Raw genomic sequence first — 125,000 nt, forward strand, 5'->3', positions numbered from 1 at the left:
TCTACATGAGTAGCACAACCAGGCCATTACACTTTCACATCAAAGGACATCTAAACACACTCCTTCAGAAAACACCTAGACAGATGCTGGAATGCCAACAAAAATATCAGTCTTTCTCTCTCTCTCCTTCTGTCCCCCTTTCTCTCTTTCTCTACTTTCTAGTCCATCTCTGTATATGTCACAATATGATATTTTGGGCATATATTATTTCTCTATTTTTGTTGCTATTCACCAATACCCACTTTATGAATTCCAACTCAGATATACCCACTTCTATACACTCTTACACACCCATCCACCTGTTACCAACCAATATACATACTTACCTGCTCCTGTCCAACAAAACCTACATCTACCCACCAATACTCCTTTATCCACCCCTACTGATACTTATCTATCCTTTTATACATATGTTTGGTATTGAGCTCATCAATTGCAATCTAATGATACATCCAGCAATACCACAGTGCCCCCACTGTTTCAAGTAGTGACTTTTCTTTTCATATTTACTTACATTTACAAATACAATCTCACTTTGTCAGTGATACAATTCAACATAGAATTGATGAATTTTTCACATGTGTAATGGGTAGGACTTATAAGTATAGCAGAGTAAAATCTATAAGATTTGTGGAGTATTTATTTCATAAATCTGGTGGTGTATATAGTTTATAAGATTAGTTGGGAATAGATTACAAGTGTAGTGAATTATAGTTTACAAGTATAGTGATGTATATCATTCAAAAGTGTAGTGAGGTATAATTTGTAAGTGCTGTGTAGTGTTTTTATAAGTGCAGTGTTGTGTAGTTTGTTAGTGTAGGACCTTACATATGTAGAATAGGAAGTTGAATAGTCAACTGAAATTATTTCACAAAACCTTTCTCCAAGGTCTTTTAATATCCAGAGGCAGTTTTTGTGTACTTACTACTCAGATAATCTCATCTATTTACATCTTTTCTGCTCACTAATAATGTTTGCCCATCATCATTGACAATGACCAAGGACATCACATAGAAGAAGATGGGTCATGGTGCATCTAGCTGTGTCCAATCAGGTTGATGCATGCTTGGAAGGTTATGTCACAGGTTGAGCACTGGTGGTCTGCTAGGAATGAAGGCAAAGAGTTGACTCTGGACTTGTGCCGCTTGTGTTTTCTTTGTGCTCCTGCAATCCTATTCTACTCATAGGAGGTGGCTCCTCTCTTGGTGCAGCTACACCTGGCAGGATGGTTCTGTGCTTACATTTCCCAGGTGTCAGATTTGGTCTCGAAACACTTCCACTCACTATTACATACTTGAGAACCTATCACATTAGAATGTTGAGTAGAACAGTGTTTTGTGTGATTCTAATAGTTCCATATTTCAAAGGAGTATTTAAGCCCCAATGTCACAACTTCTGGTTTTTGATGGATGTGATAATATGAAATGTGGTAAGAAGTATGATGTTGGCATTGACTTGTGGAAATGGAAAGACACTGGGCAGAAATGGGTAGATCTTTTGGGTGAATAATGTGAACTTAATAATTCTTGGTTACCCTTCTATAATAAAAGGCTTTCCAGCCACAACCATCACATCTTTTATAGGACTACATTATTTAATATATCCATTCTTTTTGTAAATGGTAAGATGCAATTTGAAGAAAATTTGTGGCTCTCTCTGGAGAATCCAGCAGCTAATTATATTAAGGGATGTGTGCAAAAGAGGTGGCAGCACTGGCATGGTCATGTGATGTGCTTGTATGACAGTTGCTCAATCAAAGAGATATTATGGTTTGACCAAAGTAAAAGTTAACCACAGCAAAGGAGGAGCATGAAAGTCTGGGTGGGTGAGGTGAGGTCGGTTCTTTGAGCATCAATGGATGACAAAGGGGAGTAGGGATATGTCATAGTGAGGACTCTTCTGATATATGTTAATGTGAAAATATTGGCATTAAAATGAGGAGGAGGAAGTTCTCATTATGTAATACTGTACTTAAATAGGTGAAACACAACCAGACTCCAGCTGTCATGGCATGTCAAAACTATTGGAACAGTGTACTAAACAGTGTACTATCAGCCTTAATATCAGTTTATGAAATATTTTCCATATGTTTCTATGACAGTAATGTTAGTAGTGGTGATGGTGGCAGCAGAGGTGATGGAAGAAGTAGTGGTAGTAGTGGCAGTGGTAGTGGTGGTGATATTTATTAATAAATAAGAAAGAAAATTGAAGAAAAAAGATGGTGTGAAGTAAGTAGCAATATAATGTATACAACAGTAACACTAAAATAACAAGCAACACACTAAGATGGTGAGGTACTGCTGTTCTGCCACTAAAATTTGTTTGTTGATGTGTTAATAAGCCTGTTTCAAAGTGATTGCTGGTCTTAACGGAAATAGCAGCAACGTATTTCATAAAACATGCCTGTATTTTTTTTAGGAGACACATTAGATTATGTCACCCTAGATAGAAAATAGGTCTGAATGGAGAAAAATGGATAATTTATGGATGAAATATCTTTAATCTTTGGTCTGATTGATTAGAGCTGATTGATTGGGACTGGTTGATCAGGGATGATCTGAAGCTAAGCAAAAACTAATCAGAAAAACAGCAAAACTTTGTTGCTGTCTAAATACACCTTTATATGGTAATGGTTACTGACTTTCAGTCACCTAATCACTATTCAAAACTTGAATATATATATATATATGTATACAGCATCATTTGATGGCTGTTAATAAATTATTCCTAATTTACACATAATTATTCAAAGTTGGAGGGTTACACACTGTAACATGTGGGTGTGGCAAACAATATTAATGATTGAAGAATGGCTAACAAATGAGATGATCCTAGGTTGCAAGAGAGAAAAGTCTTATCAGGATGAGGGGGAAAATGAACTGCAGTGGATGATATGGTGTGGTAGGGAAGGGTGATATGAAGAGTAGGGATTAATTGGTTGGGTGATCATATATATATATGTGTGTATGTGTGTGTGTATACATACATACATACATACATATACACACACACACACACACACACACACACATATATATATATATATATATATATTATATATATATATCAAAACAGTTTGATTCAAATTCCTTAGGACTTTAAGTTTCAAAGTGTGATGCTAATCTTCAGCCATTCGAAATTTGAATGAGAAATCAGTTGGAGAAGGTGAATTGTTATTACTGGAAGGTGGGCTGTAATTGATTGAGAAAGGTCATGCAGTGTCACAGTTTGATATTGGTATTTCTGCGACAACAATTACTTGGAAAAGACTGCCTAGTAAACTGTGTGGTGGACAGAAAATTGGTCATGTGGTTGGAGGGGAAGTAGAAAGGGGTGGTGTTATGTGTAAATGTGTGAGCATATATGAATATATATGTGTGTATATGTGCATATATGTCTATGTATGTGCGTCTGTATTTATGCATTTGTGTAAGTACTATTTCTACAGGAAGCCTAATGAGGAAACAGTATACATCCACAAGAGCTCAACCCCACCCTGCTGTAATTAGAAACCTGATTTCAGGTGTTAGCAAATGGGCATCTAAACTCTCAGACAACAGGGAGATCTTTAATAGAACCCCCACCAACAACAATGATGCTTTGGCTAGGAGTGGGTTTACTGAGAAGCTCACGTATGTAGATGATCCTCAAACCCACTCTCCTCACCCAAAAGTATTAGAAAAAGGAAAATTATCTGGTTTAACCCCTCCACACACATACCATTCAACCTAAAAATTTCTGCCAATGTAGCTAGGGGCTTCTTGTTGTTAATTAAGAAACCTTTCCCCAGAGGCCATAAGTATTACAAACTCTTCAAACCCCATAATGTCAAGGTGAGTTAATCCTTCTTAGACAACATCACATCTAACATCACATGCACCAACAGACATAAAAATGTAACCACACAAACCTCAATCCCTGCAACGTCTGAAACTCCACCACCTACTCTCTAGAAGAATTCTGCCTCTCAAGGGCTGTAGTATCCAGAGCCACTCATACACCATCTGATGGCATTACTAGGCACTACACTGGTTGGTATGACAGCCAATGACTTCAAGGGAAGATACTCTCAGTGCATGCACTTGTTTAGATCCAGGGATAGAAAGAACTCTAATTCCCTGTCTCGCTTTCTCTGAAGACCCAACGACCTCCAAGACAAAACACCCAGCATCAAGTGGACTATTATTGACAGGGCACCAACATATTCACCTAGCACCTTAGTACCAACTGCTCCCCTGCACCAGCCAACCCTCATGAGCAGGACTGCCAACCACCAATCCCCAACACTTGTTCATGCCTATCCACCCACATACTCTCACCCCTTGTACATACTCACGCAGGTATATATACACATGCAGATGCACACACAAGTGGATGTGCAAGTACATCCTGTGTGAGTGTATGTGTATGTCACTGCCTTCACCATCACCTCATCCCCAAAGGTTTCTGCCTCCATTTCCACCCCACTTTTCACTCTGCTTCTGCTATTCTAGCTATACCCTGCACTACTTCCTACCGCCTTATGCATGCCACCGTGCATTCTAATATCTTCTCCCACTCGCTTATTCCATCTTTTTCTCTTCTCTTTCCCCATCCATCCCACTGGATTTCAGCTTCCGGCCAGTTCCAAGCAGTCAATCATTTTGCAAGCATCTGCCAATGTGTTGTGGACCAGTTCAACTTTCGCAGGCATCCCTGACAGTTTAACATTTCCCTAGCCGAACTCTCGGCCCTTTGATGTCTCTGATGCTGCAAAGACATCATCATAAAACTGGCTGACAAGAGTGGAGCCATGGTGGTGTGGCGCATAGATCTCGACAAGGCTGAAGCTTTTCACCAACTTCAAGACACCTCCTTCTAATGTCCTCTGCCCTTGCTCTAAGTCTAGCTACCAACAGATTGTGTCCTCCACTATCCATGACCTCATCTCCTTCCTCGTCTCCCTCCCACTGTCTCCAACCTCATTGTCTACACTCTACGCACCCCCACCATTTACTTCCTTCCCAAAATCTAGAAGCCCAACAACCCTGGCTGCCCATTGTTTCTGCCTGTAACTACTCCATGGAATTGATCTCAAAATACCTCTACCATGTCCTTGCCCCCTTGTGGCTTCCCTCCCCTTCCACATCCATGACACTAACCATGTTCTCCGTCTCTGCAACTCTTTCTCCTTCCCTCCTGGCCCCTCTAAACTTCTCTTCAATCTTGATATCAAGAGTCTATATATAGGATGATCCCACACAACGAAGGACTTCTTGCACTCCAACACTTCCTAGACCATTGACTCAACCCCCAACCTGATACCTCCACATGTCTTCATCTAACCAAACTTGTTCTCACCCTCAACTGCTTCTTATTCACATGGGATTTTTACCAACAGATCTCAGGAGTGGCCATGGGAAGGAGAATGGGCCCTAACTATGTGAACTTCGTTGGCTATGTTGAGGCCCAAATATATTCTCCAGATTCACTGCTCCCACTCCTGAATTATACGGTTGTTATATTGATGACTGTATCGGTGCAACCTCACTTTCCAATGAACAACTAGAATCCTTCTTCTCTTTTATCCAATCCTTCCATCCTGCCCTCGAATTCTCCTGCACTATTTCCAACACTTCCATCGCATTTCTCGACATATCGGTCAACATACATCACTCCACTCTCACTAACTCCATCCACTACAAACACACTGACTCACACTCATACCTCAACTTCTCCTCCTCCCACCTACTCACATCAAGCTCTCCATCCCCTACTCCCAATTCCTCTATCTGCGCAGGCTCTGCAGTGACAACCATGACTTTGAGACTTAGTCTCAACTCATGGCTCACCACTTCATCCTTCATGGATATCCTGTCACTACTATCTACACATCCTTCACCAGAGCACGTTCCTTGGACTGTGCCTCTGCTCTCTATTCCTGCACCTGCCCTGCTGTTGCACATCTCTCATTTCCCTTCACTCTGCCCCTCCAACGCACCATTCTCCAAGCCTTCCTGCAACTCCAGTCCAACCCCTCCACCTCACACATCTTCCCTAATATACCCTTCCCTCCTTCAAACAAGTCCACAACTTGTGTGACCTCCTGATCAACAGTTTCTTCCTTAACCCCATCTCCCAACCTGTCTTGTTCCCCTGCTTGCCTGACCAGTTTGCAGAGCACCTCCGAGACATCAGACTCAGCAATGACATCCCGGTCTCATGCCATTTCCGCTCTACCAGTCACTCACTACAACACTGGTCTGTGTTTGGATTGTCTTTACACAGGGGTCATCCAGACTCCCGCCTTCACTGTGAACAGGAATTACTCTTCACTCTTTTGCACCACATAGGTTCAACTCCCTTCCTTTCTCTTCCTCTGACACCTACTGCCTCTCTTCACTCCTATCCACCTTCTCTCACCATTGATATTCCTTCCACCCACACTCCACTCCCACTTCCACATACCCCACCCTACTGTCACACCTCCACCCATCCCACCCTCACACCAATCCACATCACTCAACACACTAGCACTGATCAATTCCTAGCACCCACACCACACACCATCATCTGCACACCCATACATCCACACATTACAGATGCACACACTTACACATGCACACATCCACATGTCAAAGTCATGAGCCTCTATCCATACACAGACACATTTTCTGACATACACACACACACACCTTCGTTTTGGGATCACCAATACTTTATTATCTCTCCTTCTTTCTACCTCTCCTGTCAAACCATTTTTCCCCAACCAGCCACTATGCTTGATTGCTAAATCCACTAGTTTTTTATTCACTCTCTGTTCATTTTCTCTTATTCCTCTCTGTTGAAGAACATAGGCTCAAAGCATAAAAGACTTTCTCACTTTTCTGAGCATCAAACTGGCTCCTATGAAGATGGCATGTAAAAAACACCATTTGAGCGTGATGATGATGATGATGATGATGATCATCATCATCATCGTTTAACGTCTGTTTTCCGTGTTAGCACGGGTTGGACGGTTTGACCGGGGTCTGGGAAGCCAGGTGGCTGCACCAGGCTCCAGTCTGATCTGGCAGTGTTTCTACAGCTGGATGCCCTTCCTAACGCCAACCACTCTGTGAGTGTAATGGGTGCTTTTTATGTGCCACTGGCACAGGTGCCAGGGGAGGCTAGCAGTGGCCACGATCGGTTGGTGCTTTTTACGTGCCACCGGCACAGAAGCCAGTCAAAGTGGCGCTGGCATCGGCCATGTTCAGATGGTGCTTCAGCCACGTTCGGATGGTGCTTTTTACATGCCACTGGCACAGGTATCACAACTACTATTTCCATTTGATATTTATTTCGATGTTTATGTACTTGACTCAATAGGTCTCCTCAAGCACAGCAGGTCATGTGCCACCGGCACAGAAACCAGTCAAGGCAGCGCTGGCATCGGCAACGTTCGGATAGTGCTTTTTATGTGCCGCCGGCACAGGTGTCGTAACTACAATATCCATTTGATATTTATTTTGATATTGATTTTTGTGGTATGTATGTATATATATATATATATATATATATATATATATATATATATATGTATAGGCTCAAAATATAAAAAACTTTCTCACTGAGCATCAAACTAATACACCTGCTTGTTGTTCATACACCTGTCTTCATCTTTTGTTTTCCTGTAAATTTCAACTATATATATAGAGAGAGACCTTTGGAAATATGCTGTGCAAGCCAACTGAGACCATAACCATGTGGCCTATGCCAGGGGTGTAACCAGCCGACTTATGCATACCTTTCCTTCATTGGACACTAAACTCTGCTTGTGAAGACCTGTTGAGGCAAGTAAAATAGAAATCAAATTCGATGACTGGCTTCTGTGCTAGTGAAACGCTAAGAGCATCATCTGAGCATGATCGTTGTCAGAGCAGCTAACTGGCCTTCGTGCCAGTGGCATGCAAAAAGTACCATTCAAGCATGATCGTTACCAGTGTCGCCTTACTAGTACCTGTGCTGGTGGCACGTGGAAGAAACATTCGAGTGAGGTTGTTGCCAGTGCCGCTGGACTGGCTCCTATGCAGATGGCATGTAAAAAACACCATTTGAATGTGGTCGTTGCCAGTACTGCCTGACTGGCCCTCGTGCTAGTGGTATGTAAAAGCACCCACTACACTCTCAGAGTGGTTAGCATTAGGAAAGGTATCCAGCTGTAGAAACTCTGCCAGATCAGATTGGAGCCTGTTGCAGCCATCTGGTTCACCAGTCCTCAATCAAATCGTCCAACCAATGCTAGCATGGAAAGCGGACATTAAACGATGATGATGATGATATATATATGTGTGTGTGTGTGTGTGTATATAGTATATATATACATATATATATATATGCATATATATACATATATATATGCATATATATACATACTTATACACACACACATATATATATATATATACACACATACACATACATATGTATGTATGTGTATGTGTATGCCTATGTATACATGCATGCACATGCATAAATACAAATGTATACATACATGTGCATATACATGAGCATATTGTATGCATGCACACAAACATACACACATACATATATGTATGTGTGTGTGTGTATGTAGATGTGTGCATGTGCACCTATGAAAACATATACACACACATACAGACACACATACACAGACATATAAGCACTTATATACACATATGTATACATATTTACTCTCACATCTTCACATCACAGTTGATTTCCTATTCAACATGTGGTGTTTTCCAAATAATTGTTGTCGCTGAAGTACCAACATCAAATTGTGACACTACATGACCTTTCTCGACCAATCACAGCCCACCTCTCAGTAATAACAACTACCCTTCTCCAAATGATTTCTCATTCAAATTTCGAATAGCTGAGGATTAGAATCACGCTTTGAAATTTTAAGTACCTAGAAATTTGAATTAAACTGAGTTCCTTTTGAGTGTTGGGTCTCATGGAGGCAAAGTGGCTGAGCTCCTTTTGAGTGCTGGGCCTCACAGAGGTGAGGTGGCTGAGTTCCTTTTGAGCAGGCCACATGTAGGCATGGTGGCTGAGTTCCTTTTGAGTGGGCCGCATGGAAGCAAGGAGGCCGAGTTCTTTTCAAGCATTTGACCTCATAAAGGCAAAGTGGCTTTGGAATTATGTCATACTTGGGAAGAAGATCCATCAAGCCAAGGAAAATTGCAGTCATGGCAGATACTGGTGTCACACAAATGGCACCCATGCCAGTGGCACGTAAAAACACCTATTACACTCTCAGAGTGGTTGGCGTTAGGAAAAGGTATCCAGCCATAGAAAACCATGTCAAATCAGACTGGAGCCTGGCACAGCCTTCCAGTATGCCAGCCCAGTCAAACTGTCAAAACCATGCCAGCATGGACAATGGATGCTAAATGATGATGATGCTGCTGCTGCTGATGTTTTGATCCATACACATAACTCCGAATAAATGTGTTGAGTGCCTTTCTTTTGTTTGTTCACTCACTTGTGTGTATGTGTGTGTGTGTGTGTGTGTGTGTATGTGTCTATATATATATATATATAGGGAGAGAGAGAGAGAGAGAGAGAGGTGGAGAGACAAACACACACACACACACACACAAAATATATAAATATATATATATATCCATGTATACACACATATGCATATGTAAGCATATACATACATACATACATATATGCACAAGAATGGTTGTGTGGTAAGTAGCTTGCTTACCAGCCACATGGATTCAGGTTCAGTCTCACTGTGTGGCACCTTGGGCAAGTGTCTTCTACTAAAGCCTTGGGCCAACCAAAGCCTTGTTAGAGGATTGGTTGACAGAAACTGAAAGAAGCCTGTCGTATGTGTGTGTGTGTGTGTGTTTGTCCCCGACCATCATTTGACAACTGATGTTGGTGTGTTTAAGTCCCCATAACTTAGCAGTTTGGCATAAGAGACTAATAGAATAAGTACAAGGCTTATAAAAAATAAGTCTTTGGGTCAATTTGTTCAACTAAAGGTGGTGCTCCAGCACAGCTACAGTCAAATGACTGAAACAAATAAAAGAACACACACACACACACATATATATATATATATATATATATATATATATACAGGGTGTTCCAGAAGTTTTGGGCACATTTCAAGTCTTCGTATCTGCTGGACTATGATTGGTAGTAAGATGAAACTGGTACCATTTTAAAGCTAAATTCATTAAGTTTTTTGTAATGCTAATGATTTTTTCATATTTTTTCAGATCCAGTAATGGCGTTCACTCAACCAGAAAAGGTGTTCTACAAAAGCTGAATCATGGACACTTGTTCAAAGTGCATTTCACACAAAATTCCGAAAAGAGGCACCAAAGAGGAAGTTCATATTGAGATGGCATTATAATTTCATGAAGGATGGGTGTTTTTTCCCAGGTAAGAGAATGTGATGCCCCTCAACTTCAGATGATACGGCTGAGCGAGTTCGGACTGCCTTCGAGCGGAGTCCCTGTAAATTGATCAGAAGAGCCAGTAGGGACTCCATTTTCCAACGGGATGGGGTGTCACCGCACTGGAGACTCAGGGTTAGATAGTATCTGAACACAACACTGCCAGACAGATGGATTGTATGGTCTAGGTGAGATGATTGCGTTCTCATGCCCTGGCCTCCCAGGTCTCCAGATCTCACACCCTGCGATTTCTTTTTGTGGGCATTTGTGAAAGGACTGGTCTATGTGCCTCCCCTTCCAAAAGACGTGGATGAACTGAAGGCCCGAATAACGAAAGCTCTTGCAACCATCAACAACGCAATGCTGGAATGTGTTTGGCAAGAATTGGACTATCGGCATGATGTGTGCCATGTGACCAATGGTACCTACATTGAACATCTTTGAACATTCCATAAAAAAACTTGAAATTGCAGGCTTTCAGAATATATCAGATGCGTTTTTATGTCCTTAATAGTTTTCAAGATATTCAATGTCAAAATGTGCCCAAGACTTCTGGAACACCCTGTATATCCCATCCAACAGAAATAACAGATTAACCAGATCACACGCCAATACAATCAACCACACCCTGAGATGATAACCAGTATCACAGAGTATGTAGCCAATGACTCCAGTACCACTGCTGCAGATGATGAACAAACCATTGTCATAGACACAGACAGAGTGACTTGTCCTGCACCATATGTTACCACCAGTACAATCGCCACACCTAGAGATGATGACCAATCCAGGACCAGTGACACAGAGAAGGTATCCGGCATTCCCAGTATCACCACCACAGAAGATGACCAAACTATTATCTTCAACACCGATGGGATGACTGGCTCTGCACCATATGTTGCCACTGGCAACACCCGCAATAACGCCAGCAACTACATCGCTAGTCATATGACCAGTGGTGATAACCACGGCAATAAGACTGCCAGATCCATGTGCCATATCAACTGTGTCAGCAGCAGTGTTACCAACAGCATCTCCAGGCCTGGAGCCTATCAGAGATATACCAGGAGTACAAATAAGGCCAGATGGCAGAAACGTTAGCCCTCTGGGCGAAATGCATAGCCGTATTTCGTCTGCCGTTACGTTCTGAGTTCGAATTCCGCCGAGGTCGACTTTACCTTTCATCCTTTTGGGGTCGATAAATTAAGTACCAGTTACGCACTGGGGTTGATGTAATCGACTTAATCCATTTGTTTGTCCCCTCTATGTTTAGCCCCTTGTGGGTAGTAAAAAAAAAATAAAAATAAGGCCACATCCCAAGTTTGTAAATATATTGGATCTGCCAGTACATCTTTCAAACATCACTTTATACATATATGTGTGTGTGTATGGATGTGTGTGCGTGTGTGTGTTACTTTTGTCTTGACCTGATGTGATAGTTGTAAATGAATGCCACCGTCATGCAAGTGGTGTCCTTCATTTGCAATCTTCCGTGAAAACATGTCTGATCATCAACGGGCGTATCACTTTGCTTCAAAAGAGGTGAAGATTGGTACGGGGAAGAGCATCTGGCCGCAGAAAATCTGTCTCAATAAATTCCTTCCAGCCTATGCAAGTATGGGAAAGTGAATATCTAAATAATGTTGATGAAGATTATGATGATGATATATATATATATATATATGTGTGATTCTGTCAAACCAACTAATCCATGCAAGCATACAAAATGGATGTTAACTGATGATGATGTTATTTATATGTACGTATATACATATATATATATATATATATATATATATATATATATATATATATATATATACACATACATATACATATATATATATATATATATATAATATATATATATACACATACATATACATATATATATATATATATATATATATATACACATACATATACATATATATATATATATATATATATATATACACATGCATACACATATATATATATATATACACACACACACATACACATGCATGTGACTGCTGTCTCCTGTTTTGTACAGACATGTGGTGTATATATTTATAAACCTTGCAGCTGTATTTTTGTTATTTTTCTTGTATATTGTCTCATTTCTAAAAAAGACACTATTACCTCAGTTAACTACTGAAAATAAACAGCAATGAATTGAGAGCATGATAGCAAGGCTGTTGCGTGTATACATATATTCATACATGCATAATGTGTGTATTTGTCTACAAGTGTGTATGCATGCATGCGTGTGTGTGTGTGGAGGGCAATGAACCAAATATAAACAAAACAATACAACACACACACACACAAACACGCAAAAGAAGTGTATATCATGTTGCTGGAAGAGAAGTTGAGCATGTACTGCTACCATGCTATACCTATCTCATTAACGTATGTTGATATTGTCAGAAGGTATTTCTGGTTACCAATCGACTTGGGGTAGATTTAGGATTCTCAAATATTTTGATGTATTTGCAAAACGTTTATGCTTGTTGTTTGTTTGTTTGTTTGGCTTTGACAAATAACCTATCAGTGAACTGTATACCTTGGTTACTAAAATAGATTACACCGTATGCACGTGTGTGTGCATATAGATATATATATACATATATACATATATATATATATATATATATAATATATATATATATATTTTTCATGCACACATACACACACACACATATGCACATTCATAATACATACACATATAATATATAGATCTTCCTTTTTTGGGAACAATTATTCATGCATAGTACACATCTATTTGTTAAACTGAACACACTATACAGCACCTGTCTGTCCGCCTGTCTCTGTCTCTCTTTTTCTGTGTGTATGTATGTATGTATGTGCATATGTATATATATATATGTATATATGTATGTGTGTATGTATGTACGTATGTGCATGCATGTATGTATGTATGCATGCATGTATGCATGTATGTATGTATGTATGTATGTGTGTTTGTATGTATGTATCTATACTCTTTTACTTGTTTCAGTCATTTGACTGCAGCCATGCTGGAGCACCGCTTTTAGTCAAGAAAGTTGACCCCAGGGCTTATTCTTTGGAAGCCTAGTACTTATTCTATCAGTCTTTTGCTGAGCTGCTAAGTTACGGGGCTTAAATACACCAGCATCGGTTGTCAAGCGATGTTGGGGGGACAAACACAGACACACACACACATGCATATATATATATATACATGTATACGACAGGCTTCTTTCAGTTTCCATCTACCAAATCCACTCACAAGGCTTTGGTCAGCCCGAGGCTATAGTAGAAGACACTTGGCCAAGGTGCCATGCAGTGGGGCTGAACCCGGAACCATGTGGTTGGTAATCAAGCTACTTACCACACAGCCACTCCTGCGCCTATGTATGTATGTATTTATATATATATATGAATATATATATGTATATATATAATATAAAATAAATATAAGAGAGTGGTCACTATATGGCTCACTCTAGCACCAGTTAATCCAAAAGGTTTCAACCACAAAAATACATGTTTCCCATGAAAGTCAGTACGATTGTTAGCTCACACGGACAGGGCAAATAAAAAATAACAAAAATACAGATTATTTTGGGACAATTGTTTCGCTATTAATGAATTAAATGTAATTTTACTTACAAAAAAATCCACTTGTAGCTCGTCAGCCAAAACTATCTGGATGAAATCCACTCAATCACACGCCAGATTTTACCATAACGATAAATACGCGTGTGGTTCAATTGATTACATCCGACGTTATAATTCAAATGCCCCAACTAACAGTGCGCCAAACTTTCACGGAAAACAAATACTGCATTTAGAAATAAATGCAGCATAATTATAATTAATTAATAAGGGTGAGAGAATTAGATACTAATTTAATAGTATATCTATTCAACACCAAGTGGCCTAGTGCTCCGAGAAACCTGGATTATTATAATATTTTATAATATATTATAATATTTTTACAAAATAAATATAAGAGAGTGGTCACTATATGGCTCACTCTAGCACCAGTTAATCCAAAAGGTTTCAACCACAAAAATACATGTTTCCCATGAAAGTCAGTACGATTGTTAGCTCACACGGACAGGGCAAATAAAAAATAACAAAAATACAGATTATTTTGGGACAATTGTTTCGCTATTAATGAATTAAATGTAATTTTACTTACAAAAAAATCCACTTGTAGCTCGTCAGCCAAAACTATCTGGATGAAATCCACTCAATCACATGCCAGATTTTACCATAACGATAAATACGCGTGTGGTTCAATTGATTACATCCGACGTTATAATTCAAATGCCCCAACTAACAGCGCGCCAAACTTTCATGGAAAACAAATACTGCATTTAGAAATAAATGCAGCATAATTATAATTAATTAATAAGGGTGAGAGAATTAGATACTAATTAATTATATGTATATATATATATATGTATATATATATATATATATATATATATATATATATAATATATATATATATATATATATGTATGTATATATATATATGTATATATATATATATATGTATATATATATATATATATATATATATATATATGTATGTATATATATATGTATGTATATATATATATGTATATATATATATATGTATATATATATATATATATATATATATATATATAGATAGATATATAGATAGATAGATAGATAGATAGATATACATAAATGCACACACACACACACACACACACACACCACACACACACACATATATGTTATTCTATTTCAGCCAGTTTCAGCCAGAGGTTGTGGCCATGCTGTGTCATATATATACTAAAATGAAAAACGTTGGCTGGGAATCCAAGAATATTCTTAGATATCAAACCTGGAAAAGTACTGACCAAGCTGAAAGTACAAGACAAGAAGAAAAATAAGCTTAAAATATTGTAGTCGAAGTTAAAATTTAAAAACTAAACTAAAAATAAATGCCCTTTTATATTTTTTTATTTTTGCTTAAAACTTAAAAATAAAATACTCAATTTTAGTGGAAAAGCTAATTGCATGCACACTTAATACATTAAAAATTTGATATTACAAATTTATATATCTAAAATATCACATAACAGTAATTTCAGCAAAATTGACAATTACAGGGTGCTGATAGTAGTCATTTGCATGATGAATGTCTCAGAAAATAATAAAACAGCACTTTTTTTTAGATATATTTGTCAAATTTGACGTTGATGACGGCCTCCAGATGACCTCAGTACTATCAGCAGGCCTTTGTCACTATCTCCAATGGAAGGCCCTGGTAATCTTGGCCCTCAGCTCGTCCTCCATGTTACAGTTACCTGTCCTTGTTTTCTTTGTATCGTATATCTGGATGTTTTGTTGTCCCTTTTTGTTATCTAGGCTATTAAACCATGTGATAACTTCAGTTATGTTAGACCACAATTTGAGTTTGGTTACACATTTCAGTTTTGTTATTCTTGCTTTGCTAATTCCCTCTATATCAGATTTAGATGGGCATATTAGTCTTACCAATGGGTTATCCGGGAAGCTTTCCTTATGGTCCTTTAGGTTTATTGAGTGTCCTATGTGTATATGGTCTAGTCCTATCCTGTATACTCAATTTCTTAACTATTTCAAGTCCCGTCTTTTTTATACTATTTAATTTATTATATGATGTGTGATTGTATTTGCTATGTAATTGCTTTGTTATAAGTTTGGTGTATGTATTAATATGGGATATTACAAATTATATTGTAATCATCCCATTAATACAGATTATGGTCACAAAAACATGTGATTTGTGGAAATGCATGTAGTGATGCATTAAAATATTTATAAATTCCATACTTGAATTATTATTATTATTATTATTTATGGATGGTGGGCAAAATTAGTGACCAAGGCAAAATGAGTAATTTCTAATTTCTTGTTTTCTTTCTCCAACCTGTTTGAAATCATTACATTGCAAGTATTGCATCATTGTTTTGTTGCATCCTCATCATCATCATCATTATTATTATTATTATTAAAGTGGCAAGCTAGTAGAATCGTTAGCACACCGGGCAAAATACTTAATGGCATTTTGTCCCTCTTTAAGTTCTGAGTTCAAATTCCGCTTAGGTCGACTTTGATTTTCATCCTTTCGGGGTTGACAAAAGAAGTAACAGTTGAGTACTGGAGTCAATATAATCGACTTATTCCCTCCCAGAAATTGCTGGCCTTGTGCCACAATTTGTAGAAAAATCATTATTATCATTATTATTCATTTTTTTCATGTACACGTACGTGTGTATTTATCATTATTTTTATGTATTTTATTCAATTTTAGAAAATCAAAGCATGTCTGTCAATTATGGAGTGTTTTGAACTTATTTGTGCATGACTTTTAGCCCACTCTATACATATTTCTTTATTTGTACATCTTAGACTCACAGCTGTCTCTGATATGCATTATAGATGCATTCATAATTCTGTTTACGCAATTGCTTGATCGAAAAAATTGAAAGACCCAATCAAATACTCTTATCATCAGAATGTGTGGACTCTGAAAATGATAATATTTGTTAAGGTCATTCATTTTTTTCAGTCACTCTATCTACCGACTGAGAAAATGGAACTATGAATGCATCTATAATGCATATCAGAAACAGCTGTAACTCTAAGAGGCATAAATAAATACGTAAAACCTATCAATTATGCCTTTTCTTGTATTTTACTCTGTGAAAAATACCGTATTAACTGGGGAATGCAATGATGGATTTACAAAGGCAACAAGTGATGAAATTTAACTACAGATCTTGCTTTGGGATAACTTGGTGTTTGTTACTAATCTGAAAACCTTTTGTTTGCCTGGTGTATTTGTATTAACAGAGAATTTGAGAAGTATTTTGTCAGGACTGATAATCCTTTATAAATAACTCATTATTCTGATATATATACTCATAACCATCTTTTTCATCACATCATCATCATCATTATCATCATCATTATTACCATCGTCATCATTATCATCATCATCATTGCTCTGGGCTGACTGAAGTCTTGTGAGTGGACTTGGTAGACAGAAACTGAAAGAAATCCATTGTGTGTGTACATACATACACACTCTAAAATGTGACACAAGAGGACAATAAAGGAACATATAGAAAACTGGAGAAACACATGATGGATATAGGAGTGTAAACAAACATCACCATCATACAGTTGGTGATGTTCATTTGCAATCTTCCCTGAAAACATGTGGTCATCATAGTCCATATAATCAAAGAACTGAGAGGAGTGTTACCTTATTTGGAAGTCAGTCAGTGTTTGTGACAGGAAAAGCATCTAGTTTAACAAATTTTATCTGACACTTACAAGAGTAGAATAAAAGTATGTCAACTACCATGTAAGCTAAATTCTTGATTTTCTGAAATTGTCTCCCTTTAGAGAGAAGAGTAAACAAATGCTTTGTGGAAATTGCAATCAACTCCAAATTAGATGATTAGATAATTTCAAATATCAAAAATTTCTCCAAAACTGACATGCTATTAAGTAAAAGGCAGCTGGAAACAAGAGTAGTGGATAATGGACATATGTCTGCGTCTAAATAGTTGTCGTTAGCTCAGCAGTTTTCCTACATTGAATTCAGAGGATGTGCTACTTAGACAAAGATATAAATTTTGTAGCTTTAGTAACGACATAGAAATTAAGTTGAAATATCAAAAAAGTTCCCATCAGATTGCAGCCCATGGTTGCATGTGCAGTGACCTTCAGGAGCAGTGTGCTGAGTCACATCGCTGTGTTTACTTTGCAAGCTGGAAATTTGTGTTTCTGTGATCACGTGTATGCTGTAGACTGCGATTTTATCATGGACAGGAAGTTGGAACAAAGAGCTAATGTAAAATTTTGTGTTGAACTTGGGAAGTCTGCTACAGAGACATTGAGCATGCTTCAGCAATAAGACAATGGATTGTACGCAATGTTTTGAGTGGCACGGGTGCTTCAAAAGCAAAAGAACGTCTCTGTAAAGAAAATCCATCAGCTTCTGTATGAGAATCGTTTGAGGACAATCAATGACATTGCTGATGTTGGTCTGTTGTATGGATTCTTGCAGGCAATCGTAATGTCTGACTTGAACATGTGGCGTTTCTCTGACAAGTTTGTCCCCGCCTGCTGACCGCTGAGCAAAAAGAACATCGCGTCGAATAAGAACCCCCATCAATGTGCTGCTGATGTCCTTCATGTCAAGGATTATCACTAGTGATGAAACTTGGGCCTACGGGAGTGACATTGAGATGAATCAACAGTTGTCACAATGAAACAGCCCTTCATTTGTTTGACTAAGCCACAGCTCAATCAAGAGCTTGCTCATCGCTTTTTCTGACATCCATGGTATTGTGCTGTACATCTTTTTACTCAGATATCACCAATTACAACAAAAATGTCTAAATAAATACAATGTGAGATGGAAATGAACTGGTAAACGACAATTTATTCTCCGTTATAAAACACAATGACTGTCATATATGAATTAACATAACGCAATATGTTACAACAAGGATGTATGAGAACTTTGTGGTTTGGCTGGACTGTTGACGGTGTGTAGATATAATTGATGTACTATTGGTGGTGTAGAGGCAGGCATTTGGTCTGTGGTTTTCATACAGCATGGATGTAGACAGACATCTGGTGGTGATGATGAGAGCGGAGACTGGCTGGTGTCAGGACATCATCGTTGGAGATGTGACACATGTGTGGTCAGTGGCACGTGCCAAAGACCTTGGACAGTCAAAAACTGTCCTTATAGGGAATAGAAGGCTACCAGAGCTGGTGAAAATTTTTCTGCCTAGAGAACATGTGATCCATTTTAGTGCATCTGATTAGTTGACTGTGTAAATAGGTGCCATCTACTCGTAATACCAGAGGGCGCACACTCTCCTACCCTGATGTAATCTCCAGGGATACAGGCATCCAGCAACAGAACCTCCGTAATGCCATGATGGACCGTGAAGTCTGGCGTAGCATGGTAAATTCCATTGTCTCGACCACGGTCGAACAATGATGATGATGATGATTAGGGGACAATTTGCGCCTAAAAATTAACCAATCAGAGCAATGGCTACAACCTGATCTTCATAACTAAGTGTTCTCTTCAACGTCCAAACAACAACAATAAATCAAAGGAAGAGAGAATAATTTGCTTTCTCTAATTTTGTCAATCCGTTCTGTTACAGGCCTCTCTAGAGTATGGAGGAGGACAACACCCTGTCACTCAAAGTGAACAAAGAGGATAGTCTCCTCTTGGCTAGTGCCTCCATCAATGGTGATGGCCATAATAACTCGCAGCAGCGGCACCAACATCATCACCACTTCCAATGATGCCAACATCAGCAGCACCAGCACTAACAGCGCCAGTTCCAGCAACAGCAGTGGCAACAATGCCAACACCAATAGACACACCACTACCAACACCCAACCATGGAGATACATCAGTAGTTCTGGGAACTCATTCAAACAACATCTCTCCAACCATAGATCCTCCTTCAGGATGGGAGAAGTGATTGTCCCATCATTAGCCAGCCATGCATGGCAGCAGATAGAGGACGGGTTTCTACACACAATATCATGGAGAATCCTAGAAAATCCGGGCCCCTACATTAACGGGATCAATCACTGTAAATTATGCATAGCAGAACTGGTGAGGATCCTAAAGGACTTCCTTGACCCAGGGAACATCCTGAACACCAGAACGGAGGTCTTCAGTCTGTGCTTACATTGGAACCTACAGGATAGCAGGGTCACTGGTGATCGATAGCCAAAGAGAAGACAATCCTCTTTATTGACAGAGTCCTTTCCTCCTCCATACACTAGAGAGACCTTTAGCTAACAGATTTCGGGGTCTGATGATACACCATAAAGTGGATGGGAAACCTAAGGTAATCCCATAAACTTTCTAATTATCTAACTTTAATATATACTGCTTTATAACTTAGAGTGTGCTTCTTTTTTCGGATTTATGTTTACGGTCGATCCATATCTATTATATAAAATCCATTCTGTCTGTCTGTGTGTGTGTGTCTTCTAAGATCTTGGGCATCCTCCATCCAATTGCGCTCAAATTTGATATGTAGATACTGATGGTATCAGGGCATGTATAAGTCTTGAAAAAATTACAAAAATCAATTCCAGATGAGAATGTGATCGATAAAGCCGTGGAAATGTGCATTTGTATGCACAAGTACATCAGCCATTGTGATGAATACTACGCGTACGCAAGAAAAATGCATGTGCAGTTTGTGCAAAAAAAGCTGACTAGCTTGAAATAATGCCACAAAATGCAGTATATTTAAGAGACCAAAAAAGTAAGATGCAAAAGAGATATTTTCTTCAAACTTGGCATGAAGGAAGGAAAGACTATTTGGTTTCTCAAGAAGTTTTTTTTGCCTTAACTCCGTTTAACAAAACCAAAACTTTTATTGAAATAAAGGCATGCTTAATTATTTTTAATTTTTTAATGCTTTTTATTCAGCAGATATGATTCAGCAGCATCCATTGGAGGGGGGGGTGCGTTTTGCTTGTATATACTCTTTTACTTGTTTCAGTCATTTGACTGCGGCCATGCTTGAGCACCACCTTTAGTCGAGCAAATCGACCCCATGACTTATTCCTTGTAAGCCTAGTACTTATTCTATCGGTATCTATTGCCAAACCGCTAAGTTACGGGGATGTAAACACACCAGCATCGGTTGTCAAGTGATGTGGGTGGTGGGGGCAAACACAGTCACACAAACATATATATATACATATATACGACAAGCTTCTTTCAATTTCCGTCTACCAAATCCACTCACAAGGCTTTGGTCAGCCCAAGGCTATAGTAGAAGACACTTGCCCAAGGTGCCACACAGTGGGAATGAACCCGGAACCGTGTGGTTAGTAAGCAAGCTACTTACCACACAGCCACTCCTGCGCCTACACACACATATATATATATATATATATATATTATTATTATTATTATTATTATTATTATTAGAGAATAAAACGAATGAGTTATACCTGGTAGCTTACTGGTAAAGCATGGTCACCTTCACAGTGTTCGTTCATTAACCATATATATATAAAATGTAACCTTATGTGGATTGTTGGCAATTTTTTCCTCTGTCTCCTGTTTCCGATGAAGAGCTTTGCTCAAAACGTAAAAAGTACCTTTCTTTCCTTCCCTGAGCATTTGCTAATACTTTGCATGTACCACGTCCTCGCATTGTTAGTTTTTCTTGTGTTTGTTATTTATTTTTGGGGGATTTACTAAATATATATACATATATATGAAGCTAGCATGCTCTGTGCTGCATGCGTAATGTCAGTGTGCACACACTACAGAGTGTAAATGATTTAAGAGGGAAATTGGGTGCAAGAGCCATCAAAATGTTGTGTGCAAGAGAGAAGACTGTGCTGGTTTGGTAATGTGATTCACATGGATGAGGACAGCTACATAAAGAAATGCTGAGCTCTGATTATGGAGGGAGCCCACGGAAGGGGTAGACCCAGGGAGACATGGGATGAAGTGCTGATAAAGTATCTTTGGATGCTGGGCCTCACTGAGGAAATGATTAGTGACCAGCAGTTGTGGTGATTTGTTGTAACTTGAGCAGAAGTGCCAAGCTCAGTAAAATTTCTGTCTTCCATACATACACACTTGTCCTTTACAGGTGCAGGCGGCATTTAAAATGCATTTGTACTGGTGCTGCATAAATGCACCCATGCCAGCAACACGTAAAAAGCACTCAGCACACTCTGTAAAGTGGCTGGCATTGGGAAGGGCATCCAACCATGCCACAACAGACAATTGGAGTCAGGACAATTTCTCTGCTGGTCAACTCCATGTCAAACTGAAAAATAGATGTTAAATGTTGATGATGATAGAGAAAGAGAGGAGGGAGAGAGAGAGGGGGGATAACTGGAAGTACAGAAAGGATTGTTTGATGGAAAATAAAGTGGGAAGGAATGATATTTAGAAGAAGGAACGTTGACAGAAAGCGCTCCCAAGAAGCAGGTGGCACAAAAAAGGATGAAATATATGGAATTCTGTTTCATTTAACTCTAGCTGTTAAATAGTGCCTTAGCTAGAAGTGTAATGGAGGGTTGAGTGTTAGGAAAATGTGCTGTAAGGAAGGCATAACAAGAACAGATTGGGTACAAAGGCGGTGTATAATTTTCATGACATAAAATTGATATAATCACAGATCAACAAGTGAGTCATAGATTAGACTAATCTGAAACAAGATCAAGTTTTGACAAACATCACCACCTCATGAAGATGAGGTTGAATTTAGTTTATAAATACATAGCTTTTCATTCAAAAAATGCCACATGGTGATTAGAAAATATTTACAGAAGAAAGCTCTTAGTTTATGAAAATGTTCTTTGCTACCTTCAGGTCATATAATGTAGGAAATTGCCAAAATTATCTGATGTGGGAAAACTGCCAATGTTTCCTGTTACAATCATATCATATGATGTGGAAAGCTCCTAAATTCATCTCACAGGTTTTAGTGTGTAGAAAAAGGAGTCGACTCTAAATACAATTTAACATCAAGTTTATTATTCAAATTTAGATGGGGTTTAAGTAAATCTATAAATATCTAACAAGGTACCTTGTCGTTTACTCCAACACATCTTATAATGCTGAAAACAGATTGTACTGTGCATTATGTACATGAAGAGGAAAATATATTTACTTCCATTTGGTGTATAAAATACATACAATTGTTATATTGTATAATACCCCCCCACACACACGTACATACATGTTGAGCCTCATCGAGGTGATGACAAGTGACTGAGACTGTTGGCCATTTGCTGTGCTTGAGAGGACATGTCAAGTTTTGTGAAATCATAATCATGGCCAATACCGGTGGTAAAAGGCATTCATGCCAGTGATACATAAAAGGTACCCGTGCTGGTAACATATTAAAGGCACCCATGCTGGTGACATGCTAAAGGCATTTGTGCCAGTGACACATTAAAGGCCTGTGCTGGTGATATGTTAGAGGCACTAGTGTCAGTAGTGACATGTTAAAGGCACCCAGTACACTCTGGGGAGTGGTTGGCATTAGGAAGGGCATCCCACTGTAGAAACCAAGCCAAAACAGACTGGAGCCTGGTGCAACTCTCTGGCTTACTAGTTCCAGTCAAACCGTCAAACCCATGCCAGCATGGAAAACGGATGCTAAATGATGATGATAATGATAACATATATAAAGGGTCTTGCAGATAAATTGAGACAATTTTTATGATGCAAAAAACTTTAGAAATACTAAAATAATGGCAGTAGACAAATATAATTTTAATGTAACATTTATTACAACAAAAACATTTATCACTCAATATGGCTGCTCTCTTGGGCAATTACAGCCTTCACACAAGAACGAAATTTTTTTTACAGCTGCCACAACCTCCGCCTTTTTAATTTTGCATGCATGATGCAGATCTTCAAATTGTTGACACTCGAGTGTGGTGAAGCAATGGCCCTTGCTTGATGTACACCCCATAAAATATCATCGAGACGGTTGAGATCTGGGCTATTACTGTACCAGATGTTGGCCCTCACAAAAAGTGGCACCTTCTCACCAAGGAAGGCCTGTGTTGCTTTTGACCCATGGCATGATGTAGAATCCTGGATAAGCACCACATTGTCAAGCCCAAACTTCTGCCCCATCCAAAGTAACAGAGAGTTCTGCAGGATGTCTAGATACTCCTTTGTACCGATCGTCAAGCCAAACTCAATGATGTGTGGATCCATGAAACTTTCATCACTTGCCATGGCTCCAAATACCATCACAGAAGCAGGATCCTTAGTCTCAAACACAGGGGGGGGGGATGTCAGAAGGGTTGTATGCTATCACTCAAGAATTTCTGTGATTCACCTTAGTACTCACAGTAAACTTCTTGTCCACAAACACAAGGAGTTTTTCCTGCACCTTGATGCTTGGGTATCTCACAGTTCTGATTGCTTTGGCCTTTGCTGTTAGGAGGTGACAGTGTCGTTGAACATAGCTGGTCATGTCAAGGTTCCTGTTCACAGCTCTAGGACATTGTGGAAAGGGACACATTATGTTTCTTTGCAAGAGTTGTCATGAATTTGGATGCGTTGGTTTCAGTCAAGCATTTGAGGTCAGTGAGAAATTCTGGATTGCCCTTGAAAACACTTCGAGTTTTGTGTTCTTTTCTATCAATCTTTTCCAGTTCTTTAAATTGTTTATACATACGATAAACTTGCTTTTGGAAGTTTCATCAACTTAGCAAATTTTATTGGCAGTGTGCCCAGTGCACACCAAAACAACAATGGCAGAATGATTCTGTTGTTCCATGACCTGCTGTCAAATCAGTTTGCTATTTACCTGTAAAATAAGACGAGGATTAGATTTTCAAGCAAAGCAAGGTTGTGTCAAAAAATAAATTGTTAAACCCACTAAGTCAATTGCCTAAAATTGGCCTCATTTTATCTGCAAGACCCTGTATATATATATATATATATATATGTACAAGACACCTGTGACCCATTGTTTTATTTCTTGGGTTGGAAATATCTGGTTGCTATTTCTTGCATACTCTGCTACTACGTAACAGGTATTTTGGGTCCTTTAATGCAAGTAGCTGTTACATGATAGCAGGGTAAGCTAGAAATAGCAGCCAAATATTAGGAGGGGAGATACATTGAATCCACTCGTAAAAGCTATTTCACACTGAGGTTAAGAACGTGTCTTTTACAAAATATCTATTGTGTTTTTAAAGTCATTTTCACTTTAGAATATCTTGTAAATATGCCAAAAAAATTTTTGTAATGGTATTCACTTGAAAATGATTTTAAAAAACATTAAAATATTGTCTGCTTAATGAAACCTAAAATATAAATACTTACTGTACAAACAGCTTTCATTTTTGAAACCACATTCACTTAAAAATATTTGTAAATGCTTAAAATAACAAAAGTGAAAATAGAAATAGTAAAAAAAAAAAAATGTTTTTTCATTGTCAACTCACTGTCTAATAGAAAGATAAGAGTTTCTTCTTTTTCAGGATGAAGATTATTTTCAGAACATTTTCCTATTATGCACTGTTTTGGGTATTTATACCCTGAAAATCTCTAATATATTGGAAACTACTTTACCAATTTACATGAGACTTGTTTCATTCGATTCGTATTAACATTTAAGAGTAAACTTAATTCATGGTATTTTCCCATTATGTGCCAGTTTCGCTGAGTAACATTACAAGCAAGCAAGATTGAAACTGACTTTTAATGCATTATATAAACGTATATATTTATATTATTATGGTGTTCGGAAAGTAATTGCATTTTACAAGAAAGTATATAGTTGTAGTGCACCTGAGCACTGTACACAATGTTTATTATTATTATATTATAAAAACAGATATAAACTACTTTTATCTGAATAGTTTTACTCAAGAATGTAATCACCATCGTTTTCAACAATTGCAGCCCAACAGAAAAGTAACTTTTTTTTATGCCACGCTCATAGAAACCTATTCCTTTTCCAGAAAAAATGTTTGAAAGACTGTTTTCAACTTCCTCCCTGTTTCTGAATTTTTTGCCTCTTATAAAATGTTTTAGTGATCAGAACAGATGGAATTCCATAGGTGCTAAGTCAGGTGAATATAGAGGATATGGAAGAGTTTCCCATCCTAACAATCTTATTTTTTCTTAGGTTTGTTTTGAAGAATGTGGCCATGTATTGTCATGCTGGAGAATAACATCTTTTCTGTTTAACAAAGTTGGCTTCTTTGGATGTAATTTTTCATTCACATGATCAAGTTATTGGCAATGGTCCTTCCATGTTCCAGTAGCTTGTAATGGATGATGCCCTTCATATTCCTCCAAACATAGAGCAAGGATTTTTGTGGGTGGAGTTCTGTTTTTTTGTGTTGGCATTGGCCTCTTATTACATGATAACCAGGATAACCAGTCTTTTTCGTTTTCTGCTGTGATTTTTCATCACCTGCAACAATGCGCTTCAGAAATGATATCTTGTTATTCTTAGTTAGAAGACTGCTGCAGATGGTGGAATGTTGTGTTCAGTTCTCAAGCATAAGCTCATATGGAACCCTAGTTCCCTCTTTGCATGTCTTCCCAGTATACTTGAGATGTTTGTGGATACTTGAAAATGACACATTAAATTTTTGTGCCAAAAATGGTGCTTTGACGTGGGTCCGATACAATAATCTCATTCAGAGTGGATCGTCTTCCAGAGCAATGCTTGTCAGATGTGTCATAATTGTCATCTTTAAACCTTTCAAACCACAGCTGACATGTAGGAGCTTCACTGCATCCATATACACTTCACAAATGTTTTTCATTGCTTCTGTAGCAGTACTTTTCTTTCAAAACTCATATAGTAAGCAATGGCAAATAAATTGTTTTTATGAAACAATATATTCGCCATTATTTACTATGTATACTTCTATGAGGTTAATTACCGAAATAACTAAGAATGACACTGCTGGATAGAAGAGACGATACACTATTTCTAGACAGTTCCTATCCATTTGACCATGGCTCTGATGTGATTGGTTGATTAACATTTTATAGTGGTGAAAAAACGCAATTACTTTCCAAACACCCTAATATATATATATATATGGTTTCGCATCCACAAACAGCTTACTCCGTGATGTCTTATCAGACTCTAAAGCCGAAGACAAACGTAACTCGTCACCTCTGGAAGTAGGAATTTGTAACATCAGTAAGTCACCAAAAAATAAATTGTCCGGGGTCAGTGAGGACAGGTTATCTTCCTTAGACCAATTCTTGTGGGCTAAAAGAAGGGGAACAGGGAATTTTTTCCTTGGGCCACTTTCAAATCGTAAGGACCCTTCTGAGTATAATTGGAGAATGTGGTATCACATGCTTGCAGCAGGTAGCATTTGAAATGGATGCAAAGACTGTAAATTTCCTGTGTTCAGTGATCCAGATTTCAGGGATTCTGAGTATTTTTGCTCACTTGGCTATACAAAGTTTGCAGCGTTCACGGGGCTAAGCCCTTCGTGGATGCGAAACCATTGGTCACTCTATGACCGAACATAGACTAAGCTACTTATAAATACATTACTGTTCTTTGCATTAGAGTGTGCTTCTTTTTCGGATATATGATACATTGATGATATATATATATATATATATATATATATATATGTATGAATATATACAAGGGTTGGACAAAATAATGGAAACACCTTAATATTTCAAACAAATTTATTTTAATATGAGGTAGTACCACCTTTGGCAGTAATTACAGCTTGAATTCTACAAAGTATGGACTCATATAAAGTTTGAATTGTTTCCAAAGGAAATTTTGTCCATTCTTCAGCTAAAACAGTCTCCAGTTCTTGTACTGATGATGGTGGAGGATATCAATTCCTTACATTTTCTAAAATGCACCATAAATATTCAATAATATTGAGATCTGGGGTCTGTGGTGGCCAGATAAGATGTTCAACTTCACTAGAATGTTCCTTGTGCCATTCAGTAACAACTTTAGCTGTGGGAATTTATGCATTATCATCCTGAAAGATTGCATTTCCCTCCAGAAACAGTTCTGCAACCATAGGGTGAATTTGATCAGATAAAATGCTTAGTCTTGACTATCAATTCTGCCATAAAGGGAAACCATTGGGCCTGCGGATTTCCAGGATATAGCCACCCCCCGCCCAGATCCTCCTTCAAGTTTAACAGTTGGAAGAAGACAGCCTGGGTCAAATGCTTCTTTTGGCTCTCTCCACATGTATACTTGGCCGGTGGTTGGAAATAAGGTAAAGGATGACTTGCTTGAGAAAATAACATTTTTTCACTGCTCTAGGGACCAATTCTGTTGGTTTTTACTTCATTCTAAACGCTTTGCAACATTTGTTTTAGAAAGTAGTGGTTTTCTGATTGCAGCCCTCCCATGAAATCTGGCTTTGTGCAAGCTCCCAGCGAACAGTTTTTGTGGAAACTGGATTCTCAAGATGGTCATTAACCCTTTCATTATCGTATTTCTGTTGAGATGCTCTGTGTTTCTTTCAATTACTTTAAATATAACAAAGAATTTAGTAAAATAACTTAGTTATCATTAAGCTAGTGTTAGGAACATAAATTGTGACTAAGGTTTGGTGGAAGATTTTAATTCAAAACTTATGCAAACAAGACATTTGTACTCAGAGCCAGAGGTGGTTTCAGCCGGGTAGGTATCAAAAGAGTTAAGCTCTGCAGTAATTTTGGGAACTGTACTTTTGTGATCCTTTCTAACAATTCATGTAAGAGTCCGATGGTCCCTATCTGAAAGTTTTGGCTTCCTTCTGGAGTTTTGTTTTGAGGAGGTTTTTCCCTCTTTCTCAAAGGCTGTCATTACTTTCGAGACAGTACTTCTTGACACACCAAACATTTTGGCTATTTTCATTACGCTAGCACCTGCCGTACGAGCACCAACAATTTGACCTCTTTGAAAGTCTGATAGATCCGTCATTTTATTGAATCTTAATTACCTTTTTCTGATGATATGAGAAGAAAGAGCAATTTTAGCAACACCCCCCCAAGAGATGGTGTTTTTGTACCAAGGGACATAACTCTTAATACTTACTTGGTTTGTTTTATCATCTTTTCACAGCAACCACAAATTGGATGTGTCTGTTCACCTCCAACAATAGAAAGCAGTTGTATTTTATTCTATAACTGCCATCTCTGAAGAGCGCAGATTACATAATTGGATTGTTACCTAACACTCCATTGAACCCCTAGTGCGATTTGTCAGATCAGCTATAATGGATATATAATACTGTACACTTCAATTAATATATATAAATATGGTTATTTTTTCATGGTTTGAGTGTGTGTGTGTTTGTTTTTCTGTCTTTCAACACAGCAACAATGCAAAAGACTTTTCCTTTGAATACTAGGAGAAAACGTAATTGAGAGAGAAATACAGTGAATGAGTGAGAGAGAGAGTGTGTGTGTGCGAAAGATAGGTAGTGTTGTCACCATAAAAACTAACAAGTTTTGATTAAAAATGCAAGAATTTTAAGTACAAGTCTGTCAATACAACACAGACTTCAATAAAAAAGGTTATATATGTATGTATATATATATAGGGAGAATTCACAAAAAAAAAAAAAAGACAAAGACAGATGGTGTAGACAACAAACAGATGTATTAGTATAATGCTCGGGAAGTGAAAAAGTCTTTAATGTTTCGAGCCTACGCTCTTCCACAGAAAGGTACACAAAGAAGCAAGTAGAGAAAATAAAGAATGTGTAGTGGCTAGCGATCTATCATGGCGATATAGTTAATTTTTGGGTTACTTGCGTGTGAGCATGTGTTTCTGTGTTTTTCAACCTATAGATGAAGCTACACATACTTTAAAGAAGACTTTCAATTTGAACAATTTGTGAAGGCATGATTATCAAGTATTTTTACCGGCAGCGTAGTGACGGATAATGACCTAATACTCCATTAAAACCATGTGGAATTTTTTTTCTCCAGTACAGAGTTCTAGGGGAGGTAACTAAGAAATATAGTTAAAAGTGACTCTAAATTCTAAGTTTTGTAGCATCTACAAAACTTTTTTAAAACTTTGAAACACAGAAAATTAAATAAAAAGCAAAATAAAAGGAATAACAACAAAATTGTTTCATTATAAAAGCTATTTATTTTAAAAATACAATAAAATATTTATATTATAGCTTTTGTTACAGTATAATCCAGTAATAAAGGACACAAACTTGACATTTTTAATGCCACCAATAATGATAATTAAATGTTTAATTTTGTGTTGTAAAAATTTAGAATGTGTGTGTGTGTATATATATATATATATATATATATATATACACACACACACACACACAGGGCGTCCCAAAAGTCACTGATGGGTTTCAATTTTTAATAACTCCCTCAACTTTACAAATAAACGCATGGAATTTTGATACAATATAAAGGACATAAAGTCAAATTTTGCAATACCACTACATCACATATGAAAAATGATATTGCTTAAATGACAGCCATTTTCTGCTTAGCACACCTGTGATCTTTCCAAAACTTGCACCATAACACCCTCAAGAGTTTCAGACCCCACTTCTGTGATTTCTCTATTGATCTTCTCCTTCATTTACACCAGGGTCTCTGGTTTGTTGATGTAAACCCTCTCTTTCAGGTATCCCCACAAGACAAAATCTGGTCTTGTCAAGTCTGGGGAACATGAAAGCCAGTTGACATTGCCGTAGCAACTGCATTGTTTCTCTTGTGGTATGAGCAGTTGCCCCATCTTGCTGGAGCCGTGTGTGAGGTCTACTTTGAATAGCCTTCACGTTCCCCAGATTTGACTAGCCTGGATTTTTTCTTGTGGATTTACCTCAACAAACTGAGACCCTGGTGCAAATGAAGGAGAACATCAGTAAAGAAATCAGAGAAGTGGGGTCTGAAACTCTTGAGGGTGTTATGGTGCAAGTTTTCGAAAAAGCACGGGCATGCAAAGCCAAAAATGGCTTCTATTTAAGCAATGTTCTTTTTTATATGTGATGCAGCGGTGTTGTAAAATTTGACTTGTGCATATTAATTTCCATTATCTCCTTTATATTGTATGAAAATTTCATGCATTTATTTGTAAAGTTAAGTAACTTTTGGGACACCCTGAGTGTGTGTGTGTATATATATATATATATCGACAAAGAGCTCCGCTTGAAACGTCAAACCCTCCTTTTTCCCTCCTTTCCTGAGCGTCCAATAATACTTTATTTGTTCCACATCCTTGCGTTGTTGTCTTTTTGTTTTCTTGTTTGGATTAACTTTATATATATATATATATATTAGTGGCTGACTGTGTCTAAAAATATTGGTTGCCAGGAGACTAGGGAGCTCATCCACAACAACAATGCTACCATTTGATTTTTATAATGAATAAATAAAATTTTCAAAAAATACTTAAGAGGAAACAAAAAGGTGAAATTCAAACTTTTGCAAAAAAAAATATATATTTTTTAATAATTACAATGTACATGTACTGTACATATTACTGGCAGTATACAGTAATACCAATTGTAAATTCAGAATGAATTTTTAAATAAATGCTTTGGTGAATATATAATATACTGTTATTTTGAAACTGTTTAGCCAAACTGTAAATAAAGACCAATAAATCTATAAATCAATTTAGGCAGTTAAAAAATGAGGTACTTACATATTTGCATAGGCCTCGTCAGAGATTATAAAGTACATTAAAGATATAAATATATACATGAAACAAGATACACGTACAAATCAATAAATATATATATATATATATACAAAGCTGATAAACCAACTTAATTGTTTGTCCATTTTCTCATTTGTATTATAAATTAATGGTAAAATATTTCTTTACCTTCTCCCATTTAATACAAGAAGTAAGTTAATTTGCATGGCAATTAAAAACACTTGTGTATTAATAATTTGGGTATTATATCAACAGTATATTAGATAAGTATTATCCCTTAGTGGGTTAGATCCATAACCCATAACTTACTTGGTGTATATATATATATATATATATGTATGTATGTATGTATATTTTCTGAATATCTGTACACCACTTCTAACATTCTACACACCAACACACATATATATATATACTTTGGATCTTTTCGGTTTGAACGGCAGTTTTTTCTAGCCGTGTCATATGAAATTGTTACCCATAATTACGACCCTAGTATCGATCTATTGCATTTCAATCTGTTTTAGGGTTAGGGGTCGGGGGCAGGGTATCTTTTTTTCTTCAGAAATGTAAATAAACCCAATCTGTTTCTTAAACGAGGGACATATTCATACGGCACAGAATGTTTTGACCTCAATAGACGTCATTGATTGGTTGAAATTGCAGAAATTGAAGAAAAAAACACAACAAATATCTTACAAACCATAGAATTTTCTCAATAAAGCCAAGAGAAAAAGATGTTTTATAAACTCATTCTACAAGTATACAAAGTTTAAAAGTGTTTAGTTACGTGGAAATTATTTTAAAAAACTGCCGTTCAAAACTAAAAATCCCCAACTTCTTTTGTGTGTTTTAAATGGCTTAAAAACACCTTCCAAGCTGCAATATATATATATATATATATGTTTTCGTTTCACCACTCGATCTCAGATCAAATCACTTATATATATATATATATATATATGTTTTCGTTTCACCACTCGATCTCAGATCAAATCACTTATATATATATATATATATATATGTTTTCGTTTCACCACTCGATCTCAGATCAAATCACTTATATATATATATATATATATATATATATATATAAATATGTAAATATATAAATATGTATGTATGTATGTATGTATGTGTGTGTGCGTGTATTTTATAGGAGTAGGAAGATGGTGGAAAACGAGATTCTAGAATAAAAGAATAAGGGTATATAATTCGAACATAGAAGATCAGTTTTCCCAGAATGCATCAGTAACTCGTCCATTTTGTGTTGAGCCAATTTGAGTGCAGCTTTGGTGTTTCCGAGTCAAAGATGTATGGATTTGTATTGCCTCCACTTCATTTTAACTCCAGTGGATGGGGACCTACCGATATACCCAAGAAGTTTGACGAATTACCTTATCAACCATTCTCTAAGGGAGACAGATTAGGAAAGGTTTGTTACTTTCTGCTTTAAATTGTTGCCAATTAGTAACTGTTTTCGGTACCATTGTTCGCTAGTAGTACCACAACAGTCGATGTACTCTAACAGAACAACTAGTTCTAACATACTGGCTGTCAGTCGATACATACATAGAAATAATACACAGAATAAAAGTGAGAGAATTGAAAATAAGGGGGAACAAGAACGTAAAAATTGACATTTGTGAGGGGGGAATATGTTCAGAATACTTGTCTTTTAGGAATTGATGAAAAATAAAAAAAAAACTTCCTTTCCCATGAGGGATGGGAATTCGACGGACAACTATTTCCATAACTCCGACGATTTTCCCCTCGGAATTCCGCTTCAATATTCTTGTGTTAGAATAGATAGATACTTTAAACTGTAAAAAACTATTTGAAAACAGAATATTTCTATAAAACAGCCAATATGTTTCGGGCCTTAACAAATAGATCTATTATAAAACATTTCAGTCATAACTTTCCTGGTTCTATTTTTCAGGCAGTGTGTACCTGTAGTAGTTCTGCTATTATACTAAAATGTCTTACCGTCTGTTTGTACTTTCAGATTGGTAAATTAACTGGGAATTAGCCGTCCTTCTGTTCATACGTTACTTTCCAAAACTCTAACAGCTTTCCCTACGAAATAGAGTTGGAAATTATCGAGTGCGTCTTAAACCATAATTTCTTCAGATCTGTGTGTTTTAAGCACTGTTAGATGACGATACCACACACAAATGGAATGTGGTACAGCCTCCTCTTTTCCCATAATTTTTCAGTTTTGAGTTTTTCGCAAATGTCTTGGCAATCAACCGCACGCGGTAGACTTGTCGGATGTGACGTTTTCAAAAGCCATCCATGCCGGCATTTAATCCTGTACAAAACGGAAGTGACGACAGAATAGCTATAATTTTAATATTTCCCTACACATGGAACTTATCTTAACATCTGGCATATATATTTATCATCAACAACAAAACGTTAATTGAGTCAATTTAATTTTATGTTTATAAAATTAAATCAGTTTAATTAATCTTTATAGTCATGTATAGACAGTATATTAATCATGCCGGCTGTCTGGTTAAGAAGTTCGCTTCCCAGTCAAGGGGTTCACTTCTTTCACATGGTACCTTGGGCGGGTCTTTTACCTTTTACTGTAGCCTCTGTTCCACTACTTGTGAGTGAAATTCATAGAAACTGAAAAAAGCCCGTGGTGTGTGTGTTTGTATGTATGTATATATATATAAATATATATATATATATCATCATCATCATCATCATCATTTAACGTCCGCTTTCCATGCTAGCATGGGTTGGACGGTTCAACTGGCCAGATCAGACTGGGCCTGAAGCAGCCTTCTGGCTTCACAGACCCCAGTTGAACCGTCCAACCCATGCTAGCATGGAAAGCGGACGTTAAATGATGATGATGATATATATATATGTATATATATATATATATATGTATATATTTATATATTGTTCAGTTTAGTTATATAAAAAATAAAAATTAAGGGTGCGATGAATAGTAAAAGAAGCAAAGGGTATTCGGTGGCATAATGAGTCTCAAGAAAGTATTTTGAAATGCCGAATTTTTTTTTGTAAATTCGGAATTTCCGCAATCAAAAAGGTGGGTTTCCTACACAAGTTGGTACGCACTCGATTCTGTTTCCTTTTAACTTTAAAAAAAAATTAGTATTTTTTGGAGTTGCTGTGTGGTAAGTAGCTTCCTTACCAACCACATGGTTTCAGGTTCGTTCCCACTGCGTAGCACCTTGGGCAAGTGTATTCCACTATAGCCTCGGGCGGATCAAAGCCTTGTGAGTGGATTTCGTAGACGGAAACTGAAAGTAGCCCGTCGTATATATGTATGTGTGTCTGTGTTTGTCTCCCCAACATCGCTTGACAACCGATAGTGGTGTGCTTACGTCCATGTAACTTAGCGGTTCGGCAAAAGAGACCGATAGAATAAGTACTAGGCTTGTGTGTGTGTATGCTTGTTCCTCTGTGTGTGTGCCTGTCCTGGGGTCGATTTGCTCGACTAAAGGTGGTGTTCCTGCATGGCTGCAGTCAAATGGCTGAACAAATACAAAAAAAAAAAAAATAGGCAATCTTTCGATGGAAAGGTCTTCTAGAAACGAAAGATTGCCAAAAAATAAAGCACGCATGCACTATAGTCGAGTATATGCGGTAAATATGGTGGACTTCTTTCAGTTTGTGGCTACCATATCCACTCATGAGACATTGGTCAGCTTGGGGACTATAGTGTCACGCAATGGGACTGAATCTAGAACCGTGTGGTTGAGAAGCCAACTTACTTCACAACCATGTCTGAGCCTATATATAAAATATAGTCATGTATATGTATATATGTGCATGCATAATGTGTCTCTCCTTGTCTTGGTATTTGATAGCATATAAGATGCACTTTTTTCCCCAATTGTGTCTCAGAAAGTCACGCCATACCCTTATATGTGAAGTTGGTTCCCCCATAAATTTCAATGCACTAGAAACTTTATTTCTCTTAATATGTGTTGCTGAAATTGTAGTGCATCTAACATGCTGTCAAAATATACTGTTTTCCATTGATACAATAAAATATGGTTATCTCTCTCTGATTCTGTTCACTATTAATACTACATATGTTTAATATTCAATTGTTGTATGTTATGTCTATATATTTTAATTAGGTATCTGACTGGACTGGTGCCACTTATCAAGATAAAAGATATTTAGGTATGTTATTAATTATATATATATATATATATATACTCTTTTCTCTTTTACTTGTTTCAGTCATTTGACTGCGGCCATGTTGGAGCACCGTCTTTTAGTGAAGCAAATCGGCCCTGGGACTTATTCTTTGTAAGCCTAGTACTTATTCTATCGGGGTCTTTGGCCGAACTGCTAAGTTATGGGGATGTAAACACACCAGCATCAGTTGTTGCTCATTTTTGCTACAATCTTAAGCTTTAAATAAAATTATAATGATACGGTCTTAAACTAATTTTGTCAGTAAATTTGAAATGCTTATATTAATTTAGCTTTAGAATTCTTCATGTTGTATAAAAATAGTTATTGTCTGCATCATTCGAAAGAGAAATAAATTTTGCATAAGGTGTAAAAGATAAGAATAATTTGTATGGTGTTAGTAACAAAATATTTTGTAAGAAATAGAACTTTTATCATCGGTCTTAAATTTATTTTCACCAGTGTATGTGGTATAAGTCCTTTTATTTATTTAGCTTTTTATTTTTTTGAACACCCTTTATTCTTTGGAACTAAGTTGATGTCTATGACAGTGGATAAAGACCTTTTCATATCTAAATGAAAGAGAAATTAAAAACTTAATGGACCTGGTGTAAGCAGTTGACTAACAGAAAGTAAAATGGCTATGTTCACTGCAACAAAGGAACCTGAATTCAACATGCAATTTATTTCCAGTTGATGCCTCATATCTAAAAGTACCATTTTATATTGAAGACTATGGTCAGGTTCAATGAATTGGCTGATGACTGCATATAATTTCTTGTGTAGGATGAATATATGTTTATATACACATGATTAGCATGGAAATTTCTAGTATTTGAAATGTTTATGGTTCCATTTGCAATTACCTAATTTTCACCAATTGTTCTCAACAGGGATCTGTAAACCATTGTAATGTTAAAAAGTTCAGGATGAACCTAGAATCAGTTTCATGTTAATATTTGCAATAGAATTATGCTTACTTTTACTTTTTCTAATAAAATTAAAATTTTCCAACTTATGAACTATACTACCTAAGACAGAAAACACTAATTTTTCTATTTGAATTCAGTGTAATCTATGCCAGCATGGAAAAATGGATGTTAATTTAGTTCATCTCTTTGTTTTTGTTGTTTCTAATTTCTTGAACAGGAAAGTATAATTCAGCTTTTGGAACTGGTGGCAACCAATATTCCTACTTTCATGATGAAGATGAAAGCACATTTCAGTTGGTAGATGCTTCTAAAGGACAGAAACCAAACTACCAGAGAGGTCGGCGTGCATTCCAACAGGTTCGGTGGTACTTTGATATTTGTCAAATATTAGTGTAGAGTATTGGCTTTAATTCCCCTCTTCATAAATTTAAAACCTGGGATCAGTGAAGTTAATTAGAGGAGATATGTCCGTGGAACACATGAAAATTTTCCTTCTTACTATCTTCATTGATGAGGGTTGATGTATACTTTGCAGGTCAGTGTTTGTAGATAGGGTGTCTAGATGTGGAGAGGAACACCAGAAGTGTTTAGTGACATAGTGAAGCTGATAGAAGAGGCCATTTTAGTAGTAGTAATAGAAGAAACAGTTCTCTTTTCATATATTCTGTTATTCTTTTACTTGTTTCAGTCATTTGACTGTGGTCATGCTGGAGCACTGCCTTTAGTTGAACAAATTGACCCCAGGACTTAATCTTTGTAAGCCTAGTACTTAAAATTCTATCAGACTCTTTTGCCAAACCGCTAAGTTAAAGGGACATAAACACACCAACATGACTGTCAAGTGATGGTTGGGGGACAAACACATGCATATATATCTATATAAGGGCGTGGGTATTCTTCTTTCAGAGAAATGGATTGATAAGGTAATCAAGGAAGTCAGTCTGCAATAGAATATTTAAGATTAGATTAGTGCTACATCATGGGTTAGCAACCATTATATCGGCCTATGCCCCTCAGCCGGGGCTACCTGATGGACAGAAAGATCGATTTTATGACACCCTCTTGCTGACTACCTTGTTGACAAATGACAGGGACCTTCTCTTTGTGGCTGGTGACTTCAATGGACATGTTGGGCAACATGCAGGGGGCTTCTGTGGTGTACATGGAGGCCATGGTTTTGATTCCCACAACGAGGAAGGAACCAGGTTGCTGGAGTTCTGTGATGCAAATGATCTTATGGTTTGCAATACTAACTTCAGAAAACCTGCCAGTCATCTAGTCACCTACCGATTTGGCCAACATACTAGCCAAATTGACCACATCTTCACCAGAAAAAGGAAATAATGATGGCTGCTTTAAATGCCAAAACCTTCCCAGGCGAAGAATGTACCCCACAACATAGACTAATAGTTAGCGACTTCAGTTTCGGGGCTGAATGGACGCCCAGAAGATGACCAGCATGGAGGAGAAAGGTCTGGAAGCTTAAAGATCCAGCAAATGGACAGAGATTTAGAGACCTATTACTCAAAGCTTTTGACAAAATATAGGAGGATATAGCATCACATGATGCGGAAGACAACTGGAGGTTCCTACGGGACAACCTGTTGAGGGCCACTGACCAGATCTGTGGATGGTGCAAATGCCCCTCTCCACCCAAGGTAATGTGGTGGTGGAACAATGTTGTTGACAGGGCCATTAACGAAAAGAAACAGGCTTGGAAGGACTGGAAGAATGGTGGTAGCAGGGAATTGTGTCAGACTATCAGAAGGGAAGCTAGGAGACAGGTTTATTTAGCCAGAGGGGAAGCAGATAAGATGTTCTGCACCATGAGGACCAAAGGCTTGAGGTATTTCGTGTTGCAAGACAGTGTGTGAGAGAGAAATGTGTCCGCATGGATGATGGTTCACTTGCATTAAACGAAGCTGCAAAGAGACAGGTTTGGAGACACCACTATGAAAGGTTGCTAAATAAAGAGAATGAATGGGAAAAAGAGAGTCTGCTGAATGTTGATCCAACAGAGGGACCAGCTATCTGAATTGACAGTACCTTGGTAGATGAACAATTAAGGGTATGAAGACAGGGAAAGCCCCTGGCCCATTGGGAATAACTGCAGAGATGATCAAAATAATCTGGTGGTGTTGGCTATAGCCTAGACACTCGTATAGTCAACCAGGTGATACATGAAGGAGTCATACCCAATGACTGGTGTAGCAGCATAATAGTCAACTGCTACAAAGGTAAAGGTGACACCCTAGATACAAATAATTACAGAGGTATCAAGCTGTTGGATCAGGTAATGAAGGTTACAGAGAGGGTCATAGCCCAACTAATTAGAGAGAGAGTTAGTTTAGATGAGATGCAGTTTGGGTTCGTGCCAGGGAAAAGCACCACTGATGCTATGATCCTGGTAAGGTAGCTGCAGGAGAAATACCTAGCCAAAGATAAGCCCCTGTACCTGGCTTTTGTTGACATGGAGAAAGCCTTCGACAGGGTCCCCCGATCCCTTATCTGGTGGTCAATGAGGAAACTAGGGATAGATGAATGGTTAGTGAGAGCTGCGTGAGCCATGTACAGGGACGCTGTAAGTAAGGTGAGGGTTGGCAATGAGTACAGTGAAGAATTCTGGGTAGGGGTCCACCAGCGATCAGTCCTCAGCCCCCCTCTTACTCATCATAGTCCTCTAAGCAATAACAAAGAAATTCAAGACAGGACGCCCCTGGGACCTCCTTTATGCTGATGACCTTGCTCTAATTGCTAAGTCACTATCGGAACTAGAGGAAAAGTTTCAGGTGTGGAAACAAGGATTAGAATCGAAGGGTGTTAGTCAACCTAGCTAAAACCAAAGTCATGATAAGTAGGAAGGCAGACAAATCACAAATCCCTTCGGGTAGATGGCCCTGCTCTACCTGTAGAAAAAGTGTAGGTAGAAACTCCATAAGATGTACCCAGTGTAAGCTATGAACACATAAGAGGTGCAGCAATATCAAAGGAAGGCTAACTGGGAAGATAGTTTTTGTATGTGGTAAATGCTCAGGGGCAATAGATGTGCAGAGAACAGCTTCTGTCACATTCCAAGGAGAAAAACTAGTAGTAGTTGATAGCTTCTGTTACCTGGGTGACCAAGTCAGTAGCAGAGGTGGATGCTCTGAAATTGTAGCTGCTTTAATAATAACCTGGGCAAAGTTCAGAGAGTTCCTACCTCTGCTGGTGACAAAGGGCCTCTCGCTCAGAGTAAAAGAATGTATGACACATGTACGAACAGCCATGCTACATGGCTGTGACTGCTGAGGACATGCATAAGCTTGCAAGGAATGAAGCCAGTATGCTTTGGTGGATGTGTAATGTCAGTGTGCATACACAATAGAGTGTAAGTGCCCTGAGAGAAAAGTTGGACTTAAGCATCAGATATGGTGTGCAAGAGAGAAGACTGCACTGGTATGGTCATGTGTGGCGAATGGATGAGAACAGCTGGGTGAAAAAGTGTCACACCTTAGCAGTTGAAGGAACCTGGAATGAGGTGGTGAAGCACGACCTTTGAACATTGGGTCTCACTGAGGCAATAACTAGTGACTGAGACCTTTGGAGATACACTGCGCTTGAGAAGACCCCACAAGCCAAGTGAGACCATAACCCGTGGCCTATGCCAGTGGTGTATAACCAGCCCACTTATAAGTACCCTTCATTCATTGGACAAGAAAATTTGCTTGCAAAGACCTGTTGAGGCAAGCGAAATCTAAATCGTTGATGTGGCCGATGTCAGTACCGCCTGATTGGCACTTATGCCAGTGGAACATTAAAATCACCATCCAAGTGTGATCGTTGCCAGGGCTGCTGACTGGCTCCTTTGCTGGTGGCACGTAAAAAAACACCATTTGAGTGTGGTTGTTGCCAGTACTGCCTGATTTGCCCTCGTGCCAGTGACATGTATAATCACCCAGAACCATGTGGTTGGGAAGCAAGCTTCTTACCACACAGCCATGCTATGTCTATATAGTCAATATTTTTATTATAGGTATCTTATTGAAATTAAGTGAAAATTTTCAAACTTGCTTTATTGATGTAATTTTTCATGCTGAATCTGATGTTCACTTGTTCCAGAAGAATTTTAAAAAAATGTTACAGAAGTTTAAATTTGGATTATTTTTACCTAATTAGAAAACAGGATTTGGAAGCAATATATTATGATGACAAAAGTTGTAAAAAGTTTTGAAGTTGTAATAAGTTTAAATGAATTAAGTCGTGTGAAATGTTGGAACAGGCAATATAAAAAGAAAATATCCTCAATGAAATTTGTTTCTTTTTTTGCCAAAAATACAAAGAAACTATATGTTAGATTAAAAAAAAAAACTGTAAGATACTTTTAGTGAACATTTTTCTAAAATTTTTCTGGAACAAGTGAATAACAAAATCAAATTCAGTATACCAAATTTGAAAAAAAAAACATGTTTTTGTAGCAGAAATTCAAGAATGAAAGTTCACAATGCTGGTATGTAGTTGTAGTTTTAAGCAGACAATAGCTTGGTTTGTTACTATGGGAACAGGCATCACTGTGATTGTGGTTTACCATTGACTAAAATTACCCAAAATTTGCAAATTTTGAAAGCTATTAACTTTTTATTTATCAGTTTACATCAAAAATGAATTTCATTTCCATAATTAGTATACAAAACTACATCAATGCACCAAATTTGAAATCAACTGGAACAAAATTAAAGGAATGGAAAATGAAAGCCATACAGAAAAAGACTCCAAAATATCTTATGTTCTGAGTTCAAATTCTACCAGAGTTAACTATTAGGATCAATTGAATGTGTAGCCATGTAAAATTGTAGTAATTTTTAACATGCTACTACTACTTTTGCCTCTGCATTTAGCTATAGGTGCAGTATTAATTCTAACAGATTGCTACTACTACTATTATCAAGCTTTTTATTACTGATAATGTAGTAGCTTCCGGACTGTTAGCTTGAGTGTTGGGAATGGAAATCTCAAATACCCAAATTTGAGAATTTCTTCTTAACATTGCATTGTAGAATGTGAAAACTACCCCTTCTCAATACTGTACCCCCATTCATTTGAGGGTTCTTATCTTGTGAGTTATTTGACAACATCACTAATGCAAGTGTCATGAAAAAGCATCCAGTACACTCTGTAAAGTAGTTGGTGTTTGGAAGGATATGAGGCTGCAGAAATCATGCCAGAGCATTGGGTTTGGTCAATACGGTCGACTAGTCCCCTCCCCACAAATTTCAAGCCTTGTGTCTTTAGTAGAAAGAATTATTATTATTACTTGTAGTGATTGTGGATTGACAGAATTAGAGCATAGGACAAAATGTCCTGCAGTATTTGTTCATGTTCCTTACATTCTGAATTCAAATCCTACTGAGGTCAACTTTGCCTTTCATCCTTTTGAGGTCAATAAAATAAAGTACCAGTCAAGTATTCGACTAATCCCCTCAAAATTGCTAGCTTTGTGCCTAAATCAGAAACAATTATTATTACTTGCAGCATAAACAGCGAAGAGAGAGAGAGAGGCGCCAACAACAGGCTTCTCTTAATATGCAAACTCTGTCGAAAACCCAAAAAAGTCGTGAAAGGTAAGAAGTTATTTTAACATACTGTCTGTTTTGATTTCTAAAATGATTATATTGTCTATAATTATCAATACATGTTTCAGTACTTTTTTTGTAGTCAACTCTGATTAGTTTCATTTGTATTCAACTACTTTTCCCTTCTTTTACTTCTACTAATTAAAAGCTTACAAGCTTTTACCACCCAGATCTCATCTCCAATCTTGATGATATGTCCTACTTAGACTAGTTCTCATACAGCTATACGTTGAAGAAAAATCTTCCTCATGAGTGGTCAGTGTATTGTAATGAGACTTACATATGAATTGGGGTACATGGGGTAAAGTGTTGTGCTCAGACATTCACCTACTTGACAGGAGACTTGGCTCCCTATTTTATAAATGAGTAGTGATGTTGACATATATTCCTTGATTTATTAACAAATATAGACATTAGTTTATTCAAAAATGTAACTAAAGATTGTTTGGATTATTAAGGAATATAACAATATATACGGTACTGGAAGTTCTTTCCCAAATAATGATTTTGACTTTATTCTTCTAGGGATCGTCAGAGACAGCTGCGGAAATGGCAGAAGCAGTTTGGAAAAAGGTTGCAGGAAAATAAGCAGAAGGTAAGCTTTAGCATTTGTATATAAATCTTGAATTGTTAATGTCTCTGATGTTTGAGAATATATTTAGCTTTGAACATCCTGTTGGAAAGTTTCTTAGCCAAAACTCAGTCTTGTAATCATTGAGCAGAGAATAACTAAAAATGGGTTTGTCTATTCAAATGTTTATAGTGTTTTTACTTGTGGTCAGAGTACTATGAAAATTTCTAGTATTACAGAAAAGATGTAGTTTATTTTAATATAAATAATAATTTGTGCCAAAAATAATCTTATGTATGTGTGGTTGTTAATGACATAACTAAAAAGCAGATACACTCATAAAGACAGTGTAAAGGAAGATGTTTGTAATAAATGCAAACATCATACAAAAAAATGTTTTCTCTGACCCTTTTGCAGCTTATGAAATTTACAGGTAATCTGAGTTACACCCTCAGAAATAACAGATCCAGGTATGCTTGAATTTGATCAACATATCTGATCCTTTTTTTTTTCACATACAAGTTAGTTTGTTATGCAATAATACCAATCGAAACTCCTTGAAAAATATTCAACAGATTTCACATCAAGTCCTTAAGGTATTTTTGGACCAATGATACTTGCAAAAGGTTCAGTATCCAATCATTCTTCAAGTAATCTTTTGTTCAAGTCAATTTGAGGGAAAATCCGATCACAACGTTCTATTTGCATGAAATAAATAAATAAATATATCACTGGTTATCATCTCAAAATCCTTGTCTACCATAAATTCATCAATTAATCAAAGTGGTCCCTCAAAGAATGATTAGTGAACATTTTAACTCAAACTTTCATCATCACCGTTTAATGTCTGCTTTCCATGCTAGCATGGGTTGGACGATTTTGACTGAGGGCTGGCGAACCAGATGGCTGCACCAGGTTCCAATCTTGATTTATTTCTGAATTTCCACTATTGTTTACATGAAGTGAACTATAATAGTATAACATACATGGTGATGTGTAGACATGTACAAGATGTTAAGAGTTAATAGAATGTTCTGGTTTGTTTTTCATGTTTAACGCTTTTGTTACCGTATTTGTTTTGAGATGCTCTGAGTTTGTTTCAATTATTTTAAATATAACAAAGAATTTAGTAAAATAACTTAGTTATCATTCAGCTAGTGTTAGGAACATAAATTGTGACTCAGGTTTGGTGGAAGATTTTAATTCAAGACTTATGAAAACAAGACATTTGTACTCAGAGCCAGAGTTGGTTTCAGGGATGGTAACGAAAGGGTTAAGCAGCTTTCCACAGTCGATTTACATTTTGGCTTTGCTCTTTCTGTTACGTAGTTTTACTATTGTGATTTAATGGTGATCTTATTTAAGGTTTTAGAAGTGGAGCATCTTTTGTTACATCCCTTTACATTTTCTATTCAACTCTTGACAGTGTTGACTATTATTACATCCATACTGTGTAACCGTAAACCTACTTAATTAAGTTAGTTATCATTTCTCAATTTGAATGTGTAAGCCAAATTGAATCTAACTAGGAAGTTTTATGATGCACATCTTGTGTTATGTCATAGACCTCAATACTGCAAACCGTCCAACCCATACCTGTATGGAAGGCAGACGTTAAACAATGATAATGATGATACACACACGATATTTGGGATAACTTTGACTTTGCATAAAAGAAAAGAAAATCTCAATATCCCATCCAAAAATAAAGCATTTTAAAAGTCAGAAAACATCAACTAGATTGTGGCTATTCAAAGGAACCACCCTCAGCTTTCACTAAGGCCTTAAGAGAGCTTCAGAACCTAGTGCGTGTGTTCCTCACTGTTCCTGGGAAAGCTTTTGAGCACCTCCCTCATCTTGGACAGATCTTGTAGGCAGAGCGATTTGTGTCTTTCAGTTGCCATGGGGATTAGAATCAGGATTTAGGAAGCCGAAAATTGGGGCTGGTGAAGTCATAGAAATTCTCCAACAACCACTTCTGACTCTTTCTGGAGGTATGCCAAGAAGCTGAATCCGGCTGCCATACATATGCCCTTCCAGCAGTAACCTTCTCCAGCCAGGGTTTGACCACAGTCTCCAGCAGCTTCACATGGCTGTCTGAATTGAGCCTAAGTTTCTGTTCAAACAAGTGGGGTGGCATGACATTCACTCTCTTAGGAGACACATTCAATGACCATCAAAGTTTGGGGGAAACTTGGTTTTCATGATATGTGGGACATCACATGGATTGTCGGTATGCCACCTATTGTGGGTGTTGAGCAACTGGTCCTGGCGTAAGTTCTCATCTGAGAAGAACCAGATAATCCTTGGCTCGAAAGGATTCCTCAGCTTGTTCAGAAGCTTCTTTTCCTTTATCGAGCACTTCTCCTTGGCTGTCAGAATTTGTCCCTTGTGCTTCTTGTACAAGTTGTTGTGAATGTCCTCATTCATAACCAGCTTCATAGTGGCAACTCCAATACCCATCTCTCTCACCAAAGCCCAGATTGCTTGGATCTTCCATCAGCTTGTCCTGCAGTAGTTGTTGGATGAATTTTGATGTCAGAATGCCTGCTTTGTCCCTTCCTGTTACAGCTGTCCATTTGCATCTTTAACCTTTACAGTGTTCTCAAAACATTGAGCAACAATCATGATGTTGGCATTTTGATACCCAGTAGGAATCATGATACAAGGAACTCTTTTCCAATACTTAGATAGCTTTCTAGTCCTTTTTATGTCAATTAACTTTTACTGAACTGTGAATTTAATCTGTGCTCGCCAATGCCATTGACTGTTTACCAATACATTGAGCTGTTTCTGAAAGAAAGACATAAAATATCAAACTTAGCTGGACACCTTTTGTGTGTGTGTGTGTGTGTGTATAAATATATATATATATATACATATACACACATATACACACACATACTTATACACTCACACACGAGTGAGTGGACAAATGAAAGAAAGGGCACTCAATGTATTTATTTGGAGTTACATGTATGGATCAAAACAGTTTGATTTGGATTTCATGCTACTTAAATTTCCAAGCTTGTGGAGATGTGTATGCCAGCCTTGCCTGGCATGTAGAAAGCACATACTACGCTCACGGAGTGGTTGACGTTAGGAAGGGCATCAAGCTGTAGAAATACTGCCAGATCAGACTGGGCCTGGTGCAGCCTCCTGGCTTCCCAGACCTCAGTCGAACCATCCAACCCATGCTAGCATGGTAAGCGGACATTAAACGATGATGATGATACATACATACATACATACATAAACACACACGCAGTAATGCCTCGATATACAAGTTAGTTTGTTCCCGGAGACCACTCGTAAAACGAAAACTTGTAAAGCAGAGCAATAATTTCCCATAGTAGCAATGTTATAACTCGTAATTCATCCCCAGAAAAGTGTTGTACCTATAAAATTTATAATATTCATAGATAAATGGCAATAAAACAACAGTAGAATGTGAAGAATATTTTATGTAAAGTTAAGAATGTCAAGATCATTTATAATAAAAAATATAATAATTGTTTTCTGAATCACTTTCACTTGCGCTAGACTCGCACACACCATCATTTGTAGATGCAATCGCCAATTCACAAGCACTCATAGACGGATTTGTAGATTTCTTTTTAAAAAACAAATCTAGAAATATTTGCTTAGAAGCATTTCTTCGCTCTCTATAAATTTCTCAGTAACACTCAGAAGCATTTGTTATGGTCATAGAAACTTTTGCACTTCATTCAAAATTTAGATCTTGTGCTCGAAAAGTTTCCAAGCCTTTATCTAAATGTTGAAATGTTTCTGCAAGTTCTTTCAACATGAAAACATTAACTGACGTTTCATCAACTGTGACCTTTTCCTCTTCTATTGTTGCCTGCTCTTGCCATTACAATGTATTCATTGGTGAGTTTGTCACTATGTGATTGAAGCAACTTGTCTACATCATTTGCCGGCATGTTCAGATTCAATTCATTTGCCAGGCTTACAGTTTCTTTTGTTTCTTTTTGTGCATTTTCTTTTAGTGATTCAAGATCCTCAAAATTATTAAGAAACTGAGGGTAAAGTTATTTCCAAATGATGTTGCCACATACACAAAATGGCTTTCTTATATTTATTATAAAATAAAACTAAAAAACTCTGAGTCTTGTAAAGCGGGTCCTTGTGAAATGGCTTTACTGAGTGTAAATAGGAGCTAAAGTTGGTAGACAACTGAATTAGAATTAGTTATAAATCTTCATGTTCTGTGTTCAAATCTCACAGAGGTCAACTTCGCTTTTCATTCTTCCAGAGTTGTTATAAGAACTTTACTGTTTCCTCCTATCAAATTGTGACATTCTCACTGTTCCCTCTTACCAAAGTGTGGCTGTTCTCTTCTACCTGCTTGTGACGTAGGCAATGTTAAGTGACAATAAATTACAGTAACTGCTGGGTTTCTGCATTATTCCTCCACACCACTAAAATTTATCATTTTGTACTCCTTTCTCCAACTTCACATCCATTGACGGACCTCTTCATTCTCACATCTTGGACTCCCCTCTATCTCTGAGTTTATTTTTCAACTTAATAAAACTTATTACTTTCAGGCACCTGTTAAAAACCGAGATGCTTCAGTGCAGGTGCGTGAAACCTGGCAAGTAGTTGAAGACATGGACTTCCCTAGACTTAGCAAACTCAGTTTACCTGGAATTGAACCACCTGAAGACTTGTGAGTAATAAAATAGATTTCTTTCAAATAGTTTTGATATTGGCTTTATTAGCCAGCACTAATTCTATTTCTTTCTTGCAGGTATTGATAGTTGATTTCTCATAATTTGAGAACATTTCATTACAATTTCTTGTATCACAACTTTTATGGTTTTATTTAGTTGCTTATGGAAAGATTTTAATTTAGTATTGAATTACTTCAAGTAGTAGTGCTCTACATTGATGTGAAAGATATATGGCTGCTTTGATATTGCAAATAATCTGGCATGGATGATATAGCTGCCGAGCTGTTGAAGTATGGTAGGGAAGAGGTTGTACAGTATCTGACACATTTTGTTTGGCAGCAGGGAGATCTACCAGATGATATGGGTGGCATGGAATGATGATAACTCTACCCCACCAAAAAGGTAATCTGACAGGCAACTGACATGGTATTCTACTGTTATCTGTTCTTTGCAACATTCTGCTGAATAGATTGAAGGAGAAGATCATTGATGTATTGAGAGAGGAGCAGGCAAGTTTTCAGAGTGGCAGGTTCTGTATGGAACAGATCTTGTATGAAGGAATATAATTGAGCAAAGCAGAGCACATAGAGTACAGCTGCTTATTAATTTCATTGACTTAAAGAAAGCATTTGACAGTGTTGACCAAGATATATTCCAGAATAGCTTGGGAGTCTACGGGGTCCCTAGCAGATGTTTCAACATCTTTAAGTCTCTGTATACTAACTCGCAGTGTTCTGTGGAGATGAGCAGCAGAACCACTAACATGTTTGAAATTGCTACTAGAGTGAGACAAGATTGCATTTTGTTGCCATTTCTGTTCCTGATAGTGCTAGAGTTCATCATGTGGAAAGCAGTGGATAGCACCAGTTTTGGAATAACATGGGGATTAGGCAAAATAACAGATTTGGATTCACAGATGACTTGACATTACTAAGCTTCAACAGAGATATGCTGCAGTCCATGACAGATAGACCATACTGAGGGCAAAAGATCTGTGGATTAGTACTGAAAAGACCAAAGCCATATGAATTGGTGGAACCCAAGCACAACTTGTCCGTCTCAGGCTATATGAAATTGAGTACGTCAATAAGTTTACATATCTCAGTGGCTGTATTTCAAATGAGTGTGATGTAGAAGTTGAAGTCAAGACCAGGCTAGGTAAAGCAATGTTAGTATTCCAATGCCTTTGTCCAGTATGGAGATCAAAGACTATCAGTAAGAAGATAACGCTGCAGCTATACTCATCTATCATACCAACGGCCATTTACGCCCATGAAACCTGGAAGAAGACAGCAAGGATCTTCCAATTGCTAAACATCAATGCTGCCTACATTCAATCCTGGGCATGTCTTTGCAGGACAGAGTGCTAAATGAAAAGTTGATAAGAGATAGCATGGGAAGTTTACAGGATATAGTGACTAAGCAGTGGATATAATTTACTGGCCATGTGCTTTGATTACTGCAGGAGAAACATACTACCATCATGATGAAGTGGATGCCAGAATGAGGGGAAAGACCATGTAGAAGAACAAAAGAGATGTGGTGCTGCATATTCTGGGACAACATGATAGCAATGGAAGTCGGCTCTAATGGAGCTAAGAGAAAAGCAAGCAGATTTTGCCCATTGTGCTGATGGCACTGGAGGATCTAAGAGAGAATCTTGCTGTCTACATTGATATTATATATCAATCATCATCATTTAGTGTCTGCTTTCCATGCAGTCATGGGTTAGATAATTTGACTGAGACTGGTAAGTTGTAGGGTTACACCAGGTTCCAGTCTGATTTGGCATGGTTTCTATGGCTGGCTGCCTACTCCAAGAGTGTAATGGGTGCTTTTTACTTTCCTTATTTATGGAAATTTGCACGGTGATTTGACGAAGATTTGGCTGCTTTTCCCGTAGGCTGAGGAATCCCATAGGGGCTGCGATCACTTCAGTACCTGTTCAGACAATGTTGATTTGATGGATAGAGTGAGCTAATGTGTGGCATGAACATTTGATCACTATAACCAATCCATTTGTGCAGGTCATTTAGCGAAAGCTAAATTCTCATACGTCGTCTTTGATGGGAGAGTTCACCATGTATATATATGTATTTGTAGCTGTTTTAATATTAATGTGTTTAGTGATATAGATATTTATAACTGTCATAATATTGATGCCTGTACTGAAAGATGTAGTGGCTTTTTATCTGAAGTATTGTTACCTGCCTGGCTAGCAGACGAAGATAACTGATCTAACACCTTCGCTTGTTTTGGCTTAAATTACCAAAACATCTAAGATTTCATTTTTCTTTGTTACCCTGTGCACGTAAGCAAAAGCAAGGTATTGTAGTCGCTTATCTTTGTGTGTTTGCAAAATTACTGGAAAATGGCTGAGTGGATTTTCACCAAATTTGGCAGAAATACACATTGGGTGATTGGTTTGATAATAATTATCGTTGAAATTGATGGACGGGTGAATCAAAATTTTTTTTTCCTCTCGTTACATAGACATAAACGATAAGCAGGGGAAATAACTCTTGATGTTTTGTTCAAATGAATTTGTCTGAGAATATACAAGGTCTAATCAATAAGTATCTGAACTGTTGTTATAGTTATGAAGCTGAAGCATACAGATTGAAGCCACTTGGCACAGATTGACTGTGAATTGTGCTGTGCATTCGCACTAAGTTTTAAAGTTCTAGCTCACCTCCACTGTTTACAGCGGTGCTTGGAAGGAAGGTGTGTAGCGTGTGATAGTCACATTGACCATGAAAGAGAGAGTTGAACAGAGACTGTGCATCAAATTTTTCCAAAAGCTTGGTGATATCTGCTCAGAGGCCTATGCAAAGTTTTCAAAAAGTTCTCATTGTTCTTGACACAATCAAAGAGATCTTGTGCAACTGAAACCTGAATGTCTTATTGGTCAGCTGAAAGCAGTTTTGGTATAAACTTGGCAGATATGCTTCTCGTATCCAAATCTTCTGTGATAATGGATTGAACTGAGTCATAACTAGTCTGCACATCCTCTGATAACTCATGGATGTTGATTCGCCGATTTCTCCTCTCAGCTGCACGCACATCTTCAATGTTTTTCTCAGTTCTGCTGGTTGCAGGTCTCCTAGAATGTTCATCAATATCGACATTTTTTGGGGCATCTTGGAAACGTCTGAACCTCTCATACACTTGTGTGCAGCTCATACACTCTCCATACACTTTTTACAACTTTGCATAGGCTTCTGAGCAGGTATCGCCTTCACAACTTTACCTGTCATGGTCAATGTGACAATAGCATGCTACACACCTTCCTTCCAAGCACCATTGTAAATAACGGAAGTTAGCTAGAATGTTAAAACTTAGTGTGTATACACAGTAGGGTTCAAGGTCAATCTGTGCCAAACAGCTTTACTCTGCATGCTGTAGCTTCATTACTATGGCATGAGTCTGGATACTTATTGATCAGACTTTGTATTTATTAAATTAAATTTTATTTCATCCTTGTGTGCATGCAAGGTATGCATTGCCCCTCCAATACATTTATTTTTCATTCTTATACTATTTTCTTTAAATATTCAGGTTGCTCTGTGGTAAAATGGAGTTTTATGACAAGTCTTATGATCGTGTGACTACCAAAAATGAGCGGCCTTTGAAACGAATCAATCGTATTTTCCATAAAGTTACAACAACTGATGATCCTATTATCAGACAGGTAAATAAAGAGAGACAAGTTGTGTTCTACTTCTTGTAAATTGACATCATGATTTTCTCCATCATCACTGGTATTTGTAGTCATTACCATTTTTTATATCACCCCACATAAGGCTAACTCTTGTTCTTTGACTCATCTTTGAAAATCTTCTTTTGTAATTTTATATAAGAATGTCTTGTTAGATTGTAAATACCTTTATTTTACTAAATGCAACCAAATCTTGATTATTTTCAAAATGAAGAGAAAACTTTATGCTATGTATTTCATCTATTCTGTTCTCATGCTGTGAGTACAGTGGAAGCTTCTTAGTAACATGTTTCTTCCTCTCTCAAACTTTCTCAGGTTCTGTGTTGTGCATTGTTGATGTCTATATAACTTTTATATGTGACTATACAGTTCTTGACTCATCATATAGAAAAGTTCCAGCAAAGCAAACACCTAGAAACTATTTGTGATGTTAGGAAGACGAAGGTGGCAAGGTGTCATCTTCTCAGTCATCTCCTATCATCAAGGATGATGTACTTATATGAAAATTTGTATTATATATTTAAAATGATGTTGCACACTATTATCTGCATTGTTGATAAGAGGATGAATATATATATAGACATGTATATTGTTTCTAAACTGAGGGATACAGGGTCTGTTCAAGACAGACCAACATGTATATATAACCCCATTATCAAAGTTAGCTCTGAACTTAATTGTGGCAGAGGGTGATCTTAATCACTTTTGTTGAAGCTTTGCAAATACTTTGTCATATTTAAGCACTGCTGCTGTTGTCATCACCACACATCATCTTTGTCTTTATTATCTGTAATAAGTATCGTGATTGAATAATCTGATAATAAAAAAATGACATGAAATGAAAACATTTCAGATATCTTAATGAAGTTGTTAAATTTTTGTTAACCATTCTGTTAATTGCAGTATCAAAATCATTGATCACACTCTTGTCACTTGATCATTGATTTCAATGGTCAGCTCTTATATGCTGGTCAGTCTTATCCATTTGTTTATATTATGTGGTGTGTATAATGTGTATGTACTGTTATATTTGGCCATCATTATCATTTAATGTCTGCTTTCCACACTGGCATGGGTTAGATGGTTTGATTGGAACTGGTAAGCTGGAGAGCTGCACTAGGTTCCAGTCTGATTTGGCATGGTTTCTATGGCTGGATGCCCTTCCTAATGCCAACCACTCCAGGAGTGTAATGGATGCTTTTTATGTGCCACTGGTATGGGTGCCAATTATGTGACACCGGCATTGACTACAATACGATTTCACTTAACTTTACGAGTCTTCTCAAACACAGCATATCACCAAAAGTGCCAATTACTTATTGCCTCCTTGAGGCCCAACATTTGAGGATCATGCTTTACCACCTCGTCCTATGTCTTCTTAGGTCTACCTCTTTCACAAGTGCCCTCCACAGTTAGAGATCGACACTTCTTTATACAGCTGTCCTCGTCCATATGCATCACATGACAATACCAGCACAGTTGTCTCTTGCATACATCTCATGCTTCTTGTGCCCAGTTTTTGTCTTGAGATGCTTACACTGTTGTACATGCGCACTGACACTGCATGTCCAGTGAAGCATACTAGCTTCATTTCTTTCAAGTCTTCGCATGTCCTCTGTGGTTACAGCCCACATTTCATTGCCATGTAGCATGGTTGTTCGCACACAAGCATCATGCAATCTACTTTTCTGAGAGAGAGGCCCTTTGTTACCAACAAAGGCAGAAACTCTCTAAACTTTGCCCACCCTATTCTTATTCTAGCAGCTATGCTCTCAGAGCATCAACCTCTGCTGTTGACTTGGTTACCTAGATAATGGAAGCTATCAACTACTTCTAGTTTTCCTCTCTGGCATTTGATGGAGTCTATTTTCTGCACATTTCTTGTGTTTATTGTACCTGTACGTCTGCCACACTGAAAGACTATTTACCCTGTTAACCTTTCTCTAATATTGCTGCACCTCCTATGTGTTCATAACTTGCACTGGGTACATCTTATGGAGTTTCTACCTATGCCTTTTCTACAGATTGAACAGAGCCATCTGCCTGAAGGGATTTGTGATTTGTCCACTTTCCTACTTACTAAGACTGGTTTTTGCTAAATTAATTCTAAGACTCTTTGATTCTAGACCTTGCTTCTACACATGAAATTTCTTCTAGTTCTAGGAGTAATTCAGCTACATGAATAAGGTCACCAGCATTGAGGAGTTCTCATGTGCAGCCCAACTTAAATTCCTCTGTTATAGTCTGGAGGACTATGATGAACTAGATAGGGCTAAGATTGATCCTTGGTGATCCCCAACTTGTACCCTGAATTCATTGCTATACTTGTTGCTAATCCTTACCTTACTGATAGCCTCCCTGTCAAGTAAAAGCATCCAGCACACTCTAAAGTGGTTGGCATTAGGAAGGGCATCAAGCCATAGAAACCATGCCAAATCAGACTGGACTTTGGTGCCACCCCTCAACCTGACAGCTCTCATCACACTGTCTAACCCATGCCAGCATGGGCAACAGACAAATGATGATGATGAGATTATATATATATATATATATATATATATATATAAAATCAACGTTTAATGTCTGTCTTTTATGCTGGCATGGGTTGGACAGTTTGACAGGAGCTAGCCAGGCAGAAGACTGCACCAGACTTCTGTGTCTGTTTCAGCAAGGTTTTTATGACTGGATGCCCTTCCTTATGCCAACTACGCAGCAGAGTGTGTGTGTGTATGTATGTATATATATATGTATGTATATATATATATATATATATATATATATATATATATATATATTGATGTATGTGTACACACGTCTGTCTGTACATATACATGCATATGCACACACATTATGTGGACGATATTTTCAATCAATGCAGTACAACTGTATCTGATTCTTCAAGTACTTCAATTTATTTATTAGATTGCTGACATTTAACAATGGTTTCTCCCATTGTGTTGATTCACCATTTTCTATCATTAATAAAACTATAAGCATTTTTGATGACACGGGTATGCTAGTGTATATATAAAATATGTTGAGATCTTTGTGACTTCTAGATTTTAAAATTTGATGTATTTCATTTATCAGCTTGCCAAGAATCAGGGTAATGTTTTTGCCACTGATTCCATCCTGGCCACCCTTATGTGTAGTACTCGTTCCACCTACAGCTGGGATATCATTGTGCAGCGTGTTGGGAATAAGTTGTTCTTTGACAAGAGAGATGAATCTGAGTTTGACCTGTTAACTGTTAGTGAAACAGCCAATGAACCACCCCAAGAAGAAGGTGCCAGCAGCATTAATTTCCCTCACAATCTGGCCCTGGAGGCTACTTTCATCAATCACAACTTTTCTCAGCAAGTTCTGAAAATGGTAAGATTTCTTTTGATATATTAAAAGCTTTGTTTTGTTTTATTCTTTTTTTTTTTCCTCTTATAATGGCATTTTATTGATGTTAGGTGTCTGCCTCTTCTACTGCTAGTTCCTGGAAGTATTATCAACTTGCTGACTGATGCAGACAAGGTTAAAAAAGATACTCTGTGTAGTCATCCTGGTTTTAATTGTGGTGAATGTCTTGTATTATACTGTTATTGTTTCAGTCAGTAGATATTTGAATTGGTACCAGTAGATGTGCAATGCAGTAGTATATATAAATATATATTTTATGAATAAATATTTTGGTTACTTGATATGGTAGACGTTTTATACTTTAGATCTACATTACCTACGTTTAGTCAATGTAGGGGTTATTTTAAGAAATGTAGCTCAGTTAAAGGAGAATGTTATTTCCAAAAGTGTTTCAGAAGCCACTCCTAAGTTCCAGTTTTCGGTGACGTCACATTGCTCTCCATAAAAGTTCAAGCTTTACCATTTAAACTGGTCATATCAGGTCTAATATTCTACGTTTTAGGTTCAAATTGACTAGATCCAACCTCTTACACCTACCCTACAATTTCATTGTAAAAATAAACCATTACATCATTAAAATCTTGAAGCTATAAGACAATGCTTGATTAATTTAAAACAACATGAATAAATAATCATTAGATTTGACAGACTAATCCAAATGCTAAAGGGGTTTTGAACAGTTTTAAAATGTTAACTAAGTTAAGGTGGTTGTGTCTCAGACATCAGTATCTCTGCTAAATAGAAATAACTTGATTGGTGTGGAATGAATACTGGTTAGAAAACTGACTAGTCAGTTGATGGTGGAAGCATATCAAGGGGAAATTGGGAGTGTCAGACCATACCTTGAGAATATTCAACATAGCAGAAGTAGGAGCTCTCTGAATTTTGCCCAGCCTATTTTTATTCTCACAGCTATGCTCTGAGTGCATCCACCTCTATACTAACTTAGTCACCAAGATAACAGAAGCTATTTACTACCTCTAGCTTACCATCCAGGCAGTTGATGAAATCTATTTCTGTTCATTTTCAGTGTTTATTGTACCTGTGCATCTTCCACACACAAAAGCTATTTTCCCTGCTTACGTTCCCCTGATATTGCTGCACTTCTTATACTGTCCATAGCTTATGCCAGGTATATCTTATGGAGTTTCTACCTATGCCTTTTCTATAGATCAATGAGGCCATCTACTTTAAGGGATTTGTAAAAACTTTGGTTTTTGCTAGGTTAACTTTAAGGCCCTTTGATTCTAGACCTTGCTTCTATACGTGAAACTTCTCTAGTTCTGTTTGTGATTCAGCTATAAGAACAAAGTCATCAGCATATAGTAGCTCCCAAGGGCAGCCTGTCTTAGATTCCTCTGTTATTGCCTGGAGGACTACGATGAACAAAAGGGAGCTGAGGACCAATCCTTGGTGAACCCCAACTTGTACTCTGAATTCTTTGCTGTACTAGTTGCCAATCCTTACCTTACTGATAGTGTCCCTCTACATGGCTTGTACAGTTTTTTGACAAGTGTATATTAATTACTGAATGTTAACAACTGAATTGAATGAGTGTACAACATTTATTTCTGTATTATTTCTATGTGTTCTTGCTGTGTTGACCATTAACTATCTAGTTCTGTGCAGCTACCTTTCCTTCATGCATTACTCAGTATCTTTGATGTTCAAATGTTTTTCACTACTCATTCTCATCAAATTTCATGTATTCCATATCTGTTTCTCCACTTTAACTACTACATAGTGTTATATTCTCTATAATTGTCAATTATTTTGTGTGTGTATATACATACATACACACACACATATCTATATATCTATATATATATATATATATATATATATAAAATTGATGTTTCCTCAACAAATTATTTGCGTGCGTGTGTGTGTGTGTGTGTGTATACTGTTAAAGCTTCATCAACATTGTTTAGCTTTTATTGAGTTTATAGAAAATATTGATTTCAACCTATGCAGATGGAATACAGAATAGATTGGTAGGGAATTTATGCTGTAATAAACACAGAATGAGAATATATACTCTCTCTACTTGCCACTAGCAAATTTAACCATGATAATTCTGAGTAACAAGATAAAATTTTTGACACAAATTGGCTTCAATTTTGGTGTTGATAAATGTTGGCTAAATATAAATGTTATTTTTATATGTGTATACAGGCAAGTGAGTCTGCATTCATGAGTGTAAGGAATATGCCTACATATGTAGTGTGACATTTTGTCACAGTTGAAAGTTTATTTTTGTATATCTCCAGGATGACAATAAATTCATCAGACTAGTTACTTTAATTTGGTTGGTAGACTGCTAGATTACCTCATTGTTACCTCATTTTATATATATATATATATATATGATTGAGTGAAGGCGCATGACTCAGTGGTTAGAGCGTCGAGCTTACAATCGTGAAGTTGTGAGTTTGATTCCGGGACTGGGCTGCATGTTGTGTTCTTTAGCAAGACACTTTATTTCACGTTGCTCCAGTTAACTCAGCTGTTGAAATGAGTTGCAACATCACTGGTGCCAAGATGTATCGGCCTTTGCCTTTCCCTTGGATAACATCAATGGTGTGGAGAGGGGAGGCTGGTATGCATGGACGACTGCTGGCCTTCCATAAACAACCTTGCCCGGACTTGTGCCTCAGAGGGTAACTTTCTAGGTGCAATCTCATGGTCATTCATGACCGAAGGGGGTCTCCTCCCCTCATAGATGATTAATTTGTTGTTCTTTTGGAATATTTATTCTGTGTATAACTGTTATTTTGTATTGATAATATTGAAACAATGTGCAGGTTGGTAATTCTGTATTGTGTATGGTTTTATTTGTAGGGAGATGAAAAGTATGAGTTTGACAAGCCAAACCCATTTGCCGGTGAGGATGATGATAGTGTGGTTGCATCTGTTGGCTATCGGTAAGTAATCAAGATGTATAAATGGCAACAGTTAATGATTTAACTGTGAATGATTTTATCTTTTCTACTTGTACTATTTTGATAAATCATTCAATATTATTTTAACAATTGTTGTTCTTGTTTGTCAATTCACAGCATATCTAATGTGGAGGGAATCATTTACTAATTTAGAGGCTATAGACATCACCAAACCATTATTTCTAATCTCTTAGGCCTCAAATTATCATTATTGTTGTCCATCCTGCTATTGTCAATGTGTCCCACTGACATATCTAAACCCACAAAAATAGATGCCTTTTTTGTTCACTTCTCTTTGATATCTGCTGTTGCATATCACACACACCAACAATGGCCTGACCATTTGAAAAGTGAAACTAGTTAGAAAGCAATGCCATAGAAATATATTCACAACACATTTCAGAAATTGCGTTGTTATAATAGTAATGGAAAATTATATTGACTTACTAACTACATATGTATAGTGAACACTCTGAAAATGTTAACATTTAAAACTAAAAAGCATTGAATGATGTAGAAGGAAGTAGACATGTTATATCATCATGGCCAGCACATGATGTTGAGTGTTTGAAGTAAACAGGTGTAGAAGATTGCATCTTGGTGGACTTATCCAGTTCATGAATATAAAACATAGTAATGACAATTTAGTTGTTGCTGTGATGCTAATTAAGTTATAATTAGAGTATATTAGATGACAATTTGCCTGAAGTCTAAATGATAATGAAGTAGTTGAATTATATTAGGTAACCTATATAAAGTAACTAGCTTGGTAATGAAGAATTAATAATATAGGAGAGACATGTGTCCTGCCTTCTCATTTTTATATAGCTCATGTTATTAACATGAATTATATATACTCAGTTGTTAACTGAATTCTTGATTACTTAATTCAGTTAACAAATGAATTGTGGTGATCTTCTTTACTTGAGAAGATATGACAAGCTAAGTAAAATTGTGGCCCTCCATGCATACAGGAATGTCCATTATGGTCATACCCTGACGCCCTCTCCCATCTGATAAATCTTAGTCTTGCTAGTGTTGGTACCATGTAAAATGCACTCTTGCCAGTGTTATGTAAATGTATCTATGCCAGTGGCACATAAAATATACCCAGCACATTTGGTAAAGTGGTTGGCATTAGGAAGGGCACCCAACTGTAGGTCATGCCAAAGCAGACAATTGGAATCTCAACAGCTCTCCAGCTGGCCAGCTTCTGTCAAACTGTTCAATCCATGCTAGCAAGGAAAATGGATGTTAAATGATGATTATGAAAACACCGGTCAAGGTGTGGCTGTGTGGTAAATAGGTTGCTTTCCAACCTCATGGTTCCAGGTTCAGTCCCACTGCATGGTACCTTGGGCATGTTTTCTATTATAGCTTTGTGAGTAGCTTTTGTAGAGGGAAACTGAAAGAAGCCTATTGTGCATGTATGTGTGTGTGTATATATATATACATGTACATGTGTGTTAGTTCCTCCACCACCACTTGACAGCCGGTGTTGGTGTGTTTGCATCGCCATAACTTAGCAGTTCAGCAAAGGCGATCAAAAGAATAAGGCTTAACCTTTCGTTACCAAACCGCCCAAAACTGTCCGTAATTACCTATTCATATTTAAATGAGAATATCAGAGCAAATCTCTTTAGTACATTCGTGAAAACACGTGATTATACTTTATAAACAGTTCATCTACAGTTTTGTACAATGATCGAAGTGTAATTTTAATTCCGGGAGATTTTTTTCCGAAATTTGTTCCTATTGTGTTTTCAAAATTTGTAATTCTGACAAAAAATCATCATCATCATCATCATCGTCGTTTAACGTCCGTTCTCCATGCTAGCATGGGTTGGACGGTTCGACCGGGGTTCTGGGAAGCCAGAAGGCTGCACCAGGCTCCAGTCTAATCTGGCAATGTTTCTACAGCTGGATGCCCTTCCTAACGCCAACCACTCCGTGAGTGTAGTGGGTGCTTTTTACGTGCCACCTGCACAGGTGCCAGGAGGGGCTGGCAACGGCCACGGTCAGATTGGTGTATTTTATGTGCCACCGGCACGGAAGCCAGTCGAGGCGGTGCTGGCATCGGTCACGAGTCGGATAGTGCTTTTTACGTACCACCAGACCAGGGATCCTGGCTGGTTCAATTCGATTTCGATTTCGCTTGCCCCAACATGTCTTCACAAGCAAAGGGGGTTGGCATGGGTGCCTGTCGTACGGTCGCATTGGAGTATTTTACGTGCCATGGCCACGAGTCGGATAGTGCTTTTTACGTACCACCAGGCCAGGGATCCTGGCTGGTTCAATTCGGTTTCGATTTCACTTGCCCCAACATGTCTTCGCAAGCATGGGGGGTTGGCATGGGTGTCTGTCGTCGGATGAGGTTCTATATCGACTTCGCTTGCCTCAACCGGTCTTTGTGTCCAAGGGAGGAAAGGCATTCATAAGTGGGCTGGGCTCACTTGTCCTGCCTGGTCTTCTCACGTACAGAATATTTCCAAAGGTCTCGGTCTCTGGTCATTTCCTCAGTGAGGCCTAAAGTTCGAAGGTCGTGCTTCACCACCTCGTCCCAGGTTTTCCTGGGTCTACCTCTTCCACGGGTTCCCTCAACTGCTAGGGATTGGCACTTTCTCACACACCTATCTTCATCCATTCTCGCCACATGACCATACCAGCGCAATCGTCTCTCTTGCACACCACAACTGATGCTTCTTAGGTACAACATTTCTCTCAAGGTGCTAACGCTCTGTCGAGTATGTACACTGACATTACACATCCATCGGAGCATACTGGCTTCATTCCTCACGAGCTTACGCATGTCCTCAGCAGTCACGGCCCATGTTTCGCTGCCATGTAGCATGGCTGTTCGTACACACGCATCATACAGTCTGCCTTTTACTCTGAGCGAGAGGCCTTTAGTCACCAGCAGAGGTAAGAGCTCCCTAAACTTTGCCCAGGCTATTCTTATTCTAGCAGTTACACTTTCAGCGCACCCACCCCCACTACTGACTTGGTCACCTAGATAACGGAAGCTATCAACTACTTCTAGTTTTTCCCCCTGGAAAGTGACGGAAGTTGTTTTCTGCAGATTTTCGGAGGTTAATGCTCCCGAGCATCTGCCACATACAAAAACTATCTTCCCAGTTAGCCTACCTTTGACATTGCTGCACCTCTTATGTGTCCATAGCTTACACTGGGTACATCTTATAGAGTTTCTACCTACACCTTTTCTACAGATCGAGCAGGGCCATCTTCCTGAAGATATTTGTGGATTGTCTACCTTTCTACTTATTAGTACTTTGGTTTTAGCTAGGTTGACTCTAAGGCCCCTTGATTCTAAACCCTCCTTCCACACCTGGAACTTCTCCTCCAGTTCTGATAGTGACTCAGCAATAAGAGCAAGGTCGTCAGCGTAGAGGAGCTCCCAGGGACAGCCTGTCTTGAATTCCTGGATACGAATTTCATTATATCAAGCAGCGAGTCAGAATTCGAAGGATTTTCTACTGAAGACCTTGATAAATCTAACTCTATGACTGAAAAAAAAAAAGCACATGGTATTTGATAATGAATCTGATGTTTCATTTTCCGAAAGTGAATCTGAGAGCTCCGACAGCAATAAAGAAAATGAATTGGCACCTGAATGGAGTGAAAATTTAAAAACTGTTTCTTTCAGTGATTTTTCTGAAGAAACTGGACCAAGCCACAATCTTTCCCAGGAGAGTAAAGCCTTAGACTATTTCTTTTTTACTTTTTCGAATGAGCCTATTTGAAATCATTACGGCGGAAACGAACCGTTACGCTAAATGTAAACAAAGCGAAAGAAAGGATAGTTTGTTGTTTCCCACAATCTTAAAAAAGAAATAGTGGGTTGATTCATTCATTCAACTAAAAAAAAAAAAAAATTCAGGGCAGTGCCTCAGCATGGCTACAGTCTAATGACTGAAACAGGTAAAAGTAAAAGAAAAAAAAAATATATATATATATATATTTGAAGATGTCTTATTACAGTGTTTAGATTTCTTTCTCTATGTTCTTTTAGGGTGAATGAATTGTGTAAAAATCATGTGCTTGGATGGATTTGGTTGATTATTATTATTATTATTATTCTCCTTCTCAGAGAACTCATTAACAGCAATAGTGTGTATAACAGTCCCAATAAAATTTTCTGTTTTTGTTTCCAGGTACCGCAAATATAACCTGGGTAATGATATTGAACTTATTGTACGCTGTGAGCATGATGCAGTCATGTATGGACCGAATGGGGATTTACAATTCATTAACATCAAGACTTTGAACGAGTGGGACGCCAGGGTAAATTTATTTCAGTTTATAGCTAGATGTTCTTCCATATTGTTTTTAAAATCTTTTCATGGATATTTATGGCTGAATATGTTTGTTAGCCAACCAATCACATTTAAACAAACATCATTCTGTACATTGCACAGGAACAAACTATTGACTAAAGCATGATTTGAACCCATGTACTCAGATATTGTGTTGGTGTCATCAGTATCATCATTTTAACATCACTATCCATTCCGACATGGACAAGATAGTTTATTGACGTGGATTTTTTTATGGTCAGATGCCTTTTCTGTTATGAACCTTCACTTATTTTCAAGCAAAGTAATATTTTCCAAAGGCCAAACATACCTCTGCAGAATATTGGAAATGAATGACATTCATTTCCAACAATCGTGTGGTGTCAAACCAAGGAGACACAAATATACACACACTCACACATGATGGGCTTTTAAAAATTTTTCTCTACCAAAGTCACTTAAAACTTTGGCTGGGCTGGGGATTTAATAGAAGACACTTGCTTAGGTGCCACTCTATGGGACTGAATCTGAAACCATGTGGTTGGGAAGTGAACTTCTTAACCATACAGCTATGCCTGCAACTTGTGCATATGTGATATATTTGTATGTGTAATATTATGTTTGTTAATATTTCAGTACAGTGGTGGTGTTGACTGGCGTAGTAAACTAGACATCCAAAGAGGAGCAGTGTTGGCCACTGAACTGAAGAACAACAGCTGTAAATTGTCTAAGTGGACCATCTGTTCTTTGTTATCTGGAAGTGATCAAATTAAATTTGGGTAAGTGGAATGATTATTAACAGATATGGAGCTGATATGAAAAAATAATTTTAAGATGTCAAACTAGAGTCAACCATTTTAGCTGTCAAACTGTACATGAATTAGATTTCTTTGATCATTTTTGGGCAATTTTTCTTGATTAATATTGAATATTTAATGGTGTTGTCCCAGCTTGGTCACAATTCACTGGCTGAAAATAAAGATACAAGATAGCCAGCTGTCACAAATATAGTTGGTAACATGTAGTATGTTTTTGTTAATTGTTCTAGTGTCTGTGTAGCCATGTGTAGATATAGATACTCTCTCAGCGCAGTAGAACATCCAGTCTGGTATGGCTAGAGGGAGAGAGGGCTGCATCAGCACCTTGACTAGTACTCGTTATAGCCAAGTAGACTGGAGCAATGTCAAATGATGTGCCCTGCTCATGGTACTTTATTTTACATGTAATTCTGCCCTAGAACTGAATGCATGACCTTGTGATCATGAATAAAATACTGTAACCATTCAGCCATGAATCTTTGTTGATTGGAACTTCTGGCAGAGTATTTGAACTGATGAAAATCGGTGATGGACTTCACAATTCTTCAGTGGTGTTCTCTCTGTAAAAAACAGTCAAACCAGGTATCCTGGTGATGTTGGTCTTAACTACAACTACTACTGCAATAATCCATCTGTTTGTTGCTCCTTCCTCCCTGACCCCCCACCAGCACTTGTCATACCCTACAGTAAGGCTACCCTCCTATTAGCCATAAAACCACAACTTGTACATAGACAGCTGTGAAGTGGATGTACAACATATTTTTCAATAGCCATAGCAGCTCCAACATTGGATGTTGTTTGGCACAGGACTGGAACCATTATTTTTGTACTTATTTTGCCAACTCTATTACTCTGATCTAATCCTACTGCCACCTATTCTGAACCCATTTTTTTAAATGATTAATTTTGTTAACTGAGATTTCATTTTGTAAATACCTAGCAAGGACTTTGTTGATGTAGTGGTTGTGGCTATACTGTAGAAATTATTCTTGTAAGGACTATGGTTATAGTTGATTGTGTAGAGAAATCTTTTACTACTTTATAAGTTTCAAGTGGGAAACCATATTAGCCCTTTTGTTACCAACCTGCCTGTAGACATCCACAAAATAATTTGGTTAATGTTACCAAAACACCCACACCAACCTGAAATATCCTATTCATATTTTAATGAGAATTTCAGTGCATGTCTTATTAGTATATTCGTGAAAACATGCGTTTCACTTTGTAAATAATTGAGTTACATCAACATTATTTTAGATCATGTCTGAGTGCTGTGAATTTTTGCAGAATTTTTTTTCCATTTTGATTTTTTGAAATGTTTCATTATGGATGAAAACTGGATTTCAGTTTCATGTTGTCAAGCAGCAAGTTTGAATTTGAAGTATTTTCAAAAGAGGACATAGAAAACTCAAAGACTTAAAACTTAAAAACCATGATACTTCTTTTTCTGAAAGTGAAACTATTCTGACAACACTTCCGATAATACAAAAAAAATGTGAATTTGTACCTGAAGATAGTAAGAATTTAAAAGTTGTTTTTCTTAGTTATTTCCAAGAAAATGTTAGACCTAGCCACAGTCCTAAGGAAATGAATGCATTAGTTTATTTTTACTTTTTCCGTTGAAGTGATTACTTTGGAAATGAATTAGTATGCAGAATATAAACGAAGAAGAAAAAAAGATAGTTTGAGGTTTCCCACATGCTTGGAAGAAAGTTAGAAATCCAAGCAGTTTTAGAAATTGTGTGTTGTATCATCATCTTTCGCTTTCCATGCTAGCATCAGTTGGACGGTTTGAATGAGGACTGGCAACCTAGGAGGTTGCACCAGGCTCCTCTGATCTTGCAAGGTTTCTACAGCTGGAAGTCCTTCCTAATGCCAACCAGTCTGTGAGTGTAGTGGGTGCTTTTTGCATGTTAGGGTGTAACACTTCCTGTTTTAAAGTAGTCTAAATTAAGATCTTACATGAAAATTTCATGTAAATTTGTTCCAAACATCAACTGAATAATAGCAAAATTATTTTACTAAACTTCAGTATTTTCAAAATTAATTGAAATAGAGGCAGTGTATTTCAATGGAAATATGGTAAAAAGGTTAAATGTATAATTTCAAATATTGAAGATTAAATTCTCATATGTTCAAAAACAAAATATAAACAAACTCCTTAATTAAAACAAAAAAATGGTATCAATCTGATATATTTTACTGCTAGATCAGTAAATATGATGTGTGAAAATTAAACCTGTTATTCTGTTATAATTTGATATTGCTTTTGTTTGAGATTCAGTAAAATGTATTTTCCTGCAGGTATGTATCAAGAGTTCATTATAGAGATTCTGCCAACCATGTTATTTTGGGGACACAGCAATTTAAGCCAACTGAATTTGCTAACCAGATTAACCTGAGCATGGATAATGCTTGGGGTATTTTACGTTGCATCATTGATACTTGCATGAAATTGAAGGAGGGAAAATATCTTATTATGAAGGACCCTAATAAGGTAAGTAATGTTTTTGTCCTTTTTTAAAATGCAGATTAATTTGTAGTACATGCGAACATCATAATTTAGTACTTGTTTTGTGTTATATACATCATCATTATTGTGCAACTGCAATCCATGCCAGCATGTGCTGAAAGGGCTGTCATAGTTTGAATCTGTTCTTATTAGGAGTTACTGTCTTTCTAAGTCTAGTCAGTTGACCATGTCCCACTTCTATGTTTTATTTTATAGAAACTTGAGTGAGATGAGCATCCTTGACCACACCTAGGAGGGCCATAACTGTGAATAAGGACTTGATGCAAATCCAACATGAAGTATGTTTGTACTTCATACTGGACTTACATCAAGTCCTAATTGATCAATGGGGTTCCATCTATGACCATCTTATCTTTATTTCTTGTGAAGTGTATTTAGAAATACATTATTTACTTTATTTTTCTTTTTTTAAAGATGGTTAAAATTTTGGTCTCGTGGAGTGGTCATGTAGAAGCTGTCCTTGATTTTTCTTAGTGAACTAGACCGATGTATATATACATATATACACAGGACTTAAACATAATCATCCTTAACACACACCCTCTCTTTGTATATTTTATAGTCGGTGATTCGTATCTATGATATTCCTGACAACACTTTTGAAACTGATGATGAAGAGGAAGAGGAGGATGATGATGAAGAAGAAGAAGAGGAGGATGAACCTGAAGCATAAAAAGACTTGTTTGCTAGGTATTTTTTTTTTATTGGAATCATCTTAGTTTTCTTTGAGTTAAACAATATTTTGGTTTTGTAATTGTCTTAACTAGTTATCCAACTGAAATAGCAAATGCCCTTGCTACTACATCATATATTTAAATAGCTGGTGTTTTTGTTACATTATATATAAATAGCCAAAGTCCACTAGTAATATCTCTCTACATTAGTAGCCAGTGTTCATTAGTAATATTTTACAACTTTGAATATGACCATTTTATTATTAACTTCCAGATGTTAAAATTTTCCATGTTTTAAACTTTCATCTGGTTTTACTTCTTAATGTGTATATTGTTACAGGTTGTATTCAAATTAGGGAACTTTGTTCTCAAACTGAGGACATTAAAATTATTGACCTCTGACATGTGTATAACTGGATGATTTCATATATATATATATATATATGTAATTGCTATGTAATCACTAGTTAATATATTAATACATTATTTCCTATTTATGTAATCAAATAATATTAAATGGAATAACTGTAAATAACTATAAAACTGTTTAAATGATTTTCCATTTCAGGATCAGCACCAAACGAAGTCTCTTTTTAATCTGATAATTGGCTTTATGATGATTATAATAATAAAGCTGATGTCATCAAAGTACTTTTGTTTCATTTGTCTTTATACGCTTTTTACTCTTTCCTCTTGTGTGTGTGTGTGTGTGTCACAGGTATGGATGTATGGTTAGGAAGATTGCTTCTCAATCACATGATTTTGGGTTCAGTCCCACTGTGTGGCACCTTGAGAAGGTGTCTTCTGCTATAATTTCAGGCTGACCAAGTCTTGTGACTCAATTTGGTAGAATCTATGAATCGTTTTAGCTCAAAGCTGGGCACTATGGTAGGTAGAAGTTCTCATCATGTTTGTATGTAAGTGTTTGCATCTCCAAACAGAGGATGGGAAAATACATATATAATAACAATAAGTATCACTATAGAGCACTGTACAATGGCAACAAGCACAGTTTGAACATGATAAAATACATTTTTTGCTTTATCGTTTTCATGTCAAAATAAATTTTTTCTATTGAAAATTATATATCATTTGAAAGCTTTGAATGTGAACTTTCTTCTCATATAGTTTAATTAAAATCTGACAGTTACATATCATGAGATATAGGTTCTGAATGCAGAAGACATACATAGACTAGAGAGGAATGAAGCTAGTATGCTCCAATGGATGTGCAACATCAGTGTGCATCCACAGCAAAAATTGCAAATGTGCTGAGAGAAAAGTTGGGCATAAGAGGAATCAGACGCTGCATGTAGTAGAGAAAACTATGTTGATTTGGACATGTGAAGTGTATGAATAGAGACTGCTGTATAAAGAAGTGCCAATCTTTGAAAGTGGATGACATCTATGGGAGAGGGAGACCCAGGATGACATCTATGGGAGAGGGAGACCCAGGATGACATCTATGGGAGAGGGAGACCCAGGATGACATCTATGGGAGAGGGAGACCCAGGATGACCTGGGATGAAATAGTGAGTACCAATTTCAGGATGTTGGGCCTCATGGAAGAGATGACAAAGGATCGAAATGTCTGGTGACATGTGTTCTTGAGAAGACATGCTCACTTCAGCAAAACTGAGTTCTGGGAGTGCTCTGTGTTTCCACCTATGCTACAATAAAAAAAATGTAAGTCACACACCCTACCCCCAACAAATCTCACCACATCTCTTCCTCACATTTCCTCTTTTTCATGCACTATGCTTATGCCTTGCTCCCCAATCCTGTCCTCACTGCCCTGCTCACTATATCATTATTATCCTGTTGTCCCCCACCTCCTCTATATACCCATGTTTCACCACTCACTGCACTCCCCACTCCCATACCCTTTGCATTCCTGTGAAGTCCCTACTCATGCACCTTTGGCAATACTCTATGATCCCATTTATATTCTGATCCCTGTACCATGAGTGTATGCCCTGGCATCTCACCACCAGCTATCTCTCTTGCTCTACTCTACCATCCCATTTATATTCTGATCCCTCTACTTTGAGGGTATGACCTGGCACTTCACCACCATCTCTCTCACTCTCTCTTGCACTCTCACCTTCTCACTCTCTTCCACACTCTTTCACTTTCTCTTTCTCTGACTGAGTAACCATTGTATCTCCTCTACAGCAACAAATTCTTCCTTTTGCTAGTTACTTGATGACCACTACCAGTGCGTCCAGTCCACACTGTAGAGTGGTTGGTGTTTGGAAGGGCATCCAGCTGTAAAAACCATGCAAAAGCTGACCACCCTAAGGTGATTGGTGTTAAGAAGGGCATTCAGCTGTAAAAACCCTGCCAAAATTGACAGTGAAGCTTGGTGCAGTCTTCTGCCTCGCCAACCCTTGTAAACCATCCAACACATGCCAGCATGGAAAATGAACTTTAAATGATGATGGTAGTGTGTGTGTGTGTGTTATGTATATAGTTCAAATTTACAGAAAACAAACAAAAGATGAAGACAGGTAAGGGAACCACAAGCAGGTGTTAAGAATTGAAAAGTCTGGTATTTTGAGTCTACACTATTTGTCAAAGGTTTGAGAAGAAAAAAGCAGAAAGAGAAAAAAATGTATCTTGATTAAGAGTTCAACATGATGAAATGACTGTGTGTACATATGTATGTGTATATTTACATATGCATATATATATGTACTGTATTTGCTGGCAGATTTGATGTGCTTCTCTTATTTTTAAATGTATCAAAAGATTTCCTTGCATCTAATGTGGGAGACCGAGTGTTATAAACTAGGAAGCTGGATGAGTATATTGGGTAAGTTCCCTAAGCACAAAAATTATTGCTAATAATGAAAACAAACCAAATTATTACAGTAAATTGAGTTACTAATAGTAAAATATCGAAAACAAGCTGAATTATCACAGTTTATCACAAACTGACGAAAATTGTTTATGATACATCAGCAGCTATGAGGGAAACTTGCGTCATCTTGCTTACCTCCATCCCTGGCATACATAATCCACACCTGATACATGTATTACATTAGTTAATGACTGGGTTACCTTTAAGAAACATTCATTATCTAAATGGAAAATGCTCCTAGAAATTTGTAAGGAATGTTAATAAACTTTCATCTACCTGGCAGCCATTTGCAATGAACAGATCAGATGATGTGTCAGAGTCTTCACTTTTACAACAGTGCCTCCTTCATACTGTTTGGATCTTTTAGTCTTTTTTCCCCCATTTTCCCACATTGTGGCCTGTTGTAACACAAAATATCACATCCAGAAATATGAGTTTCACATCCTGTATAGCAATTCTCTTTCCCAAAATATAAACAATTCTACAGCTAATCTGAGAGGAGGTAAGAGTTGGGGTATGGTTTTCCATAACACTGATAAGTTTGTTTATGGTAAATTTCATACGGTGTCCAAATTCATGGCTGAAAAACAAAAAAGTTACTGTTATCACATTAAATTTAAACTAGATGTATATGCAAATGACCATGGTAATAGGGCAGCTGCTTGGTATTTTGGTCCACCACCAACTGAGAAAATGGTAAGGACTTGGATGAAGCAAGAAGAGCAGCTGAAAGCTGCTAAACATAGTAAACACTGCCTCCATAGGAGAGTTAAGTGGCCTGAACTAGAATAATTAAAAACATGGGTTTTTGACCAAAGAAGATCAGGCTTTTCAGTAGCCACTAATATGATTATGTACTGTTCAAGACTTGTAGCAATGGACGGAGATATCAATGATTTTAAAGGGTTAACATCATGGTGTTTCAGATTTATGAGGAGAGATAAAATCTGTATGAGGGCTAGGACAAGAATAGCACAAAAAACGCTCTTTGAGTATGGAGATCAAATACTTGGGTTTCACACATCAATGCAAGAAAAAAAAAAGTTAATTTTAAACTTTCACAAATATAAGCAAAGTCTCTGACATTTGATGCGCTATCAGACAAAACAGTAGAATCCAAGGGTACTAAAACTGACTGTTAAAACATGTGGCCATGAAAACACTCACTATACAGTTGTTAGTGTGCTGTGCTAATGGCACAAAAGTGCCACCTTTATTAATCTTTAAAAGAAAGACATTGCTTAAAGAAAGGATACCCAATGGCATTTATATTTGTCTACACAAAAGGTTGAGTGGATGTGGGAGGAATGAAATTGTGGCATGATAAAGTGTGGTCCTGGTGGGTTATTAAAGAAACCCGCCTTATTAATTTGGGGCCAATTTCAGGCTCATAGAACTGATATTGTCAGGAAGAAAACTGAAGACCTAGGAAGCCTAACCAGGCAGTTACATCCTTTAGATGTTTCAATCAATAAGCCATAGAAAAGCATCATGCAAGAGGAGTGGATGCAGTTTTCAGATTTTGAAGTGATACCAACAGGAAGAAGGAAGGGGCCTGCTATTACACAGGTGTAAAAAGATAGAATGCTGTAAAAGAAGCAGTACTGAGGATGATTCATTGTTCGAAGAAGATACTGATGACCCAGATCCTATTGCAGAGAATTCCAGTTAGGAAGAGAGAGTACTGGTAATATGGATGGCAACAGTGAGAATGAGTAACTGCATCTATAGCAATTTATCAGACTTATTGTACTTCCTGACTGGTTTGTACCAGTTTTTATCAGTATATTTGCTTTTTGTTTGTATGTATCAGGATTCATTGATACTAATGTATATTTTTTTTTTGCTATGGCAAATTAAATTTAGTTTCTTTAAAGAAAACGTTTTCCATTCTGGCATGGGTTGGACGGTTGGATAGGACAGGCAAGCCAGGAGGCCACATCAGGTTCCAACCTGATCTGGCAGTGTTTCAACGGATGAATGCTCTTCCTAACGCCAACCACTCCGAGAGTGTAGTGGGTGCTTTTTACGTGCTACCAGCACAGGATCCAGCCGGGGCGGGGTGGCTGGCATCGACCACATTTGAATGGTGCCTTTTAGGTGCCACCTGCACGGGGAGCCCGTCAGCTGGCACTGGCAGCGACCTACGCATGCATGGTGCTTATTGCATGCCACCATCACGGGAGCCAGTCAGGCGGCCCTGACATCGCCCACAACTACAATTTCCATTTGATTTGATTTTGATTTTACTTGACTCAATAAGGTCTCCTCAAGCACAAAATGTCATCCGACAATTCAAAGGTACTTTTTAAATGGGCTGGTTATGTGACACTGGTGTAGGCTACGGCTGTGATCTCACTTAATTTGCCGGGTCTTCTCAATCACAGCATATCTCCAGAGGTCTGGGTCTTTCGTCATTGCCTCTGTGAGGCCCAACGTTCAAAGGTCATGCTTCACCACATACCACGTCTTACTGGGTCTCCTACTATTAGGGAGTGACACTTCTTCACACAGCTCTCCTCATCCATACACAACACATGACCATACCAGCGCATGTATGTATATAAGTATATATATGTGTGTGTGTATATATATGTATGTATATATGTAAAAATGAATAGAAAATGGAGATATACAATTGTCAATTCAAAAATTAAAATTTATTAACATATATTCTTATAATAATAATATAATATTAAATACAAATTACATACAATTGTTTTGATTCTCACCCATAATCTAGTATATATAAATCACAGTATGTGTGTGTATAATGACTAACTCATACATTTCCACAATTCTCAACCGATTTTCGCCAAACTTTACACACACATTGCTTATGTACCAAGAATGGTAGTGCACTATAACATTTTGCCCAGAGCTCCTGTGTAAATTGACATAAATGGACATAGTTTTTTTTATGTAGGATCTTCCATACATTTTTAATCTTTTTATGAAAGTGAAAGGTTTTTGTCTATTTATTTCAACTGTCCACCTGCAACTGATTAAATTGACTAGGAACACTGAATACATACATTTCCACAATTCTCAACCGATTTTCACCAAACTATACACACACATTACTTATGTCCCAAGAATGATCATGCACTATAACATTTTGCCCAGAGCTCCTGTGCAAATGGACATAGTTTTTTTGTATGTTGGGTCTTCCATACTTTTTAGAAATAAAACTGAAAGGATTTTGTCTATTTATTTCGACTATCCACCTGCGGCAGTTATTAACTTGATTAGGAACACTGTACACGATGAATATCCAATACAAAACAATCTTAATCTCCATATTTAAACTGCATTAAACTTTGGCAAGCTTACCATTACCGATTCTGGGTTATTTGAAAGGTGATTTCCCTTCCCTCTCTTCTATTTGTTGATATCTTTGTTTACCTACCAATGCGTTGTTGCACTTTAAGGATGCTTATTTACCCATCCGTTATGATATTTCAACTGTTGTCCATTGTTTCAAATACGGTTTAGCATTGTCATTCTAGCCTTTTTAAACAATCACATATGATTTGTCCCAAAGAATCAACCTTTAAATAAGACCTTTGCTTCCACAAGCGAAAGCTGTACGTATCTTTCATACCAATTTAACTAAATTAATATAATTACATTTAAGATCATTATTCAATATAAAATAACTTTAAAATTTCCTAATGGCTTCAATATTCATTATCATAATTACTCTTTTCCTATACTAAAAATACTTGGTTTATTAGAGGAATATAACATATCCTAATGCTTATAATAAATACATATAAAATACCTATAGACACATACATAGATGCGTATATACATACGTACATACATACATATAATATAATACAATACATATCAGGGATCTTTTCAGTTTGAAGGCCAGATTTTCCTAGTTAACTAAACAATTTGAAACTTCGTATACTGGTAGAATGTGTCAAAAGAAAACATAATTGTAAACCAAAATGAAAACGGAATTGTAATTTCTAAGTTTAACATTGTTTAATAATTCGAATTTTAACCAATGGTATTCTTTCTTTCGACCTCATATTATTTACTGCCTCTCAAAATATTGTTACTGTGACGTAAACAGCTATTTTGTGACGTAGTTAACGTAAACATGTAAACAGACCTACAGATTCGTTTGTAATGTAAACATCCGCTTATTGTAAATAGCTAAATTCGCTTGGCATCGTACACAGCTTTTTCAGTTCCCTAGAATTATATTTGAAAGAAAATAAAAAGAAAAAGATTCATATGCATAAATATCCATCCTTAGACATCAGAAAATGAGTGTTTAAATTATTTTCCATTGTTTGCATTGCTTACACACACACACACACATACTAAAATTACATCGTTGGAGCAGTAATTTATTTATGTATTTTTTGTTATACAATTTATTTTTAAGCTGAATCCCTATCCTGCCATTAACCCCTTTCTTATAAAATAGTTGAAGAATCTGGGGTGTAGGAATTGGGCCAGTATTGGAACTTTTAACTTCTTGCTCTCTATCTTATGATCTCCGAAATTTAAGAATCTTGTGTTAACTGGGCTCTTATTATTTACTCTGACTCTGCCACCACCTCAGTGCAAAGACTATCAATATCAGAATCATCTTCACAACCATCTTCTGCAACCACAACCCCAAGATCAATACCAGCATCATATTCAAATTCACCAATTTCACCACCACTACACTCTGCAATGTCTTCAACACTACCATCCATGAGACATCCTAACATAATCAATGCTACTACTACTATCATCATCATTATCATCATCATCCACTGCTGCTGCCACCACCACCTCTACAAAAACACCAACACTATAATTGCTGCCATCATACACATCCACTGTCACCACTACACCACCACCACCACTGCCATGATAACCACATCTACCACCTCCAACACCATTGCCACCACTATCTATGAGACATCCTAAGTTAGATACTACTTTCACTTTCTAGTTGCACTTTGAGTTTATTATATCTAATCTATCTCTCTAAAAGATGCAAACCAAGTAGCATTAAATGGAGAATGGATGTGAGCAAAAAGAGAGTAAGTTCCATTCCAGTTTACAACAATTATAGAATTATTCTCAAACCATAAATGAATGGTGGAGAGGAGTGAAGGAGGAGTCATGTTTCCTCTGAGAGGTTACAGAAGTATTATTACACTGTTGTTAGAATAGCTGTGGAAAATGTAAGTTGAAATCAAATTTGATGCTAAATTCTTTTATAGTCATGTTCCCAATGAAATACGCATAATCAATTTGAACAGTCTTAGTAAAATAACTACTTTCTTTAATTATTAATCAGGTGTTTGGATCAACAAAATTATGAGATAAAGGTGAGAAGGTCAGTAGAGTGTCTATCTGCTTGTAACTATGTAGACTATGCCTTGTTATGGTTTATGTTAGAGTTAGAGCTATGGTCTAGAATTGGCAACAGATAGCATACTAAATTGTAAATGGCCACGTTTACTGTATGCTAAACTGGCACTAGAGATTTAATGAAACAGTTTACCTATCAGAATTTAAGTCATGAAAGGGTTAGTTAGCATTGTCAATACACTTCACATTTCTCTTTTTTTGTGGGCAATGAAATAAAACACTAGATAAGGAGTGGGTCAATATAGTTGACATTATTTCCTCCTATAAAATATTTGGCTATGTACCTTTGTTAGAAATTCTTATTTGTATTAATATAAAGTGCGAGCAAGAGAACATCTGCAGGCTTTCCTAAACTGTTAATGTGAATGTAGATGATGTCTTTTTTCAACTTGTGTAAATTAATGTCTGATGAGAATGTGATTCCATGTAGAAGCTGCCATTCTGGAGATAAATGATTGGATAAAATATTTAGTAAAAGGTTCTAGCTGTGAGACATGTTAAAGATGATGATGTGGGCTCAGTTTGATATAGTTTACAGCTTACTAATTCACAGAAATAGTAGTGGGTGTTAGGGGTTTTTTTTTCCCATGTTTTATTTGAACAATTTGGCTGGATAAAGGGGGCTGTATCCTTGCCTTTTGCATTCCTTCCGAGACAAGAGCTGTGCCTTGAAAACTGGTAAGATTGACGTAGTTGATCTTGAATAAAATGTGTGGATGGCTGCAGAGGAAATAACATGGACAAGGGAATTTCAGAAGGATGACAATCTGGTAAGAAAGAATTTAATGCTTAGTTTGCAGGTGAATTACATGCCACGTGATCTTCGAGCCTTTTGTCGCCAGATGCTGTAACATGGTTTGTATCCAATATAGTAGTACCACCACTATTGCGATAATGGCCTAAAATATGTGGTACCAGTGTGATAAAATAAGATAATGCAGCAGCAATAACAACATAACTATCTCTCAAGAACCAACAAATATTCCAAATGAACAAACCAACCCACACTCTTGAACTTCACTATGAAATAACACAAACTATATACACTCTCTCGGTTCAGTCCATTCCTCACAAGAGGGTATCTTGGCTCTCATCACAACACTGAGAGTGTAAGAGGTAACTTAAGGTTACTAACTTTGTTCTGCTGACAAATTTCCATTTATTTATTCTTAAGCTTCTCTTACTGCTGGAAACCACCTCTGCCTGGTACTGGCATTTATGTGAACAATGTAGACAATTAACAAGTATCAAATGACACAATACATAAATTCATTATTTATTAAAATTATCTTCAATTGTAGAAGTATCATAATTACTAAATGGTAATCGATTAGCATATTACTTATAAAAATATTAAAAGATTGGTATGTATTGGTTTATGATTTTCACTGTTTGATTTGCCTAATAGTGGTTTTATCTCTAATTTAATATATATATTTATACTATAAAATTAGTTTTAATCCTAAATCTAATTTTTCCCTGTAAGTTTGGATTTACTCCCTAATATTATTATATATATATATATATAAAACAAAACGCGGATAGAGAGAAAGGATATCCCCTTACTATTCACCATTCATTTATTTATTTAGTCATTTACCATTGTATTGGAATGGGTTTAAGGATGGTGACCTCTTCAAAAGAAAAAAAAACAGGTGTGGTGTGGTCATCACTGAAAGTCTTTTTGCTTTCTTTCTCTCTTCCCCTCTTTTTCCCCTTTCTTTTCTCCTTACAAAGCCGATGAGTTCGCTTTCCTCAGTTCAATTTGAATTTAACTGATTTTGGATCACCTTCAAAATATGTATTTTCAGGTATATGAATTCCAATGATATTTTTTTTATTTCTAAATATGTTGACACAACAGAAACTATTGTCTTCCTTGTAAGGGGAATCTACTGTTAAAGATGTGATTTTCTCTATTCGCAGTTTGCTGTCTAATACTCTGAATTTCTCGAAATTCTTCTAAATGATATTTGGATCTACTTGTTATACACGAGGAATTACTTTGGATGTGTATTCTTTTTACGTTGGAGTCTGATTGTTTGATATGGTTAACTAAGTTTGCTTAAAACTGAGTACTTTACTGATATTTCCCTGGATTTTTTAAATATATATATCTTCTTTCGAGGTGCATATTACTAATTTGGCAAATAATGTGCCGACAGCTAGCTGGATGTAGGTGTCCTCAAGACGAGAAGACACATCTTCAAAACGAGAGATAGTTCTTTAGAGAGCATGCGTTGTCAGTGGCTTGGACTAACGACGTATGTCCCAACTATGGTCATCATACAGTATAAAATTAACGGCGGAACTCGAAGCAATTCAGCGAAGCTACACAAAGAAAATCGTCTCAATGCAACATATCAGCTACTGGGAAAGGTTGAAAAATTTAAGTCTTTAATCCCTAGAATGAATGCGGAAGAGATATGCAGTGATATACATCTGAAACAATTATGGAAGGCCTTGTACCAAACTTTGGCATTGAAAGTTACACAAACAGCAGAATGGGGCGCCACTGCATAGTGCCAAAGATCCAAGCATCGCCATCACAATATAGGACCAGATACTGCAACTGTTTGGGCTTCAAAGGTCCCACAGCTCTTCAATATCCTTCCAAAATCCCTGAGAGACCTGCATGGTGTGGATATAGGTGTCTTAAAAACAAAATTGGATCTCCCCCTGACAAAGGTTCCAGGCTAGCCTACATCACGGCAGGAAACACAAATGAGGGCAGCAGCATCAAACTGTCTCATTCGCCAAATGCCATGTATCAGAGTAGATTTCAAATAATGGTGTAACACAGCCATGAAGTTGAAATGGAATCATGTTAAAGAGTGTGTGTATATATATATATATATATATATATATATATATATCAAAATAAACAACAAGGATATCCAGAGGTAATGCAGAATGATCGTTTCATGCAACTCCATTTAATTGAACAATGCAATCATTACATCAATTTAAAATGCAGAGCAATCTTCAGCTGTACAAAGACATAGAATTTAATTAAATTAGAACAGATGGACACATTAGTATAATTATACTTAAAATTTTCAAGTTAAGGAGATAGACAAAAAACATGCTGTCTCACTCCAGCATAGAAGTTACATATATATATGTCAGTGATTTTCTTTCTCCGTCTTCCCTTCATTGGACCTTTCGTTTTTCTATGTTTCTGACAAAGAGCTCCGCTCGAAACGTTAAATCCACTTTCCTTTCCTTTCCTGAGCGTCCAATAACACTATACTTGTTCTACGTCCTCGCGTTGTTGTGCTTTCTCTTTGTGCTTTCATGTTTGGATTAACTATATATATATACACACACATATATATATATATATACACATACATATATATACATACACACACACACACACACATATATATATATATATATACACATACATATATATATACATACACACACACACACACACACACATATATATATATATATATATATATATATATATACATATACATATATATCAGGTTGGGCAAAATGTAAGCAACGTTTTGAACGATGAAGAATTTGTACCGGATTTTTGCAGAGTTTTGAATTCTTTTTAAACATTTGTTTGCTATTATTTGGGAATACAGACACAGACTAGCCAAAATGCATCAATAAATTAACATCAATGTTTTTTCACCGTTATTACAATCATCTGAAATGGAACTGTCAAAGCGCGATATTCGAGCAGTTTTGCTATTCAACTTCATAAAAGGACATAAAGCAGTTGAAACTGCTCGCGATGTCAACGAAACGTTTGGTGAGGAAATGACCTATGAGTGGTCAGCTCGAAAATGGTTTAAACGATTTCGCAGAGGAGACCTGAGCCTTGAAGATCGTGAGCGTAGTGAACGCCCATCTGTCATCGATGACAGTCAATTAAAGACCGTCATTGAGAAAGATCCATGTAAAACCACTCAAGAACTGGCAAAAGAGCTTCAAGTTATCCAGAAAACTGCTTGCAACCATTTGCATGCGATCGGAAAATCAAAAAAGTTCGACAAATGGGTAGCAAAGCATTTGAATGAGAATCAGAAAATGCGCAGATATAAAATTTGCTCGTTGTTTCTTCTCTGTAACCAGACCGATCTATTTTTCGACCTTATCGTAACTTGCGATGAAAAATGGTTTCTGTACAATAATAAAAAACGTTCTTCGCAGTGGTTGGACCAAAATGAAGCACCGAAACCCTTCCCTAAACCCTAGCTCTTCAAAAGAAGGTTAGGTTGACTGTTTGGTGGTGTACTTCTTAAAACCCGGTAAAACCATTACTGCAGAAAGATATTGTCATGAAATTGCCAAAATGAATGAAAAACCGCTACTCCTCCATGTCAGACTGGTCAACAGAAGAAGACCAATCATTCTTCATGACAATGCTTGACCACACGTTTCACTAATGAAGTTGAGGGAACTTGGATACGAAGTACTTCCCCACCCAGCTTATTCCACAGACCTTTCCCTTACTGACTATCACTTTTTCAAGCATCTTGATGGTTTCCTGCGAGAGAAGGAGTTCAAAAATTAAACCGATGCTGAAAGTGCATTCAAAGAATTCATCAGCTTCAGAACTCCAGAATAAACAAACTTGTAACTCGTTGACAAAAATATGTTGATTGTAATGGTATTTACTTTGATGAATAAAATTTCCGCATTGTTGAAATATACTGCGATGGATTTCATGTTTCAAAACGTTGCTTACTTTTTACTCAGCCTTATATATATATATATATTGCTGGAATTTTTGAAAATAAGTCATCCATCTACATGTTTACCTCACTTAAACAGCTAATGTCATTGATAAAGATATGAATATCACAGATACCCATTTTTTTCAAAACAGGTTGTGTTTCTTTTGTCCTGAGAAAATCAATTTGTTTCTAAGATATTTTAATTTGATTGCTGTATTTTACAGAAAGATTTTATTTACAAACATAACATGCTTCAATGTTTATATGTTTCTAATCTTAACGTGTTACAGTGTTACCATTTAACAAATGTACGATGTGCAGAAGAGTTATCAAAGTAGATCAATCCCTCTGAAATTCCGTTTGTAGTTACAGAATCCTGGTTCAACTCTGATGTCATCCACAGCAATGTCACCTTCTCTGCCAGAACCAATAACAGCCTCCAGCACCAACTGCAAAAAATGTTTTATGCTTATTAGAAAGTGTAGAGAATGGTAGAACATTGGACAGAATTGGTAGAGTGTAGGACAGGATTGACAAAATGTCAGAGAATTGGCAGACTATCAGACAGAATTGGTGAAATATAGGACAGACTTTGTAGTGCAGATCATAACTGGTAAAGCTTTGGAGAGAATATAACATTTAGTTAGGCTATTTATGTTGTCCTGTTGAGATCAACTTTGTTCTATCCTCCTCCCAAGGTCTATAAAATAAATATCAGGCAAAATAACTGGACAATGAAACTGACCACATATCCTCTTGTCTTAATAATGTATGACTTTGTGTTTGTTAGAAATTATTTTGACCATTAAGCGGTAAGAGAACAGATAGAATCAGTTGAGCACTTTTTATGGTTTTAGTCGCATCTCTTTATATAATTTGAATTAAAATTCCACCAACATTGACTCTTCAAAGTCGACATAAAAATACTAGTCATACACTTGGGTTGATTTAATATAACTTTCTCCTGATATTTATGGTCTTTATATAAATCTTAAAAGAGTTAGGGAAGTGTTCTACTCTTTATAATGATGCTGAACTCTTTAAGAAGCAAAAGGTAAAGATTCTTCACAACCAAAATATTCAAAGCAGTTACAATATATGAATCTGTTGGTGGGCAGGCATGACTGTGGTTAAGAAATATGCTTTCCTATCATGGTTTTGGATTCAGTTGACAGATACTAGAAGACCCTGTTGTGTGCTTGTGTGTATATGTGTATGTGTCTTCTGTTGAAGAGCGTAGGTTCGTAACGTAAAAGACTTTCTCACCTTCCCAAACGTCAAACTAATACACGTGCTTATTGTTTATACATCTGTCTTTGTCTCTAGTTTTTCTGTAAATTTCAACTATATATATATAAAATATTTTTTGAAAATCCAAAACAATGTGAGTCATAAGAAATTACACAATGTTTGTACTTTATCTTCCATTTCGATATTTGTGGTAGGACCCCTTCTTTAGGAAATCAGAGATTCGGTGTTGCAAGTAAGCTTTTCTTTGTAGTGAGTAAATGGAAAGCTGCTTTGAATGCACAGGATAGCACTGCTATAATAACCAATAAACTGCATGTAGTTTGGTTCTGTTATTTATATGTGGTTGGTCTTGCTAATGATGATGGTTTCTTTTTGTTGTGGCGAGAGTCGTTGACACTCCATGCGGGATTGGAAGAACGGACTAGCCGAACTCTTATAAAAAGTAGCACACTGGTCGAGATGAGAGAAGCAGTAGAAGTCGTTGAGATAGTCGAGAGTTTGTATTTATTGGAGTATCGTGTTTAGTGGTGCACCTGAGTATCGTGTTTTGTGGTGCACCTGAGCACTGTATACAATAATTTCATTATATTATAGTGGAGTAATTTGAAGTATGTCTTTTGGAGACAGTTGTGTCTATCCCCGCTTTGTGATATCTGTATACCCAACGTATAGAAGGATAAAAAATGGCAACGAGTATATCTACTTATAAAAGTGGCGACGAGTTTATTCAAAGCTTACGTCGGACCTTAACATTTTTCTTTTGATACAAAATCGAAGAAAAATTAGTGAACATGGAAGGCTTATTAGCTTACGTGGTTGCAGTTGCAACAGCAACAACAGTTTCAGCTGCAATTACGAACAGAAAAACCAAGAACTCCCATTACTATTGAAAAAGATAACAACTCTGTGAACTTCCTAGACGTTAACTTTAATCTTACTACTTCCCCCTATAAGCCTTACCATAAACCTAACAACAATATCACGTACAGAAACGCTCAAAGCAACCATCTTTATAACACTATAAAAAAACCTGACCACTAACATAGAAAGAAGAATTAATCTATTATCATCAACGAAGACATTTTTAACAAACATAAAGACTACTATAATCTAGCTCTTAAGAAGGCAGGAAATTAAGTACAATAAAAACGACAGCATCAATACTAAAAATACCAAAATTTATCTTGATATGAACCACATAGATAATATTAGTGAACCTAAGTCACCTGATGAATTAGTATACCCCGACAAACATAAAAAAAAACTCAATAATAGTCATCAACACAACTTTAACAGTAAACACGGAATTCACAACTACAATAAACATACTAATAAACTTAATCAATACGAGCACCATAACCAAAACTTTAATGAAAGAAAAAAAATATAAATTTTAGCAATTCCTACCTTACTTACCACACTAGTACTAATATTAATAAACCCAAGAATACTGACAACAAACACTAAAAATGCTTAATTATAGATAAAAATAAGAATATCAAACCAATAAACATAAAAATGAAAATAATCTTATCTCGCCCAATCCCTCTAATAATACAAATAACCACAGAAATCATATTAATATAGATAGGAATGAAGTAGCAAAAAAGAAACCAACACCATATTTGAGACTAGATGATCCCCCAAACATAACCCTCTACTTGGATCATAATGCCTTTTGCCAAACATCTAAAATTTAATTTTATTAGATCCATTAAAAATATAATTAATAGAAACTTTAAAAACTCCTAATATGCAAAAGTATTTAATAATAAAAAAATCAGATTTGGGTTTTCAGTCTCTCCAAACATTTTTAGGATTATCTCTTCTTTTAACCATATGAAACTGGAACCATTCTATAATAAATAAATATACCTAGCAACTCCAATAATCCTATAACTAACAACTACTACTATGATAACAACCAAAACTCCATTATCCATAATAAATATAGACATAATGCCATAGTACTACCCATTAATTTAAATTGTAATTGTAGAGACCCAAATACTTGTGAAGTAGATAGAAGTTGCAAAATGAAAGAAGTAGTATACCAAGTAACTATTATTACTCATAACTCCTCTAAACATACATACGTTGGTTGCCCAAAAAATTCTATAAAATCAAGAGTTAATAATCATAAATCTTCCTTTAGGGACCCTAGAAAAGAGAATAGCACAGGTTTATCTAAAAAAAATTTGGCGCTTCAAAAGAAACAATATTGATTACTCAGTCTCTTGGAAAATCCTATCTTTTGCCCCCTCTTAAAGATATAATAATAAAATTTGTAGGTTACGTTTGGAAGAAAGCGACAATATAATGAGAATGAATGGCTATCTGGTTAATACTAGGGATGAAAAAGTTCTCATGTAAACACATGACCAAATTCCTTTTTATTCATCTTAAATAATTCTTCCCTCCCCACTAACTTGAATTTTTAAAAACATTTTCTTTTTTAAACATCTCTATTTAAAAAAAATATCTCTAGATATATTATCTCTTTCTATAGAATTCCATTACTCATCATATCCTCTTCACACCACTATATCTTACACTATATTGATATATATATTTTTTTATTTAACTCTTCCCTCTAATAATTGCATGACCCACCATATATTGGGCTAACACTTTCTCAAATCTCCCTACACCCCCTTTCTCTCCATATATCTGATTTTTATATCTTTCCTTAGTATATAATATACCTATCTTTTTTGTAATCTATTTTATTTGCATATGTCCCTCCACTTACCTATTTTAGTAACTATATTTTGCCGAAGAAACCAGGTGAGATTTGTTTCGATGAAACAAATTTTTTTTTATCGAAAATGTTCAACGAAGGAAGTTCCCCGTTCAATACTAGCTGGCAATGTTTAAATTTGGTCAAAAAAGATGAAGATTTCATCATCTATACCGGAGTGGTTAACAGAAAGTGTGAGAAATTCAAATTGAATGAGTTGACCCTGGACTTGTTGAAGGCTTTAATTTTTGTTCAAGGGCTTACTGCAAACAAAGATGCAGATATACGTTTCGGGTATTAACAAAATTAGAACGGGGACAAAATTTAACTCTACAAGCAGTAGCAGAAGAATGTCAGAGGATTATAAATCTACGACATGATGCAGATTAAATTGAAGAGAAAGATAACCCTCATATCCATGCGTGTCAACTGGTATTGGATAAGAAAGAAATGTCGAGACCGAATCAATGTCATGGGTGCGGTGGTCTACATTTTAAAAGTAACTGTCCGTTTAAAAATATAAAATACTTCAAGTATGTAAGATAGGCCATTAAAAAAATCACACTGTAAAATAAAACCTAAAAAACGGTTCAACAAAAAATCACGTGAACAGGCTATCGGTGACAATAAATATGAACGAGCCTCAAAAGAGAATTTGTGTATGTAAAAATTAATAACATAAACGTAAAGTAACAATTGGATATGGGCAGCTATATTTTGATAATTAACACAGATACACGGGAAAAAAATCAGGAGACCTAGATTAAATGAAACTTCGAAAATTGCATGTGGTGTTTCAGGAAAAAATTATATTTTAAGGGCGAATTGATAAATATCATTTCATCTCGTGAAAAAACCTTAAAAGCCAAAGTTTTTAAATAATACTACAAATTTATTCGGAACTGACTGGATGGAATTATTTAACTTACAGGACATCTAAATAAAAACGAACTGTACCGTTCGCAGAGTTAGAACAGATAAACTTAGAGTTAGAAAAACTAGAAAAAATTGGAGTTATCCAAAAAGTGGAATAATGGTCAATGGGTAGCATCGACTGTGTACATTAAGAAAAAGAACAATAAAATCAGAGGGTGAGCTGATTTTTCCTCTTTTTTAAACAAATGTCTTAAAACGTACCACTATCCGCCACCTACCCCAGAGGGTATTTTTGTGAAATTAAACGGTGGCACGATATTTTCTAAATTGGATCTCTCTGACGCGTACCTACAAATGAGAGTAAACAATGAATGCTCTAAATATCTAACAATTAACACACATAAAGGAATGTATAAATAGAACAGGTTACCATTTGTTTTAAAAGTCTCACCAGCGATTTTTCAACAGATTATGGATGCAATTATAGCGGACTCTGAATTCGCAATTCCATATCTGGATGATTTACTCATTAAAAGCGAATCCGTGGATCAACATATAGAGTACTAAAATATGTGATCGAAAAAATTAATGATTACGGCTTTACTTTGAGTGAAGAAAAGTGTTCATTTTTTTTTTTACTGAAAATAAAATATTTAGGACAAATTATTGACAGAAATGGACGTCGACCAGATTCGTCGATGACAGATGCAATTAAAAATATGCCCCCTCCGACAAATATTGCGACCTTACAAGCATTTTTGGGATTGGGAAATTATTACCAAAATTATATACTGAATATACATAAGGTGAGGATTCCACTAAATAAACTGCTAAAAAAGATGTGAAATGGAATTGGTTGGAAAATTATCAAAGGGCGTCTGGCGAAATTAAAAAAATTATTAACATTTGATTTGTTGTTAGTACACTTCTGAGTACGGTATAGGAGCAGTAATGCTACATAAGTATAAAGATGGTAACTTGAAGGCGGTGGTTTATGCTTCACGTCCTCTAATATCAGCAGAGAAAAATTATAGCCAAATGGAAAAAGAATCTGTAAAGATTATTTTTGCCATAAAAAATTCACAAATTTTTACACGATAGAAGTTTTGATCATCGTCCGTTATTATCAATATTCGGGTTAAAGAAAGGAATCCCTACGCATACTGAAAGGTTGCAACGCTGGGGTACGATATTATTAAACTATTTGATTTCAAGATGGAGTATATACCATTCAAGAAATTAGGTCACTCTAATTGTCTATCAAGACTGATTTCAAAAAATGCTGCACCATTTGAAAAAAACGTGACTGCTGCTTTGCGAGCGGAAAATGAAATTAAAAATGTTTTGTATAACATCATTCGTGAACTGCTAGTTACTTTACAAGACATAAAATTAAAATCGGAAAACGATAAATTTATTTTTTTTTAAATGTAAGAAATATTGACGGCTAAAGGAGATAAAAAATATGTGCAACACAAAGGCGAACCATTTCTCAATGTGTGACAATGTGTTGATGCCCGCACAAAGAGTCGTAGTGCCAGCCACATTACAAAAGTGATTATTAATGGAATCTCATATTGGTCACCCAGGGATTTCGAAAATGAAATCATTAATGAGAAGTTATGTACATTTGCCAACAATGGACTGTGAAATTTAAGAATCAATAAAATCATGCAGAGGGTGTGCCTTAGCTGCAAAAGCGCCTGCCACTAAATGACAACTGTGGCCAAAAACAGGTGTTCCATGGGCCAGATTGCATGTTTATTATGCAGGTTCACTTAAGGGTGTCATATTACCTCGTTGTGGTGGACAGCTTTTCTAAGTGATCAGAAGTGCATAAATATAAAAAGCCAACATCTATGGTCACAAGCTTTTTACATGAATTGTTTGCCAGGTAAGGTTTTTTCAGATACCATTGTGTCTGACAAGGGAACTCAATTTACGTCAGACGAGTTCAGAAAATTTTGAAAAATTGTGAAAAATCAAGTGACAGTGATAGTTTAAATTGACACAGATGTTGCCTGAAAATTTTTACATTGGACATTATTATTACCTGCCTGTGTTGTCACCAAAGGCTGGGTGTATAGAGAACAGCTGGGATATTTGGAAAGTGAATGGTAAACAAAGAAATCAACGATATGTATTATGAAAACAGAACATTAACAAAGTTGCTATGACATTCTGTATGGAAGGAACAGCATCAGTCATTTAAACAACTGTTGTAGCACTGTAAATTTAATGGGTTGTTAAATTACAATTTATAGTTAGATGTTCCAACATGGTTATAGCTTATTGAGATTTGACATTGAAAACTAAGTCTTCACTACTAGATATAATTTACTGGGATTTTACTAGCTGAAGTTGCTAGTTGAAATTGCTGGTTCCATTGATACGTAGGACAATCAGCTCCTACCTTAGCTCAGTTGACCTCACTAAATAGGAATCATAAGGTAGTACAGCTCATCTCTAAGCAAAAAGCATTCTATCAAAATCAGTGTTTCACCAAACTTCTGTTTCTTCCCATGAGTGCTGCTGTAGCTAGGATGTGATATATACCAGACATACTTCCTCTAGGTACACTTTAAAACTAATAGTGGTCTGTATCAGATGGTACCTGCTCTGGGTACCCTATAGAAAAATGAGTGGTTAGTGTCTAGACTTTCCCTGGCTAGCCAGACGGGCTGTATCAGACATACTTTCCCTGGGCATACTATAGGACAGTGGATGAGCTTTATTAGCTGTTACTTCTCATGGGTACACAAGAAATAAGGGTTAGTGAATACATCACCGAAATATTATTTTACAGATGGATGCCCTTCCTGTTGCTACAATCTCTGATCCCTTTGTGAACATCACATCCATAAAATAACTAAAACATGAGATTTTGTCTTCCTACACAGAAAACACAAGAAAGTTCAAGTGCAACCCCCATCAAACTATAAAAATATTTATTATGTACTTATTAAGTTGGCGTTTGGAAGGGCATCTAGCTGTAGAAACTATGCCAAATCAGACTGGAATCTGGTACAGCCCCCTCATTTTACCAGCCCTGGTCAAACTGTCCAATCCATGCCAACATGAACAATGGACGTTAAATGAGGATGATGATGATATTAGAAGTAGTGTAGCCTTTACATCTATATGGTCCTTTTTGGTATGTTCTGCTTACCAAAAAGGACATTAAAGATGACAAGTCCTGTGTTTGTTCAATATGTTTTACATCCATTCATGGGTCAAAACAATAAAGGCAAGAATGCACAACAATCATTTGCAAAGTATGACATGGTAGCTTATTCTATAACTTCTATTGTAGGTAATAAAGTATCAGTTCTCCTACCCTTGACTCACCTTTGATGAGTAGAAGGGGAAAGGGTTGAACTATCAGTAGTTTGGTAGTGAATTGGATCAACATAAAATGATGTGTTACCTAGTCCATGAATTGAGTCAATGACTTTAGGATTGTGAACCTAACTCCATAAAATTTGGCCGCAAACTTTCACTGAAACAAAAACACCAGTTATATATAATAAGGATAGAATTGAAGTGGTCAACTGTATGCTTCCCACAGAAAGCCATAGTTACCTGAAATGGGGATCTGGCTTGAAATTCAACGTCACTTTTGTGCCATTCATCTCCCTGTATTCCTCTCTTGCTAAACAATACTTCTGTTTGGTGCCTATCAAAGAACTGTGCTCGTAGAGTCAACATGCCTACTGTATAGCCAGCCATGTGGTAAGAGAGTTTGATACAATATAAATTAGTTGGTATACGTTGTGAAGTGAGCCGTGTCACTCTATTCTCATGTCCATTAGCTTCAGCAAAGATGTAATAGCCTGGCATAAAAAGATATATTTCAATGGGCAATTGATTTAATAAAATGTATTTAAGTTGATTATATATTCTGAAATTAAATTTAAATGGTAAAAACCAATAAAAGAATCTGTACCTCATCATGTGAATATTTTTGAAAAAAAAACTAATTATAGCAATTGATGAGAATCCATGCAGAATAGTGAGAATCCAAACAATAATATATTTATTCATTCTTAATACATTCTAGCCGATTCAAATGTGATTAATATTTGAACAATTTGTTTGCTGATTCCTATAAACAAAGGCTTGTACTGTTAGATTCATCGATTTGGTGGAATACCTTGGGCTGAAGAGGCACACAAGGTCAAAATACAGAAGTATCTCAAAGTCTTTACACCTACAAATCATGTATGAGATGGTATCAAAAAGTTTCTGGACTAATTTTGTAGCACACCAACAAACGTCAGTACCCGGTTCCATACAAAGTGAGAGCTAGCAATGACTTCCATGAGGCAGTGTGCCAAGTGACATCTCTGTGTTTACTTCACAAGCTGTGAAATTAGTGTTTTGGGGATCACATGTATGCTGTAGTCTGCAATTTTTGTCATGGACAGAAAGTTGAAACAAAGAGCTAGCATGAAATTTTGTGTTAAACTTGGGAAGTCTGCTATGGAGACATCGAGCATGCTTCGACAAGCTTATGGTGATGAGGCAATGGATTGTACATAATGTTTCGAGTGGTATAGGTGCTTTGAAAGGAGAAGAACGTCCCTGAAAGATGATGAGCAATCTGGAAGACCTGCTACAAGTGTCACCCCTGGAAAGTTTATCAGCTTGTGCAAGAAGATCGTCAGACAACAATCAATGTCATTTGGAAGCGTTTAAGGGAGGACATTTGGGGAAAGTGACCAGATTTGTGGAGCACAAAGAATTGGATTCCTCACGATGACAATGCACTCTATCACCGAGCTCTCCTCATTCATGAGTTTCTCATCAAAAACAACATAGTATTACTTCCACACCTGCCCTATTCGCCAGGCTTCCATTTCTTCCCCAAGAAAAAAATGAAGCTCAAAGATCGCAGTTTCAACATTTGTTGAGATTGAGAGTGAATCACAGAAGGACCTCACCCTGCTTATGGAAAATGACTTGCAGGCTGGATTCCAAAAGTGACAGGAATGCTGGGACCAGAGTATTGCTGTACAAGGTGACTATTTTGAAGGAGATAATGTTAAAACTTAGGTAAATAAGTTATTTTTTATTAAACCTAACTAGTCTTGGAACTTTTTGATATCTCCTCGTATGTTCATCATCTTTATCATCATCATTATCATCCTCCTCCTCCTCATCATCATTTAACGTTTGTTGTTCATGCTGGCATGGTTTGGATGGTTTAGCCAGAGCTGGTAAGCCAGATAGCAATACCAGGCTCCAGTTTGATTTGACATGGTTTCTACAGTTGGATGCCCTTCCTAATTCCAACCACTTTACAGAGTGTGTTGGGTGCTTTTACATGGGCGTTTTTATGTGGCTCAGCACAGGTGCTTTTATGTGGCATCACAAGTGTGCTTTTACATGGCACCATACTGGTTCTTTTACGTGGTATCTCATGAGTACTTTTATATGACACCACATGGGCACTTTTACTCAGTGCTGCCATGAGTGCTTTTTATGTGGCACCGGCACAGGACTCTTGCTGGCCTATCCTCTCCACCAGGGAGACTGGACTTAACATTCTGCTGTGGAGCACAGGTCCTCTTGAGTACATGGTGCCAGGCATCTCAGTCCTTTGTCATCTTGCCCAAAGAGTTCAGCATCCTGCGGTCATTCTTCATTACTTCGAGTGTTATAATCACAAGCTGTCTAAACTATTGTTTCTCAAACGATTTTTAACCTAAGGACCCCTTTGATTTCTGTTTTATTCAATGTTTAAAAATCCATATCATATTTTTGTGATTAAACATTATTGGGAATTGTATTAAAAATTGTTAAAATATTTTGTGTATTGTAGAAGTATAACTGATTTATTGCAAATATATTTTAATAACAAAATCTTATGTGGACCCTCAAGGACCATATGGATACTGGTTGAGAACCACTGGTCCAAACAGAGGAAGTGTTCTCTGATGATGAAAAATAGCAGTGATCAAATATTCACATTTGAATCTACAAGAATGTATTAAGAATGAATACATACTTTATTAATTATAATAACATTTCTGATTGCCACAAAGTTATTTTCACTGTTTCAATTGACAAAAACAAAATATCTCCTGTTTTAGAAGAGCAGAAAAGGGAGGTCACTACTTGTAAACTGTTCAGGTTTCTCCACACTGGTGTGACTATCACCTTCACTGCACCAAATTGATGAGATGAGTATGATGTGTCTATAACCTTTACAGTCCTACCTTGGTCAGTTTGTTACAGTGGTGTGCCTATGATCTTCACAGTCCCACATTGGTCAGACTGGTATGAAGTGACCATCACCTTCACAGCCCTACACTGGTCAGACTTATACAACTAATACCTATTCTGAATGGGGAATATGAATTTGTGGTTTGGTCTCAATTCTTGCATCTGAGTAGATTCTTATAAAGGTTCCCCAGGACCAAGTAGTGGTGTTAAACTGGGTGGCTAAATATAATTGATACTGTTACTGACCAGCAGTTTTATAAGTTCTTATAATACAGCAACACTTTTTACTCTTTTACTTGTTTCAGTCATTTGACTGTGGCCATGCTGGAGCACTGCCTTTGGTCGAGCGAATCAACCCCAGGACTTATTCTTTGGAAGCCTAGTACTTATTCTATCGGTCTCTTTTGCTGAACCACTAAGTTACGGGGACATAAACACACCAGCATCGGTTGCCAAGTGATGTTGGTGGGGGGGGGGGGACAAACACAGACACACAAACACACATGTATAGATATAGATATATATGATGGGCTTCTTTCAGTTTCCATCTACCAAATCCACTCACAAGGCTTTGGTCGGCCCAAGGCTAAAGTAGAAGACACTTGCCCAAGGTGGCACACAGTGGAACTGAACCCAGAACCATGTGGCTGGTAAGCAAGCTACTTACCACACAGCCACACCATGTTCATATTTTAAAATTTTATTGTTCTATGGCACATTTACTGAATGGGTGAATTGCTATATAGTTACTTGGCCCACCAGAAATAGCAGTCAAAAATCTCTTAAATCACACAGACACATTAGATATGGCTGATTAAAAAAAGAGTGGATGGTCATAGCCAGAATAACTTTGTTCAACTGCTCAATTAGGGATGACATAGAAGTTAGGAAGAAAGAGGAGGAAATGAAGGAGACCATTACTCACCAAGACCATTAGTATTATCTCCACTGGGGCCAGTGAATGCAGTTGGAGTCGAACCTTTGAAGACTTTCCAGTCAAAATCATCATCTGTATTTTGTTTCCAAGAACAAATGTTCTGTTGTTCAAAGTTGCAGTCCCACTTTGTATGTCCTGACATTGAAATATAAGCTCATTAGTTTAGATTATTGGTTACAATGTCAATAACGATGATGGTGGTGGTGATGATGATGATGATGATGATGATGATGATGATATAACAATAATAGCAATTTTGAGGTGGGGGATTAATCAATACCACCAACCCTGGTACTTGACAGGTATTTTTTTTATCAGTTCTGAAAAGATGAAGAGCAAAGTTGAGAGAAAAATGTGAGAGGGAGAGTGGAGGGAAATATACCATGGGTGGGGAAAGGGAGTGTTGGGAAGATGGGTTGTGAGAGGGTTTTCAAGGGGGAGAGATTGTGTGTGGGAGGGGGAAGGATCATAAAGGACATGCCTTAATGGCTTCAAATAAAAGCAGTGTGAGGTAAACAAACAAATAAAAAAAAAACATACCAGCAGAGCAGGCACTTCAAAAATAATGAAAGCAAATTTTACCAACAGCTGAGCAATGAAGAGGAACATCAGGGGAATGATGTGTCAGATGCTGAAGTAGCAAGGAACTTATAGTCAGAATTCTTGAGAAAAGAAGTTCAACATAATATGGAAGCAGACTAGTTCTACCCGAAAAGCTCTACCTGCGACGATTTCATCTCAATCGAAGGAGAGGAGCTTTCTCCATCCGGGTTGCGGATCTGTGGAACAAGCTGCCAGACGAGATGGTGAAGATGCCGACGACTGCTTTGTTCAAAGCCTCCCTTGACCTCAAGTGGCCTGAACTCTTTACATGAACACCATCCTGTACTTAACTCCATGTCCCCCTACATGGCCTTGCTATTTGCTTTTGAGCCAAATTAACTAACTAACTAACTAACTAACTAACTAACTAGTTATGGAAACTTAGAAGTGAAATGGAAGCCAGAACAAAACAAGAAAATATAACAATTACAGATACGAGGATTAGACTGGGTGCATGAGCAGGGAGTCCACATGAGGGCAAAATTCACCTCCTTGTACCTTGAGGGTATGCTCTGGCACATTGCTACCACCTCTCTCTCTCTCCTCTTTCCCCCCTCTTTCTCCCTCCCTCAGACTGGGGGTAACCATGTATATCCTTTACAGTAAAACACCTGTTTCCCCTCATAGTTTAACTTCTCATCAACTAGTAAAAAAACACCTCCACAATACTACTCCCCCCCCCAGTTGATGGATCTTTGTCTTGTAAGTTACTTCATGACCTCGGTGGTGCTGGTGCTATGTAAAAAGCACCCTGTACATTCAGTAAAGTGGTTGGCATTAGGAAGAGCATCCAGCCATAGAAACCATGTCAAAGAAGATAGCACAGTCGTCTAGCTTGCCAGCCCCTGTCAAACCATTCAACCCATACATGTTTGTTCCTTCTCGAGCCATGCCTAGCTCATAAGGGCCGGTTTCCCGGTTTCTAGGCATATAGGTTCCCCACCAGGATGGGACGCCGGTCCATCGCAGGTGAGCTGCAAGATGCAGAAGGAAAGAGTGAGAGAAAGTTGTGGCGGAAGAGTCAGCAGAAGTTTCGTTATTACCTCCTGCTGGAGCCGTGTGGAGCTTAGGTGTTTCGCTCATAAACACACACATCGTCCGGTCTGAGATTCGAACCTGCAATCCCTCGACCGCAAGTCCACTGCTCTAACCACTAGGCCATGTACCTCCACAACCCATGCATGCATAGAAGACAGATGTTAGATGATGATGATCACAGATAAGAAAGTGGAAAAGACAGTTAAGAAAGTACCAAACTGGAAAGCCAATGGACTAGATGGTGTTCAGGGATTCTTGCTAGATATCTTCTGAGTATCCACAGTCATATACAATACAATCTTTTCACATTGTTGGCAAAGACTAATATATAACTTTAGATATATCTATATTATACGTTTCAGGAGTTATAGTGATGATGATGATAATGATGATGACTACAACTACTACTACGACAACGACGATGACGACGATGATGACAACAATGATGATGATGATGATTGATAATAAAAATCTGTTTAAGAGTGCTTGGGACGTTTAAGCAGAAGGGAATTTAGGGCACTGTTCTGAAAAATATTAACATTGATGAATTATCAATATAATTAACATATTCATTAATGAAAGTGTATCGTTTTTGTTTCATATAATTAATATACGCCAAATGTATACACTAAATATTTAGTACTAAATGTGCTTGACCCAACAAAATGTTGGGGCGAGCTCAAATGAACCTTAACTATAATTCCAACACCTCGATTTTTTTCAATTTTTAATTTCCATTAACTTTCTTAAACTTCATAAAAAGTGCATATACTTTATGTTAAAATATTCATTGTATTATAACCTTTAGTTTCATATAAGTTTTATAGTATAATAATTATAATGGTTTCAAATTTTGCCACAAGGACAGCAGTTTTGGGGCAGGAGATGAGTCGATTACATCGACCCCAATGTTCAACTGGTACTTATTTTATCGACCCCAAAAGGATGAAAGGTAAAGTTAACCTAAGCAAAATTTGAACTCAGAATGTAGCAGCAGGCAAGATATCTCTAAGCATTTTGTCTGGTGTGCTAATGATTCTGCCAGCTCACCACCTTAATAATTATAGTAGTAATATCTTTTCTAACATTATGTTCTAACAAAATGTTCAAACTTTAAATTTTTCTGAAAAAAATTGTTGTTTTACAGAAAAAGGTTTAATAAAATGTTGAGCCTTTAAAAGATAGAAACTAGAATAAAAAAAAAATTTATTTGACATTTTATTGCACTTTTTGAAAAGAATAATAGTTTTAATAATAAATGCTTCTCTTCATTCTCTTGCTTTTCTTTTTCTCTCCTCTGTCCCATTTTTCAATCCTTTCTCCTCATCTGGGTCATCATCCTTCTTCCCAGACCTATCTCTCTTTCATGTTTCTTCTCTCTCATTTTTCATTTCCTTTTCTCTTCTTTATTCCATCATTTTACCTTCTTCTATCTATCCTCTTCAATTAACTCATCATGCTTCTTCCTGGACCTACCGTTGTTTCATGTTTCTCCTCTCCTCCTCCTATCATTTTTCTCCTTTCCTTAATCCCCACCAAATGTTTCTGCTTGTGTTTCTAAAAGAAATTATATAGTTAATCTTCATTTGTTAATAAAAGGGGACTGAACTAAATGCCAATTAAATTTTTTTTACTTTTTGATTCTAGTTTCTAATTTTTGAAGGCTCAACATTCTATTAAATCTTTTTCTGTAAAACAACAATTTTTTTAGAAAAATTTAAAGTTTGAAAATTTTGACAATCCCTTTTCCTGTAAAACAGGAAATTTTTTCCATCTAAATTAATGATTGATTAGCTGTCACTTGTAAACAAAGCACAAGTTTCTTAATCTAGTGGCAGGAACAAATAGTTTATCATCAGTCACAATGGGAAATTTTATGTGCAGTCCTGCAAGTTGTTGAAACTCTACACTGATGAAACAGACCTTCCCATACAGGTATCCCAATTTACAATCAGTTTTACTGGGTCACTGGAAGGTACGGCCATAATAGAATATGTGTCAAGAATATAAACCACACCACACACTTCATTAGCTCAATGATAAATATCATTGCGTCTTGGCAAATAGGAGACAACTTTTGAAATGTTTTGGTCTATTCTGACCACCTCAGCAGTACCAAGAGTTCACTGTAGTTGTTGAAGTAGAGATGTAAGTATACAATATGGTATGTAAGTGTGAGGGAACAATTAATATATTTAAACATTTTTCACAGGAATGCTGTTTACATGGCAACTATAGTTAAGTCCATGTTAACATGTTTAATGGCATGAGCATAAACTTAGAAATAATTATGTGGTGAGAGTAAAATAATATCAGCTGAATGACTAGTGTTACTTCAATCATTAGTCAGGTTGTTCTCTCAATAGAAAAAACTTATGCAGTTAAAGAGGAAGTTATTTAATCAAAGTGCTTTAATTAGAATATATTAATTAAACACTTTACGCTTGTAATCGTTTCAACTTACCCCCACAACCGTAAAGAAGCTGAACTTTTTTAACATCAATAGGACTGATGTATTTTCTTTGTCCAATATAGGCATATGGGTATTTGGGTGATAGTGTTGGTGAATAAGGATCTTTGGCAAAAAAAGCAAAACCGTAATGCATTATGGATTGGTAATCATAAGGTAATCCTAAGTCATCTATGTAATCCACTGAATATTTTAGAAAATTCACACTGCGGTTCACCACTGGGTCTGAAAAGATAAAGAGTTGCTTTTAAATATTTATCATATCTACTGCCACTTACCCATAACTGTCAATTTTCTAATAAAGACAGTTGAGATAGATGATAATGATTTCAAATACAAAAGGCTTGACTGTTTGTAAGGACATAAAATATTTGTTTAATAGTCAATGTATATTAGAAAACATTTATTTTAGCAACTTGTAAGATTTCCAGAACCACCAGGAAATATAAATACTTCACTACTTCCCTGATATTGCATTGTCTTCATGTATAAACAATATACATCTTGAGATCACGATGCCCTTTAGAAATACTAGGCCCAACCTTCAGTTATCAAGGACACATCACTGTTTATTAAGTCAGTGGTGCCAAGCTCTGTATTCCTATTTGCCTCTCTAAACGCCACAAACATTTGGTATTTTAATCTGACAGAAACATCAACAAATAAATTAAGATAAAATATCTGCAATATAGAATATAATCGTTAGAGATATATTTCAGTTATTGTGGACTGTGTATTAAAAAAGAAAACATAACTTGTCTGTTTCTGTTGAGGCCACTGGAAGCTGCAAAAAAAAGATAAAAAGTGAAATGTCTAAGAGAAAGACTCAAGTAAAATGAGAAATATGTTGATCTCTTGTTTGATAAGGGGTAGATGTACACTACTGGAGTGGGAACCAGGTTGTAGATGATTGTTGATTAGACATATAGCAACTTGTTGTTGCTAGGTTAGTCCTTATCAAAAACATTCCGACCATAACCATTCCAATTTCTTTTCAGACATACCTTGGATTGTATTATTCAATGTGTCTTTAGTAATGAGTGTCAGCAGGAAGATTTAGCTGATATTTCTAGCTGTTCTAGTGTCTACATAGAACAAGGGTAGAGAGTTCTTCCTGCATTTGAAGAAACTATTCTCTAAAAACTCACCTCTAAGACTAGGTTTAAGCTAATCAGACATTAATATAAGTTGCCCTCAACATCATTAACTTTCTGATAGATCAAAGATGAAGTGAAACAACTATTATTGGTCAACTTTAAAAGGAAAGAAATTACTAGCAGACTTTCTATGGAAAATTATTTTAAAGTTAAAAGTTTAAAAAAAATATAGAAAACTGTTGATTTCCTAGTTTAATTAATTCTATTTATGTACAACAAAATAATGATTAATCTGTTTAAGGCACTCAAGAATTAATAGTGATTTTCTGAAACCTTAAATTGTAATTTAAAAAATCTGTGACACATCTAGACACTCCTTGTGGAGCACACAGATGCCTCTTGTGGCACATCTAGAGACAGTGGCCTATCATTTGGGAGTCAGTGTTTTAAGCCATAACAGAATTTTGAGTTTGATTATATGCAAATTGATGAAGTAATTGGCCCATTACTATTACAACTTATTTAACAGTCATCATTGGTGGCTCATTTGGGCAGTGGGTTGTTAGAATTGTTAGATCATCTAATAACATGTCTTGTGCTGTTTGTTATCATCTGATAAAACATGTCTTGTGTTATTTGTTAACTGAGGTTAACTTTGCCTTTCATCCTTCCTTGGTTACTAAAATAAAGTACCTGTCAAGTACTGAATACAGTTTAATTGTCTAATTCATTTCCTCTAAATTCAGTCCTTGTACCAAAGTAATTAAGTATGTAATTAACATATATTATGAGTAACTCTTTTACTTATATTAAACATTTTAAAGAAGTATCAGAATGGTTGGAAACAGTTCCTAGGGATAGTTAAATGGGAAGATATTTTTCACAGATGTAAATAGAACATGTGTGTCTTATTTGTAAAGATTTGCTTGTAGTCAATGAAAATGGACAATCTTGACCAGCATATTTGTCTAATCATTAGAAACTGTGTTTAGACAAAGTAGAATCCTTTAAAGAATTTTTATGCAAACACAAATATATTTTTGAAAGACATATCAATGAAAGCACTTCTGGTAGTAAGCTAGCTGTTAAATGTATGAGTTAAGTGTGTGTGTATAGTTGCTACAACATGGACTTGAACTTCAAAAAAGTCTAATTGTTTGAAGAAATTACTTTATCTTGGAGGACAGTGAATAAAAGATATGGCTTACATTGTATAAGTAACTTTGAAACAAACAGTATCAGGATTTATTGAATAACTGCAGATGAGACAACAGATACAGGAAGTATGGCAGAGTCGATTGTATTTACTATATCTGAATATATATCTGGTTATGGGATAAGGGCAAATTTTATAATACAAGAAGATTTAATTGCTTTAAATTTGATGTATGTGACTAGCAGTGAATATGTTTTCTAGAAGGAAATCAGCAATAAGTGAACTTAATTTACTCTACAAAAAATATCAGCCGCATCGCAGAAAGGACATGTGACTTTAATCAAGAAATTCAAGAACCATAAACTGGAGTCAAATATATCAATTGTGTGTTATCATGCTATTGATCAACGAAATGTCTATATAAATTCTCCCAAAATAAACAATGCAATTGAAGTAGTAACACAATGTTTTTATTTAATAAAAACAAGAGATTAAACAACAGAAAATTAAAAGAAATATTGAAGGACCTTCAAGTGGAATATAGGGATATAATGTTCGCCAGTTAAATAAAGAATGCACTCTAGTGAACTGAAAGATACAGTGAAACTACTTATAGATACTGAAAGCCACAAAAATGGTTGAATAATTTGGTAGTGTTGGTTGATATTGTACCACATAAATGGTTCAAGTTTGAAATGACTTGGTCTAAATAAGTTTATTAACTTCCTTCTTGTCCATAAAGCAGCTTTGGATCAAATTCTTTGTTTTCAATAGAACAAAACACTATGATATATTCCCACAATTCCTTATTTGCTTTGCTGGACGATATATAAATTAAAAGCAAATAATCAGTAGCATAGCAAATGGTAAATGTGTCTCAAACCTCAGATTTAGGGGCTGCAAGAATTTGAAGATTCATTGATACTCAAGGAAAATAAAGATATCAGGTGCAAGCATGGCTTGCTTCCTAATCAGATGATTCCAGGTTCAATTCCACAGCATGGCACCTTGAACAAGTGTCTTCTACTATAGCCCCAGGCCAGCCAAAGCCTTGTAAGTGGATTTGGTAGATAAAGTCTGAAAGAAGCCTCTGTGTGTGTGTAGTTGTGAGTTTCTCCCCCACCACTTGACAGTATTGTTGGTTTGTTTACATCTCTGGCTAAAGAGACAGATAGAATAAGTGCTATGAATATGTTCTGTTGTTGATTCATTCAGCTAAAACCCTTCATGGCAGTGCCCCAGCATGGTCATAGTGAATGGGTGTAACAAGTGAAAGGGAAAAGATAAGAGATATTTATGTTTTAGATCTGTGTTAATACTTCAAATATTTCCAGAGTCTATACTGTTACAGGGAGTACTCTTCACACCACAGAAATGTGTCTCCTGTTGATACGAGGTGGTATCAAAACGTTCCTAGATTAGTTCAGTTGTGCACCAATAGATGGCAGCACACAGTTCTGTTCACAGTAAAAGCTAGCAGTGAGACTCATGAGGCAGTGTGCAGAGTGACATCACTGTATTTACTTTGCAAGATATGAAATTTGTGTTTTTGCGATCATGTATATGCTGTAGTCTGCAATTTTGTCTTAGACAGGAACAAAGAGCCAACGTGAAATCTTGCGTTAAACTTGGGAAGTTTGCTACAGAGACATTGAGCATGCTTTGGCAAGCTTATGATGATGAGGCAATGGGTCGTACACTATGTTTTGAGTGACACAGGTGCTTCAAATGTGGAAGAACGTCCCTGGAAGATTTGCCACAAGTGTCACCTCTGGAAATGTGGTATTGTACATCGAGAATTTGTCCCCAGTGCCAGACCATCAATCAAGAGTTCTACTTTGACACTTTGAAGTGTTTGAGGGAGAACTTTCAGTGAAAGCGACTGGATCTGGAGAGCACGAAGAATTGGATTCTTCACGATGACAATGTACCCTATCACCCTGTCCTTGTGACCAAGGAAGGCCAAAATCATGTGATCTGGTGGTCTTGGCACTGGAGGTGGCAGGTTTTTATCTCCCAACTAACAATACAAACAAGAGTGCATTTTGTACCAAAAACCAATATGAGAGTTTCTCTCATGGTATCTACCACAATATAATTTGTTCTAAGAGAACATCCACATTTAAGTGGGGAGATAAATATTACCTCTTGGTACTAATACCGCCTCTGTCACTTATTTCTTTTATCTTTTACCTTTTACTTATTTCAGTCGTTAGACTATGGCCATAGTGGGGCACTGTCTTGAAGAATTTTAGTCAAATGAATCAACTCCAGTACTTGCTTTTTTTTTAACTGCACTTTTTGGATTATTGTGGTCCCTGTTAGTATACATGTTTTCATTCATGTACATTAACTACAACATTAGAGCGGTTTAGCTCTTATTTCTAGCAATGTAGGTGTTTCCTAATACCCTAGTCATATTTAGTGACATTTATAATTCTCCTTTTAGGTGTTACATTGCAAACTGCTGTCTATATTAATTTTATATATACACATTAGTGAATTGCTTACCGATCCAATTATTTGGATGATGGAAACATAAATACTAATGGTGAAGTGAGCCTGGAAAGAGCCGAACATTCGAGCTGTCTTGACTGATGAGGCAATGGAGATTGCCAGAACTGATGCATCAGTATTAAGAATTCTTCATCAGCACTTTTCAGACAGTTATGGTCTCTGTTAGTATATATGTTTTCATTCATGTGCATTAACTACAGCATTAGTGTGGTCTAGCTCTTATTTCTTGCAATGTATGTGTTTCCTAACATCCTAGTCACGTTTAGTGACGTTTATATATATATATATATATATATATATATATATATATATTATATATATATATATATATACATATACACATGACAGGTTCCTTTCAGTTTCCATCTACCAACTCCACTCACAAGGCTTTGGTTGGCCCAAGCTATAGTAGAAGACACTTGCCCAAGTTGCCTCAAAGTGAGACACAAACCTGTGGGAAGCAAGCTTTTTACCACTCAGCCACACCTGCACCTTATATATCTTTTTTATAACTCTTATGATTCTTCTCACTCTACCATAATCAATAATGAATGGTAAATGTATCTCAAAGATCAGATTTATAAAAACTTCAATAATACGGAAAAAGAGGGTTAGTAGTTTGGCAACTACATAACTCGAACATAACCAGGAGATAATATTTGATCTTTTTGAATCAGTGACAAAGTTTATGAAAAAGTGAGAGTTTTAAGATTCTGTAATTAAAACTTTTATAAACTTACATTTAAACAACATAATTCACAAGATATTTTTACCTCCAACAATGAGTCAGTATTTTTAATCCAATTTGTGTGTTTTTACTTGTTTTTCTGTGTAAACAAACTATCATGATGACAAAAGAGGTTAGTTATGGTAAGTAAACTTTAAAAGATATTTCAGATTTAAAGATGTGTGTGAAGTGTTTTAATGTTGTGTAGCTTTTAGTGGAGGAATAGATAATATTTTATTTTTACAGTTTGAAATGAATTTAGCAGTTTTAAGTTTGGTGCTTTTTGCTTTTTCTACAAAACAATTGTTTTTGAAAAGCAAATTTGACATTCGTGTGTGCCTGTGTGTGTGTGTGTGTGTGTGTGTGTGTGTTTATGTATGAGAGTGAGTATGTGAGTGTGTGTGTGTGTGTGAGTATGTGTAAGCTTATGTATCTGTATGCCTGTGGGTGTGTGAATGTGTGCATTCATATATGTCAGTATATATGTGTATGTATGTGAATAGCTGGGTTTGTCTAAGGCACAATATAGTCTGCTACTGGTCCTGATTACTGATGAAAATATTGTAAGATGACCAATAACTGCCACAATTTTAACTCCACCCAACATCTATAAGATTTTCAAAAGAAAGCAGAACCAATATTCTCAATATCTCCATTATATCTTTTAATGTATTAGTCACCAATTAATGATTAACCAAAAGTTATTTCAAGAGATGGAAATTATCAACAAGACATTCTTATAATCATATCATTTTAAAAATGCTTAAAAATTTCAATTTTACTATGTTATTAAACTTAATGAGACATTCTCATAAATTAATTAACTTACCTAGAATAGCCATAGTGATAAGATATTAATTAAAGAATGAAAGCTGAAAGATTCTAATTAGAGGTGCATGAAGCAACATTGATAGAAATATAGATATGCAAAATTATTGTTTATACATACCCATACACTCAGATATGAAAACCTTGCAAATTGTCATGGGAAAAAAATTACAGACCAACCACTGCACTATGAATGATGTCATCTGCCCATAGGCACTTCATCAGTTACAGACACTGAACTCATCATTCATAGCCACTAACAACATGGCCCCATGATGACTTTTCACACATATTGCCTAAAAGGAGAATTATTCTCCAGTGATAGTTTGTGCAGCAAAGGTCTTTGCATGTCTGAGTGTTCACAAATGTGTTAAATATGATTGTACACATCTATATTTCAATTAATATTGCTTCATGCAGCACTAGACAATTAATTCCAGCTTGACTAAGCTTTGCACACACCAGCAAATGTACTCTTTGTTGTTTAAATATAAGAACAGCAGTTATCAGTGAGCTATGAACAATGGAGTCAGTAGTATGATTCAATCACTTTTTAACGTTATCTCAACGGATTCTCTATAGAAATTAGAGTCAACACTAATTTGTTATAATGTTTCATATATGAACACATCTAATATAAAACATTGCATAACAAATCAGAGTTGGTTCTAATTCTTATAGAAAACCTGTAGAAAATGGATTCACTGTCCATAGTTGATGAAGCATAACAATACAGAAACATATGCACCATAAAGTGTGATGATGCTATTCATAACCCAATGTTGTGTTTTCACACATATTGCCTTTGAGAAGTTTCTCCTGAAACTATTCTGCAGTGAAAGATCTTTCCATGCCTAAATGAACATGAATATGTTAATTATAATAGTACATGTCTATATCAAATATATAACTCTGTGGTGTGTTTGGTATCCTGTTAATTAGCATACCATGCTATCTTAATTAATGTAATCATGTCATAGCTATACATTTGTAATATTAAAAGTTTTCTCTTATTTTTCTCAATACAAGTGGTGCCCTATGAATTGTAATGCATAGTTGCTTGGGATGCAAGAAATAACAGCCAAATCTTCCCAGATCACACAATATTACCACAAAAAAGAAAAGAAAAGACATATTGTATAGGGTTATATAGTTTATATTATACAACTAGCAAACATACCCATCCTTTGGACGGTTTAAGTTGCTTTAATGGTATTTTATGAGTAGCACAGCAATCTAAGTTTCTGATTAACCTAGGAAAGGAAAACCAAATTGAAGGCTAGTTATTGTATACATCGTTGCACTTCACTGATCAGAGAACGTATAAGTTTGCAAGCAATGCAAAGTAGAGCTTCTGAAATGTTTTGGGAGTAGATTACGGACAATGACTACAAAATATAGTTGTTTTACATGAAAGCGAAATTTCTTGTCAGAAACAGACTTGTAAGAAAATTGAAGGAAGATGTTGAAACTTCCCCTCTGCGTGTTTATTTTATTCAACAGCAAAGGGAGCTGTTTTTTTTGGAGAGAAGTATGATTGGTACATTAAAAAATGGCAATGTAATACCTACTTGAAAAAGTAGAGTTAAAGGAATGTATTTGCTATCTGCTTACAGTGTACAACCACTCTGAAATTGGCTTCAGGTAACGGAAAATGAAGTGTTTGAGTTCAGTTCAAGAATACTGCTTTGAATCTTTAGCAGTTTGCAGTGAAAAGATGTTGCATTGTAAGGAAGACAAATAATAAATTTTAAAAATGTGAAAACAACTAAAAAATATTCTGTAATGCAAATATATGACCATATAGATTAAAAAGTATGGAAAACAGTCAAAATATATAAACAGACAAAATCCTTTCACTTTTATAATATTCTCTAACCAAAACACTTAATCACAAAATACATACCAATACACTTATAAAAAAATATAGAGAGTAATAATACACAATTACAACAAATAAATAAATAATAAATAAAAAGATGTGAAAACCACTAAAGAATATTCTCAAATGCCAATATATGACCATCTAGATTTAAAAAGTATGGAAGACCCTACATTAAAAAAACTATGTACATTCAATGAATTAGAGAAAAACCTGTGTAAACCACAGTTTTTCCTGGTTTGTCCATTTACACAGGAGCTCTGGGCAAAACGTTATAGTACATGATCATTCTTGGGACATAAGTAATGTGTGTGTAAAGTTTGGTGAAAATCGGTTGAGAATTGTGGAAATGTATGAGTTAGTCATTATACACACACATACTGTGATTTATATATACTAGATGTGTGTGTATTGTATCCAGTGCTGGGTTAACAATAAGCAACATAAGCATATGCTTAGGATATAAAGGGAAGAGGAGCACTGCAGAAATGGTAAATGGTTTATGGCATAAATGAAATCATTTTAAACTTGCTAAACTAATATTTGGGATGCCTCATCTCTACTAAGTATAGAAGAAGATGTGTTAAATAAAATTGATTTTGTGGATCTGATCAAAGACTTTATAATTAAAAAAGATAAGAGAGACTTTTCAAATATGCACAGATGTGGCTGTGTGGTAAGAAGCTTGCTTTACAGCCACATGGTTCTGGGTTCAGTCCCACTGTGTGGCACCTTGGGCAAGTGTCTTCTACTATAACCTTGGCCAGCCAAAGCCTTGTGAGTGGATTTGGTAGACGGAAACAGAAAGAAGCCCATCGTATATATATATATATATATATATATATATGTCCAACCCATGCTAGCATGGAAAGCAGACGTTAAATGATAATGATGATGATTTATGTGTATGTGTATTTGTGTGTGTGTGTATGTTCGTGATTCTGTGTTTGTCTCACCCTCCATCACTTCACAACCAATATTGGTGTGTTTACATCCCTATAACTTAGCGATTTGGCAAAAGAGACCGATAGAATAAGTACTAGGCTTACAAAGAATAAGTCCTGGGGTCAGTTTGTTTGATAAAAGCCTGTGATCCAGCATGGCCACAGTCAAATGACTGAAACAAGTAAAAGAGTAAATGTAAATTAAGCAGAAGCATACAAAAATAAATATAATTCTCCATCTTACTGTTAGTTTTATTTCATTTTGAAATCTTTTAAGTGCTTAGGGTCTTGATAGTTTTGAAATATATATATACATATATAACGGGAAGGTTTACGAAAATAAACAAAAGACGAAGGCAGGTTTAGGAAAATAAAGAAAAGTCGAAGGCAGGTGGAGTACAAACAAACAAATGTATTAGTATGGTGCTCAGGAATAGAAATAGAACAAGTCATTTACGTTTCAAGCCTACGCTCTTTGACAGAAAGATACACAGAAAAGAAACAAGGAGAGAAAAAAAGTTCAAGGTTAAAAGTGTAGACGTCGTGGTGTATTTCAAGGATTTCACATCAATAACAAAGTCACTTTGATATATATATATAAAATAAAGAGGTAATCATGGCTGGAAGTTTTTAATCATAAGGTTTAATCAATTAGTCAGGCATGGTACTAAGTATCTACAATGAGTTGAGCCTTACATTGAAAAAGCTCTATCTTAAATATTAATGACAAATTGTGGTGGCACTTGAGTAGCATAGAAAGAGTCTAACAGAAAGGAATTGCCATGCACTAAAACCCTTCTGAATAGTTTAGTGATACTGGACATTTTGCCATTCTCTCTGTATTGTTGCTGTTGCTGTTGTTACATGTGTGTCTCTCTGTATGTGTATATGTATGCATATGAGTGTGTGTGTGTGTGTGTACACACATACTGGCTCACACTCATACAAGCACACACACACACACACACACACACATATAAGTCATATATTTTTTATGAACATAACAATTTAAATTCACTATGAAAAGCAAACAAAACATTTCTAGTTTGTTAGGGCCTCATCAGGGAAACAATACTCAACGTCTGTCCACAGAGAGATTACTAACCTATAGCTATTATATAAACTTGAACAGAACTTGTTTAGTTTAATTTACATAACAGTACATGCACTTATGAGATGAATGAATTAATTTGGCTCTCGCATGATGCAATTGCTCTGAATATAGATTTTTAAAAAATTATTTGCAGTGTAAGGTACGCACAGTGATATCTGTAATGTACTAATCTTAATGTGAAAAGGAGTTAGGGTTTCTGTTTTTGATGAAGATGAATCAAAGCTAGAAACTAGTCACATTATCTCCTTTTCTGTTCATAGGGAGTTAAAATCTATGGTGTAACCCTGGGCTTATGAGGTTGGTCATTTTTGTGTTGACTCAGACTTCAGATTTTGCCAACAAGCTGAAAAGGTCAACTCAAAATAATTGATAAATCTGATTCCACTAAATCTTTAGAATACCATCATCAGCAAATGTTTTTTATAAATTGATCAACAACTCTAAATAATACATATAGACACACATACTTGACCCTTTGACTAAGATCAAAGTGTAGTATATGTTTGTTTGTTTGTATGTATGTATGTATGTATGTATGTATGTATGTATGTATGTATGTATGTATGTATGTATGTATGTATGTGTGTGTGTGTGTGTGTATGTATGTATGTATGTATGTATGTATGTATGTATGTACGTACGTACGTATGTACGTATGTACGTATGTACGTATGTATGTATGTATATGTGTGTGTGTATAGTGAAGGTGTATAACTCAGTAGAGAAGGAGAGAGAGTGTAAAAGAAAAAAATTGACTTTCACCTACCAGCAAGAATGTTTTCATAGTTCACTGTTACATAATTATCTCGGTCTGTACGACTTTGTTCATGCCAAAGACCAACAGAATGCAGCAATTCATGCATAATGGTGCCTTTGTAGAAGCAATCTGGTTCCAAAGAAAGGGTCTGGCTTCCACCATTCTTCCCAACAGAAGAAAAACAGCTGGAAGTAAAGAAATGGGAGTATGTATGTATATATGCCATTATTCAGTTTATTTCAAGATTTCTTGCCAATAGAGAAAGAACTAGTTTCTAACCAAGATCCAGAGCTCCTTCATTGGACTTCCAACATCAACAACAGGGTATTTTTGTTTGTATGTATGTATGTTTGTATGTATGTATGTATGTATGTATGTATGTATGTATGTATGTATGTATGTATGAATGTGTAAATTCCTTCTCTTCACTCCAGATTTCCCTCCAGAAGGAGTTTATGTCTTCTCGGGAAGGAGCTTCCATGATGTTTACTGCTCCTCCTCTCATGTCTCAGTATACTGCTGTCTGGTTGTGGTTAAATTCTTTGTTTATTGTTCTTCTCTCAGTTATTCTCTTCTGATGTCGGAGTTTTTCACTGGTAGCTTTTAGCTCCTGCTTGCGGGTAATCAGTTTGCTATCTCCAAACATCACTTCTATCTCCTTTATTCTCTGTTGGTGGGACGTATAGGGATTTGTTTGTTTGCATGCAATAAGCATCATTACATGACTGATAGTCTTCCATAAACCAGTTATCTTCTTCTCTGTCTTCAAAACTAACGATGGTACTTTCTTTGTTATTTCAGTTTTGTTTACTTTTTGAATATCATTCATGTACTGTTTTATGGTAGTAGCTAGAGCATATAGATATGCGTTAATCTGCCAGTATGTGGGTTCATCACACTGCTGTAAATACTCATCATCAATTTCATTAACAGCTTTTAATACAGTATCTGGTGGTTTTTTACTTACTTTGGTAGAACATACCCATAGTACCCCAAGATAAAATTTCCTCTGTATTAACAACCTAGGTTTTATTAGTATCTTGCCCATTTAACTGGTAATTAACATCATGATTTAGAGTCTTCCCTTATCCAACCTTCTTTTATTGGCAGTTACTCTAGATCCAATTTACTACACCTAATGTCTTCTTCCCTCCCTGACGAAAAGAGATACATATGACAATATTTATGACCATACCTAGCCATGAGCCATCAACTCATTCTTGTCCTTCATTCTAAACAGACATAGTCTCCTAGTCTTAGATTTAGTAGTTAATAAAAAGACAAATAAGTTCGAAATGAACTTCAATCCTTTACAAGCTACGACCCCAGTGGACTTCATACCATTCTTGGAAGTGTAGTCTTTCTAAGTTACAATAGTGACAACATGAATTTCTTCCAACTTCTTGGTCTGTTAAAGTATTTGAGAAAAATTATATTAATGTGTCCAACTGGTTAAAATTCTATTTATTTGTGCAGCTGATGATAGCACTGCATTAAATTGATGTAATGATTGTATTGTTCAATTAAATGGAGCCACTTGAAACGGTCGTATTGCATCACTTCTTGATATCCTGTTGCTTATTTTGATTTTAATAACCTTACTTCGAGCTGTGCGGATAATACCAGACTAACTTGTTGCTTCAACTTAAATACCTAATTCAACTGAATCTCAATTATTTCTTGTATATATATATATATATATATATATATATATATATATATATATATATATATATATATATATATATCTGTTGGCTCTTCTCCTGCAACTCAACTTGATTTCGAGCCGGGTCGTCTGCTGCTGGAGAGGACCGACTAGGTAAAGGACCTAGGTATCTTGGTGGATTCTTCCTTTCCGCCTTCGGCCCAGTGCGTCCATGCTGCCAACAAAGCATGCGGAGTTATGTTTTTGATTCGACGGTCATTCGGAATGCTCACAGCAGCCATATTCCTACCGCTCTATGTCACGCAGGTGAGACCCATATTGGAGTATGGGATTCAAGCCTCTTCTCCTTATCTCCTCAAATACATACATCATCTCGAAAGAGTCCAGAAGCTGGCTACTCGCATGGTTCTTGGTCTCAAGCATTTGTCTTATGAAGAAAGTCTGAAGACGCTCCACCTTTATTCTCTAGAAAAACGACGACGCCGTGGTGATCTCATTCTTGCTCACAACATCATAAGCGGAAAGTGTAACCTCTCGAAAGAGCTGTTCTTCACTCCTGCTCCAGAGCGTCGGCTGCGGGGTCACTCCGAAAAGCTCTATCTGCGACGATTTCATCTCAATCGAAGGAGAGGAGCTTTCTCCATCCGGGTTGCGGATCCGTGGAATAAGCTGCCGGACGAGATAGTGAAGATGCCGACGATCGCTCGGTTCAAATTCTCTCTTGACCAGAAATGGCCTGAACTCTTTGCATGAACACCACCCTGTACATAACTCCATGTCCCCCTATATGGCCTTACTTCTTGCTTTTTGAGCCAAAAAATTAACTTAACTTAACTTAGCTTAAATATATATATATATATATACACACACACACACACACACACACACTTATATATATATATATATATACATATATATATATATACATATATATATATATATATATATATACATATATATATATATATATACATATATATATATATATATATTATATGTATAATAATAATAATAATAATAATAATAATAATAATAATAATAATAACAACAACAATAATATTAGGGAGTATAACTCCAAACTTACAGGGAAATATTCAATTTAGTATTAAATCAAATTTCCCAATATAAATATATAATATGTATAAATTAGAGAAAAACCACCATTATGCAATTCAAAAAATGATAGACAAACCAAATCATAAAGAAAAAATAAAATATATTATAAAACATGTAACTAGATCGCAAAAAGTACAAAAATGAATAAACAATATATAATAAGTAAAAAGACTACGATCGTTTCATGGCTATAATTTAAATTCGAATTACAATTAAATTTAAATTTAATCGAAAAACAATTCAATTTAAAAGTATAGTCAATCCTCAGGTCAACAATAATAGCAATAATAGCTAAATAAATAATGAAATAGAATTAAACAATATTTCTTAAAGAAATAATATCATGATTTTTCTTATAGAAGAAACCCCATTAACTAAATTTGAAACTTAAAGAGTAGGACCAGGTGCCTATAATACATTTATCATGTATTTTACCTAAGGTAAAAATAGAGTAAATACATAGCAAAAGGTCTTTATCTGTGAAGATATAATTTAGCTTTAAGAATAACATTAACAAACTATAGAGTATCTTTTCACTAGCTATACTCCAATATTTTTCGTTACAAACTATTTTACAAAATAATCACACTTAATACTTTTAGATTTTAGTTCACATATAATAATTATAAAATAATAAAATTATAAAATTAAATAAAAGTACGTATATAAATTATAATGAACAAATATAGCAATTAGAAATCCATATTTGTCAATCAATAAACATATAAATTAATAAATAAATTCCTCCATTATTTCTTAAATAAATATTATACTTAATCCGAAAATATTTATGTAATAAAAAATAAAAAATTCCAAAACTAAAATCGTATTACTTATCGTTTATAAAATTATTTGCGAAAAAGTACTTATTATTATTATTATTATTATTATTATTATTATTATTATTAAATTCAATAGTACTAAATATAATAAAAAAACTTTACCTATACTAAAAATTTTACAATCTAATTCACAAAGTAACCAAACTAATATTTTTCAATTGAAGTTCACATATAATAATTATAAAATAAGAATAATTAAATAAATGTACGGATCTAAGTTATCATTAACAAAAAAAAATTAGACATTCATATTTATCAATCAATAATACTATAGATTACATTATTATTTCTTAAATAAATTGTATACTTATCCCTCCAAAGATATATTCTGAACTAAAAAATTTCAAAATGGAAAACGTATTACTTAGCGTTTATAAATTTACTCCTGAAGACGTAGCTTAAATAAATAGAACAAACAGATAGAAATATGCATTTTATCAGTGAAAACTACAAATTTATCTTAGCTTTAACAAAAAGAGAATAAAATCACAAAAACTGTAAAATATCATTCACTAGAAACTTCAAAATTCAAAAATTACTACGAAAACACGTAAAACACAAATATACTCAAATTCACAACATACTTAAACTTATTTATATAACTACAATTTACTCTATATTCTCTATTACCCTTATACTAATTTACTTGTTTCATCATATAAATATTGTTACGCTGGAACCCCGCCTTTATTCGAACAAATCAACCCCTGGAGCCATTCTATATAAACACAGTACTTATTCAATCGGTCTCAATTTTCTAACCACTAATTTGATATATCTAAGTTAATCTAAAAACTATAATCTAATTAATATTCACTAATAAATCGTATTTAATAAATTATATTATATTTATATATACTCTTTTTTTTACTTGTTTCAGTCATTTGACTGTGGCCATGCTGGGGCACCGCCTTTAGTCGAGCAAATCTACCCCAGGACTTATTCTTTGTAAGCCTAGTACTTATTCTATCGGTCTCTTTTGCCGAACCGCTAAGTTATAGGGATGTAAACACACCAATATTGGTTGTGAAGTGATGGTAGGTAGGACAAACACAGACACACAAACATATATACACACATACATACATATATATATACACATATACGACGGGCTTCTTTCAGTTTCCGTCTACCAAATTCACTCACAAGGCTTTGGTCGGCCCGAGGCTATAGTAGCAGACACTTGCCCAAGGTGCCACGCAGTGGGACTGAACCCGGAACCATGTGTTTCGTAAGCAAGCTAATTAAATAAACATCTAAAATAAACATCTAAAATAAATCTAATTCTAAATATTTAATACAAACTCATGTTGACTAATATACAAAACACCACTACAAAACATAAACTACAATATCACTTATACCAAATATATATTATATATCAAATAAATGCTCAAATAAATCCTCACTAATAAATTAAACTTATTATATATGTAAATTAATTTATATTTAGATCATTAAGGGAATAAAGTACTTATTATTATTATTAAATAAAATAGTACATAAAAAAGTTTTTACTACATATTCAAAAGTATTTTACGTTACTAACTATTTCCCAAAATAATAATACTTAATACTTTTGATTTTAGTACACATTTAATAATAATAATAATAACAGTAATAATAATTAAATTACTATCTTTTAATCTATATTCATGAATTAAATTATATATTTATTAATTAAATAAACATCAAAGTATAATCTAACTCTAAGTATGTAAAAAAACCTATACTAACTCTTTTTGATTTATATTCAAAACACCCCTACAAAACTACAACCACAACACTATAATAATTAATTAATTAATTATTTATTTAATAATAAATATTTAATTTAGACTCATTTAATTATGTAATATACAATATATAATCACATGCTAATTTATAGAATTAATACTAGAACAAATTATAAGTACAAATTAGTAACAAATATAGGGTTTAAATATACTCGCTATTTATCTAAAAGTTTTTATATAAGTAAAGTAATTTATGTCTACATTTAATTTTACGCTCGTTCAATGAATTAACTAATTTATTATGATTATTAGATATTATTTATTTATTCTCATCAATTAAAGTAACTATACATTTATAAACTACATCGTGTAAATTACATTTTTTATTAAATTTACATTTATTTTTATCTCTACATGTACAATCAATTAGAACGTTATCTTTATTATATTATTGGAATCATTATAAAATTTCTTTTTGTAAAAATTATTCAACTTAAATTTATTAAAAGAAGAAATAATGTTACCTACATTATTAGTGGTAGAATAACCAACTCCAAAATTATTACTAGAGAAAATTTTTTTATATTTTCGATTATCCCGAATGAATCGTTCAATTATATCTAAAATCTCTTTAATAATATTAATTTTAAGTTGAGCCCCATAAAGAACAATCAACCAAATTTTATTCCTATTATTGTTATTATTATTATTAATTATTATTATTATTATTATTATTATTATTATTATTATTATTATATTATTATTATTATTATTATATTATTATTATATTATTATTATTATTATATTTCTTTTTAATATTATTAAAATTATTATTATCATTCATTGAATTAAAATTAGTCTTATTTTTATTTTTGTTTTTGTTTTTTCTTCTATTATTATTCTTATTATTTGTATTATCGTAATGTCTATTCCTAAGAGCATAATTATCTAAATAAATCTTATGATAATTTAAAATTTTATTATTATAAAAATCATTAAAATTATAATCCTTTATATTATAATTATTAACATTATTATTATCATTATCATTACTATTATTATTATTATTATTATTATATTTCTTTTTAATATTATTAAAATTATTATTATCATTCATTGAATTAAAATTAGTCTTATTTTTATTTTTGTTTTTGTTTTTTCTTCTATTATTATTCTTATTATTTGTATTATCGTAATGTCTATTCCTAAGAGCATAATTATCTAAATAAATCTTATGATAATTTAAAATTTTATTATTATAAAAATCATTAAAATTATAATCCTTATATTATAATTATTAACATTATTATTATCATTATCATTACTATTATTATTATTATTATTATTATTATTATTATTATTATATTATTATTATATTATTATTATTATTATATTTCTTTTTAATATTATTAAAATTATTATTATCATTCATTGAATTAAAATTAGTCTTATTTTTATTTTTGTTTTTGTTTTTTCTTCTATTATTATTCTTATTATTTGTATTATCGTAATGTCTATTCCTAAGAGCATAATTATCTAAATAAATCTTATGATAATTTAAAATTTTATTATTATAAAAATCATTAAAATTATAATCCTTTATATTATAATTATTAACATTATTATTATCATTATCATTACTATTATTATTATTATTATTATTATTATTATTATTATTATTATTATTATTATTAAAAAATTTAATATTATTATCATATCCTGCCTCTCGTAGGGCTTCATTATAATAAGGTGCATGTTTATTGAAAATCTCTAAATCATAAGAAAGTAATGATATTCGTTTACCAATATTATTTATCAACGTTTAGAAGCATATCTTTTGTTGATTAGGTATGCATATACATATACACATACACACACACAAACACACATCTACATAACACCCCGCTAACTATTCTACTTGTATATAAATATAAACTGTGGGTAAGGAGGTATGATTATCTACTACGTATATTTCCTATTTAGTACTGGAGATGTTTCATGCTTCTACTATCCAAGAACAAAGGATTGATACTAAATATCTAATCAACAAAAGATGTGCTTCTAAACGTTGATAAATAATATTGGTAAACGAATATCATTACTTTCTTATGATTTAGAAATTTTCAATAAACATGCACCTTATTATAATGAAGCCCTGCGAGATGCAGGATATGATGATAATATTAATTTTTTTAATAATAATAATAATAATAATAATAATAATAATAATAATGATAATGATAATAATAATATTAATAATTATAATATAAAGGATTATAATTTTAATGATTTTTATAATAATAAAATTAAAAATTATCATAAGATTTATTTAGATAATTATGCTCTTAGAAATAGATATTACGATAATACAAATAAAAAGTGAAGTGTGTGCGTATATGGTCATGTGTTTCAGTCTTCATTTGCGTATATGTGTGTATGTGTGCTTGTCATATTATCTGTGTACCTATCCGTCTGTATGTCTAGCTGTTTACTTTCATATCCATTTGCCTACATACATGTGCATATACATATACATATACACATACACACACACAAACACACATCTACATAACAACCCGCTAACTATTCTACTTGTATATAAATATAAACTGTGGGTATGGAGGTATGATTATCTACTACGTATATTTCCTATTTAGTACTGGAGATGTTTCATTTATGAGGTCGTACTCCTGTATTTGCCTGAATCTTGGGTCCTTTGGGTGCTTGGATAAAATGGGAAGGCAAGTTCACCGAGGTTGCATCCAGGTCCTTGGCATGTTGATAGAGTGTGGAAGACTGTTTTTTTATCATCATATTGTCTCAAATATTCATTTAGTATTTCCGCAATGCTCCTAGATGTCTCCCCTATGTATGTCATGTTCACGTCTTTACAAGCACTTTCTATGCATGTGACCTGATGGGGTTCCCTGGCTTTTCAACAATCTTAATGTTGAGTTTAGTCTCCTTCAGAGCTTTCCTAAATTTATGGGCTAGTTCTCTATGGGCTGTGGCATCAACAAACATCACTCCTTGATATTTGTCGGTTTTATACCACGTGTTCACCGTTTGCGTTGTCACAAGCTTTTTGTATTCTATTCCAGGCTTTACTTTTATATCTAGGGCAGGTGCCACTGATTTCATTACATATAATGTTATCTAACTTCTTTCTAGCACACCTATATTTCTGATCACATCCAGAGAACTGCATGCGGTGCTTGAAGTTCTGTACATGTTTCTTCGTTTCATAGGGTTTGCATAGTGGGGACACGTTGTTAATTATCCTAAGTCTGCTATCAGTATGTTAATTTTCATGTTGTGTCACAAGGCTGAGTATGGGTTTCATGTAATAGGAGTGGAGGAACTGCACTCTGTTGTTCACAGTCTCTAACCAAAGTTCAGTATCAAGGACAGGGTGCCTAGTGGGGTAATCTAAAGTTACCTTGATACTTTGGTGGATGGAGTTAGCTACTTGCTGGATACTCTCCATTATGTTCCTCTCAGTTTCTACATTACTGTTACTAGAGTTGGTCTTAACTAAAATATTTATGTCATCTACACTCCTATTATAAAGTAGAAGAATAGTGGTCTGTTCTGCTAAGGATTGCTTAAGTTTTCTGTCCCATCAGATCATGAAGAGGCTGGCCACATCTCCAGCTATACCGACATCAATGGCTGCACCTTGAACTTGCATGTAGAGTTTCTTGTTAAACTTTACTATGTGGTTCTTACATTTTTTATATTTACAAAACTAATTTCTGCAACTGAAAAGTATAAAAAAAGGAAGGAGAACAATTCCTCTTGATTTTTCCTTCCCTTATAGGATATGGGGAACTTCACTTGAAACTCCACCCCTTCTTTCTCTACCCATAAATTCTCTTTAAATAAATGTGAATAAAGGCTTTCTTGTGCTATCAGTCAGTCAAACAAACCCAATATGATTAAGCAAACTATTATTACCCGACATCAGGTTTAATATCCAAATAATCTGGTTGGTGTGTTCTTGGAGTGAAATAAATACAGCGAGAACCACGGACAACAGTTTTTGATGTAATTTCATTCATGGCCTTTAGAATCAGGGACCTTTGCGCTGTATCTAAAGGAAAAATAAGAAAGAAGTATTTAAAGTTATCAAATCATTAGTTCAATAATTACATAATTAAAACTTATCTATTTTTGATAGAGTATACTTTATTATTTTTAAATCACATATGTATCAGCAGTATACCATTCAATTGCTATAATATACAACATATTTATAATTTTTTTAGTCAACACATGTTACAATGATTGTCACTAATACATTCATAAAATATGTTTGTGGATAGAAAAAGAGGAGCAGCAGTACATGAACTCTGATTCGTGTTGGAGTCGGCAACTGTTTACTTTTCTCAACTATCCACAAATACACTGCTTATAAACCAACTGATATTAGTGGCTCAAGTTAACTGGTTAAATAAATTTCTACATTAACTGAGCCAATCAATTTTCTAGGTTGCTAGTTAGAAAAGTTAATTACTGGTGTGTTAACAGTGTTTCATTTCATTAATATAATGTATACTCTAAAACATATTTATAGGTTTGATAACCTACATTGTGTGTTACAATGAATATAATGCCTATGTAATGTTTACATTCATTGTAGCACAATGATTTTGGCTAATTAATCTATAGATATATTTCCTTAGTACATTACAACAATTAAGGTTGGCACTTCTTATCTGTCTAGTGGCCTTGGCAAAAGAGGTTGTGTGGGAACAAAAGTGAAAGGACTTAAGACAGACACCTTCCTCTTTGGTCAAGCCTTCACCAATTTTTACAGGTTTCATTTAAAAAGAAAATTAATGGAAGAGAAGGAAGTGTCACTTTCTAGAAAATTTGCTGAAAGATGGATGACAGCAGTGAACATGGTCTGAGTAAACAGGCCTTCTCTGAGCATGCACATTTAGAATTGGAGGAGGACAACTTAAAGAGGATCCCTGCCTCAGTAATTACAGTAACTCTACATTTTTGGGAGTTTCAAGGATAGACCTTGGCAGTCTCCCCAACATTTAAAAATATGTCTATGTTTGAAGTTTTGTTTATTTCCCTTTTTACAAGCTTTTTCGTACATCATGTACTGTCTTCGATGTTTTTGTTAGTCATTGTAGTAAATGAAACTTTTAACTCGAGTTTTATTGGGACTTCTGGAATCTAGCATGAGTAACAGGCTTGCTAACTACTGCCTGTGATAGCTGGCTATTTGTTGCCTTCAGCTATCTAATATTTTCTTGATGATTCTAGTTGTGCTATGGAGGCAAACTTTTGTACTGGACACTCTATTTCCATTTTGTCTGTCTTTATGTTCTGAGTTCAAATTCCACCAGAGCTGACTTTGCCTTTCATCTTTTGTGGATCGATGAAACAAGTATCAATTTGGCACTGGTGTTGATGAAAAGTGACTAGCACCCTTCACCTCAAATTTCAGGCCTTATGCTTACAGCAGAAATAATTATTATTGTTATTATGATTGACTGCCCCCTTCCCTCAAAATTACTGGCCTTGTGTCAAGGCAGAATCATTACCAAGCCAGACAAAATGCTTAGCAGAGTTTCTTCTGGTTTTAAGATCTGAGTTCAACTGCTGCCAAGGTTGACTTTGCCTTTCATACTTTCAGGGTTGGTAAAATAGTACCAGTCAAATATTGGGGGTCAATGTAATTGATTTCCCCTCAAATATTGCTGCCAAATTAGAAAACATCCTCATCATCATCATCATTAGTATTATCATTTTCATTATCATCTTTTAATTTCGTTTCTATTTCTTTCCCAGTGTTTTCCTGGCATCTAGGCCAGAGAAACGCACTATGTACATAGGTAGGCCAGAGAAACGCACTATGTATATAGGTAGGCCAGAGAAACGCACTATATACATAGGTAGGTCAGAGAAACGCACTATATACTTAGGTAGGCCATTAAATAAACATACCAGATTTTTCATTTACAAAGTCATGTGATAGGGAAAAAGGGTAAGAAAGACAGAGAGAAAAAGGAAAAATAAAAATAAAAAGTAAACAAAGAAAATAAAAGGAGAAAAGGAAAGAAAATTCACAGCAACAATGCTCTTCTCAGTACGTGTGATGTACCAGTTAAGACAATCTTTTGCACTTCCTGCATGGATGGTAAGCCAGGGATAAATCTTAAATAATTTTCAGTCCCTTTTTCGATCATTTCCAGTGCTCCTACAATCACTGGCATTGTAACTGTCTTGAGATGCCACATCTTTTCGATGTCGCTTAGCAAATATTTATATTTACTGAACCAGTCAAATTCTTTTGTCAAAATATTATGGTCACAGGGTGTGTTCATATCAATCGATAAACAGACTTTATTGCTTTGGTCTTTCACAATGCTATCTGGTTTATTTGCTTTGATGGTCCGGTCTGGAAAGTTCCAAAGAATTGTTACATTTTCTCCCTCAGATATAGCTTCAGGGTGGTTCTTGTACCATTTATTAGCAGTTTTGATTTTATAATGCTGACACTTTATCCAATGTAGATATTGGCCAACTCGGCCATGTCTTGATTTGTATTCTACAGGTGCATCAGCTTGTTTTCTACGGGCCACATATTTGTAATGTAGAGGTTTTTGTTCTCATCTGTCAGCCAATTGTTCAAACGCATTTTTTTGCTATTGATTTCACCTTCTTTGCAATTACACTTGCCGCACTTCCACCATGCTGTCCAACCAGGGTATTAGGCAAAAACTCACTCACTAGTAAATTTTTGCTTTCCTTCATGACAGAATGAAGATTCTTACGTCTTTCATTGTTTTCAACGAGCTTTAGCATCTAGTCGTTAGATGTTTCAAGATATTTTGCCAGTCCAATTGTGGTGGTTTTGTAAAAGACTTCAAAGTGGATCAAGCTTCGATCTCCTTGAGCTATGGGTAGATAAAGACGATCTGCGCCTGCCTTTGGATGATGTATCTTATTGCAAGTCAGCAGATTACGATTTTTCCTGTCAATCTTCCTTATTTCGCTCATATTCCAGTTCAACACATTGAAACTATAAATAACAATCGGAACTGCTAAGGAATTTATAGCTAACACCTTGTTACGTGCATTTAACTCGGATTTTAGGACTGCTCGAACTCTCCTGTAACATTCCTTCCCGATCTTCTCTTTCATGCTTGCATGCTGAATGCCAGCGCCCTCGTTCATTCCGAGGTATTTGTAAGTTTGTTCCTGCTCGAGTTCTTTTATGACTGTATAAAACATCCAACACCACTGTTCTTGACACATTTATCAAGACCAAATTCAATTCCGATGTCATCACTAAATACTTTCATAGTTCGTAGTAGCTCTTGAAGCTCATTGTCTTTGCCATAGAGTTTTAAGTCATCTCTATAAAATAGATGACTTATTTTCTTGTCGCCAATTTTATACCCATACCCTGTTTTGTTAAGTTCAATTGTAAGGGCTATTAGGGCTATGCAAAAAGGTGAAAGTGAGTTACCTTGGAAAATGCCGCAGTTGATATTAATATTTTTTGTGGTCAGTACTCCATTAAAGTTGTATAATTGGAGATTCGTATTCCACACTGATATGTCATAACGATAAACGTCGCCCTTTTGTAGCCTAGGCAGGCTCATGGGCCCGTTTTCCCGGTTTCTGTGGCATATGTGTCCCCCCTCCCAGCTGGATGGGACGACAGTCCATCGCAGCGTTACTCAAGAAACAGGAAGAGAGAGTGAGAGAAAGTTGTGGCGAAAGAGTACAACAGGTGTCGCCTTGAGGTGAGTTATCCAAGCCCCAAAGAATTCCTTTCAACACATGGCTGTGATGCTCCCCAAATACTTCTGCTCGTGATCAGAGATGCACATATCGTTAGCCACTAAGGCACATGCTCAACTGGTTAAGGTCAAACAACTGACAAGAAAATCTGTGGTATTGAGCAGAATATTTGCTGTAGTCCATCTTTTGTACCAAGGCAAAACAATGTGTCCTCTGTGTGAAAAGTCTAGCTGCATACACGTTAGCATATGTCAGGTGCATACAATTGACAACATAGTTAATTAAGATTTATTCAGTGAATTCTATTCAACACATGTTTACACGTGGAATTAGCAGAATCATTAACTTTAGATGGCTCGCAGGCGAGGTGAACAAATTAGTGAGAGAGATAGATTGGCAATACTTGCAGTCTTGGGAAGAGCTATCTGAGCGGAAAATTCGTGGATGTAATCAACATCAAACTCGTGTTCGGCGTCATGTAGTTGACTGTCGTGGTGGTAACAGATTCGTGTAATAAATTTTGTGTTTATTTTTGTTTCATAATATATATTTTTTCGGATGCAGCCAGACTTTTCACACAGATAACACTTCCAATCAGTTAAGAGTCATGAAAGCCACTGCCTGGTACCTCACCAGGGCATTTATTATTATTATTATTATTATTATTATTATTATTATTATTGTTATTATCATCATCATCATCATTATTATTATTATTATTATTATTATTATTATTATTATTATTATTATCATTATCATTATTATTATTATTATTATTTATTATTATTATTATTATTATTATTATTATTATTATTATTCCTTCGTAACACAGTGTAGGTAAAAATGCACCGGAGTCTTTAGTCATCTGTCAAGTCACAAGGACCTCAGATAGCTAATATTTTCCTTAAGATGTGCGCTGTGCCGATTAAGGCTGCTTTTTGCAAGACATCAATCTTGCATGGGATTTCCAGTTGCCTTAAGAAGTTTTGAAGTTTCAATGGAAGTGAGCCCAACGCTCCGATCACCACTGGTATCACTTTTACATTTCCCTGTCACATTCCATACAGTCTTGCCATTTCCACTTTCAGTTGGGAGTACTTGGTGATTTTTCTCAACCTCTTTACTCACAACATTCATGTCATTTGGTATGGTTACATCAGTGATCTGACAGTATTTGTCTCTCATATTCACTATGACAATATTCGCCGCCCGACGGTGTTCGATTACACAATCCGTCTGAAAATCATAGTCCCCAGAATATCGTTACTTTTCCATCAACCTACATAACTTTACTTGGTACATGCTCATACCAGTTCTCTGTTACTTCATATTGGTATTTACGGCATAAGAGCCAATGAAGATACGCACACATTTTATCGTGGTGGCGCTTGTATTCTTTTTTGTGCAAGGCTCTCACATCCACTTACCAAGTGGGTCACATTTTCCACACTCTTTCCACAGAGTCTGCATTTCCGGGTGTCAGAAGTTTTATAGTTGTTATACTTCACTGAATTGGTAGCGACAGCCTGGCCTGGTCTTGTGCAGCAATGATCAGGCTTTCAGTGGTACGCTTCAAATCACCTCGCTCAAGCCATGCCCACGATGCTGTGTTATCCTTAACGTCTTGTGTATTCCTTTCAAACTGTCCATGCATTCTCATTTCAAGGTCGTCGTCGTCGTCGTCGTCGTCTTCTTCTTCTTCTTCTTCTTCTTCTTCTCTTCTTCTTCTTCTTCTTCTTCTTCTTCTTCTTCTTCTTCTTCTTCTTCTTCTTCTTCTTCTATGCCCAGTCCTTGCCTAAATATGTCAATGTTAGGAAATATTAGTTTCTACTTTGGCCCCACAAGGAATGGAAATTGAAGATTGTTGCAGCAGGGGACGGATTTCTATGTTTTTAAAGAATGTAGAACATAGAGGAGATGAAGAGGGGAAGGTGGAGGAAGAGATAACGTGGCTGATAATGGTAGCGGTGATGATGATGATGATGATGATGTAGAAGATAAAACTTACTGTAGGATTTGTGTAGAGTGTAAGGTATGATACCAATGGGCCACCGCTGGAACTTGTCACTGAGTACACCACGTTTCTGGAGAATTGGAATGATGAAAGAACGATGAGAAATAACAACAACAACAACATCATAAGTGTTTTATTTATCACTATTGGGTTTCCCGTGAGGAAACCATCTTTTTTGAGGGGTACATTGCGATGCACAATGGCAGTTTCTTTGGCATACTTAGAGAAGGCTTTAGGGTTTGATTTTATATTTTTCGATCTGGATGACCAAGTTCTCTCAACATTAAGCTTCTAAAAGCTGTAGCTGACGAAAATCCACAGCAAGCTTTACAAGCAGAATTATGCTTATCATTTCGCTGTCTTGCTTTAATTACCCAGATATTGGGTCACATGCGTGTTTTCTACAAGTGGTCGCATGACCTGGTCACGCGATGGTGTATAGATCGAGTCTTCTTGGCTTTACGCGAGCTATCCAATCATGTCACGTGACAGGCCAGCCTAGCGCGGGAAAATTATATTTCTTCGCTGGAGCTTCTAATCAGCTTTGAAAAGAGGAATCCTTCCCGCTATTCTTCAGTGAGGCTGGAAGCACGATTGAGTTCGGATCTTGGCAGAGAGGAGAGTTATTTTGCAGATAGCCTTGACGCGCTGATGTGGTCCGTTTGGTCAAGCACACATCACCAAGTTCCAACTGTATGAGAAACCAATATGTATATTTTTTTCTGACAGTATCATTCAAGTTGTATCAACATTAGATGTACCTTTCATTAGGCATTTAAATGAATGGTGGCAGTCAGTTGCAATTCTTGTTCCTGTATTTCTTTCTGATGGTATACCTGACTCATTTAGAACCAAGAAATTGTAATTTTACCAAGGCCAGAGCTATGCTACTTATCCTTCTAAACGAGTATTAGCAAATCAGTTCACTTCAAGTCACATTTCGATCATAAAACACCTCCGTGAAACTTGAAGTGTCTAAACTTGCTTTTCAGTTTAATCAAAGAGTCGCTCGCTACATGTCATTGAGTTGTAGGCTTGCTACCAGACTTTTACTGGGTATAATCATTACAGATGATGAAATATGGGTTCACTATAATCATATCCAGTGAAAACGGCAATGGTTAGCGTCAAATGAAAAAGGAGAATCCATTCCCGAACCAGGACTACGACTGAAAATGTCATGTTCTATGTTGGTGGGATATGAAGGGTGTCGTCTACCATGAAGTGTTAAACCAAACTAAAATAGTTAATGTAGAGAAGAACTGCTCAAAAATTTGCATTAAAAGGGCACATCATTGATCAATCATTCAGAATTTAAGATCATATATTGCTCAAGTTACTCAGTAAAAAATTATGAGACTGAATATGGAGGTTTAACCTCATCTTCATTACTCCATCTGATAATAATCTTTTTTTTTATCATTGCAAAATTATATAGAGGGAAAGCAACTTAAAAATGAGATACTGAGTGTTCCTTTGCTTCGAAGCCTGAAGAATTTTACGCCTGAGCGATCAGCAATTTACCAAACATATGTATTTATGATATCAATAACGAGGGGAATTATTATCTTTATTAAGTATATCAATTAAGACTAGAGAAGCACTTGTTTTTTTTTTCACATCTTGAAACACGACAGGACTTTCTTTCCAACTTAAATGCTAAAATTATTATGTAACAAAATAACGAGTAGGAAAGAGGAAAATTACTTCGATTCAATCGGAAAGTATTTGCTTACCTTCCTCAGAGGAGGATTGACAGACATGTCTCCCTCAAATCTATCTGAAATAAATAGACGGAAGTCATATTTGTTAAATGAGACAACTATTTTATACAGATTTATGCAACATTTATGTAGGCGCCGTAGAGAAAAAGCTAAAATGTTGAACAGACAAGTCCTGTAGTTTCTACTGTTACAAGAACTCATCACTTGTACTATTCATGTCTTTTACCTCTGACTACCCATTCCAAGTGTTGACAGCTTTAGTACCTATTCTATAACGAAGGTAATTAAATTGATTATACCTCCTCAGAAATAAAGTTTCTGTTTAATAGGAGAGAAATAACAACACATAGGCAGGTAAGTTAGCAGAAGTAACAGGCTACCGTAATGAAGACACTGAGAGAGCACTGTAGCGCGATTTCCACTGAATTTTTAACCATCTCATTCATATTTAGTAATTTAGGGTCAAGGCTTATCTATATTGCCATAAACGGCGTGAACGGCTATGAGAAATTAACTATTCTCTCTCTTTCTCTTTTACTTGTTCCAGTCATTTGACTGCGGCCATGCTGGAGCAACGCCTTTAGTCGAGCAACTCGACCCCGGGACTTATTCTTTGTAAGCCCAGTACTTATTTTATCGGTCTCTTTTTTGCCGAACCGCTAAGTGACGGGGACGTAAACACACCAGCATCGGTTGTCAAGCGATGCTAAGGGGACAAACACAGACACACAAACACACATATATATATATATACATATATACGACAGGCTTCTTTCAGTTTCCGTCTACCAAATCCACTCACAAGGCATTGGTCGGCCCGGGGCTATAGCAGAAGACACTTGCCCAAGATGCCACGCAGTGGGACTGAACCCGAAACCATGTGGTTGGTTAGCAAGCTACTTACCACACAGCCATTCCTGCGCCTATGTCACTATAAAAAACATTAACGCTTACATGAACATAATCCGACCAGTCAGCTCAGCTAGCGTGCAAGCAAATGAGGGGTAGACTTGAAAGTAAGTTTTGTGAATTTTTGTCACAAATATTTTGTCGAATGTTCTAGAAGTTTTTACTGTTACAAAAGCTGGGACATTGAACTCCCAAAGAGAACAATCTTAGGTACTGCACCCTGTTTACCAGTTTTGTGATAAGGTGTTCTCACTTTTACTACTTATTCGGTCTTCAATAATCATGAGCAATTTTCATACAAATAACTAAAATATTTTATGCAATCATGAAGGCGCATGGCTCAGTGGTTAGAGCGTCGAGCTTACGATCGTGAGGTTGTGAGCTCGAATCCCGGACCGGGCTGCGTGTTGTGTTCTTGAGCAAGGCACTTTATTTCACGTTGCTCCAGTTCACTCAGCTGTAGAAATGAGTTGCGACGTCACAGGTGCCAAGCTGTATCGGCCCCTTTGCCTTTCCCTTGGACAACATCGGTGACGTGGAGAGGGGAGGCCGGTATGCATGGGCGACTGCTGGTCTTTCGCAAACAACCTTGCCCGGACTTGTGTCTAGGAGGGTAACTTTCTAGGTGCAATCCCATGGTCATTCATGACCGAAGGGGTCTTTACCATATTAGCTATCACATTCCCTATCTTACCTGTGCTGTTATATTAGGTTGTCCCAAAAGTTCGTAAACACTTGCGAAAATTGAATTTTTACTCGCCAAGTACTAACAAAAACAACAAAAATTATTCCTCAAAATAAAGACCATTATTTTCCAAGACTTTCTACGAACTTTTGGGACAACCTTATATTATAAAAATTGTTGTACATATGTAAATGCAAATGTTCCGGGTAATAAAAAAATATTGAAGCTTATTAACGCGGTCTTTCTTGCCTGCACATGCAACCTACCTAATACTGTGTACTATCAACGACCCAATGAAGGCGCTGTGATTTTGTTTCTCTAAATCACAAACCCTGTCGTAGATAAAATCGGTTGTTCTACCTTTATTACTGCCATTGGAA

At 35.9% G+C, this 125,000-nt stretch overlaps 2 protein-coding genes and 1 long non-coding RNA gene across 3 annotated transcripts in view; 1 reads left to right on the forward strand and 2 right to left on the reverse strand.

Moving 5' to 3' along the window:
• Nucleotides 1-16,334: 16,334 nt before the first annotated feature.
• LOC118764514 lies at nt 16,335-31,046 on the reverse strand. The gene is made up of 3 exons (XR_005000325.1): nt 30,656-31,046; nt 18,403-18,404; nt 16,335-16,347 (listed from the first exon to the last, which is right to left on the reverse strand). It is a non-coding gene; the product is annotated as an uncharacterized LOC118764514 (long non-coding RNA).
• A 1,819-nt stretch (nt 31,047-32,865) lies between these two features.
• LOC115215121 (eukaryotic translation initiation factor 3 subunit D) lies at nt 32,866-66,687 on the forward strand. Its single transcript, XM_029784295.2, has 14 exons — nt 32,866-33,065; nt 35,761-35,806; nt 36,971-37,110; nt 42,262-42,350; nt 42,888-42,957; nt 47,505-47,626; nt 51,189-51,321; nt 54,439-54,720; nt 57,598-57,680; nt 61,871-62,000; nt 62,648-62,790; nt 65,134-65,326; nt 65,925-66,052; nt 66,605-66,687. Exons 1-13 carry the CDS (start codon nt 32,943-32,945, stop codon nt 66,033-66,035), a joined length of 1,665 nt encoding a protein of 554 aa, XP_029640155.1. The 5' UTR covers nt 32,866-32,942; the 3' UTR covers nt 66,036-66,052; nt 66,605-66,687.
• Nucleotides 66,688-79,190: 12,503 nt separating this feature from the next.
• The window catches only part of LOC118764515 (meprin A subunit beta-like), a 58,970-nt gene continuing 13,160 nt past the window's right edge, over nt 79,191-125,000 (reverse strand). The window contains exons 6-13 of the mRNA XM_036505291.1: nt 123,039-123,082; nt 121,297-121,372; nt 115,476-115,611; nt 106,168-106,343; nt 95,131-95,361; nt 91,014-91,160; nt 87,443-87,693; nt 79,191-79,442 (exon numbers count right to left, since the gene is read on the reverse strand). Of these exons, the coding sequence (XP_036361184.1) occupies nt 79,323-79,442; nt 87,443-87,693; nt 91,014-91,160; nt 95,131-95,361; nt 106,168-106,343; nt 115,476-115,611; nt 121,297-121,372; nt 123,039-123,082 (1,181 nt within the window). The 3' untranslated portion in view covers nt 79,191-79,322. The remainder of the gene's footprint in view (nt 79,443-87,442; nt 87,694-91,013; nt 91,161-95,130; nt 95,362-106,167; nt 106,344-115,475; nt 115,612-121,296; nt 121,373-123,038; nt 123,083-125,000) is intronic.

This window comes from Octopus sinensis, linkage group LG8 (genome assembly GCF_006345805.1).
Source record: "Octopus sinensis linkage group LG8, ASM634580v1, whole genome shotgun sequence".
Lineage (NCBI taxonomy): Eukaryota > Metazoa > Mollusca > Cephalopoda > Octopoda > Octopodidae > Octopus > Octopus sinensis.

Bases quoted from the DNA above. Each gene is read 5' to 3' on its own strand.
- LOC115215121 (XM_029784295.2), top strand. From the start codon at position 32,943: ATGTATGGATTTGTATTGCCTCCACTTCATTTTAACTCCAGTGGATGG. The intron at 35,807-36,970 runs GTATGTTATTAA...TTTCTTGAACAG, and splicing joins TCAAGATAAAAGATATTTAG to GAAAGTATAATTCAGCTTTT. The intron at 42,958-47,504 runs GTAAGCTTTAGC...TATTACTTTCAG, and splicing joins TGCAGGAAAATAAGCAGAAG to GCACCTGTTAAAAACCGAGA.